Source organism: Styela clava, chromosome 3, assembly GCF_964204865.1.
Source record: "Styela clava chromosome 3, kaStyClav1.hap1.2, whole genome shotgun sequence".
NCBI classification, from domain to species: Eukaryota; Metazoa; Chordata; class Ascidiacea; order Stolidobranchia; family Styelidae; genus Styela; species Styela clava.
In genome coordinates this window covers 16,397,171-16,520,237 of record NC_135252.1, presented here as the reverse complement: position 1 = coordinate 16,520,237, position 123,067 = coordinate 16,397,171, and the positions used below count along the sequence as shown (strand labels likewise).

The 123,067-nt window shown below is 34.5% G+C and overlaps 6 protein-coding genes, 2 long non-coding RNA genes and 1 pseudogene across 10 annotated transcripts; 4 read left to right on the top strand and 5 right to left on the bottom strand.

The window, feature by feature from the left end:
- Positions 1-22,263: 22,263 nt before the first annotated feature.
- On the bottom strand, positions 22,264-32,205 carry LOC144420982 (uncharacterized). The gene is made up of 4 exons (XR_013474839.1): positions 32,088-32,205; positions 31,125-31,255; positions 29,575-29,705; positions 22,264-24,994 (listed from the first exon to the last, which is right to left on the bottom strand). It is a non-coding gene; the product is annotated as an uncharacterized LOC144420982 (long non-coding RNA).
- Positions 32,206-33,782: 1,577 nt separating this feature from the next.
- On the bottom strand, positions 33,783-35,168 carry LOC120343419 (uncharacterized). The gene is made up of 3 exons (XR_013474755.1): positions 35,046-35,168; positions 34,403-34,476; positions 33,783-33,897 (listed from the first exon to the last, which is right to left on the bottom strand). It is a non-coding gene; the product is annotated as an uncharacterized LOC120343419 (long non-coding RNA).
- Positions 35,169-42,594: 7,426 nt separating this feature from the next.
- LOC120343446 (astacin-like metalloendopeptidase) lies at positions 42,595-50,044 on the top strand. The gene is made up of 14 exons (XM_039412618.2): positions 42,595-42,894; positions 43,100-43,130; positions 43,352-43,463; positions 43,952-44,110; positions 44,246-44,371; positions 44,482-44,569; positions 44,651-44,831; positions 45,173-45,328; positions 46,809-47,011; positions 47,473-47,629; positions 48,044-48,202; positions 48,431-48,585; positions 49,030-49,134; positions 49,659-50,044. The coding sequence occupies exons 1-14, from the start codon at positions 42,805-42,807 to the stop codon at positions 49,743-49,745; spliced, it is 1,809 nt and encodes a 602-aa protein (XP_039268552.2). The 5' UTR covers positions 42,595-42,804; the 3' UTR covers positions 49,746-50,044.
- A 1,371-nt stretch (positions 50,045-51,415) lies between these two features.
- Positions 51,416-58,641, top strand: LOC120343394 (uncharacterized). 2 transcript variants are annotated; one of them, XM_078110519.1, is made up of 12 exons: positions 51,416-52,154; positions 52,380-52,518; positions 52,986-53,163; positions 54,188-54,289; positions 54,866-55,005; positions 55,081-55,270; positions 55,731-55,915; positions 56,247-56,432; positions 57,074-57,210; positions 57,289-57,392; positions 57,781-58,007; positions 58,344-58,641. In XM_078110519.1, exons 1-12 carry the CDS (start codon positions 51,923-51,925, stop codon positions 58,366-58,368), a joined length of 1,845 nt encoding a protein of 614 aa, XP_077966645.1. In that variant the 5' UTR covers positions 51,416-51,922; the 3' UTR covers positions 58,369-58,641. The 2 variants fall into 2 exon arrangements, with proteins under 2 accessions (XP_077966645.1, XP_077966644.1); XM_078110518.1 differs by having other exon boundaries at positions 51,422-52,154; positions 57,286-57,392.
- A 3,370-nt stretch (positions 58,642-62,011) lies between these two features.
- Positions 62,012-75,316, bottom strand: LOC120343391 (ATP-dependent clpX-like chaperone, mitochondrial). Of its 2 annotated transcripts, XM_039412553.2 has the most exons (13): positions 75,158-75,316; positions 74,437-74,847; positions 74,120-74,256; positions 73,636-73,804; positions 71,521-71,583; positions 69,778-69,987; positions 68,957-69,121; positions 67,999-68,087; positions 66,598-66,762; positions 65,870-66,012; positions 65,420-65,555; positions 63,864-63,977; positions 62,012-63,586 (listed from the first exon to the last, which is right to left on the bottom strand). In XM_039412553.2, exons 1-13 carry the CDS (start codon positions 75,252-75,254, stop codon positions 63,389-63,391), a joined length of 2,097 nt encoding a protein of 698 aa, XP_039268487.2. In that variant the 5' UTR covers positions 75,255-75,316; the 3' UTR covers positions 62,012-63,388. The 2 variants fall into 2 exon arrangements, with proteins under 2 accessions (XP_039268487.2, XP_039268488.2); XM_039412554.2 differs by lacking the exon at positions 71,521-71,583 and having other exon boundaries at positions 75,158-75,315.
- Positions 75,317-80,741: 5,425 nt separating this feature from the next.
- Positions 80,742-81,147, bottom strand: LOC144421108 (putative small nuclear ribonucleoprotein G pseudogene; annotated as a pseudogene).
- Positions 81,148-88,684: 7,537 nt separating this feature from the next.
- Positions 88,685-95,140, top strand: LOC120343436 (carboxypeptidase A2-like). The gene is made up of 9 exons (XM_078110721.1): positions 88,685-88,756; positions 89,591-89,689; positions 91,858-91,968; positions 92,523-92,625; positions 93,297-93,361; positions 93,756-93,893; positions 94,135-94,219; positions 94,494-94,602; positions 94,697-95,140. Exons 1-9 carry the CDS (start codon positions 88,685-88,687, stop codon positions 94,773-94,775), a joined length of 861 nt encoding a protein of 286 aa, XP_077966847.1. The 3' UTR covers positions 94,776-95,140.
- Positions 95,141-98,240: 3,100 nt separating this feature from the next.
- On the top strand, positions 98,241-105,591 carry LOC120343437 (carboxypeptidase B-like). The gene is made up of 14 exons (XM_078110720.1): positions 98,241-98,305; positions 98,850-98,922; positions 99,206-99,306; positions 99,742-99,865; positions 100,266-100,367; positions 101,093-101,179; positions 101,979-101,993; positions 102,252-102,362; positions 102,913-103,012; positions 103,685-103,749; positions 104,130-104,267; positions 104,506-104,590; positions 104,853-104,961; positions 105,276-105,591. Exons 1-14 carry the CDS (start codon positions 98,241-98,243, stop codon positions 105,352-105,354), a joined length of 1,254 nt encoding a protein of 417 aa, XP_077966846.1. The 3' UTR covers positions 105,355-105,591.
- A 14,256-nt stretch (positions 105,592-119,847) lies between these two features.
- LOC120327805 (zinc finger BED domain-containing protein 5-like) lies at positions 119,848-121,208 on the bottom strand. The gene has a single exon (XM_039394167.2). The coding sequence runs from the start codon at positions 121,063-121,065 to the stop codon at positions 119,887-119,889; it is 1,179 nt and encodes a 392-aa protein (XP_039250101.2). The 5' UTR covers positions 121,066-121,208; the 3' UTR covers positions 119,848-119,886.
- Between the last annotated feature and the right edge of the window lie 1,859 nt (positions 121,209-123,067).

Below are 123,067 nucleotides of genomic sequence, written 5' to 3'. Positions count from 1 at the left end.
TAAACTGATCACCCCTAATGAGAATCGCTTTTTATCACTTTTAAAGTTCGTGCTCACTCAACCGTGACGAAGTTTTTTTGTTATGAACTTCACTTTAAATACCCTTTATAACCCAAATATGGCATCTCTATCTATTACCGTTCTCGAGATATGACTCAAAATCACTGGACCGCGACTGGGGGGTAGGAGGAAAAAAAGTTCAGATTGGAAATGATTTCAATAATTTTTCTAGTCATGCCCATGCCTTTAGATTCTTAATAAGACCTTTCAGAGGCTTTCAAATCACTGTAGCGTGACTGGGGAGTAGGAGAAAAAAAATCCATCTAAAACTGATTCAAATATTTTTTCTAGAGATGCACATGCCTTCAGATTCTTCATAAGACCCCCCACCCCCAATTATATATACTTGGAAAAATTCCCAATACTCGGGCAAACGCTTGCTGGTCCCGGAAACTGAGCTAAACGGCCTCTAAACCCCAAAATCACTCTAGCGTGACTGCAGTCCCGAACTCGTAACTGAACTGAAATAAGGAAAATCGGACTTAAATTATGACCTAACCCTAACCTTGTACACAAACTACGATGTTACCAATTTTACATAGATGGCAAACATGAACTTTCACAATTTTCAAACTACAACAACATGTCTTTTCGATCAAAAGGGAATAAATTTTATTATTAAAAAGTACAATAGTAAATATGTGGTACATCATACAATTAGGGTTGTTCGGAACACAAATTTGCAATATTATGCAATCTGTTACTGGAAAATCCCAACTTGGTCAAAATCGACAAAGGCAAAAAAACGCGAAATTATGCAATTCTCAAACCACAACAGCTTGTCTATTCAATTAGGAGAGACGAAATTTTATTCATTAATTAAGATTATTTCAGTTTAAACAATCTACATTCCAGTATGTTCCCCAGCTTTTCTTTTTAGGGGGGGTGTTTCAAAATTTAGGGGGTGGTAAATAATTTGCTTTTAGAGATAAAACTAGGCTATTTGCATTCTTAAAAAATGGTATGTATTTAAGAAACGATGTACATGAGGGCCCCCTAAGTTGATTGACGGCGAGCCGAAATCCACAGCAGAATGAAATTGTAGGGCCAGAAAAGGGGAGCGAGGAAAAGTGCGGGACGACACGGCTGGGGTTCAGGGCGCGCTTAAGCGCCCTGAGAAAATTCTGAGAAATAGTTACCAAAATAGGCTCTAAGCTTGATTTTAGATACACCTGGCATCGCAGTTTGTTATGTAATGAAATCAATAATTATAACATCTAGCTGATAGAATTCCCGGGGAACAGATAACAAGCACGGCTTTCAACCGTAAATATATACTACTACGTTTCAACGAGTAATTTGCAACTGATAGTGACTAATGAAGTTACTTGCTCATCTGGCATTGTATGAATGCCTACTTATGGCTAGTTTTGTTACACATTTCTAATTTTTTTGAACATGTTCGTTTGACTTTTGTATGAATTAAATTTTGAAATACGCTCGTCAACTGATCATAATGTCGCATAATGTTGTATTCCTTCAGAACTGAAATATTTTGTTGGTAAGAAGACAAATCGCTGAAGTTTGATTCTTTTCAATAAAGAAATAAAAACGCTGTCAGTTTTGTTACACATTTCTAATTTTTTTGAACATGTTCGTTTGACTTTTGTATGAATTAATTTTTGAAATACGCTCGTCAACTGATCATAATGTCGCATAATGTTGTATTCCTTCAGAACTGAAATATTTTGTTGGTAAGAAGACAAATCGCTGAAGTTTGATTCTTTTCAATAAAGAAATAAAAACGCTGTCATCTAAAAAACGTCCGCTTTCAGTGCCTAGTTTTCGTTTTGTGACATCTTTAAGCTTTCTTAATATACATACGGCTGATATCTAAAATACTGCAGTGTAATCCTAATACCCATACGTATACATAAGATACCGGAATAATTCAATTGTTACGAAATAAACGTGCTTAAACTGTGATAATGATGTAACAATAGACGATATCTAAAACTCAAAAGGTACCATATGAAGGGTTAAACTATTTCTCTCAAGTTCGGCGGGCCATTTTAAATCGTTACGCGGGCCGTAATTGGCCCGCAGACTGCGGTTTAGAACCCCTCAGTGTGGAATCGCATCTCAAAATTAGGGGGGGGGGGTGTTTGAAATTTTAGGGGGGGTGTTCACCCCCTATAGGGGGGGTGTAGGGAAATCACTGCTACATTCCACAATTTGAGTTAGTTGATAAGTAAAAATGTTTGCATTCATGTGTAATCCGTTACCGAAAATTTCCATTTGGTTAAAATTAAAATATGCGAAAAACATGAAATTTCAATGATTTCGCATTTTCTTTGCATGAATCTGATCAACCTATGCTACTTGGTTGATGCCAAATTCCGGTCTCAGAATAGACAACTTGTAAATTCGAACATTTCAAAATTTCCCCCAAATCAAGAATCTAATATTCGTAACAATTCAAAATTTATATGATAAAAACTCATTCGATTCATCAATTTGAGTCATTCTATCTCTTGTGCAAACTGACCGTGTTATCTCTGGTTCACAGTTTCTAAATTTACAAAACACCTCCAAAAAGTGTTGAAATTGGTGTGGCAATGCTAGTTTGAAGATACTCCCGCAGGCACTAAATATTACACACTGTAAATTGCGCGTGCAATGTATCTCTCTACGCCAGTGGTTCTCAATTTTTACTGACCGCGTACCACTTTACTCTGTCCGCGTACCACCGAGAAAAAAAAAACTTTTGGCGTGGGGAACAATGGCACAAGACTATCGGAGCATGGGAGCATTTTATAATGTGGCACTACATCTTCTGTGACCTAATTCGCAAGACGGACAAAAACAAGCCCATCTCGATTCGTTCGTGGACAACAGCTAAAGACTGGGCTGGTCAATAGAACGTTTCTCCGACCCTTGACCCCAGACAAATTCTTCCTATACTTTACTATTGCAAAAAATTTTATACCTATTTTGAGAATGTTTTGATGTGTTGGCGCTTATGAGATTATTTACGTGTTTGAAACCCTCACTTTCATTAAAATTAATCAATCATATGACGCTCACAGGCACTACGGTAATAGTTTAGTTTAGACTAGTCTATCGCAGCATTTGTGAGACTCATTCTTGATTACACCAACTAAAATAATCAAGATATTTAATTCACAACTATTTTTTCGAAACACAACTGAAAACTGACAAATAACCCGCAAAACTACAAAAGCGAGGCAATGTTTACTTTACAACCATACTTGAATATCTGCCTGAGGGACAGGAGTGTCTGAGCGGCTGCAGAAATTGCAATTGTTACATCATTGTTGACTTTTTGTTGATTGGTTATGGTTATGGAAATAAACAAGAAAACTGATGCCCGGGAAAAGATGCATAAAGGCCGTACAGCGAATACATACAGTATGGAAGATAAAGCGTTGTCGGCATATTTTAGCCAACTTAGAAGTTTAATTGTTGCAATATTTCAAAACTGCTCGCGTACCACCTGAACATGTTCCGCTGCTCTACGCCAATACTGAGCAAATCAATGTCAAGTGGGTCGTCTACAGAAATTTGTGTGGTTACCCCCTTTCTTTGATACACCGAGCGCGTCCTATTTTGCTTAATGCTTAATCTAGCACCGTTCAATATAGCTGACTAATACGGACATTTCAACTTGGGAAGAAAGACGTAATTTAACGATAACCCGAAGTGATCTGTCATCTCGATATAGATACTGTCAAATTCGAAAATAGAAAACAAAGTCATTTTTTTATGAAAAAACATTTATTTCTTTTCACACACAAAAAAAAATAGACAACATTGCATATTTCAACAATCAAAACTAATTTGCATAGAAAATAGTTTTCCTATAAAATTTGTCTGAATATTCTACCGAGCTTCCAAGTGGACCCAGGAGGTGTCGGTTGACCCACTCGTTAGGACTTGTAGATGGGGTCCTATCGCGATCCAGAAAACTCTGAAACGCCCTATACCCATTCTTTAGAGCCAAACAAATACAACTATTTTAGGGAATTTGGCAAGCAGGAATCTGGCAGTAAGAGCAGTCTGGATAATCGAAAAGTTTGATTGCCAACAAAAAGAGGCTGGTCAAACACGCCCTACAAATTTTGTTATATTTGAATTTGTACACGAAAAGACTATTCTCATGAATATAACAATTCGGATAGGAGATCGCAACAACATTTAATAATCAGTATTAAAATTAAAACTATGAAAATACATTTTGATGAGATATTTTAGAAAATTAGATATCAAATAAAAATCAAGACGAATTTTGGTCATGTAAGTACAAAGTGCAACGTGAAGCAAAATACTATAATGACATCACTAGTCACTATCCAAGGTGATTTTACATTCATCATGAATATGAAGAATGAGATCGCCTAATGGGGACAACATATTATTGAAAATGGTTTCATATTAAAAGAAGCCAAACGAATGTTTCTATATTAGGCAATTTGGAATTTAGGACCGGAGCACTAGTGCTACCAACATGGAGAATCAAAAAGTTTAACTACCAACAAATAGTGGTTTGTCAAACACACCCTACAAATTTAGGTATATTGGAATTTGCATACGAAAAGAGACTACCCTGGGAGGTATAACACATCGGGAAGGGTGATTTAACATCAATCCACAATCAGAAATATAAACTTTACACATATACTTGGAGAGGATTCGCCAGATTAAGAGTAATTGAATTAAATTCAAGACGAATTTTGGTCATGTAAGTACAAAACGCAACGTGGACCCAATTTTCTATAATGACATTACTAGTCACCGTCCAAAGTGATTTATCATTCATCAAGAATATGATGAATAATATAGCCAAATGGAAACAGCATAATATAAAAAATTGTTTTATTTTGAATGCCAACGAATTTTTCTATTTTGGGAAATTCGAAATCTAGGGCTACCAACATGGAGAGTCAAAATGTTTAACAACCAACAAATAGGGGTTTGTCAAACACACCCTACAAATTTAGGTATATTTGAATTTGTACACAAAGAAACTAATCTGGGAGGTACGGCGAGGGGGTATTAACAACATTTTCATAATCAGTAATAAAAATATAAACTATGTGCATATATTTGGATAGGATTCGGCTGAAAAATAGTAATTAAATTAGTATCAAGACGAATTTTAGTTATGTAAGTAGCGCAACGTGTAGCAAAATTTCTATAAAGACATCACTAGTCAGTATCCAGGGTTATTAATCATTCATCATGAATATAACGAATAGCATAGCCAAATGGAGACAGCATATTAAAGAAAATGGTTTCATTTTGAAAGCCAAACGAATGTTTCTATATTAAGCAATTTGGAATTTAGGACCGCAGCACTAATGCTACCAACACGGAGAGTCAAAAAGGTTTTCAACCAACAAATAGTGGTTTGTCAAACACACCCTAAAAATTTAGGTATATTTGAATTTAAATTCGAAAAGAGACTACTGTGGGAGATATAACACATCGGAAAGGGTGATTTAACATCAATTCACAATCAGAAATATAAACTTTATGCATATACTTGGAGAGGATTGGCCAGAATAATGGTATTTGAATTAAAATCAAAACGAATTTTGGTCATGTAAGTACAAAACGCAACGTGGAGCAAAATTTCTATAATGACATTACTAGTCACCGTCCAAGGTGATTTATCATTCATCAAGAATATGACGAAGGAGATAGCCAAATGTAGACAGTATGTTATAGAAAATTGTATCATTTTGAAAGCCAAACGAATGTTTCAATATTAGGAAATTCGGAATTTAGGACCACAGCATTAGGGCTGCCAACATGGAGACAAAAAGATTAACAACCAACAAATAGTGGTTTGTCAAACACACCCTACAAATTTGGTATATTCGAATTTGTACACAAAAAGACTACTCTAGGAGATATAACACATTGGTAAGAGAGATTTGACATAATCTCACAATCAGTAATAAAAATATAAACTTTGTGCATATATTCGGATAGGATTCGTCGGAAAATTGGTAATTAAATTAGAATCAAGACAAATTCTGGTCATGTAAGTACAAAAAGCAATATGCAAAATTTATATAATGACATTACTAGTCACCGTGCAAGGTGATTAATCATTCATCGTGAATGTGACGAATGAGATAGCCAAATGTAGAAAGCATATTATAGAAGATTGTATTATTTTGAATGCAAACAAATGTTCCTATTTTAGGGAATTTGGAATTTAGGACCGCAGCATTAGGGCTACCAACATGGAGAGTCAAAAAGTTTAACAACCAACAAATAGTGGTTTGTCACACACACCCTACAAATTTAGGTATATTGGAATTTGCATACGGAAAGAGACTACTCTGGGAGATATAACACATCGGTAAGGGTGATTCAAAAGTGATTCAAAAAAATCAGAAATAAAAGTATAAACGATGTGCATATATTTGGTGGGATTCGTTATAATAATGGTCATTGAATTAGAATCAAGACGAATTTTGGAATATAAGTAGTGCAACGTGGAGCAAAATTTCTATAATGACAGCATTAGTCACTATCCAAGGGGATTTGTCATTCATCATGAATATGACAAATGAATATGACAAATAAGGAAGGCAGCATATTATAGAAAATTGTATCATTTTGAAAGCCAAACAAATGTTTCTATATTAGACAATTTGGTATTTAGGACCGCAGCGCTAGTGCTACCAACTTGAGTCAAAAAAGATTAACAACCAACAAATAGTGGTTTGTCAAATACACCATACAAATTAGGATATATTTGAATTTGTACACAAAGAAACTAATCTGGGAGGTACGGCGAGGGGGTATTACCATCATTTTCACAATCAGTAATATAAATATAAACTCTGTGCATATATTTGGATAGGATTCGGCAGAAAAATAGTAATTTAATTATAATCAAGACGAATTTTGGTCATGTATATACAAAACGCAGCGTGGAGCAAAATTTCAATAATGACAATACTAGTCACCGTCCAAAGGGATTTATCATCCATCAAGAATATGATGAATAATATAGCTAATTGGAAACAGCATAATATAGAAAATTGTTTTATTTTGAGTGCCAAACGAATTTTTCTATTTTAGGAAATTTCAAATTTAGGACCGCCGCATCAGGGCTACCAACACGGAGAGTCAAAATGTTTAACAACCAACCAATAGTGGTTTGACAAACACATCCTACAAATTTAGGTATATTGGAATTTGCATACGAAAAGAGACTACTCTGGGAGATATAACACATCGGTAAGGGTGATTTAACATCATTTCACAATCAGAAATATAAACTTTGTGCATATATTTGGAGAGGATTCAATAGAAAAATGGTAATTGAATTATATTCAATCAAATTGTGGTCATGTAGGTAGCCTACAAAGCGCAGCGTGAAGCAAAATTTCTATAGTGACATCACTAGTCACTGTCCGAGGTGATTTATCATTCATCATAAATATGACAAATGAGATAGCCAAATGTAGACAGCATATTATAGAAAATTGTATCATTTTGAGTGCCTATGGAATTTGGAATTTAGGACTAAGCATTAGGGCTACCTACATGGAGAGTCAAAAAGATTAACAACCAACAAATAGTGGTTTGTCAAACACACCCTACAAAATTGGTATATTTGAATTTGTACACAAAAAGATTACTCTGGGAGATATAACACATTGGTAAGGGAGATTTGACATTATTTCACAATCAGTAATAAAAACAGAAACTCTGTGCATATTTTTGGATAGGATTCGTCAGAAAAAATGGTAATTAAATTAGAATCAAGACGAATTTTGTTGATTCAAGTATAAAAAGCAATGTGAAGCAAAATTTCTATGTAATGACATTACAAGTCACTATCCAAGATGATCTATCATTCATCATGAATATGACGAATAAGATAGCCAAATGGAGACAGCATATTATAGAAAATTGTATCATTTTGAAAGCCAAACGAATGTTTCTAGTTTAGGTAATTTGGTATTTAGGACCGCAGCACTGGTGCTACCAACATGGAAAGTAAAAAAAATTAACAACTAACCAATAGTGGTTTCTCAAACACACCCTACAAATTCAGGTATATTGGAATTTGCATACGAAAAGAGACTACTCTGGGAGATATAACAAATCGTTAAGGGTGATTCAATATGATTTTACAATCAGAAGTATAAACTCTGTGCATATATTTGGATAGGATTCGGCTGAAAAATAGTAATTAAATTATATTCAAGACGAATTTTGGTCATGTAAGAATTTGGAAATTAGGAACGCAGCATTAGGGCAACCAACATGGAGAGTCAAAAAGATTAACAACCAACAAATAGTGGTTTGTCAAACACACCGTACAAAATTGGTATATTTGAATTTGTACACGCAAAAAGACTACTCTGTGAGATATAACAAATCAGTAAGGGTGATTTAACATCATTTCACAATCAGAAATATAAACTCTATGCATGTATTTAGAGAGGATTCGATAGAAAAATGGTAATTAAATTATAATCCAGACAAATTGTGGTCATGTAAGTACAAAGGGCAACCTGGAGCAAAATTCCTAGAATGACATCACTAGTCACTGTTCAAGGTGATTTATCATTCATCATGAATACGACGAATGAGATAGCCAAATGGAGAAAGCATATTATAGAAAATTGTATCATTTTGAAAGCCAAACAAATGTTTCTATATTAGGTAATTCGGAATATAGGACCGCAGCACTAGTGCTACCAACATGGAGAGTCAAAAATATTAACAACCAACAAATAGTGGTTTGTCAAACGCACCCTACAAATTGAGGTATATTTGAATTTGTACTCAAAAAAGACTTAATCTGGAAGGTACGGCAAGGGGGGAATTAACATCATTTTCACAATCAATTATAAAATATGAACTCTGTGCATATATTTGAAAAGAATTCGTTTTAAAAATGGTAATTAAATTAGAATCAAAACGAATTTGGTCATGTAAATACAAAACGCAATGAGAAGCAAAATTTTGATAATGGCATCACTAGTCATCGTCCAAGGTGAATTATCATTCATCACGAATATGACAAATGAGATAGCCAAATAGAGACAGCATATTATAGATAATGGTTTCATATTGAAAGAAGCCAAACGAATGTTTCTATATTAGGTAATTTGGGATTTAGGACCGCAGCACTAGTGCTACCAACATGGAGAGTCAAAAAGATTAACAACCAACAAATAGTGGTTTGTCAAACCCACCCTACAAATTTGGGTATATTGGACTTTGCATACGAAAAGAGACTACTCTGGGAGATATAACACATCGGTAAGGGTGATTTAATATCATTTTACAATCAGAAATATAAACTACGTGCATATACTTGAATAGTATTCGTTAGAATAATGGTTATCAAATTAGAATCAAGGCGAATTTTGGTTATGTAAGTAGTGCAACGTGGAGCAAAATTTCTATAATGACATTACTAGTCACCGTCCAAGGTGATTTATCATTCATCAAGAATATGACGAATGAGATAGCCAAATGTAGACAGTATGTTGTAGAAAACTGTATCATTTTGAAAGCAAAACGAATGTTTCTATATTGGGAAATTCGGATTTTAGGAGCACAGCATTAGGGCTGCCAACATGGAGACAAAAAGATTAACAACTAACAAATAGTGGTTTGTCAAACACACCCTACAAATTTGGTATATTTAAATTTCTACACAAAAAGACTTCTCTGGGAGATATAACACATTGGTAAGAGAGATTTGACATAATTTTAAAATCAGTAATAAAAATATAAACTTTGTGCAAATATTCGGATAGGATTCGTCGAAAAATTGGTAATTAAATTGGAATCAAGACAAATTTTGGTCATGTAAGTACAAAGTGCAACATGAAAATTTCTATAATGACATTACTAGTCACCGTCCAAGGTGATTAGTCATTCAGCATGAATGACGAATGAGATAGCCAGATGGAGACAGCATATTATAGATAATGGTCTCATTTTGAAAGCCAAACGAATGTTTCTATATTAGGCAATTTGGAATTTAGGACCGTAGAACTAGTGCTACCAACATGGAGAGTCAGAAAGTTTAACAACCAACAAATAGTGGTTTATCAAACACACCCTAAAAATTTAGGTATATTGAAATTTGCATACGAAAAGAGACTACTCTGTGGTATGACACATCGGAACGGGTGATATTTAACATCAATTTACAAACAGAAATATAAACTTTGTGCATATACTTGGAGAGGATTCGCCAGAATAATAGTAATTGAATTAAAAGCAAGACAATTTTTGGTCATGTAAGTACAAAACGCAACGTGGAGCAAAATTTCTATAATGCAACACTAGTCACTGTCCGAGGTGATTTATCATTCATCATGAATGTGACGAATGAGATAGCCAAATGTAGAAAGCATATTATAGAAAATTGTATCATTTTGAATGCCAAACAAATGTTCCTAATTTAGGGAATTTGGAATTTAGGACCGCAGCACTCTTGCTACCAACATGGAGAGTCAAAAAAATTAACAACCAACAAAAAGTGGTTTGTCAAACACACCCTACAAAATTTAGGTATATTGGAATTTGCATACGAAAAGAGACTACTCTGAGAGATATAACAAATCGTTAAGGGTGATGCAATATCATTTTACAATCAGAAATATAAACTCTGTGCATATATTTGGATAGGATTCGGCTGAAAATAGTAATTAAATTATAATCAAGACGAATTTTGGTAATGTAAGTACAAAGCACAACGTGAAGCAAAATTTCTATATTGACCTCACTAGTCACCGTCCAAGGTCATTTATCATTCATCATGAATATGACGAATAAGATAGCCCAATGGAAACAGCATATAATAGAAAATGGTTTCATTTTGAAAGCCAAACGAATGTTTCTATATTAGTTAATTTAAAATTTAGGACCGCAGCACTAGTGCTACCAACATGTCAATGTCAATGTCAAACACAATCTACAAATTCAGGATAATTTTAATTTGTACACGCAAAAATACTACTCTGGGAGATATAACAAATCGTTAAAAGTGATTTAACATCATTTTCCAATCAGAAATATAAACTCTGTGCAAATAATTGGATAGGGTTCGGCTGAAAAATAGTAATTAAATTATAATCAAGACGAATTTTGATCAAGTAATTACAAAGCTCAATATAATGACATCACCAGTCAACGTCCAAGGTCATTTATCATTCATCGCAAATATGACGAATGAAGATTCCAAATGTAGAAAGCATATCATGGAAAACTGTATCAATTTGAGTGCCAAACGAATGTTCCTATTTTAGAGAATTTGGAAATGAGGACCGCAGCATTAGGGCAACCAACATGGAGAGTTAAAAAGATTAACAACCAACAAATAGTGGTTTGTCAAACATACCCTACAAATTACTGATTTGTCATTCATCATGAATATAGCAAAGGGATAGTCAAATTTAGACAGCATATTATTCATTTTGAGTGCCAAAGGAATGTCCCGTTTTAGGCAATTTGGAATATAGGTCCGTAGCAGTAATGCTACCAGCCAACAAAAATGGTTGGCTTGTCAAACACACCCTACAAATTTAGGTATATTCGAATTTGCCGACGAAAAAGGCTACTTTGGGAGCTATAACACATCGGTAAGGAAAAATGCAGCATAATTATATTATCCGTGATGCAATCCAGGATAAAACAAAAACTATGTGTATATATTCTGGTAAGATTCGTCAAAGAGTAGTTATCAAATAATCAAATTACAATTCTTCAATGACAAATGACGAATGTTTCATTTTTATTTTTTTTTTTAATATGGGACCGTAGCAGTAATGCTACCATCATGGAGAGCGAAAAAGTCTTTTATGGCTTGTTAAACACACCCTACAAATTTTGTATATTCGAATTTGTACACAAAAAAAGATTAATCGGGGAGATAACAAATCGGTAAAGGAAAATTTAACTTCATTTCACAATCAGTAATAAAAATGTGTTCTAATAAAACTATGTTCATATAGATTATAAAAATAGTTATCAAATGAAAATGGGAATGAACTTCATGAAATGGTCATGGAGAGCGCACTTTTGTTTTTTTTCCTGACAATATATATATATCTCTTATTTATAGGTATTATGGGACATTTGGTAGCAGAATGAGTGTTTGGGAATGATTACCGCCACCAAACAGAGGCTTGTCAAACAATGAGGCTCGTAGGGTTTACTTTAATTAGTAAAACGCTTTGTTTGTTATACAATTTCTGATTGCAGAAAGAAAGCTTCGTCATTCAACTGTAATTTATTTTAAAAGTTGCAGAAATCGAAAAAAAAATTACTTCAAATATAGCGAATTCTGCCAATGGTTTCATGTTATTCCGTCACGGGTTTTATTTTAGTATAGGCCAAACAAATATCGCCTGATAATGATATCGATGCTGTGTTCTCCCTCCCAGGGCCCAACCCCTTCCCAGAACCCCCTTCCCCCCTCCCAACCCCTGTGTATGTGAGTGTATTGTATTTGTTTTTTGTTTGTTTTTTGAAGGAGAGTCATCGACAGAAGATACAAACCATGCCGGCCTGGTTTGTCTCCTGAAGATGATTTCCAAACAAAAACCGGCAGTGTTGATGAAGTATTAGAGTATATTTGTGTTTTGGTAGCATCGACAATCATAATAGACTTTATTTGGTTTGTACTAGAAACAGGTCAAATCACACATCAGTTGTTTATCAACAGAATCCGTAATTTAGCAAACAAATGGTTCCAAAAAAATTCATGTTTTATATTTGTAATGCCAATTTGGCATTAATTAGGACAGTAACTGTATAATTAAGCTATATGACAAATATGTTGAATGACGCCGTCTCCCTCATGCCAGATTATGATAATCTAACGGAGATAGATGTTTAATTTAAACTTGAATGGAGGGATGGGAGGAAAATAAAAATACCATAAAATATAAACAATACTTTTATGAGCATAATTTGTTGATATGAAAACAAATAATAATCAGATATGCGTCTTATTCATTCATTCTCATTCAATAAAAATAACATAGAGAATTACATAATAAATTGTTAGTAAGTCATGCCAGATTATTTTAATATTACAGAGATATTTGTTTACAGATGGAATGTAGGGATGCAAAAAATCAAATTACATATAAATTGTTACTAAGTCATGCCATATTATCTTAATATTACAGAGATATATGTTTATAAATGAAAAGGAGGAATGCAAAAAAATCAAAATATCTTAAAGACATAGCTACTACAAAGTTTGGTAGATATATATAAAACAAATAACAATGATCATTTATGCGGTTTCATATAAAAATTACGAAACAATAAATTGTTAAATATTCGTGATTTGTAGAAGCGTTTGAATACAATTCATGTTACATTCAGTCTTTTATATTAAGGCCTTGGATCGCACACGTGCGGCTGCAATGCGTTTGTCTGTGAGCACATCTTAGTTATCTTCATAGTTGCATGCTCATATTTGATAAACTGGTGTGACCAAGTTTAATGATTGAGAAAATCTGTAAGTATAAAAAATTAGTCATGAAGCCGGTGGTATGTCATTATCTTTGGATTTCATATTATAGAATAATATAGATCAACGATAAACAAATAATTTATGGCATTAGCGCCAAACCAGCGACGTTGCTGTCCATCCGAATTCAGCAAGATACTAATCTGCTTAGCAGTAGGGTTACCATATTTTTTGACTTCAAAGCGGGACGCCTCCAAAGACACGACCCTTTAGCTGTGATCCTGTAACTTTACTGTTCCCGATTTTACTACGTTGGCCTACATTTAAAGCCATCCCGGCTGTCTTCATTGACCATATTGTCATCGAAATTCATGTGCATATTCTCTGTCTAAATATCGGGTTCAGTTCGAAAAATAGAAAGGAATAGACGCTAACGATACAAGTTATCCGAATTTAGATTTTCTTATGTACAGTAAATGGAATAACGAATAATGAAATAGTCTGCCGTTTTCAAGCATTCAAAATTTACTTATTTGCCCAAGCATGCTTTTCTGTAGATAACACCTTCAAAAAGACGTTGTTCAATGTTACATTCACGTGAACATCCAAACAGGACCAATTAGAATTGATTTTACATGTGATACGTTCGCTAACAATGTTAGCGGGAAACAACGAAACAAACAAAATAACGCATTTACCTTCAGCAAGTAGGCTAGCGTTGCGCTACACAGCAACAACAGTAACGAGAATATGTTCGTGTATTATGCTGGATGGCTGAACGCCAAAGCGGGACTTTAGGCTGACTTCTTGGGACGGTGGGACAAGACACTAAAAAGCGGGATGTATGGTAAGCCTACTTAGCAGCCTACATCAAGTCCTGTTTACAACATGTGGGGGCGTACTGGAATTATTATCATGACACAACGCATAATTTCAATTGTCTCATTGTTTCATAATTGTTTATGCGTTATAATTGCGTTATGACAATGCCACAATTTCCCAATCAAATTGAAAACTACCGTATATGGCCGATAGAGATAATAAAATAAATATTTAGCATTAAAAATATATTTCAATAAATCCATTACATGACTTTAACTTCAAATTAAAATATGTTTATAGGCTAAATATTAAATCTTGATCATTCAAATATCAAAAATTGTTTGCATGAGATAACTCACTCATAATACCCGACTAACAGTGTTTAAAAATGATGTTTCAATTAATACTTTCTTAATTCTGGAAATTCAAAAGTTTCTAATCACGTACTTTCTTTGCTGGTTGGACTCGATAGGCTTCCAACTCACCCAGTGATGCATATCAGACAGTTGACAATGTCGCATAACTTTTGATGAAACGATAAATTGTCTTCAAAGGTCAGGAAAGCTGAGAATAAATATATGGGACTTAATGTAGAGTAGGCTATATGTATCTATGATAATAATTTTTCTAATTGGAAGCACAGCAAAGGTAAGTAAATACTTTATTATGATATTGATTAATTTTAGGTAACTCAATTTTACGAAAAATTCAAATTTTTAGTCATTGATAATATTTGTTATCTAACCGTGTACGTGTCGAAACACAATTTTTTCTGTTTCTACTTTAACCTAATAGTGGCGAGTTTTTTTTAAATAAAAAGACAATCAGTTTTCCGAATTCCACAACAATAAATTATTTACCTGAAATTAATTGTTAGGGTATTTTTTTTCATCTTACAGTGAAAAGTATTTGGCTAATATTTTTCTATGATTATATTGACAACAAAGTACACTACAACAAAACGTGTTCCAGCCGTTTCATGGACCATATGAATTATTTAAAAAATTTACTTTATATATTTGTCCTTGGTTCCTCCTTATGTTCTTCATCTCCATAGTCCTATAACTGAAAAGCTATAACATTAATAAAAGTAAGCCTAATTAAATCTATATAAAAAATTTACTTGGTATATTTGTCTTTAGTTCTTCCTTCTGTTCTTCATCTTCATAGTTCTATAACTGAAAAGCTATAACATTAATAAAACTAATCCTAATCAAATCTATATAAAAAATGTACTTGGTATATTTGTCCTTGGTTTTTCCTTCTGTTCTTCATATCTTCATCTTTATAGTCCTGTAACTGAAGGGCTATAACATTAATAAAACTAATCCTAATTAAATCTATATAAAAAATTAACTTGTTATATTTGTCCTTGGTTCTTTCTTCTGTTCTTCATCGTCGTAGTCCTATACCTGAAAAACTATAACATTAATATAACTAAGCCTAATTAAATCTATATAAAAAATTTACTTGGTATATTTGTCCTTGGTTTTTCCTTCTGTTCTTCATATCTTCGTCTTTATAGTCCTGTAACTGAAAAGCTATAACATTAATAAAACTAATCCTAATTAAATCTATATAAAAAATTAACTTGGTATATTTGTCCTTGGTTCCTCCTTCTGTTCTTCATCTTTATAGTCCTATTACTGAAATGCTATAACATTAATAAAAATAATCCTAATTAAATCTACATAATAAATTAACTTGGTATATTTGTTTCTAGTTCTTCCTTCTGTTCTTCATTTCTTCATCTTCATAGTCCTATACCTGAAAAGCTATAACATTAATAAAACTGAGCCTAATTAAATCTATATGAAAAATTTACTTGGTATATTTGTCCTTGGTTCCTCCTTCTGTACTTCATTTCTTCATCTTTATAGTCCTATAACTGTATATTAACCTATAATTTATAACTGAAAAGCTATAACATTAATAAAACTAATTCTAATTATATATATATAAAAACTGTACTTGGTATATTTGTCCTTGGTTCTTCCTCCTGTTCTTCATTTCTTCATCTTCATCTTCATATTCCTGTAACTGAAAAGCTAAAACAATAATGAAACTAATCCTAATTGAATCTATATAATAAATTTACTTGTTATATTTGTCTTTGGTCTTCCTTCTGTTCATCATCTTCATAGATTTATAACTGAAGAGCTATAACATTAATAAAACTAATCCTAATTAAATCTATATAAAAAATTTACTTGGTATATTTGTCCTTGGTTCTTCCTTCTGGTCTTCATCTTCATAGTCCTATAACTGAAAAACTATAACATTATTAGAACTAAGCCTAATTAAATCTATATAAAAAATTTACTTGGTATATTTGTCCTTGGTTCTTTCTTCTGTTCTTCATTTCTTCATCTTCATAGTCCTATAACTGAAATGCTATAGCATTAATAAAACTAATCCTAATTAAATCTATATAAAAAATTTACTTGGTATATTTGTCTTTAGTTCTTCCTTCTGTTCTTCATTTCTTCATCTTCATAGTCCTATAACTGAAAAGCTATAACATTAATAAAACTAAGCCTAATTGAATCTATATGAAAAATTTACTTGGTATATTTGTCCTTGGTTCCTCCTTCAGTTCTTCATTTCTTCATCTTTATAATCCTATAACTGAAAAGCTATTACATTAATAAAACTAATTCTAAATAAAACTATAAAAAAAAATTTACTTGGTATATTTGTCCTTGGTTCTTCCTCCTGTTCTTCATTTTTTCATCTTTATAGTCCTGTAACTGAAAAGCTAAAACAATAATCAAACTAATCCTAATTAAATCTATATAATAAATTTACTTGGTATATTTGTCCTTGGTCTTCCTTCTGTTCTTCATCTTCATAGTCCTATAACTGAAAAACTATAACATTAATAAAACTAATCCTAATTAAATTTATGTATAAAATTTACTTGGTATATTTGTCCTTGGTTCTTACTCCTGTTCTTCATTTCTTCATCTTTATAGTCCTGTAACTGAAAAGCTAAAACATTAATAAAACTAAGCCTAATTAAATCTATATATAAAAAATTTACTTGGTATGTTTGTCCTTGGGTTCTTCCTTCTGTTCTTCATTTCTTCATCTTCATAGTCCTATAACTGAAATGCTATAGCATTAATAAAACTAAGCCTAATTAAATCTATATAATAAATTTACTTGGTATATTTGTCCTTGCTTCTTCTTTCTGTTCTTCATTTCTTCATCTTTATAGACCTATAACTGAAGAGCTATAACATTAATAAAACTAATCCTAATTGAATCTATATAAAAAATGTACTTGGTATATTTGTCCTTGGTTCTTCCTTCTGGTCTTCATCTTCATAGTCCTATAACTGATAAACTATACCATTAATAAAACTTGGCCTAATTAAATCTATATCAAAAATTTACTTGATGTATTTGTCTTTGGTTCTTTCTTCTGTTCTTCATTTCTTCATCTTCATAGTCCTTTAACTGAAAAAACTATAGCATTAATAAAACTAATCCTAATTAAATCTATGTAAAAAATTTACTTGGTATATTTGTCCTTGGTCTTCCTTCTGTTCTTCATCTTCATAGTCCTATAACTGAAAAACTATAACATTAATAAAACTAATCCTAATTAAATTTATGTAAAAAGTTTACTTGGTATATTTGTCCTTGGTCTTCCTTCTGTTCTTCTTTTCTTCATCTTCATAGTCCTATAACTGAAACGCTATAACATTAATAAAACTAAGCCTAATTAAATCTATATAAAAAATTTACTTGGTATATTTGTCCTTGGTTCTTTCTTTCGTTCTTCATTTCTTCATCTTCATAGTTCTATAACTGAAAAGCTATAACATAAATAAAACTAATCCTAATTAAATCTAGATAAAAAATTTACTTGGTATATTTGTCCTTGGTTTTTCCTTCTGTTCTTCATATCTTCATCTTCATAGTCCTATAACTGAAAAGCTATAACATTAATAAAACTAAGCCTAATTAAATCTATATGAAAAATTTACTTGGTATATTTGTCCTTGGTTCCTCCTTCTGTACTTCATTTCTTCATCTTTATAGTCCTATAACTGAAACGCTATAACATTAATAAAACTAATTCTAATTATATCTATATAAAAAATTTACTAGGTATATTTGTCCTTGGTTCATCCTCCTGTTCTTCATTTCTTCATCTTCATAGTCCTGTAACTGAAAAGCTAAAACAATAATTAAACTAATCCTAATTAAATCTATATAATAAATTTACTTGGTATATTTGTCCTTGGTTCTTTCTTTCGTTCTTCATTTCTTCATCTTCATAATCCTATAACTGAAAAGCTATAACATTATTAAAACTAATTCTAATTAAATCTATATAAAAAATTTACTTGGTATATTTGTCCTTGGTTCTTTCTTCTGTTCTTCATTTCTTCATCTTCATAGTCCTATAACTGAAAAAACTATAGCATTAATAAAACTAATCCTAATTAAATCTATGTAAAAAATTTACTTGGTATATTTGTCTTTGGTCTTCCTTCTGTTCATCATCTTCATAGACTTATAACTGAAAAGCTATAACATTAATAAAACTAATTCTAATTAAATCTATATAAAAAATTTACTTGGTATATTTGTGCTTGGTTCTTTCTCCTGTTCTTCAATTCTTCATCTTTATAGTCCTGTAACTGAAAAGCTAAAACAATAATAAAACTAAGCCTAATTAAATCTATATAAAAAATTTACTTGGTATATTTGTCATTGGTTCTTTCTTCTGTTCTTCATTTCTTCATCTTCATAGTCCTATAACTGAAATGCTACAGCATTAATAAAACTAAGCCTAATTAAATCTATATAATAAATTTACTTGGTATATTTGTCCTTGCTTCTTCCTTCTGTTCTTCATTTCTTCATCTTTATAGTCCTATAACTGAAGAGCTATAACATTAATAAAACGAATCCTAATTAAATCTATATAAAAAATTTACTTGGTATATTTATTCTTGGTTTTTCTTCTGTTCTTCATTTCTTCATCTTTATAGTCCTGTAACTGAAAAGCTATAACATTATCAAAACTAAGTTTAATTGAATCTATATAAAAAATTTACTTCATATATTTGTCCTCGGTTCCTACTTCTGTTCTTCATTTCTTCATCTTTATAGTCCTATAACTGAAAAGCTATCACATTAATAAAACTAATCCTAATTAAATCTATATAAAAAATTTACTTGGTATATTTGTCCTTGGTTCTTCATTTCTTCATCTTCATAGACATATAACTGAAAAGCTATAGTATTAATAGAACTAAGCCTAATTAAATCTATATAAAAAACCTATAACAATAATAAAACTAATCCTAATTAAATCAACATAAAAAATTTACTTGGTATATTTGTCCTTAGTTCTTCCTTCTGTTCTTCATCTTCAAAGTCCTATAACTAAAAAGCTATAACATTAATAAAATTAATCCTAATTAAATCTACATAAATAAGCTATAACATTAAAAAAACTAATCCTAATTAAATCTATGTAAAAATTTACTTGGTATATTTGTCCTTGGTTCTTCCTCCTGCTCTTCATTTCTTCATCTTCATAGTCCTGTAACTGAAAAGCTAAAACAATAATGAAACTAATCCTAATAAAATCTATATAAAAATATTACTTGGTATCTTTGTCCTTGGTTATTCCTTCTGTTCTTCATCTTCAAAGTCCTATAACTGAAAAGCTATAGCATTAATAAAACTAATCCTAATTGAATCTGTATAAAAAATTTACTTGGTATATTTGTCCCTGGTTCCTCTTTCTGTTTCTCATTTCTTAATCTTCAAAGACCTATAACTGAAAAGCAATAACAGTAATAAAACTAAGCCTAATTAAATCTATATAAAAAATTTACTTGGTATATTTGTCTTTAGTTCTTCCTTCTGTTCTTCATCTTCATAGTCCTATAACTGAAAAGCTATAAAACAATAAAACTAAGCCTAATTAAATCTTATTGAAAAATTTACTTTGTATATTTGTCCTTGGTTCCTCCTTCTGTTCTTCATTTCTTCATCTTTATAATCCTATAACTGAAAAGCTATAACATTAATAAAACTAATTCTAATTAAATCTATATAAAAAATTTACTTGGTATATTTGTCCTTGGTTCTTTCTTCTGTTCTTCAATTCTTCATCTTCATAGTCCTATAACTGAAAAAACTATAGCATTAATAAAACTAATCCTAATTAAATCTATGTAAAAAATTTACTTGGTATATTTGTCCTTGGTTCTTTCTTCTGTTTCTCATTTCTTCATCTTTATAGTCCTGTAACTGAAAAGCTAAAAAATTAATCAAACTAATCCTAATAAAATCTATATAATAAATTTACTTGGTATATTTGTCTTTGGTCTTCCTTCTGTTCATCATCTTCATAGACTTATAACTGAAAAGCTATAACATTAATAAAACTAATTCTAATTAAATCTATATAAAAAATTTACTTGGTATATTTGTCATTGGTTCTTTCTCCTGTTCTTCAATTCTTCATCTTTATAGTCCTGTAACTGAAAAGCTAAAACAATAATAAAACTAAGCCTAATTAAATCTATATAAAAAATTTACTTGGTATATTTGTCATTGGTTCTTTCTTCTGTTCTTCATTTCTTCATCTTCATAGTCCTATAACTGAAATGCTACAGCATTAATAAAACTAAGCCTAATTAAATCTATATAATAAATTTACTTGGTATATTTGTCCTTGCTTCTTCCTTCTGTTCTTCATTTCTTCATCTTTATAGTCCTATAACTGAAGAGCTATAACATTAATAAAACGAATCCTAATTAAATCTATATAAAAAATTTACTTGGTATATTGATTCTTGGTTTTTCTTCTGTTCTTCATTTCTTCATCTTTATAGTCCTGTAACTGAAAAGCTATAACATTATCAAAACTAAGTTTAATTGAATCTATATAAAAAATTTACTTCATATATTTGTCCTTGGTTCCTACTTCTGTTCTTCATTTCTTCATCTTTATAGTCCTATAACTGAAAAGCTATAACATTAATAAAACTAATCCTAATTAAATCTATATAAAAAATTTACTTGGTATATTTGTCCTTGGTTCTTCATTTCTTCATCTTCATAGACATATAACTGAAAAGCTATAGTATTAATAGAACTAAGCCTAATTAAATCTATATAAAAAACCTATAAAAATAATAAAACTAATCCTAATTAAATCAATATAAAAATTTTACTTGGTATATTTGTCCTTAGTTCTTCCTTCTGTTCTTCATCTTCAAAGTCCTATAACTAAAAAGCTATAACATTAATAAAATTAATCCTAATTAAATCTATATAAATAAGCTATAACATTAAAACAACTAATCCTAATTAAATCTATGTAAACATTTACTTGGTATATTTGTCCTTGGTTCTTCCTCCTGCTCTTCATTTCTTCATCTTCATAGTCCTGTAACTGAAAAGCTAAAACAATAATGAAACTAATCCTAATAAAATCTATATAAAAATATTACTTGGTATATTTGTCCTTGGTTCTTCCTTCTGTTCTTCATCTTCAAAGTCCTATAACTAAAAAGCTATAGCATTAATAAAACTAACCCTAATTGAATCTGTATAAAAAATTTACTTGGTATATTTGTCCCTGGTTCCTCTTTCTGTTTCTCATTTCTTAATCTTCAAAGACCTATAACTGAAAAGCAATAACATTAATAAAACTAAGCCTAATTAAATCTATATAAAAAATTTGCTTGGTATATTTGTCCTTGGTCTTCCTTCTGTTTTTCATCTTCATAGTCTTATATCTGAAAAGCTAAGATAACATTAATAAAACTAAGCCTAATTAAATCTATATAAAAATTTACTTTATATATTTGTCCTTGGTTCTTTCTTCTGTCTTTTATTTCTTCATCTTCATAGTCCTTTAACTGAAAAGCTCCAAACATTAATAAAAATAGGCCTAATTAAATCTGTATAAAAAATTTACTTGGTATATTTGTCCTTGGTTCTTTCTTCTGTCTTTTATTTCTTCATCTTCATAGTCCTTTAACTGAAAAGCTCCAACATTAATAAAAATAGGCCTAATTAAATCTATATAAAAAATTTACTTGGTATATTTGTCCTTGGTTCTTCCTTCTGTTCTTCATCTTCAAAGTCCTATAACTGAAAAGCTATACCATTAATAAAACCTAATAAAGCCTAATAAAATCTATATAAAAGATTTACTTGGTATATTTGTCCTTGGTGTTCCTTCTGTTTTTTATCTTCATAGTCTTATATCTGAAATCTAAGATAACATTAATAAAACTAATCCTAATTAAATCTATATAAAAAATTTACTTGGTCTATTTGTCCTTGGTTCTTCCTTCATTTCTTCATCTTCATATATAACTGAAAAGCTCTAACATTAATAAAACTAAGTCTAATTTTACTTGGTCTATTTGTCCTTGGTCTTCTTTCTGTTTTTCATCTTCATAGTCGTATATCTGAAAAGCTAAGATAACATTAATAAAACTAAGCTTAAACAAATCTATGGAAGAATGTACTTGGTATATTTGTTCTTGGTTCCTTCTGTTTTTCATTTCAATCTTTATAATTGTGCACCTGAAAAACTGGGATACAATAATAATAACTAGGCCTGGTGAAATCATTCTCACTCCTAATGGTGGGAATGTCGTAATGGGTAAATCTCTCAAAAATAAAAAAAATAAATGAAAAAACTATTTAAAAACAAAGAAACAAAAAAGCCATGGCATGCCCTGTAAATTTTTGTTCTTCTGTTGCTCTTTTGATAACTTGTTTCCTGTTGAAAATATCTCAAGAAAAATAGAATAGAAAATAATAATTATGACAAATGATAGCAATATATGGAGGCTATTACAGAAAAGGGAATCATTTTCAAATATGCAATATCACAAGTATACATAAAACAGTATTAGTATGATTGTACTTTAAAAATTAGCATATTCTACAAAAAATGAATAGGAAAAATAACCGTTTTCAAATCAAAATGTCTATAATGATAAAACTATTTACGGTCTTGGTTGTTATGAAGCCCATTAAAAAATTGCATAATTCTTTAGTGCTAATTGAATATAAATATCTCAGTCAATTTTTAGCAACAGGTTGGTACATTTGAATTTGTAACACACAAAACTATTATCAGATAAAAATAGCACTATTCTCAGAGAAATCCCAATATTCTTAACAAAATACCATAAGTGATAAACATTAATCAACAAAAATTAAAACATTGTGGATATATTTATTGAAAATCAAAATAAATATTGGATATGGGAAAAACAAAGAGTAGTTTTGGTGTATCTGAATTTGTCTTATTTTCTTGAACTATAAGAAATTATGGTTAGTAAGAATGACGCCACCAAAAAGAGGCTTGTCAAACACTCTACATACTCGGATTCGTAAAATGCTTTGATTGTCATTTAAGTTCTGATTTGAAAAGAAGGTACTGACATTCAACTGTATTGCCATGTTTACTGTCATAAATATTAAAATAAAAACAGATAATTTTGACCACCAATTGCCAGATTCTGTGGTCATTTATATTTTAGTTTAGTATTGACCGAACAAATATTGCTACTATGATTGTCATGCTGTGTATTCCCTCCCTTCATGGGCCCACCAATCACCAGAACCCCATCCCCCCTCCCAACCCCTGTGTATGTGAGTGTAGTATGTTTGTTTTTTGTTTTGTTTTTTGATGGAGATTCATCGACAGAAGAGACAAACCATGCCGGCCTGGTTTGTTTTCTGAAGACGATTCCAAACAAAGAACAAGCAGTGTTGATAAAGTACCGGTAATAGATTAGATTTGTGTGTTAGGTAGCATTGACAACCATGAATAGACTTTATTTAGTTCGTACTGATTACAAATGGTATCAAAATGAGTAAATAAGACAATAATGAGATATCATAGCATTATATTTTGAATGCTCATTCCTTATTAATAAGAAAATATTTGTATAATTAAGTTATATGACAAATATGTTGAATGACGCCGCCTCCTTCATGCCAAATTATTAAAGTAATCACAGGAATGTATGTTTAGAATGGATGGAATGGAGTGATGAAATGGAAAATTTAAAATACAAATTTAAACGATGTTTTGGTATAATAAATATATCCACTATTTAATTTTACATAAGACATGAACTATAGATTCTTAATTTTTCATAAATATGGAATCAAATATAGAAATTGTATTGTAGCGTAATGAAGAAAAAAATTTGATGTGGTTTCTAAACAATGGTTCGATCAAGAATCTGTTTCCGTTTATTAAAATCACAAGAACGTGATTGGTCGACCCATTTTTTCTTGCATATAAGATTAAAGTACGTATGCCATTGGGAATAGTCTAAAATAGTCTCATGGCATTGGGTATAGTCTAAAATAGTCTTATGGCATTGGGTATAGTATCTAGAATGGTCTCATGCCATTGAGTATAGTCTGAAATAGTCTCATGCCATTGGGTATAGCTTAAAATAGTCTCGTGCCATTGGGTATAGTCTAAAATAGTCTCATGCCATTGGGTAACGGCTAAAATAGTCTCAAGTGCAGCTCAATTCATTTGTTTGCAGGTAGTTCTCAGACATGTTTGATAAAACTCTTTCAGATTTGAATACTCAAGTTTTATCACTTTTTATGATTCCAGATTCCAAGTTCTTTAATTGAGAAAACCTGTAGAAAAAAAATATACAATTAATCATAATGTCTATGATACGATATTCTTTTTTGCATTCATGTAATTGAGGAAATAAATCTTAGTAGTTGTATGAGAAGATCTTTCTAATTGTACGCACGAGATAGGTTATTGATTGATCCCATGTGATATAATTCCAATTTTTTTCAAGGTTTGCAGTGAAAATGGTGTAACGTGCTCAGACAATGGACTTACAAGCAGGGGTCGGCAAGCTTTTGTCGCTCGCAGACCAAAATTAGGGGTTGCAAGTCATTGTCGCGCCGCACATGATTTTAGAAAGTTAAAAACTTTTTCACACAGATCAGAAGTTATATTTTAAGCAGTACTTAGGGAAAAAAATTTACATATGACTTGTTTGAGTTTTATAAGAAGAAGATACTTTTTATAATAAAAATCAAGCAGTGATACATCTCCCGAATAGAATATCGATTTATTGCATTGCATTGCATTCATTGCATTGCATCTCAAAAAAATCCAAGTGAATATTTTCTGCGTCATTAAACCCTTTGCACTTAGCATCAACTTTTTTTGCGTTTTGTTGATATTTGTCTAATTATAATTGAATTATAGTCTCATTAAACGAGGAAATGTGAATTATGTACTTGTTAGGTTATATCATGATTTAGTCTACACGTGTCTTACAATAAATTTTGTAACGTAAAGAATATAATTGTCAAAACAGTTGTTATGTTACTATAATTCAGTGACACGTCGCGGGTCGAATTATATTACTCTGCGGGCGGGATCTGGCCCGCGGGCCGTAGGTTGCCGACCCCCGACTTACAGCATAACATTCAATGCAATTTTATGAATTCGTATGGGTTAGTAAATATGACCCAATAATAATTTGCTTTTATTTCGCATTTATTATGCTAATGAAAACAGTATAGATATCCATTTTAACAAATTCATTACATCAGTGATTTCAACATTTCTACCCCCGCAAACTGGCAACACCCAATAAAATAAACTCGAGTACCGGCATCAGAATATTGAAATATTAATAATGATTTCAAGCTAACGTAAGCATGTAAGTGAAACAGGTATAACTTATACATCGTCTCATCTTATTGTTTCCTACTTTTTTACTGCGTGAAATTATAAAATTTGACACTAAAACTTGTTAATCAACTTTACGTTACTTGATTTGATCTCACAGATGAAATGTTAAATGTATTATTATTATTATATTAAATTCAAAAATTTAATTTTGATTGGTCTCATTATCGGGTCTTGCATGTTTCACAAATACATCGAACATTCTGAAACTAAATTTGTACAACCCTAGCGTCATCGAATATCGGCGTAATAAAAATCAAAACACATAAATAGCATTGTGACAAAAAGTCGTAAAAACTAATTGTTTTTGACTCGATTTTTTGAATAATGACACGTTTCCTAGAATTTTCCCACTAACCATATAAACTTTCTTATGTTTCACAGTCATGTCATCTCCATGTTTTTTTCTCCCAAACTCATATGGCATTTTATTTGGAGGTGGCTATGATGACTATCTTGCGACAGAGTTTGGAATTAAATATGAAAAAATTATACTTTAGTTATCGGATTTTTCACGCATTTGAATGATATAAATAAAAGTTCGCATTTAATGGCTATTAAACAAATCTGGGTCGGGCATTTAAACCTAATTTGATGCATTTGTAATCCAAATTTATAGGTGAATCAACAGACAACAAGTCAATATATACTTTCTTACTATTATTATATACTTTCTCGAGTCGAAAGTCGCAAAATGCTTTGAACTTCTGAATTGTCGACTGACCGACATACGGACTGCGCATTCTGAGAAGTCAGATTTACAAAAATGAAACCCAAAACAACGATTTTTAAAGAGCGAAGCAAGTTCAGTACTCGAAGGCTCATTGAGAGTAGGGCAATTTGAACGTTCACGCAAGTTGCAACAAATTGTTATGGTCAAATGCTTGTTCGGTAAGGGCAAATGTTTAATTTCAAATACTTTTTATAAATTTCATAATAATTGAGAGGTAAAAGCGAAACTTTTTGATTGAATAGATTTCGAAATCTTTGATATATTTTTAAAAAAAAGTTCGAGAGATGATTTAAAAACTGGCAATTGAGATTAGGCAATGGGAGAGCAGTTTAAAAAAATATAATATTAAGAGATACATAACCTAAATGAGATTTGGTTTCAGTCTGTCAGTTAATTTTGTCTATATCTAATCTAAAATAAGATTCAACAGCAAATATTTGGAAATGAATCCAGGCGATTTTTATCGAAAACATCTATAAACTAGATAACTCTTTCCACACTTGAAAAAAGTCATAGCTTTAAATAAGACACTTTTCGACTCAACATAGTTCTTTGGCGTCACGAAACCGCCAGAAGAAGACTTGGAAAATGAATATCGAATTGCTAACACTTCCATTAGAGATAATTTGTATAAAAGTAGTCGAGAAAAGAATCTAGCAGCAAATTTCTCATTGAATTTTTTTTTTAATTTGGTGTGACAATAAATTTGAAAAACAGTTTCCAGAAATTTATGCGTTTTAAGTCATAACTATTGCAAGGACCCCTAATAATGCCTTAGGATCAATAACAAGAAGACACTATTTTGTGCCTGCAAATAATAGAAAGCCTAAATTAATTTAAGATGCGGCCCGCGGTTTTACCCAGGTATTGATATCTGGCCCGCCTGAGAAAAAAGGTTGCACACCCCTGATTTAAAGAGATGATTCAAACAAATCTCATATTTCTCACAAGCTTCACGGAAATTTCCGTTTTTCTCCGATTTTTTTCAAAACGTGGTGTTTTTCTCAAATTTAACACTTTTTGCATTAGTCAAAAAATTTCTTCGTACATATTCATAATACACATCACTTAAGATTAAAAAATAAATATATCACATGAAAAGAAATTGATGTTTGCGAACGGGACGCGTTAATTGGTTCGGGTGCATTGTAAACTGACGCTAATGATCTCGGCATTCAATTAGAAAACTCATAGCACAACGTCGTATTTTGTATTTTACATATTCCAAAATACAATAATTTTCAAATTTCTTCCTAATTGCATGTAATATTAAAAATGTCAATATAAAATGTTGGCAGCGAAATATCCGAATTAACTAGTTTGGCTGAAATAGCTAAAAACAAGTCAGAATCCCGTTTTAACTCGCGAGGGTGGGGACGTACATGGCTCATAGTTCAGATACACCTAATTTTAAAACATTTTTGATCATATAAAAGCTAAATATATCGGAAATATTGGTATACATTTAGTCTATACCGATACAATACTAATGTCAAAAAATCGGCCGATACTGCCGATACCGATACATCGGTACATCTTCACATCAGACTATAGGACACAACAGAGAATATTGCTCTAGGTAACGGGTTGTTCAGAATGATTGTTGCTATCTTTTAACGCCAAATTACGGTTTTGTTGGGCAGAATAGTTAAATCGATGGGGCGATTCTACAAAATTGAAATGATCTGGTTCCTACATACTTTGCCATTAAAAATTTATATGTGCGCATTGGTGCTTAAACAGGAGAAAACGAACGAAGGAAAGCAATCTTACTGCTACAAGATAAGTTCATACTCAATATACAAAAAGAATAATTTGTCGCAGATTTCGCCCAAAAATTACAAACGATTTATTCATTCACGGCCACAAATTTTAAGAGATGGGTTACATGGGCGAGTAGAATCCATAATATGCAAAGAAAATAATTATTTGCAAAGAGATATACAGAAAAAGTCTGTGAATTGTTACAATAAAATATGTGTGCCATATCACGAATTTCAAATTAAACATATCTGCAGGAGAATTTTCACATGAGTAAAAAGATGGGTAAATAAAAGATTTCGTAAAATAATTTCAGAGGACCTTCATCGAACCCCCGGATACAACTTCCTCAAACGCTATGGGTACAATCGAACCCAAGGTAAAAAAAACACCGCTATAGACAGTGTCGTACTCATTACATCATATTCACTGGTTAATAGTCCAGTTAGTGAGTTGTTCAGAATGATTGTTTTTATCTTTTACCGTTAAATTACGTTTTGTTGGTCAGAATAAGTAATAAAGTAATAAGTTCTAATCGTAAATTTTTAGGATAAAAAAAAATAAATTTTTTGCGGAGAGATATACAGAAAAATTCTGCGGCTACGTCATTTATGAGCACAATCTATAGTCAAAAGCAACGGTAATTTTGACCTAGTTTGTTAATTTAGCACACATTATATCTTTTTACCAGAGTAACACTTCTGTCGTGACTTCGCTAAACAACTTTTTTCTATCTTTTGTACAAAGCCCTTGACACCAATGCAAAAATGTGATATTCGATAAAACCACTTGCGCCCAGTTTTAAAAATAAGTAATTATCTAGTTAGTGTAAATTTATATTTCCAGCGGAATCTGCATTTCTAACCCAAACCCTGACAGAATAATTAAAAATTTATTATTCTGAACGATGGCGGGGGTGTTTTGTTTCTACCGGGGAAGTGGGTGTACCAAAGATCCTAAATATGCAAATGAAATTGAAGAAATCAAAAAATTTTGATTACATACTTGCTCTGCTGGCCAGACTCGATAGGCTCTCATCTTGCTCAGTGATGAATACCAGACAAATGACCACGACGAAATTCTTTTGATGAAATTGCTGTACTGTCTTTCTAACGTTCAAGCAGTCTTTTAAAAGGCTGAAAATTAATGTATTTTTGTTCATTCTAAAATTATCAGAGGTGTATTTAGCTTAGGATTGCGACGCAAAATGAGTGGAAAGTTCTAATCCTAAATTGTTACAATAAATAATTTCAAATGGAAATAATTGAAACTCGTATTGTGCCTAATCACTAATTCCAAATTAGACAGCTAAACGTGAAAGTGGAATATTGAAAATTTCACAAAAGTAAAAAAACTAGATAATGGAAAGACTTCATGGCATGAAAATATTTCAGAGGAGCCTCATAGAACACCTGGAACAGATCGACCCCAGGTGTTCGGTTTAATCAAACCCAGTTTAAAAAACATCGTTATAGACAATGTCGTGCTTATTACGCCATATTTACTGGTTATTGCTCCAGTTAAATGGTTGTTTAGAATGATTGTTGCTACTTTTTTACGCTAAATTACGGGTATGTTGGGCAGAATAGTGATCTCTACGATGCGATTCTACGAAATGAAAATGGTCTGGTTATAAGAGACTTTGCCAAAGAAAATTTATAGGCGCGCATTGCTGCTTGAACTAAACAAACGACGAACGAAGAAACGCAATTTTTCTGCTATAAGATAAGCTTATACTCAATATAAAAAAAAAATACCGCAGAATTCCCCAAAAATTACAAATATCACTCATTTGGAATGACCTTTCAGTGCAGTGATATTTAACGGGTTATACAAACTTATACTATATACCCAGGTGTATACCAAATCAAACAAAAAGTATTATCGGTGGAGAGATATACAAAAAAGACAGTACTCCCAAATTAGGCCATAATTTCTGGTACAAATAATACGGAAATACACTCGGCTAATCCCCGAACTCGTAATATAACTAAAATACGAGTATTGACACAAAATTATGGTCTGACCCTAATCTGGTACACATACTACGTTCCAGTGTCCGCCATCTTGGTACACATACTTCGGGAGTACCGAAAATTCTGTGGCTACGTTATTCGCTAATTTCTAAGCAAAAGCTATAGTTATAAATCAACGTAAATTTTTACGTTTTTCGTTAGCAGTAATTTAGAACACATAATATTTGCGACCAGAGTAAGACTTCTGTCATACCTTCACTAAACAACCTTTTTCTACTTTATATTATTAAATAACTTTTGTTATTTGCGAGGTACATACGAAAAAAAATTGAAAAATATGTAACACGTAGTGTAAGGTTCAAAAGCAATATTTTAGTATATTAGATTGGGATCTTTTAACAAAAACTTCAACACTGAGTTACAAATTAGTAACTATCTAGTCAGGGTTAAAAAAAATTAAAAATTAATTATTTTCCTGCGCAATCTATAGGGGTTGCGCAAAACTTCAATCCTTAGATTGAACCTAAATATGCAAATCAAACTTTGAAAAAAAAAAATCGAAATATTTTGATTACATACTTGCTTTGCATACTGGCCAGATTCGATAGGCTTTCATCTTGCTCGGTGATGAATACCAGACAAATAACGAGGCATTTCTTTTGATGAATTGATGTACTGTCTTTCTAACTTTCAAACAGTGTCATAGAAAACTGAAATTAAATGTATTTTCAGTTGATTCTTAAATTATCAGTGACGTGTATCGAGGGTATGGCAGGTATAGCTCCTACCATTGGCAATTCTGGATTGCGGCGCGAACAGAATGAAAAGTTCTAATCGTAAATTGTTACAATAAAATATTTGTGCCATATCACGAATTCAAATTAAACAGATAAACGTGGAAGGTGTTTATCTATCCACGGCCACAAATTATGCGTGATGAATTACATGCGCGAGTAGAAACCATAATATGCAAATAAAATAATTACTTGCGGAGAGATATACGGAAAAAGTCTGCGGCTACGTTATTTATGAGCACAATATATAGTCACTAATCAACGTTAATTTTGAGGTAGTTTGTTAATTTAGCACACATAATATCTTGTTATCAGAGTAACACTTCTGTCGTGACTTTGCTAAACAACTTTTTTTCTATTTTATATTATTAAATAACCTTCGTTGTTTGCAAGGTACATACAAAAAAAATAAAAATTGAAAAATATGTAACACGTAGTAAAAGGTTCAAGAGCACTATTTTAGTATATTAGATTGAATTCTTTTGTACAAAGCACTTGATACCGATGCAAAAATGTGATATTTGATAAATACTTGCGCCAAGTTTTAAAAATAAGTAAATATTTAAACTTATATTTCCAGCGCAATCTGCATTTCTAACCCAAACCCTTACGAAATAATTACTAATTTATTATTCTGAACGATAGCGGGGGTGTTTTTTTGCCGGGGAAGAGGGTGTACAAAAGATCGTTAAGTTGATCCTAAATATGCAAATGGTATTGAATGACTCAAAAGATTTCGATTACATACTTGCTCTGCTGGCCAGACGCGATAGGCTCTCATCTTGCTCAGTGATGAATACCAGACAAATCACCACGACGAAATTCTTTTGATGAAATTGATGCACTGCCTTTCTAACGTTCAAGCAGTCTTTTAAAGGCTGAAAATTGATGTATTTTTAATTCATTTTAAAATTATCAGAGGTGTATTTAGCTTAGGATTGCGACGCAAAAAGAGTGAAAACCTCAAATTGTAAATTAATAAAATAATTAATTTCAAATTACATATAATTGAAACTCTTATTGTGACTAATCACTAATTCCAAATTGAACAGCTAAACGAGGAAGTTTGGATAACTGCGGTGGAATATATAAAATTTTACATAAGTAAAAAACTAGATAATGGAAAGACTTAAGATAAAATATTTCAGAGGACCTTCATAGAACACGTGGAACAGATCGACCTCAGGGGTTCGATTTAATCAAACCCAGTTTAAAATAACACCGTTATAGACAGTGTCGTGCTCATTACGCCATATTTACGGGTTATTGCTTCAGTTAAAGGGTTGTTTAGAATGATTGTTGCTACCTTTTCAACGCTAGATTACGGGTATGTGGGACAAAATAGTAGATTCGACGAAATTAAATGGTCTGGTTCTAACAGATTTGGCTTTAAATAATTATGAGCGCGCATTGGGACTCAAACTGGCGAAAAGGGGAACGAAGAAATGCGATTTTTCTACTATAAGATAAGCTTACACTAAATATACAAAAAAGATAATTTGTCGCAGATTTCCCCAAAAATTATCTACTTGGAGTGATCTTTTAGTGCAGTTATATTCAACCGGATATACCATAAATAAACAGGTGTTTACCAAGATAGATCCCGGCTATACAAATAGCAATTGGCATACGATAGTACACTAGAGCTATAGCCTGATTGAAACAATCAAATTTCCCGGCCCGTTTTGTGTTTTTGAACGCGCGCACAGGTACCGTTCAACATCGGGCTCAATAATTTATGAAGTATTTGTCTGTCCACGCCTCGAAATTTCCGAGTACAAGCTATAGTCACAAATCAAAGTCAGTTTTTTCCTTTTACACATAATATTTTGTGGCCAGCGTAAGACTCCCATCTTGACTTCATCAAACAACTTTTTCTGCGCTATTTTATTAAATAATCTTTGGTATTTGCGAGGTATATACGATGAAATTAAAAATTGACAAGGTGTAACATGTAGTAAAAGGGGCGAACAGCGCATTTTAGCATATTAGTTTGGAATATTTTGTAAAAAGCACTCGACAATAATGCAAAAATGGGCGCTGTTGAAGTATGCGTACCGAGAAGACGGACACCATACCTAGTATGTGTACCAGGTTAGAGTTAGGCCAGAATTTTAGGTACAAATACTACGGGAGTCACATGGCTAGTCTCAGGACTCCTAACTGAAATAAGGAAAATTGCAATAAAATCGTAGCCTAACCTGGCACACATACTACGTTCCGGTGTCCGCCATGGTACGTGTACTTCAGGAGTACCCCACACCTCCGCCAAGTTTTAAAATAGCAAATCAATAACTAGTTAGGATTAGGAACGATTTTAAAATTCGAATTTCGAGCGCAATCTTCATTTTCGACCCAAACCTTAACCGAGTAGTTAATAATTTTTCTATTTTGAGGTCCTTAGATTGAACCTAATTATACGATTAAAATTGAAAGATTTTGATTACATACTTGCTTTGCTGGTCAGACTCGATAGGCTTCTATCTCACTGAGACGAATTTCTCTTATTGATGAAGTAGTATACTGCCTTGTCAACTTTCAACAAGTGTTTAAGAAAGCTGAAAATAAATGTGTGTGTCATGATTGTCGTATTTTCACCAAAATAATAACGTACGAGTATCTCAATTCAACAACAGCCCTTGGAAATTGTGATCCAACCATCGAGGGGTCGCATTTTTAAACTTTTGCGTAGATATATCCCTGCAAATAATTCAGAGATTTTTCTTAAATTTATGAAATATTACTTATTTGGAATGATCTGTACGTACATTGCGTTGCACTTCATCTTGTAAATGACGAGTAAACTATTAACAATTATGTTATAATTCACCTTCTTATGAGCATCCTCTCTACAATCACAGATATCTACAGACATTTAATTTCATAAGATACTACTCGCAGTTTTCGAATTTTCGAACGGGGTACCATTATTACGACAAGAAACTGTCCAATGACGCTTTTATAATTGTTTATGGAATATATGACTTTAAGTATGTGTTATTACCATATTGATTACGGGAATCCATGGATGTCGAAAAGTCAAATAAAATGTATAAATATTACCTGTAGATTTTCCCTCGGTTTCGTTACATCGTGTCTTCGCATCTTCAATTTCAACATCAACAACAGTTCTGCATCTGAAAAGTTAAGATATTAATAATAAACTGTTGCAGAACTTTCTAATGCGGGAATGGGAATACGTCTATCCACAATAACTAATATACAAAAGTAAAAAAAACAAGTATATATAAATCCATGGATTTGGTGTTATATTTGAGGTGCGAAAGTTATCTATGTTACATTGATGTAAAGCGTGTCATGTGAAATGCAGCTTACGTAGTGACTTATATCGGGCGCGACTTAAAAAGTGTGAGAATCACTGAATTTTAGGTTATATATATAATATGCGAGGACTCCTGAGAAAATATCGAATATCTGATGAATGAAACCACAGAGCTATTGTATTACCTTTGTATCTTTCGCTAACTCGTCAATTTAGAATGAGTCTATGTTTAGATTTCTAGTTCATGTTGAAAATAATAGGAAATTGTAATATCAACCAAAAGATTTAGAAATCAGTTTATGAAAAGCAATGGGTACAAAAATTGAGATAGTAAGCAACAATATTAACCAAATCAATAAAAAATCTAGAGTTTTAGGGAAACCATATAACAGCTTTACAAACACTTGTTAATATTTAGCTCACCTGAATATTGTTCCAAAGAGACAAACTGATAAGGAGTAATATTCCAGCACCAACCACACACAAAATCGTCTGCACTCCATCATGTAAATTTGCTACTGAGGCGTTGTCGCTTGTGCTTCCCGCGCGAAGAGTGGACGAAAACGCTAATTAGTCCTTTGTAATTAAACGTTTTTAATTAGTCCCGTTATTCCAGGATCTAACAACCCTGGATCGCTACGAGCGGATCACGCTTCTGACACGTGATCACAAAACATAAACAATGCAAATGACATTTGGTATTTGCTTAATATTACTTGTGATTGTTTGAATGCCCAATTTACACTAGTTTCTCCGTCCAAACCAAACGTTGGAGACATAACATACAAAGCAATACAATCGATTTACATGTGAAAGTCCTGTTTAATTTCTCAGACCGATGGTAACAATTGATAAAGACTCGCAGAGTCTAGCGCAGAGCTATACCCTAAATGGAGTTGCGACACCGCAGGTGAGACGCAGCAACGAAGTTTTGGGGTTGCAACGAATACTCGAATTTCACACACAAAGTACTACCGGAATATCTAATGTAAATTTCATACTTTTGATTCAAAACACAACTATTAAAACTAATGAAACGTATAAATCCCAATATTTTTAAACATCGAATAGAATCAGAGAAGCGCTGGGCTTACATCGAACTGTAAAAGTTATAGAAGCTCAGATTTAGCAAACTCTTAAATCAGTGATTTGCAACCTTTTGGAGCCATCAGACCATCCTTTTATTACTCAGGGAATTTCGTCCAATCCCAAAGTTTTGAACGGTTGAAACCAGGGGTGCAACCAGAACCTCACAGGGGAAGTGAATTTTGTGCAAGGTATAGAACAGGGGTGGGTACCTTTTTCGGCTTGCGTGCCAAAATCAGCTAAGTTTAATTACAAATTTTTTCGCGTGCCGACAAAAATCAAAAACAATGCTTTGCTACGCAAAAATAAACAATAATAAACCCTTTAGACGTGCACAGACAGATTCCATATTCGGAAAAATAACAGTCCGCCAAATATATGTGATTACTTTTCTTATTCTATATATACCGTGTTTCCCCGAAAATAAGACTGAGTCTTATTTCAATTTTCTTCCAAAAAATAACACTAGGGCTTATTTTCGGAGGATGTCTTATATTTTCATTTATCAAAAACAAAATTACCAAGTATATAATTGCGAGATTTTTCAATATAATAAGAAAACCGATATCCATTTACTTGTAAATCACACGTTTTTATTCGAAATAACTGCAAAACATAGATTATTAATCATTTAAAACGTGTAAGAGAGATTTCTTGCTATCGACTAGGTAAACAAATTGGCGTTATTGAGTAGGTCTTATTTAAAGGGGAGCGCCTATATTAAAATCATTTCAAAAATTCAGTCTAGGTCTTATTTTCAGGGTAGGTCTTATTTTCGGGAAGACACGGTATCAGTGAGACTTCTACTGCTGCATTACCGCTGATAGAGATTGGACATTGGGTTTATATTTTGTAACGTTTGAAGAAATAGACGACATACTGGTTTCATGTTTTAGGCTACTTCTGTTACGAGACTAAATAAAGTTCATAGCTGAGAACAGAGATCCACAAGTTTATGTAGAATAAAACACGGACATAGACGAACTATTTTATACAAATCAGTCAACTAAATTTGTCGACAGCTCACTCAGTTGTTATGTCATAATATATTTCTTTGTAATCATATGTTATGAAAGGACTAAAAAAGTTTAAAGAAATAACGGATTGTTAACAAACGATAATAAATAAATGAAAACCTAGTTTCATCAGATAATTCAGAGTCTTGAAACTTTTTATTTGAGGGAGGATGATCTCGTTCCCGAGTCCTCATTCACGTGCCAAATACCTTCATCGCCCCCGTCGCTATGAAAAAAATGCAAATTTAGAAACGTATATATTACAGACCAAATAAACAGAAAAAATCATATTTAATAGGGTTTTTAACGAGATGAATGAGCTTGGTCGTCTTCAGCGAGTTTTTTTAATATTTGGTGACATTTTCGTCAGGCACAATCTCAAATCACCCCTGACAGAAAGGCGATTTCGTTGTTTTGATAGTAAGAGTGTCACAGATGAAAACATCTTTTCCACCATATAACAAGTCGAAAATAAAAGAATCCAGGGTTCTGCCTCCTCACAAATCGTAGGGTACATGCCTGATCCGTTTTGTCGCCATGATTCCGTGAAGCGTCGCGGGCCGGATTATATTACTCCGTGGGCCGCAGGTTGTCGACCCCTGGGCTACGCAAATTACCTTGCGCCGTGGAATCCTTTCACGTATGATAACGCCCACAGCGTTCAAACCTGCATTGATTAGCGTATATTTTTCATCATAATCTGGGGAAATGTGACGTATGGCCTAAGAATGAATAGAAAGGTACATCGCAATATCGCATCGCCAGGCGCAATTTACTGCGTTTCATCTTTACTGGCTGTGGTAGCAACCTTCACCTGTCGCGGAGCTTTTAAGACAAAATTTACGGTGTTTTTCGTTTTATTTCTATTGTGTAAAATATTGTTTCAATTTGTAAAGAAGCATGACGCCGCGACAATTTCAAACTTAGATGTTTCATAAATTAAGAAACAGTAAACCATAGATCAGACGGTCAGTTGGCACTGAAGACAGAAAAGATCAAATTGATGAACCGTCTTCCGGTCTTATTATTCTTCCATTCAGAGTCAGAAAATTGGTTTGCAGGTTTACAGTATTTTCAATGTAATTTTCGCGGGGCAGTCTAGTCGTGGGCTCCCAAGCGTGGCGTCGTTAATTAAGTAATATTTTAATTAACCCGGTCCTCGTCAGTAGCGGTGGCGCAGGGGAAGCGTAGGGACGTGGTCAAACATCAGGCCAGGGGTTCGAATCCCACAAGGTAGATTGAGGTATGAGCAAAGGCCAGCAGGTGAGCCAGGAGTTATATAGATAAGCAATAACGGGGGATAGCGCGGATGGGCAAGTGAGAAGAGGAAAGTGCAGGAAAGGCAGTCGACGAGCCAGTGAAGACCAGCTAACAGAGAGTGCGGCTTGAGTATAGAAGCACTAGACAATGTGCAAGTGAGAAGAGGAAAGTGCAGGAAAGACAGTCGGCGAGTACCGAAGAAGGGTAGAACCAACTGAGCAAGGATGAGCGAGTAAGACCAGTGGGCGTGGGGGAGGAAAGGCAGTCGGCGAGCAATTAAATTAATCAATATGGGTCGTCGAGGAGAAAGGCAGTCCTGAGCTGTACGGATGTGGCCGAGGAAGGGCAGTCGGCGAGCAAGTGAGGCCCACCCAACAGTGGGCGTGCGGGAGGAAAGGCAGTCCGGTGAGCAAAGTTTAAACCCTGAGCTTAGCTGTAAGGATGTGGAGGAGGAGGACTAGCACTAGTCTAGACTAGACTAGCACTAGGTCGGCTTAGAGGAGGAAAGGCAGTCGGCGACAGTGTGCAAGAGAGCTAGACATGGAGGATAAGCAGTCAGCGAGCAACAACAGTGTGAGTGCAGCGTAGCAAGATGGGGCGTGCAGGGGAAACGACTGAGCAGTGTTGCAAGTGGGAGAGTTGCCGCAGCCAGCAAGTAGGAATGTCTCTTATAGTAAGTAACTTTAGATTCGAATATTCACCGATAATGTTTTGAATAGCGTTTTCTACACCCCACATTATATAGTCGCAAGATATATATTATTGAGCATGCACGCGACCGGATACTTTATTATTAAATTGAACTATTTAAATGTCGGTCGTGCATAAATCACGACAAAACACCGATTTGGCAATTGGCAACTTTATTTAAGTTACTTTCACGCAATGGAACTCACTTGCAACAATTAATGCGTTTACATGGCAACGATTATCGTGCCCAAACCGTATTTTGAGCGAATCGTGTTCATGTGAACACTTTGGTTCGATCGCCAATCATGACTCAGCGTGTTTGCATCGTGATATTCCAGCATATTGCACAGGGTAGATTAGCAGGCACGATGCTTTCCTCGCACACGCGAACAGGGTAATGAGAGGCGCAATGACGAGCGTGTTCCTAACGCTGAGCACGATGCGTCACATCGCCACTTGAACACCTGTTGACTTTGACACTAGAGCTAAGATCTGAAGCCCGAAATCTGGTCGGGCCTGAAATGTCAATCATTGTGTTCGGGTCGGATCGGGCTTCTCTATCGCTGATTTTCTTTAAATAAATATATGTTTATAAAAATATATACTAAAACTATGTGTGGAATTCAAAGAACTCCTAAATAAAATGTGAAATTTCGGGCCTGCAAATCCAGTTAATTGGTCGGGCTCGGGTCGGGTCGGGTTTAATACCCACGGGCCCGGGTCGGGCTGGAATTTTTGGGCCCGATCTACCCGGCCCGACGATTCTAAACATTGATTTGTTCTCCTGGTTTTAGGTTTGATTTAGACAAAAAATAGACCAATGAATTGTTTTAAAAAAATGTTAATATTGTTGGAACCGAAATGAAGCCGCTTTACAACAAAACTGCAAAATCATCGTGGTTTGATTCTAATTAAGTCAGTAAACGTTAAATAATTGTTCATCGTACATATGACGAACACATATTTACTGAACAGTCTTTACATAGGCATGGTTGGACTATAGATGTGGCAAATAAGATATATATCACGCACATCGATTATCACCAGCACCTAAAAAAATAATCGTGCTATTATAAAAGTTGAAATAAGAATAATAAAAGTAGTAAAGTAAAATTATGAGAATTTCTATGATTCGTTATTTCCGATTCAATGATATACATTGGAGCGCGGCAATTATTTCTGGGTATCGTTTTGGATCCATCACCCTTTCAGAAAATATATTTTTTGCTACTGAATATCTTATAAATCTATCCGCAATCGTCAACAATCAATTTTTTTTCAAAAGAATGCCTTGCTCAAAAAATATTACTCAAAAGAAGAGCATCTTAATATAATATTTTGCCACCGTATTATCGAAAATATATATGTATATTATATGTAAAATATAGTAGGAAATTTAGAGTTTATTGTTTCGCCATTGGCGCGGTTAACCCGATCGTTCTTTCAGGTGATGAAAACATGACAGCTCCACATTGCTATAAAAATGCAACTCTGCAAAATTATCTATATCGCGTGCCATCTCACCATAACGACAAAATATTTATCATGTGAATGACAACGCCACAATATTCTTGTCATTGTTTATCTATGGTAGTATGATCAATTACGACTACGCCCAATTACATCAATTTACCTCATATAAGAATGAAATATATACAAGTGGGCGGGTCCACTCAGATATAAACCAATACCGAGTGCAACTGCTTTCTCAGATAACTTTTTCCCCCCAACAGTTTGTCCTAAGCTCGTCGTATTTGATGTCATATTTAATTATTTAAATCTGCTATGATGAAATGTGTTCTAACTTCAAATATTTGATTCTCATCCTGTCAGCAATACAACAAATAGTCAGTGCTTGATTTCAACAAGTCAACTACAAATTATTTTACGCCTGCATGAAAAGATAAATGTGTTATCTAAAAGTACTTCATTAGACTATCCGACAAATATGAGTCCATTTCAAATTAATGTTTTTACCTCTTGACGAAAAAAGTATTGATAAAACAGTCGGAAATTACCATATTTTTGTGGCCCTTTCACGAATACACTATTACATTTACGGGTTTCCGGGAATGTGGGTATTTAATGTCAATAATTTCTCTCAATCCAGCTGTTATTGCAGACATATTTTTACTTTTGTTTCGGAAGTATTTTTTCAAGAATAATTTTGCGTTTTCAGATAGAAAATTGGGAAGCATTTTCCTATGATGGCAAAGCTCAAGTTTACTGTCAGAAACGATTATTGCAGCATTTCAGGACGAAAGTGTTCTTACGAATTTCTACCGACGTTGACGTATGCAAGTTAGAAAAGTGCGCTGGGGGAAGGGCACGTGGGGGAATAGAAGTCTGTTACAATGATATATTCATCACTGTCCAATTTGATGTGCGGTTTTATGATATAATTAATCAATCAACCACATACCACTTACGTGAGAATGATACACGCATAAGCAAATACGGCATGTTTACATAAAGTTAAATTTACACGGGACACGAATTAAATGTCAATTTAATTTTTATCTTTAACTTATCGTAAACAGGGCGCTTTATGAGCAGTCTTCCGGAATCGCCTAGATGAGCGACAAAATTTTACCTGCTTGGAAAAGCACACCCAATATCTAACTAAGCCTGGGTGCACTTGGTACAAAGATGACCTTAAGACATTTGACTCCAACATTAAATGCCAACACAATGCTCGTGGAATCCCTGATACGCTATTGCGCTCATCACGGAACCCTAGTGAACAATTATTTTAAAACATCCATCGATGTATAAAAATTAAATATTTGGCCGTTGCAATGTAGAAATCCCACGGTGGAATCATATCGAGTTTGTAAAATATATTATGACATCATAAACGTACACGACCTTCTAACCAATGTATATATTTGGAAATTGCACGCCTGTATGGAATACATTCGTAAAAAGAGGTAAAACTAATTGAACTTTCTGCGCTTGGAACTTTTCACGAGACCTAGTATTGTCAAAAATGACGTCATCCATATAATTATTACGTCACAAATCTTCAAAAATTCCGATACACAATATCGGTATGGAATATTGATACATATTGGTTAATTTTTTTAGTTACCACTAAAATAGAATATCAGACCATTCCTAGTCATGACGTCAATGCAATATTGTCTGGTGCGTTGCTCTTTTTTCAAATAAACTGTCAAGCTTATCTCTTATTAAGACGTCACTGCAATAGGATTTGCATGTGAGTTGGCAGCTGCTACACTATTTCTTTTCGAATGAGTTATATAAATTGGATGATTAATTGCATGCACAAAAAGTTATAACTGTTAAAGTGAATAACTCGCTATTTCACGATCTGCAGCAGAAAAAGTTGCTTCAACCGAATTTATCCCATATATATGTATAGAAACATACCTGGTGAAATAGAGATAGCAAATTTAGGACGCCCTATTTCTCTGGTCAAAAGCCTGGTCCAGATTTTCTAAGACATGTTAAGAAATAACAAAATGCGTTGGCAGTGTGCATTGATCACTTTGTTCCAAATTAGTAATTATTCTCACTAGTTTGTTTTTGCTAGTCGCCAGATTATTCGTCAATATTTCTATGATGAAATTTAAGCTTGGCCCAAAAATATATCATTGCGTGTAACATCTTCAATAATGGCATTTCCGCTGTTAACGTTTACAGCCCATTATCGTTTCATAACCTCATGAAGTTTATTACATTGTAAATTCCACTATATTTCTTGATCCAAATAATATGTACATAAGCGCAAACCATAAAACAAATAGATCCATTATAAGTTCAGAAGACAATAACTCATGATACCAAGGTTTGACGTAGGTTTACCTATTATTAATGCTGTTTCGTAACTATATGGAGATGGAAAAAATCCGGCTCCTACAAAAACGAAAACAAGGTTTGAAATTTCATCAGTGTTCGCTTAACAACTGGAGAGACGTAGAATTCAGGTTTAGTACATTGTTTACTAAACACGCAGGCCTACTAATTAATTGATTCGTCGAACTATTTTTCGAAAATTTCACTTATCAAATCAAGGCCATGTTACGCTAAGCGCATTTTCCTTTTATAGCAGCTGAATTGACTTCCCAAAATATCGTGGATAAATTTATATAAATTAAAACTATATCATGGCGAAAGAAACTATTTTGAGCTTGATACTGATAACGCTGACCTTATTTTCGGAGGTAAAGGGGAATCCGATTCTAATTGAGGCTGAGGTAGGTCAATTCAATATATATCTATTTCTAAGAAACTATGAGGTGTTATTAAGTGCATGTGAATCGCTATTTGTATTGCAAATAATTTAGTAATCACAATAACTGACTGCCCAGCAAATATACCACTAATACAAAGTAAATCTGCGACATTCCGTATAGAAAGTTTCAATTTTAAACTGAAATTAACGGTATTGTATAATTTTAGGTGCCACAGAAGACTGTTGAAACTACACACGGTAGGTATATATGAATTTTGAAATAAATTATTTGAACTAGTTTATAAAGAATTACTACCTATAAATGGCGAAATACAAGCCACACAATTAATCAGTGGCAGATAAATCTAACTTGACCTAGACTTCAGGTGGCATGCAACACAGCACTATTTGTTAATGATGTGTGCAACTTAAAGAACAGACTAATAAACGAAATTTTCAATGTAAGACGCAATTTTAAGATGATTCCTTTGACGCGATATTGAAAATAAACAAAGAGCAAGATGAAGAATTTTATCAGGGGGATATCGTGATGCCGAAAACAAAAAATGCACTGCAGGACAAAACGAAAAGGTAAGATTCTTTTCGATTTTGTAATTTTTAATTCTCAAAAAAAAACTTTAATTCCTACACTCTCAACTCCTCAAAAGTCACGAATACTTAAGTGTTACTACTACCGTCGTCCGAATATCCCATAGCTTCTTTACACGAATGTTAGAACTACATGTAGCGTAGTTGGGTATTACAGACAAGTTTCCATGCCCCGATCCATGTCACGACAATTTCAGTCCGCCGAAATCTACTCCGCGAAATTGTTATAAGAATACATTAATAAAGTATACTGGTCTTCGAAATTTTAAGTTTGCTGTATGTTCATACATCGATAAAAACGCATTTATGTAGATGACAATAGAAAATAATATCTAAAGGAAGACCCGCCGAAAATGGAAAATAACAAAATTTTAGATTTCAAACATGTTTCGTTAATTTTTTTGATCAACCTTCCCATAAAATCCGAAAAAAATTTAATAAGATTTCATAACAATTTTTCCATTATTCAGATGGAGCACCACAGTTCCGTATGAGATTCATGATCATTTCAGTTACGACCAGAGGATGAAAATCACAACTGCTCTGCGTGAACTCGAAGTTCGGAGTTGTCTGAAATTCATTCCACATAGCACTGAACCAGACTACGTGAATTACGAGATTCAAAACGGGTAACTTGATATGGAATAAAGTAATAATAATAATAATAATAATGTATATCGATTCTCAACACAGATGTATCAAACGAATTGTAGCATACTTTAGTTTTATTATATACCTCAACTCTGGCAATCATTTTCATACAGTTGCAATTCGAATGTCGGAGTTGTTGGAGGAAAACAAACAATATCGATTGGAAGTGGTTGCGACAGCCACAGAACTATTTTACATGAAACATTCCATGCCCTTGGATTTTGGCATGAACAATCGAGGTAATGAATTAGACTTATTAGAGAAAGTAAATATGCGAATATAAAAAGAGAATATATTTTGCCCACCTGAATTCAGTCATCCGTGACTAACTATTAGTACCTTTGCACAGAACTGATCGTGACGACAATGTTCGAATTGTTTGGGAAGTGATCTCTCCAGGCCAAGAGTATAATTTCGACAAATACGAAAGCGATCAAGTAAGTTTGGTTTTTAGATGATTTTCAAAGCCACTTTTATGTATATGATATTCAGCAAAAAAAACGTCATAACATTTTTAGATCGATGATCAAGGCGTTCCATACGATTACGATTCCATAATGCACTACTCTGACACTGCATTCAGTGTAAATGGTAGCCGAACAATTATACCATTGAAGTCTGGGGCTGAAAACATGGGAAGAATAACAACTCTTTCAAAATTCGATATACAAGAATTGAATTTGCTTTATGAATGCAATCGTAAGTGTAATATATTTTGAGAGCTTCATACTGCATACTGTCACAGGCACAAAAGTACTTAAAACGGATGAAACAATATTTGCTAGAATTAAACGTAAAGAGTCATAAACTATATTATTTTAAGAGACAATTAAAAGTGCACCTGGAACAATTTAATGCTGTAACAAACAGTCAGGGTCAAAGTATATTTATCATAAACTAAGCTTACCGGTAAACAGAAGCCACGACTTTCCCCTCATAAAGCAAAGTAGATATGGAAGTAAAAACGCGGCGGAATATGACAAAGTTATAGGTCAATATCGTAAGTAATATATGAAAACTAAAAATACCAATATTTACAGCAATTTTGGAGGAATCAGGGCACACTACTTGGACATCTTGGTCCCCGTGTGATAAAAACTGCAAAAGAGAACGTCGTAGATTTTGTGATGGAAATCAATGTGCAGTTTGGGGAGAGGAACAAGTTGAAACAGCGGATTGTGACGTACCGTGTCAAGGTTCGTAACAGCTTCTTCTTGGCAGCAAATATGTTCATGCTATCTTTTGCAGACAATAGTGGGCTGTATACAGTCACTATGTCTCCGTGAGCCAGCATTTCTAACTAGCGATATCAGCTTGGGATACAAAAACCTAACCAGTATCTATTGCAGTGGATATTCCGTTTCCGTTTAAATTTCACTTTTATAGATATCTATTACGCATTTCGCTTTGAACAAGATCATGTTAAATCAGCTACAGTCATTTAAAGATATGTGGGGACCCATTTAATACCCCCATGGGGAGATAGTGGGCACGGAATATGGACCCGCGAAGTGTAAACTGCGATTTCAAATGTCCAACGCTTTACTCGCGAGGTCATTGCGTTCACAAAATTAAATCGAATCAATGAAAAATGTTCTCAGCGCGGCAATTCATTTATACGTTTCAGTAGTGATTGATGATTTGCCTCCTGCTAAGATATTTTTATATGAGCAGTTTGAAAAAATTATTGCTATATTTCATTATTTTATAATTGAATATTTGTATTCGGTAATATAATATCTTCGCTGCACTTTACAGATCTTAAAATAATGTTCGCGAGAAAAGTGAGATTCAGCAAAATGTAATTATTAATTCAGTAATTAATCTTCTTCAAAATTGTTTCAAACACTTTTTCATTAAAGTGTGATGGATTTATAGCATTTTTAATTTGTTATTGAGCAATATTAAGCACTTAAACAATGCAGTGATATATATTCAGATGTACAAATGTAACAATAATATTAAATGTTTGAATTTATATCTCTAGCAAAAATATGTATTTATATCATTTATCATTACAATATATTTTTATTTATCATAATTTCAAAAAAATATCATTTGAGCAACATTACCCATTTATCAAACACTACAATCATATTTTTAGATATGCTGATTAATAAATATTTATATCTTCAACAAAAATGTCTTTTATCATCAAACATTATGGCCATCGTAAATCAACCTCTTTATATAAATATTATATTGATCGAAGCATATCGAATGCAAATACACAGAACATTTAATTGTGTTTCACTGAATAGTGCAGTATTTGACGTTCTTTCATAACCTAACCTACAATAAATTAGCTTATACATACTTAGTGAAAAAGAGATGTTCCCAATTTTTTTATTGTCTGGATACGAATTTAATAAAATTTGAAGCCTAATTTGAAAACATTTCAATTTAAAAATTTATGACCGGCTTTTTATTTATATCATCAGTATTACTATAGTCAAATTTTACCAGTATTAGTCGAAATAGTTGCTATTGCTAAAGCTTGATAAACATAAATACTCTGCTCCGCAGATTTTGAAAGCCTTGATTTGATTCTAGTTGTGTTTCTATGTAAACCAGCTTTCATCCTGATCCTGCGGTACAGGGGATCGAGCACGAAAGTTGATGCTTCAGCTCGTAAACGTATACATTATTTGTCAAGTATTCCATATTTTGTTCTAGTTGGATACGATATCGACTGTGGCCCGGCGTTGATAACAGGAATGTCTGGAACAGTAGGTTCTCCACTGTTTCCATACAACTACAAATCAAATTCTGATTGCACTCAGACAATACAAGTTATAGAGGAAGCTCGCATTCACCTACATTTTCAGGCAATGGACGTCGAAGATTATGCCGGAGGATGTTACTACGATTTCGTCCATGTAATAATATTTGTTATAAAAAGATATTAGCGATATAGACATTGCGTTGGCAATGCACATATTAGCAGGCTTGTCCATGGGACACGAAAACCGTATGATTTTCGAGGAAATGATGTTAAAAAAATTTGTTATGGATTTCGTGTCTATATATTTGAGCATAGCTCTCTTTTTTGTTATAAAGAGCAAAATAAGTTCAGCATTTACAATATACTTCGTGAAGGGGCTGATGGACACATGTATAATAGTTATCAATATAAAGTTAACAAAGTCCGTAAATTTTGTTGCTTCGCATGTCTCTTCGTACATGTAGTCCTATTTAGTAGGCGCTAAACATTAATCCCATGGGATGGGACAGGCATAATTGCTATGGGATGGGAATGGGACAGGAAGATATGTCCCATGGACAAGCCTTCATATTCGTCAATTTTATAATTGTTTCTGTAAATTATTCATATTTTCAGGTATATGACGGACAGGATGTCAATGCGCCAAAGATTGGTACATTTTGCAGTACCAGATTGCCACCTATGATTATTTCAACCGGAAATACATTGACGATTAAATTCACTAGCGATGGCTCTGTACAGCAGAGGGGATACTTAGCTCAATATTACGCAAGTAAGATTTGAAAAAAAGTCTTTTCGTTTGAAATCGTATTGTTAATCGAAACATCAAAAGTTGGATATCGAACAGTTTTGAATGTTGTAAAAATTAGGCGATCATTTACCTATTCCTGTATAACTTTTGTATTTTTTGACTCAAGTCGGATTTTTTGTTACTTCCCAAAGTTCTAATTCCATGTTAACATTAAGCTCAAATCAAATAAACAGCCAATTTGTTCATTCGTTCATTTGTTCATAAATGCTTTGGAATGAGCTAAAAAATTATTTGTTTGCAAAAACCCCAGTCGACTGTTTCATATTTTGTCTCATGCACCGCTTCGATGATTTCAAAAATTACATTGTTTGACGTAGACATTACGACCGTTATGGAGTATACATTTTTTTTTTCAAATTTTATCTAAACTAATAGCAACTGCGAAAGAACACGTGTGTGAGTTTGAAAATCCCAACGATTATTGTGGATGGCAAGACGACACTTCTGTTGAACTGATTTTCAATTCGAACAGCGGAAAAACAGTATCTGATGGCACAGGACCATCTGTCGATCACACATTTAGGAATGATGCTGGTAAATAAGCAAATAAATGAGAAACCATATTGCAAAATTATTGATAACAATGCAAGTTCTATGCTAAATTCATATTATGTTGGTGTTGGTAATTTCAATAACTGTTTACATTATATATATATATACTCATTGTTATCACCAGTAGAGAGAGGAATTTTGTTTCATTGTTACTTTTAAAAGCAGTGGGTGTTTAACAAGATTCAAAGACATTTCATTTTGTTTTCACAGGTCGCTATCTATTTCTCGAAACATCCTCTCCTGCAGCAAGCGGACAGAAAGCACGAATAACCAGCCCAATGTTTAGAGCGACTGGAAATAATTTTTGCTTCAGTTTCTGGTACAACATGTATGGAATTAACATTGGAACGCTCAAAGTATATTTGGTGAGTAATTGATTTGTTTTATAACCATATTGCAGTGCCATATATTTTGTTTGCATTTGAATTTAATGAGCTTCGTGATATTTTTCCTGGAAAATTACGTCCTTTCTTAGCAGTAACTTTTATTTAAACAGTCGCACAATACTAATTATGTATTAATTCTAAAGACAGTAGTTTCAAACAAGAGCAGTATTTTTCTGAAGATGTACTTCTGGCATCAAATTCAATTGAAATCCCATTCTGAGTATTTTGACGAATTCTAATACATTTCATCACTATCAACCAATATTTTCAGCAAGTTTTGTGCTTGCTTTTTTTTCGCGTTATTGCGTGAAGTTTTAAGAGCCAGGTTTCTATTGTTATGACATCAAATGCTCAGAAGCAAATTCTAGGATGTTTAACTATGACAATAAAATGAGTTAGTTATATTAAAATTGTATTTCAAAGGTGGTCAATGATGTATTCACAACTCTTGTGAGCTATTCTGGAGACAAACTGAATGATGATTGGTATCAGTCATCTCTTGTCATCGCCACTTCTAGTGATTATCAGGTAAGATTGTATGTAGTACTTGTGCCTTTGAATTTTTAAAAATCAGTGCGATCATTACGCCTTACCTCTCTATATTGTAAAAAATGTTACTTTGCAGTGCTACGTTAATATAGGTCCAGATACGCGCCTGCAAAAAACGTACATCAAGTGCGATCCACTCATGCCCGTACAGGTTAAATTTGTTTGTCCAATTGTTACATTTTTTTGTTACAGTTCTGCTTTACCTGGCACCCAGCATATTTTGCACTGACTATCACTTTGATATATCATGCCCCTATTTATTTAGACTGTTTCATCAATTCTTGCTTCAGTTAAAGTGCGACAAGATATACGATTGATGTACTTTTTATATAATATATAGTACATGGATACGTATAAGCATAAAAATTGATTTAAGATATTCATCAAATCTTCAAGACTATACTCTAATTAAATTTACTTGGTAAACGCATAAAAATATATATCCTTTACGTATATTAGATCAATTAATAAAACATTAGTTCATTTGAAATTAATTAATTCAGATTGCGATTGAAGCGGTCAGAGGAAATGGATACCGTGGTGACATTGCTATTGACGATGTTATACTTGAAGAAGGACCTTGTAAATAACTTGAACAAATGAGCAGTTGAAGGAAGTCTCTGCTTTGAAGTTTATTTCTAAATTTATTGGACCTATAAATAGTTTGATTTTCATCAGAGGTATAATAGATTGGGCAATTCTTTTCAAGCTCTGTTTCGACTTCATTTCAAAAAAAAAATACCATGATCAAAGAATTTAAAAAGGATTTCCTAATAACACAACTCTGATGAATCTGCACGTCAAAATAATTAAATAACCATAATAAATATATTACGATAGTTATATATATTTTACGATGAAAATAAAATGTTCCTTTTGTGGTGGATCTCTAACTATTATATAAAGTTTTACTGCAGATTATTTATCCTACGAGCGTAAATGTTTGCTTTTCTTTCGCTGACCTCGGTATTTAGCCAAGGCCTAAACGAAATAATGTTCAATATGAGCTATAAAACTATTTTTAATGTCTTATGATAATTTTAAGATAATACTTTTGTCATAAATCTCAATTAATTGTAGATATTAAACGACCGAAAAGATTGACCTGGCACATTCTCGCATCCACACACAGGGCATAAGCGCTGCTCTTGTCATAACAGATAGAATGTGATGTTTTCATTATAAGCATCCAGTCATAATACAGAACCTATGTCATTCACAACAAGCGAACGAACTTAAGATATTACAGTTCAGACACGTGATGGTTAATAAGGAGTACCTTGCCTCATGAAAAGTTGTGACTATTTGAAATACGGTGGGATATCTCATTATTGTCACTAAGGTATTGCACTTGCGACTCCTGTTGTCTTCTTGTTCCGAGAGTTTAAAAACAGAATATTTCGTGTTAGCAAAAGGTAGCTGTCGTGAGAGAAAACAGAATCGTGAGACTTAATAGAAAAAAATGTATTAATAAAAATCCCTGAAAATTTCATACTGCACAAAAGCTGGCAGGCATAGTCAGCGTCCGGTATCATGAAAATACAGTGCATTGCATTGCAAACCATGGAATTCGAAGGTAAATGCCTTTATTTAAACTAAAATATGATGACGGAAATGCAAGTGTCGTTTCATACTAGCGAAATGGAAAAAATGAAAAAAAAAAAACAGTAAAGACTAAAAGCAGGTAACGAGCAAAAGGTTACATTCGTAAAACATTTTTGTAGTTGAAACCTATTTTTCTTGCATTATTTCGGTCCAAGTATATACCAACGGATTATGTTATTAAAAAATATATGACCTCTATATATCTCGTTCTACAGACTATATGTTAGCAATCCAGATGACTGTAACCTATAACCAGTTTTATTTCCGTGTATTTATACCGTGATAATATGGGGTATGTAATAATGTGTTATGTATAAAAATCCGAAGTGTCATCTGAATACAATACGTATAAATACAAGAACAATTCTTCATTTGCAGTTTTTTGATGGCGTATAGATCTATATAAAAATATAATATACACGAATTCAATTTTTAGCAAGTTGTGTTTCAACCGGCATCAGAAAAATCGGTAATGAACAAAGGTTTCAATAATGCATCATTTTTTTTATTATAATACTTTGCAGTATAATCCGATCTGTATTTCCTATTGAGGCGCTTTTTAATATTTAAATATCGCATGAGTATGACTCACAACTGCATCCATGACAACCTGCGATTTCATGAATAATGTAAGGCTGCGTGCTGTTTTCCTTTTTAGAGAAAGTCAGTGTGTCTGATATAATTGAGCATATGCGGTGCGTTAAGCAATTCAAGCTGAGATGTCAGAATTTGCAGTTGATGCAAAATTAAGCCATTGTATATGGCCGAAGCAACTTCCATCGATTCATCAAGTGCATGCAAGCTTATGAAGTTCGAATCTCTTATATTCTGAAGTTAGGGTGAATTAGGAATAGGAAATTCATACCGCATCTTATTTGGGCAATTTTTGTTTTGAAATTGTAACATCACCGAATGGGGAAGCCTGACACAATTTAGAATATCAGCAATTATTTATATATAAAGCGAGAGAAAACATTGAAAACTGTACTGCTATCAAAATTGTTGTTAGATGCTAAGAAAACTGATTCCATGATAAACAAAAAACGGTAGGAGTATTAGGAGGTTTCATTCGTCTTCAAATTATAATCCTTACTTTCTAGTCTATAGCACCATTCTAGTTAAAAAATTTTAAAAACATTCGTAATAATTCGTCCAAATAACAATGACAGATTCCAGTAGTTTGGTGGGTACTGGAACTTCATCAATGTCAAAGTTAATTTCTTTCACCAAGAAGAGACCTTTCAGCGCAAGCAGTAGTAAAAGCGTTAAAAGGAAGGAAAACACAGAAAAGATGAAAGGGACCACAAACAAAACAAAAACGGAGTCTGCTCCTGATACAATGCTTGAACCATTTCAAGAAATGGTCGATGAGATCAATTGGGGCAATTTGGATGGTATGTTCATTTCAGATTGCAAAATTCATTTCTCGTTTATAAGCCACGAGGCGATATTAATCATCGACCTTCACTTGTTACCTATACTCTATTGTTAATCACGTCGATAATTTAAATAGAGAACAAATTTTTTTATTCAGTATTGTGAGCCTGTTAAATATGAGCTTAAAAAATGATTGACAAATTTTTCCATGAATTATTGATTTCATAACATGGTTGTTCTAGATGCAAACTTTCCTATGGCTGATGTGAGCACGGACAAACCGGTCGCATCCCAGGCTGTCGCGTTCGTCATCCGTGCATCAAGAAGAGGAGTTGTTCCGCTGTGCGCAGAAGTAGCAAATTTACTCAAAGAAAACAGCAAGTAAGTTTTCAATTTTACATTCTATTCGACATGAGATATATCAAAAATATTCCACAACTCAACTAACAAATTTTATGTGAATAATCAACACTATCAGTATATCCATATGATTAAACAGCTGCTGTGTTTCAATAAAATTGGTTAAACTAAATACCACATTCAACGGAACTTAATATTCAATTTACACAGAAAGTTCTACTTTAATATACAAAAAATAATCCGAATAATTGACTGTCTCTTACACAAGATCCGATAGGTTTTCATCACGCGGAGAAGATTATACAAATCAGTGGACATACTTATAATTTGTATTTTACTTCATTTGACTGTAAAGCTTAATCGGGCTCTAATTATTCTCCCAATAATTTAATCATTATCAAACATAGGAAACACAATAATAAACAACGATAACGGACATTTAAGGTACAAAACATGCAATGACTAATACCTAATGTTCGTATGTTTAGCTTGGAAGAACTTGTGAATCAACAGAAGCAAATCTTGGAGAATTTAAACGAAGAAGTGGAAGCTCTCAGAAAAATAGCAAAGGGCCCACCACCAGAAATGAAAGATGCTGGTTTGCAAACTATACAAGAAATAGATTGCCAAACCATGACAGTTGATGAAGCTTCTTCACAAACAGACGTAAGTGCACATATCTACTTGTAGCCCACAAAGCGGATAACTAAATCGGTTCATGGTCCAGGCCAGTGGTTTACAACCTGGATTCCAAAGCAGTAGGTACCCTCCTCCAGTAGGCTACAGTCCCGGATTCCGCAAGTTGCCATTCAAATGGCAGAGTTTATATTTTTAAAAATATATTGTTTAAATTTATTCAAAGTACCATTAATAAATTTGCTACACCTTAAAGATCATTTTGCTTTGCAGTATTAGATTTTCTTTTATATATATTTATAGTTTCTTCAATTCTTTGTATGTATCTGTCAAAAACACGACCCAAACTTAAATAGTTGTGCAGAAACACCAAGCTCGAATTTCTCATTGATCTTTTATGAGAAAAAATGTACTTTACAGTTTGTTCATTTATTATAAAAAAAAAGAGCATGACTATTTTACTTTCATTTTATTAAGCAATTGATGTTACTTTGCATAAAACAACTAAACTACTGCACGGGGTTGCTCGAGCCCCTAGAATGTTTCATTGGGATACCGTTCCACCAAAAAACCACTGTTCTAGAATATAGAATATTATGGCGTCATAGCCTGGATAAAACTTGTCTGTATAGAATATATCGTTTGGTACTTATTAATTGTAGATATTCTAGTATGGATGAACTTTGTTGAAACTGCCGCACTACACAACTTCGATTAAAGTTTTTTATTGCTCCAAAAAGACGAATGTGGTATCATTCTGAAGGCACCATAAATCAACAAGCAACACGAAGCTGTCATAGATTCCTTTCAATTGTATCCATCCACATACCAATGATACAAAGATCAAAGAGATTTCGTTTGCGTTTCATTAGCTCAAGTGTCACTTGATTCAACCGCTCGATACTGAAATGTGTTCACGGGCTTTAATGAAGTTTCTCCCTACACCTCATTCGTGCGATAATCAAAACAATCCATCAGTTCATTGTACCGAGTACCAATGTAAAATCTCACCAAGCCCTATTAGGCTATTATGCAATACAAACGTTTTCTTTAGAAATTGACTATCTCCTGCATCAGACACCAAAATTTGGACGATATGAAGCATGGCAGACAGGATTCATCTTTCAACCACAAGCAACAACCGGATGATAACGAGGTGAAAATTCAATATGAAATATAATTTAGTACGTTCCAAAACATTTTGTGTCAGGATGAGGAGAGTATTTAGTGAATGATAGAAATTATATAACATTGAAATAACCCTTTGTAACTTTCGAGAAATGTGTCATTAGGTTAAAAACAAGCGAGAGGAACTAATAAAATGATCCAATCCAAGAAGGTTTAGCATTAGTAATTAGAGAGTACAAAATGTTGCTAAATATTCAGATATATATGTGGCAAAATTACTGATTCCCATCATATGTTTGAACACATCTATCAAATCATTTTGTTTTATGTTTTTAATGAATGTTGAATGGTTTGCGATGATTTGTATTTCCCCACAAACTAATATGAATTCCTGTACTTTTTGGTAATTGTTTCAATAAGATCAAAAATTGTCACTAAACTCCGCCAATGTGTTTGGTGCTTTTTGAATGAACGTTTGGTAAAAGGCGCCATTTTAGATACGTTAGAATCCTTTTTGTTGCGTCAATATGATTCTTATTTTTAGAGGCCTATTTAAAATGAACATAATAGTTTGAACCTAACAATGTTTTTTTTTATCAAATAGCCCAGCAAAAAGTTTCTCGGACTCGAAACGGGATGCGGAAGCAATGTGGTACTGAAGTGTTCATGTGATCCTTTAGTTACTACAGCGACGCAAAATCCGATTCTGATATCGGTTGCTGTAAACACTGTGAGAGAGGACTGGTAAGTATCTTTTTCGAGGTAACCAAGACTGAATCATCAATAAAATGATTTGATTATGTGAAATATATTTTAAAGCATGGATTCGGCACTTGGCTATTTTGAGCACACCAGTCTGGAAAAAACTCACCGAGATCTAGAAGAACAACATTCAAATCTTATCGAGAAAAATACTAAGATGGAAAACTCAAACGAAGATTTGGATCGTGACTTGAAATCGGCGAAAGAAGAGATTGTGACGCTTCAACGAGCAATACAGGAAATCCAAGTAATTTTTGATTGAAAATATGAATTTAAATACATTCAACATGGACATATGCAAATAGTTAAAAAAGAGGACATTCTGGTCATAATTTTAAAACATTCCTAATGCATAAGTCTGCCCGATATAGGGGGGTACATAGAAAAATGTTGTACGAAATATGGCACTTCACTATGAAAATGTAGTTTTCTCCCAAGATCATATTCATGCAAAACTTCACTCGCACGATAGTTCTTTCTGGAAAAACTACACTCGAGCAAATTTTCCGCGTAAGATCGCTCTCTTAAAAAGTGTTTGTGAGCTCGATGACCTCATATAAAATACACTATACACATGTTTGTAATAAATCCGACAACTTTCGCACGTCTAACGATATTAGTTGCGATATTCACGACATGATCTCCGCTGATTTGTATAGGTTTGATTCCCAATAAAATTTTGCAATTTTTGAAATATGCATGTCTAGAATAAAGAATATGAACGAGAAAAGGAAGCAGCATTGATGCGGCAACACGAAACTTACAGTGTGGACGTGCAGAACAATTTAACATCAAGTGATGAATATCAGTCACCTCCTCAACAACCTGGATCCAGGGGACGTTTCTCACAACTTCTACCGCTGATAACAGCCGATTCTGCAACATCCTCAAGGTAAAGAATCATAAGTCACACACATTATACTACGAATTAAACTTGTTCAAAGAGCGTCAATGTGTAGAATCATTTCCTGATAAAACGGACATTTCTGCAAAAGTTAACCTACTGGTTGATCTTGGATAAGAATTCAGTTCGACAATTTCCGAAATTTTAGTCAAGCAATTAAAACTGAACCTATGTATTTGTCCGCTGTTGTCGATTTCAGCCCTTGGAAGAATGTATAGAACGAATTGTCCAAGCATAATCTGGTGATATAAATTTTCCATTTAATGTCTAACTTGAAAAAACGATGGGATCGATTTTAAATCAGTCACATTATTTTTAGACCAACGGTGTCTCGAACCAGATCATCTATATTTCCTGGACCAATCCTCGGATGTAAATGTCAAATGTGCACCGCATTCTTCCGAAGCAGTGGATTACTTGGGTTCGCTTGCAGTCCATATGTTACAGACAGTTCGGGACGAAATCCAGTTTTACGCGACTTGAGAAGACTTGTCTGGCTTCAAAAGTATAGATTTATATATTGATTATCGAAGTTTATGAATTTAATTCCCTGATCGAACAATGAGATATTTTTTTAGAACTTAATTGAATTACAGCATACTTATTTAGGTATCTCTCTTACGCATGGAGCTGATGATGTAGTCAGTATTGTATATCTGAATGCAGTTGAGTGAGGGGAAAATAAAAGTAGCTGGACACAGAACTAACTAATGCACTTCAATATACACAGGCCTGTCTATAGGACATATTTTTCTGTCCCATTCCCATCCCAGGGGATTCCCATTGGAATAAAATTCAATAAAAACTGCTGAATTTAGATTTAGCGTCCACTAAATAGGACTACATGTGCGAATAGACATGCAAAACAACAAAATTCACGGCCTTTTTTTAACTTTATATTCATACCTATTATACATGTGTCCATCACCCCCTACACGAAGTATATTGTTAATGCTGAATATATTTTGCTCTTTATAACTAACAAGAGAACTATGCTCAAATATATAGACACGAAGTTCATAACGAAATGTTTTACCATGATTTCCCGGAAAATCATACGGAAATACAAATGTGGGCTGTCCCATCCCAGTCACACATACATATAAGACGTGATAGGTAATTGTGAATATAACTTCTTGCATTCAGTTCCAAGCTGCAGATTCAGCCAAAGGATCAAATAATTGCTCGAAACAATCGTGTAGGAACTGTACGATACGTAGGACATCTAGATGGAGTTGGGACGCCCAGCGTAGTATACATCGGCATGGAATTGGATAATCAAGGTACAAAAATGTCATTCAAAAAATTTCAAATTGATTATAAAAATAAGAATCATAATATTCGGATTTATTACACAGAAGGTCGACACGATGGGTACCTAAATGGTAAAAGATATTTCTTCTGCCCTCACAAGCATGGATTATTCATTCCTTTACAAGATGTTTTATGCGTAATCAACCGCAAGGTGGGTTGTTATTTACTTTAGACGTACTCGGTAAGCTTAAGATCTGGTCCTTTGTTCACCGTTGTTGTTGATATATACGCGACATTCTGTACCCACACTGTCAGACAATTATTGATGCACGACAACAACCATAACAATTCCGCAAAACTTCGTGTCGAATAATATAAAAAAAATGATGACTTGCCAAGCAATTAGTTGAAAATGATGCACTCCTATTTAAAACTCATGATTTCGATGATGTCTTTAAAATGAAATATGATTTTAAGAATTAAATTGCTGGCCATTCGCTAAGTTATTGGTTTATTCTGTTAATTAGTTTAATCCAACATTTTTATTGAACACTTCCATCGTTAGAGAAAAAAGAAAATTTACAACTTGAAACTTTCAGGTCACGCCACCATCAGCGCATCCACCAATTCGGGACCGTCCCCCAGCCATAATAGGGAGAGATAGCTCTGGAAAAATTTCACATGTATCAATTGCGGAATTCGGAAGACGACGTAGACGTAAAAAGACATCCGCAACAAGTACCAGTGGTTCTTCTACAACTTCGGACACCAGCAGTTCAATTTCAACCACAACGAGTGAAGATGAAAAAATTGGAAACTTGAAAAGGTAAGCCATGCGTATACCAATGCATTATTGTCCAGTGTAGAAATGTAGAATAAATATTTGTGAGAATCCTCGATTATGAAGAAAAATTATTGGTTTAATTCTAACGTCCGTCTTCGCCGTTTAGACGCAAATTTAGCCATGACCACAAACATGATACCACGGACAGATCAAATGAAAATAGGGGGTTTACTTTCAATATCAAATCTGGGTTTGTGATCTGTGGATCAATCTTGGCTAGTCCTGTTGTTAGGTTGCTTGCTCAAAGTTTCGTCGGATTAAATGAACACGATATGTGTTCACAGAGACACCTGTTTACAATATTTTATATTTTTTCAGGTTTCCCGAGCTTGTCGTGAGTTAGCAACTGCTGATACAGAAGACATATGACACGTCGCTATACCTCACGGTGAAGATCCAGTGCAAACTTTATAGACTTTTCATTTCTTTGCATTATTAACTACATTTATCACTTTTTCTTTGTGAGGTGAAATATTGAGAAACTTTTAAGATATATTTGGCATATCGCTTGAGAATGTTGATCACTTTGCTCTATTGAAATGGATTTCGGTTCAATTGCATCTCCATAAGATATCGCCATTTCGACAATTTTATTAACCTAAAATAAACCAATATCATCACACACGTATTTCAAGTTTTTGGTTTTCGGCCTTTCATATGTAGAAAATCTCACGTTAGTCGAAGAAATATTTTTCCGAAAAGAATTTGCGTATCCAGAGTTTTTACTGCATTATTATACCATGAAGACGGGCGGCGTTAAATTGCGTCAAGATGATGAAGCACGAGAGTATTCGTCACAAGAGAGATAGACAGAGTACAAATCAAACGCTGAATCAATCACCTCGGTGTGGAGGAAAGTCAGAGGCGAAAGGAATGCGTCTAAAACGCAGTTATAACCGCACAATATTCAACCACAATCAAATATTCGCTGACGTGGTTGGTTGCTGTGCGTCGCACGACCCCTCACTTACGACAGAAGTTGCGGTGCTGCTTCAATAAGTTTCAGCCAAGGTTAAACACATATCCACAAAATGATTGGTGAATTTGTCGCCATGTTTCTTTAAACATTGAGGTTTCGTCCACAAGTCTGACACAGGTAGCCCTAGTGATTAGATGAAATGATGCTTCAAGTCAATAGGTAATATTTATCTGAATAATTTTGGGAAATAGCACGTGGTCAAGATTAGAATGAAAAAAAGTATGATGTGAATTCTGATTCAGACATAGGCCTACTGCATCACATGCATATGGCGTAAGCAGGTTCGGCATGTTTCCTAAAATAAAAAGCGTTCACGCCATCCTAACATTATGCAGAATGTCGCCATGGCGATTTGTATTGTTCGTGAGGCAGATCTCGTCAGATTAATTGCTTTGTTGTCTTCGACGTGTATTTTAATTATGATCAAACAACAAGTGTTTTACAATGTTATAAGTTGTATGGACAACAAAGAAAACACGATCGCGAAATCCGATAGTTGTAAGACGCCATTACATTCTTGTCAACAACGGCGTGGTAAACATTTTGTAACGCATCCGGAGACAGCATAGCTGAGAATGGTCTGTTGGGTACATAAAAGCACATAACTACGGGCCACAAAACAGTATCATTTCGGTCTCCGGCATTGCCGTACTTCTGTACTTATTGTTTATGTATTTCAGTTTGAAGAATAATTAACGTAAGAACAAAAATTACTCACGATTTGGATGAAATGCAGAGGGCCAAGTCAGCAACCACCAAAGTTGGTCATGGACTTAGTTTGATGTCCAATTTGACAAAACTTCGCAAAAACCAAATTCTGTGCGACTTCACCATACAAGTCGATTCAACTCCGTTTCGAGTTCATCGAACAGTATTGGCGGGTTCTTCAAAATATTTTCGTCGGCTTCTATCTCGAGATGTTGATGAAGGTATAGTTTACATCAGCGGTATAGAACCGGATGCAATGGAAAGATGCATTGAATTCATGTACTCCGGCGAGGTAAATGACATTGACGTACAGAATTCGGAGAGATTACTCAATGCAGCCGATCTTTTACAGCTAAAAGAACTAGTGAAACTTTGCTTTACACACCTGGAAAACAATATAAATTCAGAGAATTGCTTTTATATTAGAAACGTAGCTGCGGTTTATGAAAATAGGGAGCTTATCCAGGCACTCAATCGTTTCCTCGTTCACAACATTAAAGACATAGTTGAAACCAAAGACTTCCAAGAGCTTAGCAAATCAGACATGCAGCAATACATACAACTGTGCCAAGGCTCGGTGGCCGACAATTTCTGTCAAATAAGTCCTACCAGAGTTTCATTGTCAGCAACCGCCAGCGATATGAGAGCTAGTAAGATTTTTCTTTCTGCATCGTGTGGACGGAAAGTGCGTTCTCGCTCAAGTGGAACCAAAACTCGCAAACGTTTATCCGCCCCAAGTTCACCAATCCGTGCGAAGACCCTGATTTATTGGAAAGGCGTTATAAACTGGATCTCGCATGATATTGATGAAAGAGGAAAACATTTGTTTGAACTGGCAAATTTCATTAATATGACAAAGCTTTCCGTCAGTACCCTTTCTTTTGTGATCTGGAACGAACCTCTTATACAGCTATCCACACCTTGCAAAGACGTAATCGCGTCAAGAGTTCTTTCGAGTTCTCAGCAGCTCAAGAACGGTATCAACTTGCAAAATTGTTTCAATATGTACAAAATAGCGACAGGATATCCCCGCGAAAACTTCAAAGAGAACATGGAAGTCATCATAACGTTTATGGTGACAAATATCAAAAATATTAAAACAAGGACCGAAATCGATCTTTGGAGTAAAGATGAAATATGCATGTTCATTAAGTTTTCAGAATGTCTTGCGCCAAAAGAGCAGGATATTTGGGAATTGGCACTGACATGGTTTAGACACGATAGTGAAAGAAAACACTGTTCGTTAGAACTCCTTCAGGCGTTATCCGTGCAAAAAATGTCCCCTTATTATCTTATCGAAAGTGTTTTGAAGGAACCCGCCGTGAAGGAATCGTCATCGTGCGTTTCGCATATCATCCAGGCGGTATTTTTTGATACCAAAAGTCTTGTTTGGAATATTGACTTAAACACATGCTTTACTCTGAAATACCTCGCGAGAACCTATAAAAATACGCCATTTGGTGCGATTAGCCAATATGTTCTATCATTTTTCATCACTAATTTTTTAAAGATTATGGAGCAACCAGAGTTTCGGTGTCTACTCTTCGAAGAAGTGTTACATCTCTGCAAAATTTTGAAAAAACGGAACATTCACGGTGAGGCAAAATGGACTGCAGTGATGAAGTGGGTGAAATACAAACCGGAGGAACGAAAACATCATCTTCCTGCGTTGCTGAGAACAATGAATTTTGAACGGTTATCTTCAATGTTTATGAGAGAAACTGTACGCCAGGAGCCACTGATACAGAAAATGCCGGAATGCAACAAAATAGTTACGACTGCGGTGTATGACATGCTACCCTAATGCTAATCGTACAGAAACTTTCACGAAGCCATTGCTTTCCTTTTATTGAGAGTTGGATTATTGAACAGAGCTGCAGCAATTCTCTTTGTCGAGAGACGTGACAATTAAAAAGTCTGAGAACAGGGTGTTGGGGAAGCGGTTAGCAACGTCATCTAATTACAGGCCACAACAGCCAAAATAAAATTATAGAGATTACAGACATTTCATCAATTATACCGGACATATATACGACAAAATATAAGCTTCATTAGACCAATGGAGCGAAAGCAGGCCTGGATATCGCTGGTAATTTTTTCTACTCAATACGAGACATGTCGCGTATCGAATTGTTTCTTTTCTAGCTCGTTAGATGTGCTATAAATGTGTAAGTATAATAGACGAATACTGAAATAAAATCATTCGATTCTTCTGCTGCGACTTTTACTAGTCTCTTTTATTGATTTTGGTGTTCGTTTCGCGATTCTTGTCCAAAATTAGACAAATAAAGAGATCAAATTACTTTCTGAACATCATTTTATTACCGCCAAAAATATCTGTACTGAAGAGACGATCCGCACCAGCTATGCACACAGTAATAAAAATGACCGTCTATTTTCTGGTTGAAAGGGGAAGCAATTTACCAAAAAAGTATTTTTCTAATTTCTAATTAAGGCCCAACCAAATGGGATTCGCAGTTTCCAAAAAAATTTACAATGCGAATTTATTCTATATTCTGCACTGGACAAATGTATATATCAAGTTTCCAACACTTCCAGCAAATATAGGTGAGACTATTGTAAAATCCTTCTCCAGATTGTGATAATAAATTGCCTAAGATGTGAATATAAATATTTTTACCTACTTATTTATAATATTTAAATTTCATATGTTGCAATATACATGCAAAAAGCGACCCAATCTAAACTGAAAAGTGCATAAACTATGAAAGATTATATTTGAGAATTGTTTCAGTCACAAGATTATTGCAAACACTGGCCAAAAGGATGGAGTATATAAAATACTGGAACAATATCGAAAATCAATAAACTACATTGTACATTTTTTATTCTATCCAGTCCGTAGCGAAAGTAACTAACCATATTGCGACCCCAACAATGAACACACAGGCAGATATGTTGTCGCACATACAAATTTTAACATAGAGATAAAAACAGTCCCACAGTCGCCTAATTTTCAGTTATACTGTATAAACCCCAATCTCTAAAATACAAGTTGACAGCAACATGCATATATTTATCCACACATGCTATAACACACAATGAGTAAATATTGCAGAAAATATCTGAGAAAAATACTGAAAAAATTCTGGGTTAAGGCTGCAAATAATAGTCGTAAAATAAACAATCAATTCCTCACCCCAGCGCGACGATTATTATTAATGTAATTACGTGTCAATCATTTTCTACATTCATTTTTGCAAAATTTCGAGATTTACATGTTGAAGTAAATATATTAAAAATATAGTAATCTTTGCTAATAAAGAAAAGCTTCAAAATGAGATGGTCACAAATTACACAAGTGACAATAGGACAGGGATGTCCAATGAATTCATATTAACAAATACTTGCAATTTAAAATATAATTCAAATTGTTTTGTTCATTCGTTTCACCATTTCTTCAACTTAATTACCAATACCAAAATTTTTCTCTGAAATAGATTGACATAAAGTATCCAATTTAGAATTATTTATATTATGAAGAAAAACTATGACTTCACTGCTGCCGGAGTATTCAGACTTGGACATCCCTAACTTCACTGCTGCCAGAGTATTCGGACTTGGACATCCCTAATGTGATCATCATCAAAAATTTTATTGTCAAAAACAGGGGGGAAAACTTTCAAGAAATTTCATTGATATTAATCTGATAGTACTATAATGCATATCGGGACCCGGCAGTTTGATCTTCACTAGTTGAATCCTCGCTGTTCTCATTCTCTTGAGTTTTATGTAAATTTGGAGCTCGAATATAATCAGGTCCTTTGGTCCCGTGAACAACATCCTTATCAACACATACACCAATAATGTCACTCCCAGGCACTTCGTACATTGCCTCAAGTAATAGTTTTTCCTAAATGAAAAAAGATGAGGAATTTTTCTGATCCACTTCCGTGTATATATAGTGTTAGTTCGGCTATTAAATAGCGCCGTATAGATATGGATAGTGGCACACAGGTCAGTAACTTTCAAGCAGTTATATTAAACAAGACTGTCTCACAAGTCAAGAGTGAAAACAGTTTGAGTGAAAAAATTATTGCTTGAATTATTAGGTTTCTAGTTGAGAAAAATAAAAATAATTAACAAAATATTTACCAACTCAAAAATTGTTTATCTTATACAAAACCTACCATCATTGATCTCAATCCTCTTGCTCCAGTTTTCCTTTCTAATGCTTGATGAGCGATCGCCTCAAGAGCACAAGGTGTGATTGCAAGATCTGCTTTATCCATATTGAAGAGAGCCTGAATTATGTAACAAATTTTATAGCATTAGATTTTGAGGTATTCTGTCAAGAGCACACCTGAAAAGCTGGGATATTGCGAACCAATTTTTTTATTAAAAAAGTCAGATCGTGGTTCTCAATGTAGTAAGCCCTTTCAGAATGTGCCCATCGGAAGCACTTGATATTCAGAGATTTACCATATTTATTCAATTATAACGCGCAAAATTTTGAACTGAATTTTAGGCAAAAATCAATGCTGCGCGTTATACACGAGGTCTGAGAAATGCGGTATTGAAAATGTGGTTTTAAACATCTGAAACGTGCGTGCGCTCGCACATGCACATTCCAATGCAGGACGATTTCGTGCAAGCACACGCACATGCGACAGCTCAGCGTGCGTTTGACATTCGTGCAAGTGTTCGATTTCGTGCAAGCACACGCAAATGCGACAGCTCAGCATGCGTTTGACATTCCCGCTGCGTTGAGAATATTTATTTGCCATTATCGTACTGTACTGTAGATACCCATTATATATTACCCATTATCTATTATGGCAAGACAAAAACGTTCTGCATATAGGGCTACATTCAAACTGGAGGTTGTTGATTATGCGGAAACTCATGGAAATAGAAAAGCTTCTAGAGAATTCAATGTACCAGAGACAAATGTCAGAGATTGGAGAAAGCAGAAAGTTGTTCTAAAAGATATGAACAAAACAAAGAAAGCGCGGCGAGGGAGACAAGCCCGGTACCCAGAGTTGGAGAAGGAGCTTTATGATTGGATAGTTGATCAAAGATCTAGTGGGTACATCGTCACTTCGCTCCATATTAGACTCCGTGCACAAAAGATTTGCAAAGATTCAACCTTTAAAGCATCTAATGGTTGGGCACAAAAGTTTATGAGAAGGCATGGACTTGCACTACGCCAGAATGGGACACTGATTTAAACATAACCCAAACAGAAATCGAACAGTTGTTTGGTGAATCAGAGACTGAATCCGATTTTGAAGAGTTTTGAAATACTGTGTGCTTTTAATAATTTTTTGTTCATGCTGTGAGTTGTTACCTTATGTGCTTGTTACCTTATGTGCTTACCAGTAGTTAGTAGAGAAAAAATGAAAAAAAAAATTTTATACCAATTTTCATTCAAAATTTAAAGGTGCGCGTTATAATTGAATAAATACGGTATGTATTTTCATTGATCTTGTCACTTGCAAGATGGCTATATAGTGGAATTCCTCAAAAATCACAACATGCTTACAGCCAAAGTAACAATGGGCAGATGATAGATAAATGTGTGGCACTAATGAATCATGGCAAATTTTTTCACATCGTTAGACAAGCACATACACATATACTTTGGGAAAATCAATAATGTAAATATCTGACTGAATATCATAGAACTTTTATGATCTTGTAAAGTAAACTCCAAACTACAGCAAACAATATACAAAAAACATACCTGAAATTGTTGAACAATAGCATTTTTCGGTTCAGTTAAAATAAGCATTAAATGTTCGGCAGTAAGACTATGAAGAGCCACAGTGATTGGAAGACGGCCGACAAATTCCGGTATCATTCCGAACTCAATGAGATCCCTGCGAGAATAATAAAAAAAAAACAGTTCCAATGTGTCGAATTGATGACATGGTCTTATAAGTGTAATAGAACTCTCGACTTTGTGACGACTAAACGACTTTGTGGTACAAAAATCAGAAAATTTGGAATACAACATATTTCCATTTTAAAAAGAGAAATTTTTCAGGAAAAAACGGTATATAATATTTGAATTTACAGAACTCTATACAAACTTATTTCTATTGTTGTTTAAACTAAGTATTTATATATCCCAATTCCTAACAACAGACAACTGAACAAATGTAAATACATCGGAAACTATAATTATATTTACCTAGCTTCAGTTTGTTGTAGAAGTTCATCTCGTTCTAAATTTTCTTGCAGTGTTGTTGCAACTTTCTGTTCAAATCCCAGTTCAGTTGCCAATTCCTCTAATTTGGACGGTGATGATGAAGGTTTATGTGAAAAACCTAATGTCTATAATATAAACGAATATCGTAAATCTTAAGACTAAATCAATGTGACTATAAAAGTGAATAAGAACAAAAAAGGGGGAGCCACAGAAAAACGGAAAACAAAAAAATTAAGGGCATATCAAACTGGACAGCTACACCAGCTACACATTCATAAATTACGGTGAGGCGAAAATCAAAATGTTACTCCATTTTGCAAATAGCAATAAATAATGTTAAATATTAATAACCACAAAACCTGGTATAAAAATGAAATGTATTGTTTGATTATCAATTTATTTGATTTACAAGCGAGATAACTTTCATTTCATTTCAATGAAAGTCATCAATGAAAGTTACCGTTAGTGCCATTTCATTTTCGAATAAACATTTTGAAAGTTCAGTGGAAAGAAAAGAAAATAAGTAGTGATAGTGAGGCAATGTGCAGCAAATGTTTGTCACTGATAATCGTATGTAAATATAAAACACTTGTTTGAAGATGCATAACATAACCTCATGTAAGTTATTTAATGACAGATGAAAAATAAAAAGGGCCGCTATAATTGAACATTACAAATAAAACATAGATTAAATTATGACTCATATCCACCTTTTCGTTTTTCCTTCTGCCAACAATTTTATCCAAACCATTGAAAGCACCTGATGCTACAAATAATATATTAGTGGTATCAACAGCAACAGATTCTCCACGTAGTTTTCTTGAATTCCTTTCCGGTACGTTGACGATAGTTCCTTCCAACATTTTCAGAAGACCCTAAGATAATAATCAAGATTGGGGCGTAAGCAGTGGTGAGATTCAAATTTTTTGTCAGCCGGTTCCACCATACAAATGTCAAAATTTCAGGCGGTTCTGTTACAAAAAGTCATGTAATGCTAACCAGTTCGCTGATCTCATAAAATTCCGTGAGACGGTTCTATAGAACCGGTGCGAACCGGCTGAATCCTACTACTGGGCGCAAGATTGTGGGTAAAGTGTTGGACTTCACAATGTTGTTATTACAGGTTGAAAATTAACCGCCAACCCACCACATCGTCTAGGGTGCAATAAATTGGACAGGTAATGACAAATAAGAAAGATTTCGGCCCTCACAAGCTGTAATAGCTACTTACCTAATGGTGGCAGGAAAGGTGTGTAAAAATATTTCAAATATAATAAACAATGCAAAAAGTCAAATTTAATATGGTAAATTTAGCATTTGATATGATAAATTTAATGTACATTTGATACATTTAGATTAAAAAAGAGTAGGGTGGATCACATGAAGTGGAAATCCAAAAAATCCTAACTATTTTGATAAACCCTAGTAAGATCAATCAATTACTTCCAACGACAACTAACGTAATAAGCTAGACGTCCAGTACATGCACGTCACAAGTTACTTATCATTTATTGTAACGCAATATAATGTAATATAAATATCTAGTCTACAGTCCACTCGTTTACAGTCCACTATCAATGTTGAATTACATAAAAAAAAATGAAAATACATTGAATACTATGAGAAATGCTGAACTAAATGATTGTATATGTGTTATGGAAAATGTTTGAAATTAGGCTGTAAGCAAGAGATATTTAAAGTCATAATTCAAACTTTGAGTGAGCGCAGTGGTCTTGTGTTTGGAGTGTTAGTCTTAACAATGGCGACATGGCAGGTTGAAACTCAGGCTCAAATAACATGCCCACCACCACACCATGGTTATAATAAATTGGGTACTTTGTCCTCCCAAAATAAAATAGCTACACACAATACAAACACATCAAACACCAAATCAAATGTACAGAAATATTAGAAATGCTTTTGCTGGACTGGTTTCTTAATTGTTTCTATGTTTTGATTTTGGGTGATGGCAATGCAAAAACGAAAAATAGCCAGTTTGAAAAACTTTATTCAAAATATAACAAGTTTTGAATGTATTCAAATGTTTTCTCCTAGGTATCACTGAGGATAAGTATTCGGGGAAACTTTGCAAATAACGACATATCACGAACCTGTTGAACACCTTCACCACCGACATCACGTAATTGATGAACACCAGGTACACTTCCTATTTTATCAACTTCATCCAAAAATACAATACCTGATATAATAAATTTTAATAAAAAATTTAATAATTTGTATTTATTACGCAAAGGTGTGTGGTTCAATATTCTTACATAAGAGGAAGTTCTAAAATGTAAACCATCATACTACAGTTACATAACGAACAGCCTTAGGGTATAGAAGCTTGTCAATGTGACTGTGAAAAGATTAGGTCTTAAATTACTATCATTGAGGACATTTTCTTCTTTATCACCTCTTTCTTATATAACCTTGCAAGGACTAATTGTTATATAATCACAAATAAAAATATAAGATTGAACATTGAAGATTAGAAATATTACTCATGAATTGTTTATAAATAAATGAATGATTTCATCACAAAAATGAATGTCTTTATGAACAATATTTTTGAAGTTAAAACAGGAAAACAAAATTGCAAAATCAATCAAGAATTCTAGCACAGTTTCAAACAGTGCTGCCTGAACAAGTAATTATCTAATTGGAGGTTGGCTTATAAGTTATAACTATAAATTACCAATTCATCGATCGACTCATAAGTACTGACATTAATTGCCAAGACTCCAAAAATGTGCTTACAAAGGCAACAAAATCCTATACTTGGCATTATGAAAAAAGTTATATAACAGTCCAAGTAAAGAAAGTGTAATTGGCAGGTTTCAGACACACATGTTAGTTAAATAATAGACTGATAACCTCAGAAATTGAGCCAAATATAATCAGGTGATATTGAAAAAGAGCAATATGTAAACATCAATCTTATAATATAATCAAATAACTTACTATTTTTTTCTATAGATTTACATAACATATTTGAAAAGCAATATTACTAAACATTTAAGAATTTTAGAATCAAATCAAGAGTATTCAAAAATGATGTCTTGCTACCTTGCTGTCCTTTTTCTACGTTTCCGTTAGCATCATACAAGAGTTTACCAATGACTGATTCAATATCTTCACCAACATAACCAGCTTGTGTTAACGTTGTACAATCGCAAATTGCAAACGGTACATCCAAACAACGAGCAAGTGTTTGAGCAAGCAGGGTCTTTCCTACAGAAAATAAAAATCTCTAAATGATTTGAGCTTTCAGAGTGATGGTTGGTGTGAAAACCAAAACTGTTCGTAGTTCAGAATATATGGATTATACGAGGCATATTGATATTGAACAATACTGGTTTTTCCATGGGCAAAAATATCAGAATCGTTAGTAAAGAAGGATTATAATGATAACGGTAAAAAGTAAAAACAATTACATTTTAGACGCATAATGAATGTTTCCCTAGATATCTATTTCCTTGTGTTTGTGTAGGCTATTTATGTAACAATGATCAATTAGCAATAAGCCGGTATTGCAGTCGCTTAGACACTTTTCCATGCAGATAGATTTGCAAAATGCAAACTGTAGCTCAATTTGCATGTTATTTTTCGGATTTTAGTCGTGTTTCTAAAAATTAGGTATAATTCAAATGTCTCAATAGTCCTTTTCTCCTCTGAGGAGTTTTTGTTTGATTGAAATAATAAAAAATCAGTCCTGAAAAGGCTGTGATAGACTGGCTGAAATTAGCCATTGAAATTTTTTAATGACAAGTGAATAAATACTATGAATCACAATTATGTTCATGAACATGTAAATCAGTATGTATGTGCCAAGTCATGAAACTTCTACACTTAACAAAACAAAATACAGATCTAATAATACTATATACCTGATCCAGTTGGTCCGAGCATCAAAATATTACTTTTTTCCAACATGACTTCTTGATCTTTATCATTTTCTATAACTTCTGCTATCGCTTTAGGTTTCACTTTTCCTCCTCCGCTGGTGTTTTCATTGAATAGTTCATCTCTCATCGAACCGCTACCAGGGGGTTTTCCAATACTGTTTCCAGGTAAAATACCAGCCATATGAAGAACATCTGAATAAAGTATAATGTAACAATAACATTAGGACAAAGCAGTCATATTTATTCATTTAATGAAACAAATGTCGACTGTTCTCCTTTGTTACATAATGTAAAACTAGGAGTATCAAGAATGTAATAAAAAATATTATCGGATCTTTTTTGAACAACACCTGTCTCAAATACTATAAAGAATATATTATGATCAACCTACTCTTGTATTTAGTAATATTTGTTCGAATCAAGGTCACGAAAACTCACTCAAAAATTGAAGAGAATGATCCCTGAGTTACAGGTGACCACTATAATACTGAGAGCTACTGACACTATGACGAATTATAATGTGAGAATGCGAGTTAGTAATACTTGGGAGCAGTGAATGTCAATACGAAAATGAGGTAGCAAATTCCAGATATGGTAACAGTTTACATTTAATGTCCAAAAATAGTAAAATATAAATAAAGAATAACATTACAGTCATCATCACCAATAGACTATAAATGTATTAACATGAACATTTTCATTAAGATTAATAAGTAAGAAGTATGTCTGTTGTATGTCATAAAAAGTTCGCGTGACATTGCTATGCATCAAAAATATTGATTCAACCATTCTAGAACACTTTAACTTTGAGTTTAAACAAATAAATTAATCAGAAATTCAACACATTGTTTGAACATAGTTTGACAACATAAAACAATTTTTTCTGTTATTTGTTGTTATAACAAACAATTTTTTTTATAATTATTGCCAAAGGATTTCAATTACGAGGATTAGTTGTATCACTATGCAGTCGTTTACTTTTACCTTAATGGGACACAGGCTAAGTATACAACAATGACGTTCTAATATGAAAAACATTATGGTAGCTTTGCAAAATTTCAATTTACATAATCTACCATCGATCCTTGTAATTTAGTAAGAAGAGGACATTTGTGGCTAATATTACAAAATAAAATATGATTTATCTATAATCTAGATTATTTCAGAGAAATATATGAGCATTTTAAATTGCGCTGACAAAATCAAACATACAGTATACGAATACGGTACCATAATATAGAACCAGATTGGTAGATAACTTCTGAAAACAGATTGGGTAAGAGACTCTAAGAGATTGGGTAAAAATCTAACAAAAAAAGAAAAAGTCACTTGATCCCCGCAACAACGCTTTAAACATAAAATCAAGATAAATGAAAATATCTCTGTCCTGCCTTTATCACATACATACACTGCACACTAAATACCAGAAAATACAATCTATCTGGAACATAACTGACGCCAAGCCACAAGGAACTTCAACAAAGCTGTTACATGTTCATCCTATGGTGGAAAAAAATTCTAGTAAGAATTGATTCTAATCATGAATACTCAGACCAATCTGTAATCTATTTCTATTAATTTTGCTTGGAAATATCCATAGCCCATCAACCATAACATCTGCATAATTCTAACTCATAATATTGGATATCTATATCTGACAGAAGCTACCAGATACATCTCGACTCTCCTGCAAGTTCTAACCTGACTTCACTACCTATCTCTCACCATTTCTTGTATTAACCTTCCTTCCTCGTTTTCTCCTCTTGAAAAATGGATCAGAATAAGATGCTGGCAAAACAACCAAATATTTTTAATAATGACAACAATAGTTTAAGTCCGTTTTGTATAGTATAATAATAATTGATCATGAATGGTACCCAACCAATTGTACAAAAATGGTGGCAACCAAACATTAATCTAATTTTGTTTGCCGAAACATATTATTTCAGACTCTTTTGATTGTATGAGGTTCCTTTTTTCTGTATTTTCAAATCAATTCAATTCTAGCTGTTAATAATTTAGAAATATTTTCAATTCAGTATAATTTTGACAAATAATAGGTGTGCACAATAGATATTGTACATCATTGATGCTGGCCATGCCCAATAAACTAACTACCTGTCCTCGCTTGAACCTGTCATGTTGTGACAGCGCAGTAATCCTGAAATCGTTAGATATTGAATGTTGTACCTCCTAGTAAAATTAGTATATAAATTGTAATTCAGCGCATATGCAATACCTATGTGTACATTAGCAGATAATAAATTGCTGTTTTTATTCATTTTATATATAACCATATTGAGAGTTTACTTATGACGTCATTATTAATAATGTGTGGAATGAAGAACTGTTAGCATCGGGAGTCGTGACTGAGTACAGCATGGAATATATAGTAACTGTGTTTTTACATGTTTTGAAGACTGTTACATCTTGCTGTATTTACATTCTAGTATTGCACTGAGAATGCCGGCATTGTAATTTTAATCCCATAATTAATGATAAGTTTAATGATATTATGTGAAGCCTATCTTCAGATCTAGAAAATATTTCTTCAACATACTTTGTTACCGATATATAGTATTTGATCTGCAGAAATTTACATTAGCTTGTGATCAACGAATAAAATATTATGGTGAATGTAAAATGGTATTTAAGTTGTGAGTCAAACTAGTTTATAAACAAAACCAACTGGTTGTTGAGATTAAAATCAATGTGTTGTGATTATTAGCTCGGTAATGATTAGTGTTTATATTGCACCTAGGTCTAGATCCAATCTATATCATAAACAGACATGCAAATCACTCATTGAAACTATTAACATTCTGCTTTACGATAGAGACTACAATACTGATTTTCGGATACAGCATACAACAACATATTAGAAAAAGACATCAGTCTCTATATTTCAGATTATTCCAGCGTTTCCCATTTCCCAGCTGTGATCATTTTAATCTGCGGTTGTGTTGACGAAATAAAAGCAATACTACTCAGAAAACATCAAAGACAATCCGTGGACACAAAAATGCGTGGTTTGTGAATTCGACAAATCTGAGCTGTTCGTACAACACCTACGGCAATACTGTATGTACCAATGTGAAAGCAGTAAAGCGAAGAATCCTATGGGAAAATGCCCTTGTATGTGCGTATACTACGGTAGCACCCGAAATTTTGCGATTTGCAATGTCTAAAAAAGTGTTTTTAATCAGTCGCGGACCACCATAAAAACAAAACTTATGGTGTTCTTCGTTTTATTTTTAATATTCTGTATTTTCAATTTAGAAAATTTGGGTTGCCAGTTGCCACCATTGACACCTACTAAAAAAAATAAATATTCCTCGTTGTTCGAACTCGCGAAAAACGCCACTTAGGTATCTATTGACGTGTGTGCAGACTCGTGTTTTCGTTGGAAATCCGCAAGTGAGTTGTGAAATCGCATCGTTTGATTATACGACGCGGGAGTGACCTGTCGCGTCACCTGTTACCAAGTTTTCGAATAGTAAATTGCTATTCTAACAGTTGAATATTGAATATTCCAGCCCTACTCAGTATCCAGCAATTATTGACTCGATTTATGTTATGGGAATAAACTTGCTTTTTCATGTTTTATGTCAATTCTAACGTAAATCGTGCCTTGGCTGATGTTAGGTTTCGCAAAAACGTTTGCAGCCGCAATGAATTTCTGGCTCGTTGCGGACTCATTCAAACGCTCCGCAGACTCATTTGAGACCAGTCCACGCACTCCGGTTGGGAAACACTGGCTTATTTTAACCAAACTTGGAAAAAAAAATGGTACAATGATTATTACAATGATTATAAGAAATACACCAATCAATATGTTACCTCGAGAAGTATAAAGATGCTGACTGCGATCTGCATCAGTTTGTTGCGTTTGCTTAGAGGAGGTCGGAGTGTTGTTATAAATACGTTTATAATGGTTATAAACAGCTACTGAAAGTACTTTCTTGGCATGACTTTGTCCAACCACATATTTATCAAGATATTCACGAATCTGAAAGAAAAGAATAAAAAATTGGAATAAGTATAGCTTAAAGCTTTTCTAAATATTTATTTCATACGACATGTTTATTTCACTCCAAACAATGCCTGCCCAAGCAGAATTACAAACGAAAATAGTGAGAGCTATGCAAAATTTGTATAGCATAACTAACCATTGGAATAGGATCTCAAGGGGTAGTCAAAAACAATGGCAATATATTATTGCTATAATCAAGTTTCCGCTTTTAATTAACATTCCTATCCTCAAATAAACTAAAGTGTTATTATGTAAAAAGCCCATGCTGGCCACTGAACCAGTACAATTCACCTTTTTGGGAGGTGGTGGGGGCCTACTTTCCCATACCCCTTCTTCACTCTTGTGGCCTTCGTGATAATGTCTCTTTTCCTCTTCATGTGTAACTTGAAAAAACTGACCGCATTTTTTGCATTCAACAAATCGCTCGGCTGAAAATAAAATATTTTGGTCCTCTCACAAATGTTACTTGAATCAATCGAGAATGTGATATACACTCAAAAAGTCATTAGGCTAAAAATAGGCACTTCAATATATGGGTTACGTGGATAACTATATTTTTTAAGATTCAAAATATCAGTGATGGACAAGATCAGAAAAAAATAAATTACAATTGTCTGTTGCTCGTTGAGTTGGATTTCCACATTCTGGGCAGGCAATATGTGGGCCTCCATTCTCAGATGATCCCTTTTTCTTTGATGATCCTTTATCATCCGGCTTTTTACCTCTGGAAGATCCTACTTTACCACCATTTGATTTTAGATCTGATCCTTCAGATGACTCATTGTCTTTACTAGAATTTACATCTTCGTTATCATTTCCATCATCAGAAGATGAAGATGAAAGGCCACGAATTGATTCGTTTGTCCAGTTCGTAACGGGTTGTAATATTTGTCCATTGGAATTAAAAACTTGAGACTTATTATAACTGTCCATATTGTTTTCCACAAAGTCTACACTTGAGCTGGTGAAAGGCATGGTTGATGCTGTTAATAATACTCCAGGAGTTTTCAAGAAAATACCTGTAAGATGGAGTTCCGATAAAAAAAAAACGCAATGAAAAAATAAAAAGACTATATAGAGTAGATAATGCATAAGACTGAGAGTTTGTTAATGACAAAGAGATTATAAGATCTTCCACATCATGCCTCTGGTAATCTTGTATTAATCGGCGTATTGGAAAACGATTTCATAATAAATATTTATATTACCGTATCTTAGAAAAAAGAATTATCATTTACTTGTATATTTCAGCATGAAATCCTTTTTCTCTGAATCAACTACATTTACTACAATAGTTGGATTATTCCGGAAATTGAATATGATACATACCACTATTTAAAACTCTTGCATTCCTCTGATGGCCTGTGTTGACAAGTTTTCCTACACGACTGGTCAAAGAGCATCCTGACCGAAATGACGCTGCCATTATTTAATTTGGCAGGGCAACTTTTATACCTAATTGTGCTATTCCAGTATTCGCAAAATGTAGCCTATGACCGTTACAAGCTATACCTGTGAACAGCTTACCTTTATTTTATAAACTAGGCCTAAAAGCTTGAATCGTGAAACCTGAAATCAAAAAATTCATTTTTAAGGTTACCGGTAGTTGCATATTTCAAGAATATAGCAATTTATGTTTCGCGGAAATTTAGCCAGATCATAGTCAATATAAACGGCTTCTTCATTTATGCCTCACAAGACAGCATTCGAATTGTTGACTCAAAGTGAATACTAGCAGACTAGAGATGGTCTCGTGTAGTTTCGTGACCACACCATCCAAAAACTACATCAGTACGACGACACAATCACATCATAGAGCTTGTTAAAGTATACCTGATCGCCTGAAATGGCATCTACCCCTACGATGAAGAACTCTCTAACACCAGCGATTTCTCCCATATCGGGATGGTTGAAATGAGAGAAATAGCTTGCTCGATTTCGCAAGTCAGCAAGTGCAGTTTTAAGTATTTTGTGACGTCTAAAGCTGCTGTGAAACATCGTGGTATTTCCAAACCATGGCCGCTATGGCGTCTGACTTTTTAGCTGCCACAAACATATGGCGAGCTGCTGTTACCGCGGCAGCAAATTGATAACCAATGGCAGATAAATTTTTGCCGCCATAACCACGGCAGGTTGGCTGTAATGACAGGGCCTGCCCCTGATGGTGACAAATATTGGGTAAGTTAGAACATATTTCCTGTAGAAACAGTTTTTATAGATTTGGGGTTAGAGTTTAAGTAGATGTAATTTCGCGTGATAAACTAAAATCTGGTACATGACTTTGTGAATATACTGGTAATATCGCCATAAACCATGGCAAGATCTGCCACCGTTTCGTTCGTGGCAGGACAGTACAGCATACTATACAGATCGAGCCACATTGTCTCGTTTTAGCGAAACCTATTTTACCGATGATCAAACATCCCTTCTTTGGGACAGGTCTGGACATTGTTGTCCTTCAATATCGGTAAAAATACAGTATAATGAAGTTGGGAAAAATACTACAAAGAAGCGCAATCTAAAAACGTCATCATTGAATTCCTCGGGAAAAAATAATCCAATTTATTGAAGGAAAATAATTTTACCGTGGTATTCCAGAGTTTTTAGGAAAAAACAGCATTTTTAGCCACATGATAGCCACGATTAATTTAGATTATTATTGAGACAAGCATGGCGCGATATGACTTAATTGCCGTCGTGCCAGACGCCCCTCGTTTGTGAGACACATAGAGTGTTTGTTTTATTGAACCAAATGGAGGGAAATTCTTGGAATTTGGATAGTGTGCCCTACTGCAGGAGCTGCCATAAGGTGGTAAAACGACATCCTCGAATTCCCCGGAAGGATAATCTGATTTACCGGAGGAAAAAATTTCTACCATGGCATACGAGAGTTTTTAGCAAAAAACAGCAATTTCGGTCACATGGCAGCTGCAAATTATTTAGATGATTATCGAGCCAAGTCCGGCGCGATATGACGCATTTGCCATTGTGCCAGACGCCCCTCGTTTGTGAGACACATAGAATAGTTGTTTTCAAATTCTGAAACGGCAGGACATTCTTGGAATATGGAAAGCTATTTCTCTCGTTTTCTCGTCGCAACGATCACTATAGAGGAGAGATCGCCGGTTTTAGCAAGTTCTTATCGGCGGCGCAGATGCCATTTCGGGCGATCGTAATTATACTTTGGCAATCCCTATGACGTGATGGTGACGTCGTAGTGACGTAATTTTTGGATGGCATAGTCAAGTGAGGGTTAGGAATAACATATACAAAAATCGTTATGCTACGTCCACTGGAAGTACTTGTGGTACTAAACTATACTAGACCCGGGTCTGGTATAGTTTAGTACCACATGTACTTCTAGTTGACCTGGCTCAACAATTTTTGCATATGTCAATCCTAACCCTCACCTGACTACGTCACCGAAAAATTACGTCATTTCGACGTCAAAGTGACGTAATAAGGCCCACCGAAGTATGCGGATGGTCGTCCAAAACGCGCAGACGATCACCCGAAATCGAGCAATCAATTTCTCCCGTTTTCTCGTCACAACGATCACGATAGGAGAGAGATCGCCGGCTTTAGCAAATTTGTTATCGGCGGCGCAGATGTCATTTCGGGCGATCATAATTATACTTTGGCAATCTCTATGACGTGATGGTGACGTCGTAGTGACTTAATTTTTGGATGGCATAGTCAGGTGGGGGTTAGGAATAGCATATGCAAAATTCGTTATGCTACGCCCACCGGAAGTACGGTACTTGTGGTACTAAACTATACTAGACCCGACTACAGGTACTGATAGTTTCATCACACAGTCACACTACAGTGTAGTAACGTTACACCACTATTTTCATGAAATCCGCAGTGCGGTGCCAGTGTTTAGAAGTCTTTCGCCGAACGACCGTTCAAGCATTTAAATATTTGGGTCTGTGTATTTTAAGATGCCGAGGCTGCAGCGTAAGGTAGAAAATATTCTCTGCTGTTGAAACAGAACTTTATATACCGGTACAGATATAAGACGGAGCGAAATACGTTATCGGATTTATACACGTTACTACCGTCTACCATTACCTAGTTGAACTGAGAACTGCCATATCAAAACAAAGCTTTGTTAAAGAAAATGTCCGTCTGGCGGCAGAAATTTTAGTGGATAAGTGGATCTCATCCAACCTTTGACCTCAAGAAGATCCTCAGACGGTAATGTAATCAGGGCCATTTACAACAAGGAATGTTTCCCCGATCATCGAGTCCTCTCTGTATTTACGTAATAGCTGCCAATTGGCAATTGGATAGTATTTACATATTAAGGATATGATCGGATAGGTTTTACATATTTATCACAGGAAGAGTAAAACCGCCAAGACGTCTAAATCATATGACGAAACACGGCCTCAGAAAATAAGCAAAACAAATGTGATTAGTAGGTAATAGAAGAGCGCATTTGCTTCATAAAGTTAGGTTGTAAACTTTGAAATTCAGTTGAAAAGCTTTGAAGGGTGTGAGGATGAGACGGTCTGTAGAATGACGGTTTCGGTGATGACTGGTAAATGGCTTCGGTCCTATCCTACATTTGGAGTTTGTTTGTGGTCTGTCGCGGCTGGGTGAAACATTTTGATTTGCTAAATATGCATTGTTAGATTTGACCTCTCACGCCTCACACTTCCGTCCATTTATATTTCTCTATTATATTAACAATCCCAGACGAATTATGTTCTATCTTTATTATTAGGCTAACCATATATCTGGAACAAAAAACAGGGACAGTGCGGATCGGACTAACTTTGGTTCGATTCTGAGGCTAAGTAATATCTGAAACTTCTATCATATCTTTGCGAGTAGATACCGGGCATTAAATTACCTATAAATTAATTCGTACGCGCAGTCGCCAAACATTATTTATAAAAGCAGTCAATTATTTGAACATTTCAATAATCGACATAAGAGAGACACGGAATGATGTTGAATTCAATTTTGAGGTAAATGAGCCCCAAATTCTATGCCGGTCTCGTAAAGGCTCGTTTCAGTTTTATTTTTGAGTTTCAAAAAAACACTTTTGCCCCTGGTCTTTCTACGCGCCTATTTGGCATTTTGATAATTTATCGACTGGTCAGTTAATTTTGTGTGTCAAATTATCGCAATTAACTCAATTATAATACCTATGACACAACAAAACAGCAGTTCTCTCTCTCTCTTTGACCCATTTTTGAACCTTTTCCACGGGTTTTGAGATAACGCTTATCTGATTCTTTGTTCTAAACGGCACTGTGGACTTGTGAATGGATGTGGATTTATTTTACCATAGGGGTGCGCGTTTCGTGATATCTGTCATGTAAATTTAGTTTAGTTAGGTCCTTTATAGTATTGGCTTATATTGCTTGTTATTATGAATAGTAATTTATCATTATTTCATTGCTTATTTATAGTGCACACGTGTCCTTATAAATTGGTTTTATCGTTGGTCTTCAAGTTTCTGTGCTGTCGCAATATTTTACTCATATATATGTGGAGATGAATACAGTTTGTTTTCTAAGGATCTCGTTGCCTCTTTACTACTTTGATTGTGCAGTTACCAGAAGCTGGGAGATTGCGCATAATTCTTCAATACCGGTTCGGGTGCAAATACGACTCCACTACAACAACGTTGAGTGGATTAGAATTCACGTTCCAACTTTACATGCATGATTTTGATTTACCTTATGTTCACGATTATATATATATTTATACTATGTTGTAATTTTTTTGATCAATTCATTACAAAAATCTAGTGAAATCGATTCTCTAACAATTATCGGACCTCCTGAAGTATGCGCACCAAGATGGAGCACAACCTGAACTCAGGTTGTGTACCAGGTAAGGGTTCAGGTTGCAGGACATCTTGGTGTGCATACTTCAGAAGTACCCAATTATCAGTAACTATCCAGGTTAACCCAATAGTTAAAATACAAAATATACCGGATAGTGAAAATTATAGAGTTTTGAACTAACCCTGGTTGCGACGTGTTACGCTGATAAAGATTAAGTATGATTTTAAACCCACACGATACATGTCACTAGCAGTAGTGTGAGGGAAGTGCAGATATATGGCAATTCACCAGGAGAAGTCAAGTTGGATTCGAATTCCACAAGGTAAACAAATTATAAGTATATTTTGATTTTTCCGCAAAAGAATCATACACAAAACACAAACAATGAACACACATAAGATTGGGAAAATCGTGGAAACTGGCAAAACCTTTATAAAACGTTTAATACATATAAATATACATGCGCCAGAATTACCCACATTCAACACACAAACATATATTCAAAATAAAAAAAGACGAAGACACGAACGGGTATCGTTCGGGCGTCAAACGTGTGCAACATAAACACTCGGTGGGCCCCAATTAATAAATACAGTTTGATAGGATGGAATGCATGGCTTTGGTATGCGTATCACAACAGTGCTTTTCCTACAAAAATAAGGAAGAAAAAACACTCGTTGGCGTGAAATGGTGATGCTGTAGTTCAATTACATTGCAAAATACCACAGTGACAAAACATTGTTACTAAAAAAAACAAGCTCTGTAAATAGATTGAATATTTCATAACAGTCTAAAGCAGCGTTTCCCAAACTTTTTTGGCCACGGAACACTCAAGACTTTTTATCTCGTCTCACGGAACACCAAGAAATGAAAGTGCAAAATTGATAAAGAAAAATAGTGTAATGCAGCGGTTCCCAAAGGGTGTTGCCAAATGTGTTAAAAAAGACGAAAATTTGATTGAATATTATGTAACATATTGCAGTTAGAGTAAATGTTTTATTGTTTCCTATTTTAAATGTATATGAATCAATAAATTCATTTCACCTTTCTATGTCGTTTACTTCCTATTACGTATTGTTTGCCTCCAAGAGTACGTAACAATAGAGATAGAGTGGCCTACTTGCTGCAATTTCACAAGCTGCAGTTTATTTATCTGCTGAATCGAGTTTAGCGAAAATTTTCCGCGGATTTGACACAGTTTGGGAAACGCTGGTCCATAGACTCTATGCACAAACATGGATCTTTTGCCGTTTTCGATTAGTTAAGTTTAAAGTCATTGTATCCGTTCCAATGCTTCCAACATTAATATCGAATTTTCACGAACGACCATCATTCCAACAGGTGCAGTGGTTCCGTCTTTTCTGCGCTCTGTTCCATCATCTACAACCAGATCATAAAAGGATCGAAACCTCGCAAAACACCCGTAACAGATCGTCCACGTCCACCATTTAACTTTAAATACAAACTTTTATCGATAAACTTCTTTAATTCCGGTGAATGGGCTTTGATCATGTTGATATAACTCGATACAAATCCAACAGTAAATGCCGAAACACACAGCGCGTAGCATTCTCAGTCAAACAGCATTGTTTGATCTTTCATTTAAGAGAGCGACAAAAACACGTCCGACCCAGACGGCAGTCGAACTTGCCAAATATATGTTTAAATATAAGTTTAGAGGACGGTCGTAGAAAGGCAGTTTTGTTGAGATATAATCAGAGTGAACAGGCCCTAAATGAATCTGGCGGGTAGCTCCGAAGAGAGCAGTAGAACGTACAAGAGAAGGGAGAACAGCTAGTCAAAAGAGGGGTGAGAAAATAGCCAACTGGGCATCAGACAGCCAAGGACGGGAAGAGCACGAGCAGAATCGACATAATGAATAATCGGAGAAAGGGACTTGCGTACGTAGAGAAACGTGGGGGAGAAGAAATCGATAACTCCGCGTTAGCAGTAGGCTGAGTAATTCTGTGGATATATGCGAAAAATCTTGCCTGCGAAGGCGGCAGAAGCTATAAAAGAAGGAGATCAGATGTGACATGAACAAAATAATTTTGAGAAAGAAAAAAAATAGCTTGCGAGTGGCATCTGCGAAAAGTTAGGTTTGGGATCCCGGAATTTGGACTGGTGGCTCGTAGTGATGTCGGACCGAAAAGTTCCGATGGTGATTTCTAAATGACGCCTGCATTTTTGAACTTATGTGTCACAACAGAAAAGAAAATCAGTTCCGATTCCCAAATTTGATATTCATTATTGAAATCACAGCCCCGGACATGAGCAGGTGAAATACAAACAATAAAGTTACCTAACTGTTTCAAGTCTACGCCATCTAGTGTGGAACCGATAAGGACTCCGAAGGGCCATCAGGAGCGAATGTACCAAGGATGATTGTATGAAGTTCCCTTCTTGATTTATTTTCAGCGTAGCTATTTGATAATTCGTCATTTTTCAAATTGTCCTTGAAAGGTGCTCGCACCTATTTTGCTTCTAGTTTGTTGTTTAAGAATCTTGCACGTTTCCGCCACGCTACCCGCCAACAGTGTTTCACATTACATTTTGAATGACAAGCCGAAGTTGTGCACATCATATATTTGCACCGTGTCGTTGCGTATATCTCTATTTCTCACACTGGAAACTATATCAGGCGGCGCAATGAAAAAAATGTTTCATAAATAAATGACACTATCGGATGGGAATATTTACATAATCATTTTCAGTTGAATTCTCACTATTGTAAAATCTCTCAAGCAACGTAACTTCCAAATTTCTTTCTTTTAAAAACCTCATTATCAAAAGAAGAGACAAAATTGACATTTTTGGTCGATGATGGTGAAAAAATTTCAAAACCTTTTAGGAAATTTAAAAGCTATCTGCATATGGACTTCATCTTTTGTTGATTCAAAGGCCTCTAAGTAACAAAAAGGTCATTAAACTGGTGATTAGTTGAGTATGCTTACATGAAACAAAAAAAATAAGACGTAAATAAAATCGTGAAACACAGGTGCAATATTATTGCAGGTGCAGTATTATTTACAACTTTTGTAGTGGTAAACCATTTAAATGTTAACAGTTTTAGTGAATTTATATTGTTCGTAGCAGCGTTATCACCCAAATTTTGAGTATTTCCCTACTTCTGGAATTCTCTGGGATAGGTGAACTTTTCTGAAAATTAATGCCTCATGGGTCAAATCTCTCAATCGAGTAAGGCGGGTGTCTCTGATTTGCGCAAGTCCACTCACTACGTTGGCAATGTCGGCTTGGTCGGTAATGTCCACTCTGTAGCTGATGTCAAAAAATGCCGCCAGAGATAAGAGATTAGGGAAATTTAACCTTGCTTAATACAACACCATACTTCTGATGAGAGCATGTTGGTCCAATAAATACAAGAGGGCCTATTTTCTTGATAGAAATCAATGTCATGCTTTAAAAACCACCTCCGTTAGCTCCGCCAGTTTTTCAGCATTCAATAGTATTATGTTCCTTGGGAGAAGATCTGATTGGCCACGTCACACATGATGTATTATGCAGCCCGCCACAAAATGAAAAGCAACCCAACATTTCTAGACTCTGCTTTAAGTCACAACAATGAAACAGTTTTGGTGATGTCTAATAGCGGATTGGGACTACAGTGTGCAGCCTGTTTGCGAAAGAAAAGGTAACATCAAATATTGGAGGGAAGTGCGGATTGCGGCTCACCTGTTTGCTTTATTCGAATCTTTTGCTAATTAAAATTATCAATTTGTTATTGCTATTTGGTATAACAAGCTGATGTTGGTCATAGCGCTATTGTCAATTGTACAAATATATTTGCATTTATTTTTGTCATAAAAAGCCTATGTTTGTTTGCATGGCCATTACAGCATATGTTGATCAGATCACCAGAATTTAGTACAAACAAATATTTTTTGCGAATCAAATACTGTATACAAAGATATCGCCGTGTATCGATTTCATGATATCATTCAAGAATTATATGAATATGGCAGTAAAGCGTCTTTGATATCTGTTTATCCAATATTTAACGGTCCTGATGGATGCAGGGATTTGCCACATAAATGCATGTGATGAGAAAGTTATTACTCTCAGCTACAGTCCAATCGTTGTTTTAGTCATATCAGGTCAGGTTCAGAAAAATTTCAGCATCGTGAGGTCATTTATGAAATAATCGGAACTGCGATTTCTGCAAGAGAACGGGGTTGGGGAATTACTTCATAACATTCAAATGACCCAAAACAGGGACGTCAGACAATAGGACATAGCGGACCTCAGTTGTTCAAAATGTTGCAGAACCTTGACCAATGGGTTCGATTTGCGAAAAGTGCCACGGCTGGTCAACAATGACCATTCCGTTTAAGAGAGTACATCGCATACAACAGTAAAATGCTATTAATTGGTGGACTGCGATCGCTATGAAAACAAGAGAGCTAGCTTATCGTTTGTCGAGGAACGAACATTGCTGCTGATCCTAATCCCTTGCACTACTTTCGAATGATCAGAACAAGTTTCAATTGAAAGTTTTAAAAATCACAAATAATTTTAGGCATATGTTTATATATTATTCGATAAACAAAAAAAACTTCTCATTCCTCACGGTACTCACTATAAGTTCTGTAAATAATCATTGGCAAGGTATTTGACAGACTTCCAATAACAGCAGAAATATTGAACTGAGCGCTGAGCACTTTTGAGGTGAATTATTGTTTTCATTGGATCACGCCAACTTTTTGATTTGAAGCAATTCATAGTGCTGTCCAAATTAGTAAAATAACAAGCACAAATATCATTTCTGAGCTTTTGATCATTTTATAGGTTGAGTGAAGCTCACGAGAGTTTCTTTGGGTACCTGTATAGTCTATCCCAGTAGAAAAAGATTTTACAAAATCCATAAATCGTTACGTATAGCATGTAAAAGTTGTATACGTCACAACAGAAGCTGCTCTATGAACTATTCAGATTGAAAATTGCTAATTTCAAAGCAATTGACCCAGTCATTAAATAGAAAAGGGATTTTTTCCATAACAATAAGAAAAAGAATCATGAAAACAATATAACACCAAAACGATCTATAGGTCCAGTTCCAATAAAGAATAGTCAAAAGTTAGGGATATTCATCGTCGGGAACTCGTGATATTTGTTTTTGCATCGTATTATTTACCATCTGCCATCTGTTCCCTTACTTTATTACAATTATTATGAAAATGTAATTTGCGAAAACGACTAGTGAAAGAACACCTGCTTTCTACTTACGTGTAGCCTAAATTTATCTCATGATAAGAAATAATTTCTTCCTTTTTGTATTACTATGATATCTTATAGTAACTGACCAATGATGAAATAGATATGACCTGGAGCATTCGAAGATTCGGTGAATAGCGAATTCTGCCAAGTCATTTGCGGCTAAGCAAGTTGAGAGTTAATTTACACATATACCTTTCCAGGCAGTTAGCCATTGAGGTAATACTGTTACCAAGCATTGGAAGATTCAAAGTTAGATATAAGAATCTACCCATAATTTTGATACTAATTATCGTATCAACCAATTTTTCAAGCTGTAGCTACTAAACAAAACCTATGATTTGGGCACCAAGTCAGCCTTCGATTTGCGCGGAAAAATGAAAATATGTTAAATCACAATATTCATAATTTCACAACATTCATAAATGAAAATGCTTTTAGAAAATCACTTTTTGAAAGTTATTGAATAAAATAAAACAAATAATGTAAAAACGAAAATGAGACAAATCACCTATACTGTATATAATCATATTGAATTGATGACAGATGATGCAAGACGATAAATTTATACAAAACGGTAAAAAATTAATTAGTTATTTTGAAAATAAAGACATGGCAATTGCAGACATATTTGATAAAAACCAAATTGCTGAAAATATTAATCCGAATTTAATTTTTTCACAAATTTAATATGGTAAGTAACTATTTTAATCGTACATATTTACATACAGTGTTAACTGTTCGATTAATCATATTGTATCCCGTATTAAATGAAGTTTTGGAATTTTATAAGTGTGTTCTGATAATTCATTACTGACGTAAGCATTTCCGCGGGCAAAACAAGAACTGAGCTACAGCAGTGTGATATTTAATGGATACACATAAATGTTTAAAATAGAATCATCTGCAGAGTAGGGGGTGACGTGTTCAATTTTAAAACAAGCAAAAAGTTGTATAAAAAAAGACGGCGGAGTCCCGTTAATGCCATAAACCTCCAGCAACTTGTTAAAGCAACTTAAACAAGAAGATGAAAATTGCAATTTTGATCTGCGCTCTCGTGAGTGTTGCATTGGCAAAAGTAGATTACACTGGGTAAGTCAATGTTTCCAAAAAGGTTCTGTACTTTTCTGGAGTAAAAATTATTATTTTATTCTATTGTTTTATACCTCATTTTGACTGTTAGCAATAAGTGGTTTACAATTAATTCAAGGACTTTTGCGTTATTTCATAATACTCGAGGCCGAAGTGTTGTACACTGCCATTTTCATCAAAAAGTCATATATACTCGAGTCAGTTAATAAAACTACGTTAGATTTTGATCTGAGTTCCCGTTTCTGGACAAAAAATAGAGATATGCGTAATCAATCCTCATTGGAGAGATATTCATGTGAAACCAGTGGAGTTTTTCATTTCGAGTACACACAGGACAGCCAAAGTCCATGTATTTTGCATACTTATCAAAACATAATAAATATAGTTATAATTGTAAAATTTTAGCGCGGTCCCTATCAAAACGTTCATAAAACCTTCACAAATTTGATATATATATATCTTCTATTAACAATATGTGAGCATTCAACCATAGCGTTTTGCTGACTTTGTACAATTTTTATTTTTACGTTATCCCATCGACAAGAATAAATCTCCTCTGAACTGATTAATATAAATTAGAATACGAAACATTTTTTATTGCGTATGAAACAAATTCAAATCAATGAATGCCAAATTGGCCGCTCAATTTTGTCAATTATAACAATACCTGCGAGTATCCGATTGCTAGGCCGATCTGTTTATTGTCCATACACATATCTTTGCTTTCAGATAGTTTAAAACATCATAGTTTCAACATCTTGACTTGAAAAGTTCGAATCGGGATTCAAAAATATTATTGGCATCGTAAACGTTTACATTCGCATTGTACCACTCCATAATTGCTGATGTATCAATTGTGTTTTTTTTTTACAGTCATCAAGTTTACCGTGCATTTCCAAATAGACTTCAACATGAAATAATCAGAAGTTTTGGAGAATCTGTTAATGTCAGTATTAGTTTGAATAAAAAAAAACAATATTTCGATTGATCTTCCTGTTTTTTTTTTTTTTACATATGGTAACATACAAATCCCTTCAAAACTCCTGCCTATTGTAGTGTAAGTGTGAATCCTGTACAAGTTAATAAAAAACCTGTGATGGTTTTATTTTACAGTCTCATACCCTATATGTCAAAATTAATATATTGTAAATTCAGGTCATGGCTGGGTTTTCAATCACGATTACATTTTCTTCAGTATTTCACTATAAAGGAAGCATTTGAGCAGAAAGTTTGCGTGTATCAATTCAAGTCCAAATAAGCGAAATCGGGTTTCATATATTCCACTAAGAAATGGACGTATTTTTCTATTTCAGTTCGACGTCTGGTCCGATTATCGCGGAGAAGGAGATTTTATTGACTTCAGAGTTTCGCCAGATTGGAAGCCAAAAATTGACGTCTTACTCGCAAGAAACAGGTCAGTTGTTTAGGCAGTAGTTACGGGTGTATTCTGCATTACATCACTGTAGAGATCATCCTGGTAATGAGATCAGTCAATGTTTTTAAATACCGAGCAATCATGTATACTTGATCTTTAGTAGTAATATACAATTTTCTTTTTATGTAATCTCGCCTTTTTGAATGTGTGGCCTAAGTTTTGGAAGATTTATATCAACCATCAGAATAGCAATGCACTGCTCGATCTGTTAATATGTTCCGCTTGTCTTCGGCTGTTTGAACACACACCAGTCTTGCGGCAAAATGTCTTGTTGTAAGGAAGTATTTGGCGATATACCACCTATAGCCCTTAAAATTGAAGTCAATAGGGCACAGGCTCTTACGATACGCATCGTTTCTGTAGATCACTGATACAATTTTGAGGCGATTATTAGAAATGAATTTTTGTTTAAAGAATCCCACACGAGGTTTTCGTGGAAGATCTTGAAGTGTCATTTGCAAATCGGGTAGATCTGAATGCACCAAGACTTGGACCTGCAGATCCGCAATTTTATGAGAAATACCATTCTTTTTCTGAGGTAAATCAACGATGCCGATTCTTTTTCTGCGCAGAAATTCTGTATAAAAAAATGAACTCTTCCAAATATTTTCTCAAATTTGGGTAAAATAAAAAGAAGTTGATTTTTTGTAAAGCGACTTTTCAAAATCTGAGGGGCTTGATTTTTTATCTGGGAAACTCAATATGAAGTTCAGGTATTCCGGCAATATCCAGTATGTAATCTCAAGCATTTACTCAGAAGTATAGAGAGAGCAGGGCTACTCAACTGGCCGGCCGCGGTCCGAATCCGGACCTTTCGACCATTTAATTTGGACCGCGTCTGCTTGTTTGTTTTGGCAGCGTAAGCATCGTTAGGTACTTTCAGGCGATTTTGATACAATTTAAATACACAGCTATATAGTTTGTCGTACTGGTACCAATATGCGACATTTGTGTTTATATTTGCGAGCCATTATTTAACGTTTCGTTTATGTAATGGAAAAATATTCTGTAATGTCCGGGCCCCAGTAATTTTGAAGTTTTCTGAACGGATCTTCGGTTAAAATAGTTGAGTAGCTATGGTATAGACTATAGAGTATTATTCGATAGTGCGTGGGATACAACACAAAACAATACGAAGTTCAACAAGATTGTCTGTATACGTTTGTTGAACCCGTTGTTCATCAACTCTTTCTTATATTTAAAATGAATACATACATTTCGCATTTCCACGTCATATTATGTTATCACAATTGCTCATAGATATCCAACTGGATTGATGAGTTTGTATCTATGAACTCTGCCCTGGTAGGAGTTACCAACATTGGGAAAAGCTATGAAGGAAGAGATATACGTTCAGTAAAGGTATGTGAATACATGGAATTCATTTTTTATTCAAAATTTATTCTACAACTGCATGTCATATCAATACCGAAAGCACTTTTCTACAAACAACTTGCTTGCGTAAAAATAAATAACATATATATTATATTTATATGAATATATCTCAATATCAATCAACACGTTAAGATTTCATTGGAGCATCACGAATTGAACTCTGTTTCTATGATTTTCACGTTATCGGTAAATGATTTCGTAACTGCAAAAAAAAGGTATTCTCGATACCCTCCCGATAATTTGGAGTTTTCAATAAGAGAAATGGGGGCTCCCGAAGTATGCGAACCAAGATGGCGGACATCGGAATGTAATATGTGTACTAGGTGAGGGTTAGGCCATAATTTTAGGTATAAATACTACGGGAGGCTCTTGGCTAGTCTTCGAACTGATAATAGGACGAAAATTGGAAAAAAATTATCGCCTAACCCTAACCTGTTACCCATGTTACGTTCCGATGTCCGCCATCTTGGTTCGCATACTTCGGGAGCACCGAGAAATGTGCATGTGAACAATGGACCTTTGCAACCAAAAAATATATATACTTTGAACTTGCAAAATTTGCGATGCTTAGTTTGGATTAAAAGTCCTTCTGGAAGTTGGCGCTCACAACGAAGTTAACAAGTTTTACAAACAATATTACCATTCATAACATTTCCCTACCTGTCATTTGAATGTACTATCAGATAAAACAGTTTATAACGACTTTGTCGAGACTGAATGTTGAAGTAACTAAAAAAATCGATGCCCGGGAAAACATCCATATGCCAACACCTTCAGTAACAGTGATAACGTTACATTCAGGTTAGCACTGGAGCTGGTCGCCCAGCATTTGTCATAAATTGTGGATTGCACTCACGTGAATGGGTTACTCCGGCAACATGCATGTATGTAGCAAATCAAGTAAGTTTCCATTAATATTTTCAGAGTGAAATCAACATTACTGTGCTCGATGTACCTACGGCGAATGCTAATACTTATTATTCTAATAAAATTCCACGCAAAAAAGTTATCACACGATGTTCCGCTGAATTCCGCCATTTCATTTATTTGATTTGCCTGTCGTACTATGCTTACCCTACTATGTTATGGAATAGATGTGTCTACTTTGCATTGATATAATTGTATCCTTGAATTTATTGTAGCCCCAGCGGCATATATTCCTAATAGGAGAGTATTTCAATATGTATCTAAGACGAGAGAAAAGTCGATAAGACAGCTTGATGATATGGCGTACCATAGCCTCTCTTTTGGTTACCAGTTAATATTGGGTATCGAGATAGTGAGACAGTTATTAGTTTCAGATGCACGGACTGGATGATGGAGGAAGTCGTGGTAGTTTTCATATCTTCGAACATGTATAGAGAGGTTTCGGGTGATACCTGAGAACAAAAATACTAACGAAAATATATTTTAACCGGACCAATAATTGAGATACGTGACAAACTCAAATTATTGGAAACTAAGTGGACCTATTTGTTGCTAGAAAGATATTACATTTATTTGTTTCTAAATATTCTGTGAGATCTGATATTCCATATAAATGAGCTGTATAAATTTTTATGATGAGATCGCTATTTTCCACGTTTTATGACATCGTGACGGCTGGGAACGGTAGTCAACTGTGACAGATTGAATACCAGTAATATAGGGTTTTCGATTTCGTGCTCATATTTTTGAGCATTGCTCTCTTGTTTCAACCCTTCTGTTCACATATGCCAATACATTGGGACATCTGTCATACTTGGTCATAACGTGACAATAATATGTTATTTTACGTTTATGTTGTGAAGTATTCCCGTACAACTAAAATCCTTTTGAGCACTCAACTATGATACATGCTTGATCCGATTGTTCGTAATCACGGTGAAGCATCATGTTTTTTTCGTATATTTTCTATTTTACTACAAGGTGAATTTTATTTGTATAAGTATTTCAAAGCTTAGAAATAAACAAAGAATCTGTTGTTATTTGAACGCGAAGTATCTTGAACGCGCGAGCAACCGTTCTCCGGAATATAATAAACAAACAAAAATACAGCTCGAGCAAAACAAGCGATCAAATACTCTTCGATAAAACGAATACGCTCCACTTCAGAAACTCAGTTATTCTTTGTTTGGAAGGTGACGTAAAGCTTGTTCAAAAGAGTACCCACTCTCTCATTTTTCCACCACGTGTTCGTCACAACGCTAAGAGTGAGAAAACTTTTCCCCTCTATCACAGCCATGGCGTACTGGGAATACTGTTAGTAAAAAGCGACGTAAATACGGTTTTCAACGGAATATTGGGGACGTTTCTTGCAAGTTTGATTAACTAGTTATGACGGTGACCTAGGCTTACCATACGTCCCGCTTTAGGCGGGACAGTCCCGATTTTAGCGTCTTGTCCCGCCGTCCCGACAAGTCAGCCAAATGTCCCGCTTTGGCGTTCAGCCATTCAGCTTAATACACGTACATGTTCTCGTTACTGTTGTTTCTGTGTAGCGCAACGCTCGCTTACTTACTGAAAGTGAATGCGTTTGTTTCTTTGTTTCCCGGTAACATTGTTAGCTAACGTATCGCATGTAAAACCAATACTAATTTGTCAAAATTTGAATTATCCCTACGAATTATTTGTAATTCGTTAACGTCAATTTCCTTCTATGTTTCGAACTGAACTCGATATTTGGACAGAGGATATGCGAATGAACTCTCGATGACAATATGGTCAATAAAGACAACCGGGATGGCTTTAAATGTAGGCCTATGTAATAAATTGGGAACTGTAAAGTTACAAAATAAGAGCTACGGGGTCGTTGTCTTCGAAGGCGTCGCGCTTTGAAGCCAGAAAAATATGGTAACCCTACGGAGACCGTACATTTGAACCCAAGTGTATATTCGCGGGTTCAATCTATATGCGGGTGCTAAACCCATGGGTTAGAATTAGTATGGGTTCAAATATCCGTAAAACAACAAAAATTTTCATAGGTGCAATCCGTTTGGATTTCGTGTTCATATATTTGAGCATCTGAGCTTTCGTTTTACTTAATGGTTAATCCATCCCTGGTAACATGATTTTTGATTCCCTCACAGTTGACATCGTGGTATGGCATTGACGATGCAGTCACAGACGTGCTGAATAAAGTTGACATCTATTTCATTCCTGTCTCTAATCCTGATGGTTATGAATATACATGGACTACAGTAAGTTGAATAATTTCCGTGATTTACGAAATATTACATGCATTTATATATAAGAATTAAATCAATTCTATCCGCCCATATCATTTGCAATCTAGATTCTAGATCTAATTACATTTGCCCCCGCGTGAATTCCTAGTGTCGCAGATAAGTTTTTGCTACTGTGGTTTTTAGATCAGAAGACTCAAGATTCCTGATTGGCTGTTTATTAGTACGGCGACTCCACACCCAAAACATAAAAAGCAGCAGACATGACCAAAAAGCAGCCGGCCGGCAGCCCAGCGCCCTAAAATAGGAGCGAGATATATATATTTACTTTCGCACGTGTAATGAGTGGTTGGAGTCTTTTAATGCAAATTCGGATGTTACGACAATACTCAGACCCGACAAAACAGCATTGAATAAGGAATAAGCATATAAACATAAAAAATATACAGTCTACACAACATGACCACCGTGACACTAATAAGAATGTGAATGCCACATGCCGGGAAATATACTTTTATAGTAATGTATTAAGCCTGGAATTCGACTCAATATGTGATATTTTTTACCAGGATAGAATGTGGAGGAAAACAAGATCTCCGGCGGCAAACAATGGTTGCCTCGCAGATTGCAACGGAGTTGATCCTAACAGAAACTGGGACAATCACTGGGACGGTTAGTCATAACATTAAAACATAAATCACGTTTGTTATTTAACTTTTTAACTATTTAATATTATATGTTATTTTATAACTATTATCTTGTATATATATAACGTCCAAATGCAGGAATTTGTTATGGTTTGCATAGCAGGATTATTGCCGGGCCTTTATACACTCTTCAAGTCAAGTCAGTTTACGATATCATGGCATACAATGTAGGTCTTTGTATTCACTTGTATATACTGTATGCCTTACACGATTAATAGATTTCTTTTCAAAACACTCAGTGATAATCATTTATTCAAATACGGAATTTTACATTACTCGATAGATAGCCGATATTAATTACGAACACTGCCGTAAACATATTGCGCAACATGGATTATATGGAAACATTTGATTTCCTAGGTAAATTCGAAACCTCATTTAAAATTGATAAATTTGTTCAATTTTGAGCATGTTACAGATTACGGTGCCAACAATGCAAATAGGTTTGAATAATGCTAAACCAAACAGGACTGATTATTGTTAATCCACATAACAAATCATTTTTATTCTTACTGTCATACTCCATCCGTCGGGAGAGCTGTTGAACCATGTGCTCATAAAGTGTAGTATGTGAAAGTACCTCATTGAAATATAACAAAACTATTGGTATTGATTACGTATTTTATTTCATATCAGCTCCTGGAGGATCCAGCACTAATTGTTGCAGTGACACATTTCGGGGACCAAAACCCTTCAGCGAGGTAAGTGCTTTAGAATAAAAATTGCAATTTTGCGAAGTATCTTGTCAGGTGCCATCGAAATCATAGATTGGAGATTTCTATTGCAAAACGTCTTATGCGTGTTGATCAAAACAGCTTCACGACTACACCAGTATAAATGTGAAAGTTACAATAAAAATATTTATTTCATTTATTTAAGACAGATGTCGGTAGATATCCGTTGGCAAGAGAATGAAACATTTTATTGCAACAATGTTACAGAAACATATACGACAAATTTCCAACGTGGGGTATTATTTTTTTAGACAGAACATTTATGACAGGAAAAATATTAATTGAAGTCAGAATACACTGAACACAAGTGAATTGATTCACTATATCAGAATAAAATTTTTCGCTCTCTAACTTTTTACAGGTCGAGGTCAACAGCCAAAAGGAATTTGTGATGGGCATTCCAAATGTTAGAGCTTACATTGATGTTCATGCTTACAGCCAATATTGGATGTATCCATATGGATGGTCGGAAACTCCAGCGAAGGACGCAGCTACACTGGTATGTAATCAATTGTTCTTGTGAACCTTTACCAGTCTTTTAAAACGGATCTGCCATTAAATCTCTCAAATATTTCGATCGTCACCACTGCTTGTCTCTAACTGGCCATCTGGTGAGTGCAACTCTTCAGTATCATACAATCTAGATTGGCCAACATCAATCTTTTCAAAAAATATTGAATAATAATTTCCCAATCCGCCAATTCTTAATTAGATAATAAAACCTAAACATTATTGTAAAGGCACAAGTTGGACAAGACAGCATAGATGCCATCCGAGCTGTTCACGGCAAAAGATATGAGACCGGATCTATCGCCGATGTTATTTGTGAGTTTTTGTTCATCAACTTCATATTGACCTTTTTATAGTATTTTATTGAATAAGATACTACTCATGTTGTGAATTGGACAAAAGTACCAAACGGCATTGGTTTATGTAATTCTGAGCTGAGAATAAATTTTATTTATTTTTCTAATTTCAGAGCCTTGATCGATAATATTTTGACGTTTTTTCACTGTTTTTGCAAAGTGTTTTCACGGTTACGCACTGTATAATTTATAAAATTCCTTGTATTCAAGATTCTAAACTTCTATTTTAACAGATGTGGCGACTGGAAGCAGTGCAGATTACTTCTATGACGCGGGAATCACATGCTCATTCGCAGCAGAACTTCGAGATCAAGGACGTTACGGATTTACCCTTCCAGAAGCGTAAGTTGTCGTGTTATCTTTTTAATATTGTTTTATTAGATTTATCGTCTTCTTATATCCCAATTTTAATATATATTCTTTAATTTCTTCACAGACAAATTGTACCGACTGGTGAAGAAGCGTTTGCAGGCCTGATGGTAATGGCACAAGCGGTTGCCGATGGAACGTGTTAAAAATCACTGATTCAATATTGTAACTCTTCGCTGGAATGTTTATTAATTTATAATTATTTTTAGCTTAAAATCAAGAATAGCTTACTTCGGGGAGAACTATATACCATATTGTTTGTTTATTTATTGCTTAAGCTGTTAGCATCGAAAAATTCTCCATAATATACCTTGGATCTGTATTTATGATGGCATTACATTAGGCAGAAATAAATGATTACTTATATCCTCTTCAAAAGATTCTTTGATGTCTTGATTTTGACTTACAATAAAACAAAATTTGAAATAATTTGGTGTTTAATAATAATAATGAATGCCTGCCTTCTGATGAAGTAATTTTTATCAGAATGATCTTATAACGATTAAAGACAATGTTTAAAATGTATTTGTTTGTAATCTGGGCATCTTTCAAAGCAAGTGGTTAAATCTTAAGATGTTGTTAGCAGTTGACGAAAGTTTTGCTTTAATGGACCATGCAAATTATTTAAAGCAAAAATGACAGACTAGAATTAGTAAGTTTAAAACACGTTAGGATTTTGGCGATATGACTTGATTTGCAATTGTAATTTAAATGACCGGGTAACAGATTTTGAGAGTTGGGTCGCACATTAAGACGATGCTGCAATTTGTTGTTGGACCTTTGTGTATGTGTATTCCAGCATTGCTCTATATTTTATTACACAAAAGAATATTTTTTTTGGAATATCTTTGAGAATGAATTTGTCATCAGAGTGTTATCTCAGTTCATTTTTCTATTATTGGGCCACTGAGACGATCACGTTCCGTCGATGTTTGATTAAGCCAAGTTAGAGTAGAATAGCATCTTCTAACATGTTCCAGAAGCCTCTAAAGAAATCTGACACATGCACAGGAAAAATGCCAATGACTTCTTTCATCAATCGCATACAGTATCATCAAGAAAGAAACAAAAAATAAAATTAGACAACATCTCTTCAAAAATAAAAAAATATTGTAGCCCAATAAAACAAGTTATTGAACAATGAATCTCCATGCACTAGTTGAAAGATGGCGAAAAAAAGCCAACATCATTTCCAGTCGACAAAACCGAGATGCCAAGAAATCTGATGGACTTGATACAGCAGCTAAAATGTTTATCAATTAAAATTTAAACGAGAATAATCAGTGTGGATATAATCATCTACGGACACATACTGGGAAAATACTGATAAAAAAGTGCTTCTCGGGCAGGGGTGGGCACGGTTTTTGGACCAGCGACCAAACATTTTGCCAATCTGGACTGGCGGGCCACATAAGTGAGACGTAAAAAGTTACATTTTATAAAAAATATTCTGTGTTGCAAAAGTGGAAAACAAAAAGCCTCGTGCCAAACTAAATTTAATCGCAATCTCAACAAATTACTCGAGATATTTTAGATAAAACATCATAATTTGGTTTTAGTCTGGTTGTGACAGCATCAGGCGGGCCAGATTGAATCACCAAACGGGCCGGATTTGGCGAGAGAGCCGTCTAGAGCCAGCAAAAATTTATATTCTGGGCAATTTTATTTTATATTCTCTATATTATTTTATATTCTCCATATTAAAAGCAACTCTATGCAATACTTTGTTTGACCTTCTCTTTGTAAGTCAATCTTTGACATGTAGTCACGAAACTTTTTTTGTTTACATAACCACGTTTACTGATATGGGTGAAAATGTTTGTGAACACATTAGTCAAAAGTTAGGGATATTTATTCATCGTCGAGAACTCGTGATATTTGTTTTTGTGTCGAAATATTTACATTTGCCATCTGTTCCCGTGCATTATCACAATTACGTATGAAAACGTAATTCATATAAACCACATGAGAACGAACACCTGCTTACATATTTATTCCTGCCTACGTAAAACCTAATTTTAGCCTATCATATAATAAGTTTGTAATTAATAATACCTAGATCTACGGAAGGGGTGGCAAACACGTCGATCGCGATTGACCGGTCGATTGCCACATCTCGATTAGTCGATTGCGTCTGGTGTTGAGTGAATTCAAGAGAATATCCCCCAAAATAGCCTTGAACCAGTTCCATGCAGCGCCTGTTGTGTTTTTTTAAAACAGGATGAATACAGTACCGTACATGCGTAAAATACGATATACAGCACATACAGTATTTGAGTCTGGGCGAGCCCGATAAATCATATTAATAAGTACTAAATGAAAGTTTTGCCAAGATTTTGAAATTAACTTTCCGAATATTCTGTGTCTTGACTGAGGAACGATCCTACGATTATTTCTGCAGTAAGCATTATTGTCTCACTCCAAGAATATTGTGATAAATGGTATTCGCAACGGTAGCAGTGGCATTAGAATGCGGAATTTTTTCTAATGCCAAGCGTCTGGTAACATTTATTTGAAAATATTTATTTTTTGCTGTTTTAATAATAAGATAATTAGCAAAGTTTTCTGAGGAACCTTTAACACTTACGACTAAAAATTAGTTAAGCTTCAGATCTAAATTGTATGATTCGAATAAATCTCCAATAAATAATGAAAATTTACTACTGGTATGATTACATAATCCAATTAACAAATTGAATGAAATAGAGAAAATGCAAATTTTTGTGGCGATTCCATAGAAATGTGCCCACAAAGCCTCCTTATTGGCAGCGGTGGATTTTTTTGTATGCGTGTGTGCGGTTATCTGCATATTCAGCGATTTTTAAGATTTTAGTCGGTCGAAAGCAGGTCGGCAAACTTGATCTAGGAAAATATTTATATTGATATCTATAGAAGATTAATAAGATTTAAATAGACATGACTTAGAACTAGAACGTGGGATAAGTGCGAAATTACGGCGAGTTTTGCCAAGCGATTAACGGTTTATGGTAAAAGTTGTGAATTCTGAATAAAAATGAGTCCGTTTCTAACAATACACATTAAGAAATATATAATGGATTGCATGAATACACAAATGAAAAAACTCTAACAAAAATGCGATAAAAGTGACGAATTGCTGATTAAAAATGAAAAAATCGACTTCAATTTATACACATGTTGATGGCTTTTATGGATCTGACTCCCATTCAAACAAAATCTTTAAAATAAAGGCAATGCAGCCACAGGATATAATTAATAAAGAAATTTATTAGCATATTCATTCTCATACTTCTTTCAAAAATATAACATGAAAAGAAATCATTTTAGTTGGAAATGTTTACGAAACTCGCGTCAGTACTAACTGTTTTTCAAAACTACGAGGGAGGTGGATGGTAGCTTCACATCATTCTAATAAGCTTATATTAAATTAAACGATGTTTCGGAAGTTCAAATGTGTGTTCTTGGCAATTCATTGTCGACTTGTCTACGGTTTATCAGCGGTATGTACATATTTGTTTTTAAAATAGATATTTCCACAGAGCAGGGGTGACGTGTTCAATTTTAAAACACGCAAAAAGTTGTATAAAAGCGTGCGGCAAAGTTCCTTCAAATCATAAACCTTTATCCAGAAGATGAAGATTGCAATATTGATCAGCGCTCTCGTGAGCGTTGCATTGGCAAAAGTAGACTACACTGGGTAAGATTATGTTTGCCAAATGGCTCTGCACAGTGCTAATCATTATTTGACTCACTATTTTAAGTTCTCATATTACATACAATATTTAACTATACCGGAGTGAAAACTGATATATGTATACTATATCCGCCTAATAAAAGCCTGAAATATTATTGTACTTGGTCCGAATTAAAATATAAAACACGAGTTAATCCCAATAAATGATTTTAATTTATTAAATAAGAATAATATGATTTATTCATTCCTTATATAACTACTCAAGCCTCTCTCCTCCCTTAATGGTGATATATTCAAGTCGCACAAGAGTCCATTTAAATTATGCACAGAACAGGTCAAAGTCATGGCGTGTACACTCATTAAAACCTACTAAATATAACTATGATTGCAAAATTGTTTAGCGTTCCTAACAAAAACTTTCTTATAATACTTTCGAATTCAGTATATTTCAATTCAAAAAAGCTCAAATCAGAATCTAAAAATATTATTGCACATTCGCATTGTAGCTCTTCTTTGCTGTTGTATCGATTTTTTTTTTTTTTTACAGTCATCAGGTCTACCGTGCATTTCCGAATAAACTACAACATGAAATAATCAAAGGATTTGGGGATTCTGTGAATGTTAGTATCAGCTTAAATAAAAACGACATTATTGATTTTTCTTTACACCTACCTGTGACAACATGCCAATAAACAATTTAATAACTTTACTTATAAAGTATAAATTATTTACAATATGAGGAATACACTACGAAAATTGTGTTACAGCATTATATCAAAAGGGTTAAAAACGATCACAATTTCGTTTAAATTCATTATCGCAGAAAAGTTACAATGCCGATCAAAGTAACCGATTCAACATTCATATCTTCCACTCGTGAATAGAGGTATTTTTATATTTCAGATGGACGTCTGGTCCGATTATCGCGGAGAAGGAGATTTTATTGACTTCAGAGTTTCGCCAGATTGGAAGCCAAAAATTGACGTCTTACTCGCAAGAAACAGGTCAGTTGTTTAGGCAGTAGTTACGGGTGTATTCTGCATTACATCACTGTAGAGATCATCCGGGTAATGAGATCAGTCAATGTTTTTAAATACCGAGTAATATTGTATACTGGATATTTAGTAGTAATATATTAATTTATTTTTATGCAATCTCGCCTTTTTAAATTTGAGGCTTAAATTTTCGAAGATTTATATCAACCATCAGAATAGCAATGCACTGCTCGATCTGTTACTATGTTCCGCTTGTCTTCGGCTGTTTGAACACACACCAGTCTTGCGGCAAAATGTCTTGCTGTAGGGAAGTATTTAGCGATATACCACCCATAGCCCTTAACATTTAAGTCGATAGTGAACAGGCTCTTACGATACGCATCGTTTCTGTGTAGCACTGATACAATTTTGAGGCAATTATTAGAAATAAATTTTTGTTTTAAGAATCTCACACGAGGTGTTCGTGGAAGATCTTGAAGTATCATTTGCAAATCAGGTAGATCTGAATGCACCAAGACTTGGACCTGCAGATCCGCAATTTTATGAGAAATACCATTCTTTTTCTGAGGTAAATCAACGATGCCGATTCTTTTTCTGCGCAGAAATTCTGTATAAAAAAATGAACTCTTCCAAATATTTTCTCAAATTTGGGTAAAATAAAAAGAAGTTGATTTTTTGTAAAGCGACTTTTCAAAATCTGAGGGGCTTGATATTTTTTCTGGGAAACTCAATATGAAATTCAGGTATCCCGGCAATATCCAGTATGTAATCTCAAGCATACACTCAGAAAGAAGTAGAGAGTATTATTTGATGGGGCATGGGATACAACACAAAAGAATAACGATACGAAGTTCAACAAGATGGTCTATATAGGTTTGCTGATCCCGTTGTTCATCAACTCAGTTCGACATAATACTGATGGCATTTCGCATTTCCACGTCATATTATGTTATCACAATTGCTTATAGATATCCAACTGGATTGATGAGTTTGTATCTATGAACTCTGCCCTGGTAGGAGTCACCAACATTGGGAAAAGCTATGAAGGAAGAGATATACGTTCAGTAAAGGTAGGTGAATACATGGAATTCATTTTTTTCATTCAAAATTCATTCTTCAACTGCATGTCATATTAATACCGAAATCACTTTTCTACAAACAACTTGCTTGCGTAAAAATAAATAACATATATATATATTTATATGAATATATCCTAATATCAATAGACATGTTACGATTTCATTGAAGTATCACGGATTGAACTCTGTTTCTATGATTTTTACGTTATCGGTAAATGATTTCGTAACTGCAAAACATAGTTATTCTCAGTTATTATACCTCAGAGTTTTCCTTAAGTGTGCATGTGAACAATAGATCTTTGCGACCAAGAATATATATATATCTCTTATACTTTAAACTTGCAAAATTTGTGATGCTTAGTTTAGATTAGAAGTCATTTTGGGAATTGGCGCTCTCAACGAAGTTAATTAAACGAAGCAATTAAACTAAAGCTCATTGGACGACAAAATAACCATCGAGTTAATTGATTTTTACCTAAATATCGAGTACATAACTAAAATATGAGTAAGTGCTAGCAAAACGACAAAAACGAGATAATGTCTGCAACCATGACTGAAACTCTGTATGAGTGAAAAAGGTGGCTGAGCGGCAGCTAAACTTTCATTTAATGCGTCACCATTGACAACTTTCCGATTGACCAATATTGCGGAAATCGATGGTTGGGGAAACATTCATAAATCACCGCTTTCAGTAACAGTGATAACGTTACATTCAGGTTAGCACTGGAGCTGGTCGCCTAGCATTTGTCATTAATTGCGGATTGCACGCACGTGAATGGGTTACTCCGGCAACATGCATGTATGTAGCAAATCAAGTAAGTTTCCATTCATATTTTCAGGGTGAAATCAATTCACCTGTGCTTGATATAACTACCGCGAATATTATTACCTATTATTTTAATAAAATTCCGTGCAAGAAAAAGCGTTCCAAATTTGTCACACGATGTTCCGCTGAATTCTGGTCGAGTCAGCCCCATTTATTTGTGTTGCCTGCCGTACTGTGCTTATTGCTTACCCTGCTGTGGTATGGAATGCGTGTGTCTACTCTACATCGATATCATTGTATCCTTTTTATTGTATCTCCGGTAGCATATATTCCTAATAAGATGAGCAAAAATATATTTCCACCGGTCCAATATTGGGGTACGTGTCGTGTGACAAACTCAAATTATTTGGTACGAAATCAACCTGAGGATCATTTTGTTATTATGCTTCTGCTATTGTTCTTCCTCCTGTTACTTTTTGAAAAAAAATCTCTTATTTTATTGACTGATGGTGATAGACCAATTGCTTCAAGGTTGTGAGTGGTTAAAAATCGTACTATTTGCTTTTGTTTTTAAATATTCTGTGAGATCGGATATTTCATCTAAAATGAAATGTATAATTTTTTATTATGAGAACACGTTCTTATAACACCGTCTTAAACCGCTAGTCGACTGCGGCAGATTAAAAATGTATGTTGTGCTACCCAGGCACATGCCTATTGGACACGAAATGTACGTATGGATCGTTGTTATGTCAGATCTGTTGTTATTTCTCTTCAATTAAAAAAAAATTGCTTCGAAATTTTTTATGGTTATAGAGTGTATTTTTCGCTAGAAGACTATTAAACTTTTAGTTATTTTAAAAAATTTCCGGATTTCTGTAGAACTTGTTTTTTGTGTGCGATGAAGTTGACACAATTATAAATTTTACACCTTGTGGCGGTTGTGTATTCGCGTAAGTTGATATCCGGTGGCTAGGTGAAGTCCACTGTGACAGATCGCATCCCCTTAATCCGTTTGGACTTCGTGTCCATATATTTGAGCATCTGAGCTTTCGTTTTACCCAATGGGTAATCCAGCCCTGCTAACATGGTTTTTGATTCCCTAACAGTTGACATCGAGATATGGCATTGACGATGCAGTCACAAACGTGATGAATCAAGTTGACATCTATTTCATTCCTGTCTCTAATCCTGATGGTTATGAATATACATGGACTACAGTAAGTTGAATAATTTCCGTGATTTACGAAATATTACATGCCTTCATATATAAAGCATTATATCAATTCTATCCGCCCATATCATTTGCAATCTAGATTCTAGATCTAATTACTTTTGCCCCGCGTGGATTCCTAGTGGCGCAGATAAGTTTTTGCTACTGTGGTTTTTAGATCAGAAGACTCAAGATTCCCGATTGGTTGTTTATTAGTACGGCGACCCCACACTCAAAACATAAAAAGCAGCCGGCCTTCAGCCCATCGCCCTAAAAAGAGAGCAAGATATATATATTTACTTTCACACGTGTAATGGCTAATGGGTGGTCGGAGTCTTATAATGCAAATTCGGATGTTACGAGAATGTCCCGACAAAACAGCATTGAATAAGGAATAAGCATATAAACATAAAAAAATATATAGCCTACACAACATGAACACCGTGACAACATGGTCCATGACACTAATAAGAATGTGAATGCCACATGCCGGGAAATATACTTTTAGTAATGTATTAAGCTTGGAATTCGACTCAATATGTGATATTTTTTACCAGGATAGAATGTGGAGGAAAACAAGATCGGCGGCAAACAGTGATTGCCTCACAAAATGCTACGGAGTTGATCCTAACAGAAACTGGGACAATCACTGGAACTGTTAGTCATAATATTAAAACATAAATCACGTTTGTTAATTAACTTTCTAACTATTTAATATTATATGTTATTTTATAACAATCATCTTGTATATAACCTCCAAAGGAAGGAATTTGTTATGGTTTGCATATAGCAGGATTATTGCCGGGTCTTTATACACTCTTCAAGTCAAGTCAGCTTACGATATCATGGCATACACTGTAGGTCTTTGTATTCACTTGTATATACTGTATGCCATTCATGATTAATAGATTTCTTTTCAAAACACTCAGTGATAATCATTTATTCAAATACGGATTTTTACATTACTCGATAGATAGCCGATATTGATTACGAACACTGCCGTAAACATATTGCGCAACATGGATTATATGGAAACATTTGATTTCCTAGGTAAATTCAAAACCTCATATAAAATTGATAAATTTTAATTTTGAGCATGTAATCATTACAGATTACGGTGCCAACAATGCATTTAGGTTTGAATAATGCTAAACCAAACAGGACTGATTATTGTTAATCCACATAACGAATCATTTATATTCTTACTGTCATACTCCATCCGTCGGGAGAGCTGTTGAACCATGTGCTCATAAAGTGTAGTATGTGAAAGTACTTTATTGAAATATAACGAAACTATTGGTTTTAATTACGTATTGTATTTCATATCAGCTCCTGGAGGATCCAGCACTACATGTTGCAGTGACACATTCCGGGGACCAGCACCCTTTAGCGAGGTAAGTGCTTTAGAATCAAAATTGCAATTTTGCGAAGTACCTTGTCAGGTGCCATCGAAATCATAGATTGGAGATTTCTATTGAAAAAAGTCTTATGCGTGTTAATCAAAACAGCTTCACGACTACACCAGTATAATTGTGAAAGTTACAATAAAAGAATCTATTTCATTTCTTTAAGATATCCGTTGGCAAGAGAATGAAATATTTTATTGCAACAATGTTACAGAAACATATAAGACAAATTTACAACGTGGGGTATTATTTTTTTAGACAGAACATTTATGACAGGAAAAAGAATTATTGAAGTCAGAATACACTGCACAAAAGTTAATTGATTCACTATATCAGAATAAAATTTTTCGCTCTCAAACTTTTTACAGGTCGAGGTCTACAGCCAAAAGCAATTTGTGATGGGCATTCCAAATGTCAGAGCTTACATTGATGTTCATGCTTACAGCCAATATTGGATGTATCCATATGGATGGTCGGAAACTCCGACGAAGGACGCAACTAAACTGGTATGTAATCAATTATTTTTGTGAACCTTAACCAATCTTTTAAAACGAAGCCATTAAATCCCTCAAATATTTCGATCGTCACCACTGCTTGTCCCTAACTGGCCATCTGGTGTGTGCAACTCTTCGGTACCATACAATCTAGATTGACCAACATCATTATTTTCAAAAAATATTTAATAATAATTACCCAATCCGCCGATTCTTAATTAGATAATAAAACCTAAACATTATTGTAAAGGAACAAGTTGGACAAGACAGCATAGATGCCATCCGAGCTGTTCACGGCAAAATATATGAGACCGGATCTATCGCCAATGTTATTTGTGAGTTTCTGTTCATCAACTTCATATTGACCTTTTTATAGTATTTTATTGAATATGATAGTACTAACATTGTGAATTGGACAAAAGTACCAAATGACATTGGTTTATGTAATTCTGAGCCGAGAATAAATTTTATTTATTTTCAAATTTCAGTGCCGTGCTCGATAATATTTTGACGGTTTTTCACTGTTTTTTCAAAAATTTTCACTGTATAATTTATAAAATTCCTTGTATTCAAGATTCTAAACTTCTATTTTAACAGATGTGGCGACTGGAAGCAGTGCAGATTACTTCTATGAAGAGGGAATCACATGCTCATTCGCAGCAGAACTTCGAGATCAAGGACGTTACGGATTTGCCCTTCCAGAAGCGTAAGATATCATGTTATCTTTTTAAATATTGTCTTATTAGATTTATTGTCTTCTTATACCCCAATTTTAATATACTGTACAGGGTGGCATAAAAGTAGGTATACAGTTATTTTATTTATTTTTTATTACCTTCCAAGAAGCTAGAAAACTAATGTAAAATTCACACTAGATTTATTATCTAAAAAAATAAGCAATTTTTGTGGTACTCAAGTAACCCAAAGTGAACTGCAAGTAGCTTCAAAGCATATAAAATAGTTTAATAACTGTATACCTACTTCTGGGCCACCCTGATATATTCTTTAATTTCCTCACAGACAAATTTTACCGACTGGTGAAGAAGCGTTTGCTGGCCTGATGGTAATGGCACGAGCGGTTGCCGATGGAACGTGTTAAAAATCGCTGCTTCAAATTTGAAATTCTCAGCTGAATTGCTTATTACTTTATAATTATATATAGCTCAAATGAAAAAATAGCTTAGTTTGGGGAGGGGTTGCCAACACGCAATATATCAATGCTAAACTGTTTGTTAATTTAGGCTGTTACCATCGAAAATATTTCATGATTTTGGCTTGCAATGAAATAAAACTAGGGATCATTTGATGCATAATAATAATGAATGTCTGCCGTCTAATATTGTAATTTTTATTAGAATGTTTCTATAACGAATAAAGACACTGTTTAAATTGTTATTGTTTGCGATTTGAGAATCTTAAATCAAGCGGGAACAACTAAATGAATACGCCATGGAAAACGTTGATTTTGTGATCGCAGTAAAAATGCCTCTTGTACGATGCTAAATAGTAGCCAGATCTGAGATACCGAATCGAAAGCATAGGCATAAACTATAGACAGGAGTGCAATATCATTTAGCAAAAGATCATCACTCCAACGGCGTAGGACAGGGGTCGGCAACCTACGGCCCGCGGAGCACTATAATCCGGCCCGCGACGCTTCACTAAATTATGGTAACAGAACATCCGTTTTGACGAATATATTCTTTATATTATAACCTAACAATTATATAATTCACAATTACTCGTTTATTGAGCATATAATTTAATTATAATTAAGCAAATGGCAACAAAACGCAGAAAAGTTGATGCTAAGTGCAAAGGGTTCAATGGCGCCAAATGGAAATTCAAATGGAATTTTATGAGATGCAATGAGGAAATAAATCTATACTCTATTTGAGAGATGTATCACTGCTTGATTTTTATTATAAAAAGTACCATCCGTTCGATTTTTCAACTTTTTAAAAATATGTGCGGCCCGCCAATGACCTGCAACCTTAATTTTGGCCCGCGAGCGACAAAAGGTTGCCGACCCCTGGCGTAGGACGTAGGTACTAACTGATGCTATCACTCAACTAAAAATACAGAATGATCCTATGTGCGAGTAACACAATAAACGCTTCGGAAAGCCCGTTCCCAAAAGATCATTGAACCTTTGTTGCTTACCCTTATTGCAGTAATGGACATCAGTGGGTCAGTTTATCCGCAGTTACTCTATTTATATGACCATCACGCCAAACATTAGCTAAATAAATGGAAAATAAAACACGAAAAATAGACACTTGAAAAAAAATTCCAGAGCTCAATGACAGAGGTACGGCTCCCTAGAAACTCAGAAATGAGAGAGCGCCATGCGTGAAAAATTCAGTTGCCAGATTATCCGTCGGCATCGCTCTTATTTTATATTATTTATTTTCAGGGATGACCAAAACCGAATAGTTCACTATTTCGAATACATTCGAAATTATTTTTTTCGAATATGAAATTTCGAATACTTCGAAAATAAAATCCATTAATTGAAGCTTATCTAAATGTATGTAGGAATTTCCATACAATAAGCAATGGAATAACTGCTATCTACAAGTTACAACCTAGCTATATTACCAGGCATTTCATATTTGCAGATTATTGCAGTATATATATATATTATATACCATGAGTCATGTTAACAGAATTAAATTAATACGGCAATAGTGGTATCGATGATGGATTTGAATATTTGCGCAACACAAAATCATCCTAAAAAAACGCCCATATATTTAAATACCAACCATTATCCAAACTATTTGCCAAAAAGCGGGATAAAGTATGAGTTATTTTTCCGACTTGTGACAATTTTTTCGTGAGTACAAAAATACGAATCAAAAATTAATTATATTCCGGAACTTTACCACACATTTTAAGTCCTAAGATCGCCCTTGTATGTTTGAGTAATAATACTTTTATTATTTTATAAATATGAAAATAGGAATCAAAAACTATTTATAATCGGGTAGTTTGCCACACAATTTATGTACACAAATTGCCGTGATATTGTGCCGAATATAATTAGTTTTTGATTCTCATGTTCGTACTCGCGAAAAATTGTCACAAGTCGGAAAAATAATTTATATTTAATCTCGCTCTTGAGAACTAATTTGGATAATGGTTGCCATTGGTTTGTATTTAAAAGTATGCACTTTTTACTAGGATGATTTTGTGCTGCGCAAAATATTCGAATCCATGACCGATACCACTATTTAAAATGCCTTACCGTGTTAATTTAATTCTATTATCATAACTTAAATGTTGGTAAATCGGGCAGTTTACCACACATTTTAGGGTCACAGATCGCCGTTGCATTTTAGAATTATAATAGTTTAATTATTTTGTAAATACGAATCCGAAATTATAATTGGGCAGTTTACCACGTATTTCATGTCCACAAATACCTGTGGTATTTGGTATTAATACTTTCATTATTTTATCAATATAAAAATAGGAATAAATATTTAATAAAATCGGTCAGTCCACCACACATTTTATGTCCACAGATTGTCGATACCAGTACCAGTTATGGATTGCATTATTTTGCGCAACAAAAAATCATCCTGGTAAAGGATCGATACTTTTAACTATCGTTATCAGAATTATTTGCCAGAAATTATTTTCTGATAAATCGACTTGTTTTTCCAACTTGTGACAATTTATTGGATATCGTAACAATGACTGCTATAAATACCGTATTTCCCGGCTAATAAGTCTACATGGCAAATTGGACGATGTCTATTTTTAGCACTCAAAAAAGGGGTTTTTCCATAGGCCTCCAATAAGACGGGTAGAAAAAATTGTGTCCCTGTTGTTCAGTTATGCTGATATGCGCTAATAATTTTAAATGTTTAGAACCAGATCATGTTAGTTTGGTAGAATCATACTCACAGAATTACGGTAACTATTTTTAACAATTGAGCGGTAAATTTAAGTTGTAAAGCGGCAATCATTTTGGACAACCTATTAACCAGAATGTTGAAATAATTTTGGAATGTGATAAGTAATACACTGTACGTCCACGGGTTATTTCACAGCTGTGTTTTCCTGTCGTGTTCTGCTGAATCGGCGAAACGAAAGGGTCACAAATCACTTTATCTCGGTGACCTAGAAAAGCGACTTATTAGCCGGGGAAATACAGTAATTGTCAATTTTTTGACGTAATGGAAATGAATTTGTAAATTAGAAGCCTCGTAGACGAATGTCGGCAATGTCCACCCACGCAAACGTGCAAATGTGTCGCAACACTATGCGACGTACGGTCGCACAGAATATAAACAATCAAAGTGCCGATTCATCGTCATTACAATACGCGTAAAAATCCGTTTGAAGATTCCCGTAAAACGAAACACCACGTTTACGGCGAAAAGTGGCTACTATTCGGAATTATTCGAAAATCAGCCGAAAATGTATTCGAATACTTTGATATTCGAATATTCGGTTCATTTTGGACAACCCTGTTTATTTTCTTTTTGAAGAAGCTTAAATAAAAAAGAGATGTTATTGATGTAATCCGTACACAAATCTGGAAACTCATTGGTTTTTAAAATGTTAACACAATCTCATTCTAAATTTACAATTTTGTTTAGCAAAATCTAGCTTCTGTATAAGGGCTCATTCAATTACGATGAAAAAAGAAAGCAATCAACACATTCTGACGCAAAGTAGTTTTATTCGTAGCCAAACTTAGGTGCCTAAATAACTTGCATAATTAAAATGTGATGGCGTATTTTCAAAATCCGATGAATATAGCAATTATATATATATGCATAATTGTGTCGACGCAAAAAAAATTTTCAATACAATACTTTAAAACATTTCCTTTCATCAAAATCTAAAAATTTAACAAGAATATTATAGTGAAAAAGTGATATAGTTTATAGAATTTTGAAACTATTATATATACAAAGCTAAGCTACTTTGTACACGAATATTATATATCTTTAAAAAAAGCACAAATTATAAACGATCACTAATGTATAGTACCACGGTCTAACGAGTGCCCAAAATATCTCTTTACAAATTAATTTGATGTCGCAGCTGATAGTCTAAAATAAAAGGACCGGTTATAGTTTAGTCCAGTCCAGTTTAGTCCAACTACGACCCGCTGGCCAAATCCGGCCCGCGACGCTTCACTGAATTATATTAACAAAACAACCGTATTGACGATTATATTCTTTACGTAACAGAATTTGTTTTGAGACACTAAATTCTATTATAACCTAACAAGTATATAATTCACAATCACTCGTTTAATGAGCCTATAAATTGATTATAATTGTGCAAATGGTTTAATGGCGTAGAAACTAATCAAATGATCAGTCTTCGCGTGCTGCTTGAAATTTAACTGAAATCTGTGTGAAAAAATGTGATTCATTGGCCACTCTCTCGGTTTTTAACTCCCTAAAAATATGTGCGGCCCGCCAATGACTTGCAACCTTTAATTTTGGCCCGCGGACGACAAAAGTTTGCCGACCCCTGGTTTAGACAGTTCACAGTTGCCGAGCTCAGCGGCAGTCTGATTAATAGGTCCCGAATAAATATTCTGAAACGGCACTGATCACAGTTTCAGAGTTGATTGCCAGAGTTAGACTGTTTTAATAGGCTGATCATTGTTCATAGTTCGTCGAGTTTAGCTCAGTTGAGATCGAATTCAAATGCTGTAGTGAGGAACCGCCTATATATTGTGACAGTCACTTCCGTGGGATTTGCAAGACGATTTATCTGTAAAACAAATATACTAATGTCACAAATATTTCAGGACATAAGTTACTTAATAATATAAATTATAAAAGATACAACAAATACAATACCAAAATAATTAATCGTCTGATAAAGCATGTAAAATTGTTTCATTGTGTTGATTTGATGTTAAAGGTGGGTTAGCAAGCAACATTTTATGGGGGGAATTCGATTCTACATTTTGTTTTAGGATTCTCGACGTTTTCTATTTACATGAACTCGACTTAGTTTTCGAGACTCGAATTTTTATGAAAATTGACCCGTCAGAAATCGATGATGACGTAGTAGTGAGAACTCGTCAACGGAGTTTTACATTAGGTTAAAGGCATTTTGGGCGATTCGCGTTTTTATTTTGGACGGTGTGTCAGTGACTTAGTTCTATTGGGTTATTTGGGTATTACAGTTTAAAACGGCGTAGTATGTTGAAACCTATACCAGTATTTTCAATTAATTTCAGTGCAATGTTGTCAATGACTGTGAACTCTTTCTGCTGAACTATTACGGTATTGCTGTATTGTAACATATTCTAATATTTTTAGTATTCTTTGTATATGAATACACTCTGTATCGGGTTTTGTTCTCTCTTGTGAATCTATAATCCGTTATTTTTTGTTACATCGCCAGTACACGGTACCGTACAGTAAATTGACGTTATATCTAAACTGCGCAACAGTAAATATCCTATTCCTGTATTAAAATGCCTAGTCGTTGTGTAATTGGAGGTTGCTCCAACACTCACAGAGATGGTGTATCATTGCACAATTTTCCCAAGGATGAAGCAAGAAAAAAAATCATGGGATGGCTTCGCCATCGTCAGTTTATCAAGTTCCTCGAAGAAATAGATCACCAAGACTTGCTTTATCATTCTCACGTACATTGGTTAAGTTTGGGGGAAGCGTGTGAACGTGTATGACCTCTTCGCTTATAAAGTGTACACCAATGTTTTGAGGCTACAAATCGAAATTGACTTTATTATCAGAACAACTATCTAACAATTGATTTGCGCATTTCCCCACCCTAGTGACTATGAAGGACGCACCCAAGCACGCTATAAAATATAGAAAATTACTGAATGATCTCCATAAAGAATTCTGCCGGAGATTCGGAGATTTCGAAAAACTCCAAGAATCGTTTCAAATTGTTTGGTCTCCTTTTACACAAGTCACTGCAATAGCACCACAAGAGCTACAATTAGAATTGATCGATACTCAATGTGACTATGTTTTGAAAGAGCTTGAAAAAGAATGACTTTTAGGCTTCCCTGAGTGATGTCAGGTTTCGAAATATACGACAATCGGCTCAGAGAATGTTGGTGTTATTTGACTCCACATACATTTGTGAACAGACCTTTAGTCTGATCAATGAGCATATATACAATGAGTGGAAACTTGCAAAGATTTGCTCATTTTGGTATTGTTCCCTGCATTTTTTACGTCGTCCGGCTAAATGGTTCGTTGCATATTAAGAAAACGCATTGCTCGCTGCCAAAATCCCTTGCTTCAGCCGAGTCGGGTGCGAAATTGGCCGTATTGAGGTCTTTAATTCTTCAATACATATTTGGTTTTGGGTTTCGAAGTATGGTACGCTGAAAGCATACAACTATGAGCATATGCTTATTGGGAATGCATATCTATTAGACAGAAAACGTAGCTACAGTACAGAATATGAACCAGTCGCCCAGTGGGGTGCGGTTATTTATGTATTTATTAGGATAATGAGGATAAGGATTTACATATTTATCCCGGGGGAAAGGAAAGCCGATAAGACGACTTATCCATATGGCGAACCACGGCCTCTCGTCCGGTTACCATTCTAAGTCGGGCATGGGATTAGTTATATTGTTTGTTTTCGGAAGCATGGACTTGTTGGTGGAGGAAGCCGTAACCGACCAGCGGTTACGTGAATCACCCAACGGCGGCGAGGAGTCCAGCAATCCTCTTGCACATAACCATCCCTGCATGGGATTCGAACCTGCGGACCCATGCAGAGTAATTAGAGGTGCGGTGGCGAGCGTATTCCTAACGCTTAGCCCGTTGAGCCACACCGCCGCGCATGGGATTTACATATTTATCCAAGGGTAGAGGAAAGCCGAGAAGAATGCCTAAATATATGACAAACCACGGCCTCTCTCAATCATAGCTCTGTCCTCCATATGAATCACATGGCTCTGCGAGCTATTCGTTTACTTATTAAAAATACTGATTTTAAATATATTTCTCTGGGATATCTTGCCATTGAAAACAAAAGCCAGAAATTGGAAGAATAGCAGAGAATGAAATGTGTGTATTATGTAATGAAGAACCTGAGTTTGTTTCACATATTTTCATGTATTGTAAATTTACAAAAAATATTTATGAGGATTTTGTTTTGGATATATTAAAATTGATTAGAATACATTTTGTTATCAATATGATTCTTGCATATTATTTAATTTCAACGATCCTTATAATAGTATAATCCCGGCCGATACGTATTGTCTGCCATTGCTGCTGTCGCGTTTGTGACAAACCAATCATCGTCTATCCCTGCTATCACAGAATACACCGAATAGTTTTTCATAAATGTAGCAACATTTATTTAGATGCTAGGATATTACCACCGTTCTGTTCAAAATGAAATGAACTTTCAAACGTTTTCATTCATATATGATTATCGTAGTTCCATTTGACTCAATCAATGAGCATATATACAATGAGTGGAAACTTGCAAAGATTTGCTCATTTTGGTATTGTTCCCTGCATTTTTTACGTCGTCCGGCTAAATGGTTCGTTGCATATTAAGAAAACGCATTGCTCGCTGCCAAAATCCCTTGCTTCAGCCGAGTCGGGTGCGAAATTGGCCGTATTGAGGTCTTTAATTCTTCAATACATATTTGGTTTTGGGTTTCGAAGTATGGTACGCTGAAAGCATACAACTATGAGCATATGCTTATTGGGAATGCATATCTATTAGACAGAAAACGTAGCTACAGTACAGAATATGAACCAGTCGCCCAGTGGGGTGCGGTTATTTATGTATTTATTAGGATAATGAGGATAAGGATAAGGATTTACATATTTATCCCGGGGGAAAGGAAAGCCGATAAGACGACTTATCCATATGGCGAACCACGGCCTCTCGTCCGGTTACCATTCCAAGTCGGGCATGGGATTAGTTATATTGTTTGTTTTCGGAAGCATGGACTTGTTGGTGGAGGAAGCCGTAACCGATCAGCGGTTACGTGAATCACCCAACGGCGGCGAGGAGTCCAGCAATCCTCTTGCACATAACCATCCCTGCATGGGATTCGAACCTGCGGACCCATGCAGAGTAATTAGAGGTGCGGTGGCGAGCGTATTCCTAACGCTTAGCCCGTTGAGCCACACCGCCGCGCATGGGATTTACATATTTATCCAAGGGTAGAGGAAAGCCGAGAAGAATGCCTAAATATATGGCAAACCACGGCCTCTCTCAATCATAGCTCTGTCCTCCATATGAATCACATGGCTCTGCGAGCTATTCGTTTACTTATTAAAAATACTGATTTTAACTATTTCTCTGGGATATCTTGCCATTGAAAACAAAAGCCAGAAATTGGAAGAATAGCAGAGAATGAAATGTGTGTATTATGTAATGAAGAACCTGAGTTTGTTTCACATATTTTCATGTATTGTAAATTTACAAAAAATATTTATGAGGATTTTGTTTTGGATATATTAAAATTGATTAGAATACATTTTGTTATCAATATGATTCTTGCATATTATTTAATTTCAACGATCCTTATATATAGTCATATAGATACTGTTGATTTGGATGCAATTATACTTTTGTAATCAATAGTGAGATATAAAATTTTGACCATGAGAAATTCTATTATATTCGAAAATAAAACACCCCATTTTGCCTTTCTCAAAAAGCAGATAAAAATGGCCATAATATGTAGAAAAATATAGAGAATTATAGAATAAACAACCCATTTGAGAGGGAATTGAAAAATTTATGTAAAGCGTTATTTCAAAAATAAAATTATATGTTTATGATATGTATTTTATATTTACTAATTTCATTTTTATTGTTTTATATCAATGCATTTATTAAAATAACCTAATTATGGTATGGATTACTACTGGAATTGAACAAAATAAATACTGAATCATGGATGCAACATGGAATATGAACTTATTTATATTAACCGTAATTAAAATCACTCAATGAGTGAACGAATGAGCATACTGTAATGCTTATTGGGAATACATACCATTTATTAGGCAGAAAACTTAACTACAGAACAGAATATGAACCAGCCAAGTGGTGACCTGGGATATTGTATTCATTGATATAGATAGTTTATTTTGAAAAGTCCACAATCTGACAATACAAACAAATAAAAAATGGAGAGTTCTGGGGAGCGAGCAAAACCTTTAAAAAAGTTTAAAACACGATGAGTATCATGTGCCCGCCGTGTTATAGCAAGTAGTAATGTGTAATGAATTTAATTCACTGTGGTAAATGAATTGCTATCTTTTTATTTGTTATGAGCACACTTGCTGGAACTCCATAATCTATTATTTTATTTGTTAGTAACACTTTTTATAAAAATATCAAATTGTTTATCATACTTGCATCCATATTTCGCCCTAAATTCTATGACACTTTCTCTGTATCCAAATATCTATGTACATGACCACATTATTTATTTTTTAGTAATACTTCGTTTAAAAGTATCTTAATGTTTATTATACTTGCTATTCTGGTATTTAATCAATTTTTTGCCTTGAATTTTATTCTATGATACTTTCTCTGTATCCAAATATCTATATGTATATGAGCACTTTATTTATTTTTTAGTACCGGTAATACTTATTTAAAAATAACCTATTGTTTATCATTGCTATTTCAGTATATTATCAATATTTCGCCTTAAAATTCATTCTATGATACGTGCTCTGTAGCCGAATATAGATATGTACATGAGCACTTTATTTCATATCATAAATCCTGATCATGTATTAATGTGTGTCACTATCCTCCAAATCACTTGCCAGTCATAATCAAGTATTATAATTTGATGTGTTCAAATTATAGTGTATAAAGAAATATACTCATGATTTCATTACTATTATCAAATGTTTATAATTAAAGTGCTATAATAATAGAATTTTCCTCATCTTTGCTCATAAAAAACCCATGTCCTATCACATTAATTTTTAGTAGACAAATTTTCCAAATAATAGGTATCCTTGCTAACCCATTTTTATGCAGTTGATATGCAATACATGTCAACTTATCAGCTGAATAAATGATGATCTTAGGACAAAACATGATTATTTAGTACCGTACTTTCCAAATCAAAAATTCTTGTGAATACGGTATATGAGAGCTATTGAAGAATTTAACACCGAACCTGTTAAATGACCCCAAATGTTGTAACGTTGTCTCCCAGTCAAACACCTGAGCATCTGTTTTTTTTTATTATAATTCATATATGTTCATGGTTTGACGAACGAAATAAACTCTCTCTCTCTATTAGTTTAAAATACTGACTTCTGGACTTGGCTAATTTTATACATATCAAAACTTGTAAATATTTGCATATCAAAACTTGTCATTTATTTCGTTCCATCCATGTATTTTCAACTGTTTTTCCAATAAAACGCACTTATGCCTTACTGTTATTTGTAGCTTATTATTGTTAGCTAACTATTTTGAGGTGGGGCGCAAGACTTCACAAATTCTAAAAAGGGGGTGCGGCTTGAAAAGTTTGGGAATGCTTGTATGTAGTAGACCCTAACCTGGTACACATGGTTCCGGTGTCTACCAACTGGGTTTACATACTTCAATTTGTATTACAGTTGTAAAACAGAAAAAAGCTGGATGTCGGTCTTATTCCATCTGTAAATTTACCAAAATCTCCACAAAGAATGAACAATGTGCCAGACCATGTGTATTATCGATGAAATGAAAAGTGACATATGAAAAATACAGAAGCTGTAGAAAATATTTTGCATTCCAAAAAAATTAGTTCACATATTAAATATTTTACATTACAAAAAAAATGGTGCTCCAGAAGTATGTGTACCAATATGAAGGTAACTAATTTTGTTCGCCTATTTTATATCAAGTTGTGTAAATGGACTAAATTCTATCGGTAGGGGATATTCACTTGTGTAACACAGACAATTCCCGAACTTTTAATAGAACAAAAATAAGGAGAATCGTAACCTAACCTGGTACACATACTACAAGAGTACCGAAAAAACAGCCCACATAGTAAAAGCAGTTATGGAAATACTTTACATTGCAGAAAAATTAATTCACATAGTAAATAGCAGACGCAAGATGTATTTTGCATTGCAGAAAAAATAGCTCACATAGTTAATAGCAGTCCTGAAATATTTCTCACTATTGATGACAAAAGTATAATTGCATCCAAATCAACAGTATCTATATGACTATATAAAGGATCGTTAAAATTAAATGATATGCAAGAATCAAATTGATAACAAAATGTATTCTAATCAGTTTTAATATATCTAAAACAAATTCTTCATAAATATTTTTTGTAATTTACAATACATGAAAATATGTGAAACAAACTCATGTTCTCCATTACATAATACACACATTTCATTCCCTGATTTTCTTCCAATTTCTGGCTTTTGTTTTCAAAGGCAAGATATCCCAGAGTAATTTATAGTTAAAATCAGTATTTTTAATAGGTAAACGAATAGCTCGCAGAGCCATGTGATTCATATGGAGGACAGAGCTATGATTGTGAGAGGCCGTGGTTCGCCATATATTTAGGCATTCTTCTCGGCTTTCCTCTCCCATGGATAAATATGTAAATCCCATGTTATATCAATGAATAAATACATAAATAACCGCACCCCTCTCGGCGACTGGTTCATATTCGGTTCTGTAGATACGTTTTCTGCCTAATAGATATGCATTCCCAATAAGCATATGCTCATAGTTGTATGCTTTCAGCGTACCATACTTCGAAACCCAAAACCAAATATGTATTGAAGAATTACAGTCCTCAATACGGCCAATTTCGCACCCGACTCGGCTGAAGCAAGGGATTTTGGCAGCGAGCAATGCGTTTTCTTAATATGCAACGAACCATTTAGCTGGACGACGTAAAAATGCAGGGGACAATACCAAAATGAGCAAATCTTTGCAAGTTTCCACTCATTGTATATATGCTCATTGGTCTGATGAATAATTTCAACAAATGTAAACACAGATCTCAATTGACCGTTCCTCATCTCAAATCTATTTTGAAATTGTCAAAACCAAATTTTGATATTGCAAAATTTTGTCCCCCGGTCCAAAAACCTTGCCCATCTCTGATTTAGATTTTGCCATTTCAGATAGTAACACAACAGTTTAAACACACTCAGAAACTGCAGAGACGTGGAAATCATAGTGAACGTTCAGAACTAGACATATATTCAGCTTTAGGTTTTATATTATTGTGAAGCTGCTTCTTTCTAATTATTCAATATCTGTTGCAGAAGCCAATCCTCTTACGGTACAAGATCTGTCGACTTACAATGTGATCTGGTAGTTGCCCGTTACAGTTCTTCAAAACACAGGTGGACTCTGACACTTATGAAAATTGATGACGACTCAAGTACAGACGGTTGCTCAGACTTAAATAGTGTTTCAGATGAGTTATGCAGTGGGTAAGTATTGATCCTTGACGGCAAATTTCATATACATTTTCATTTGATTTTTAATTATTTTCTAGAGAAGGAGAGTCATACGAGATTATAAAGGAGAAATGAATCGTTAGTCGACGGAAACTCCTGCAACTCTTTGCTAGTTGTGAAAAGTGCTTGGGAATGTGTACCGTTGATGTGGAAAAGGATGGTATGGATCAATGCTATCTGTTGCCAGTATGGGTATGTATAATCAGCATTAGGAAAGCCAGGATCTTATTGGTGGTATACCAGAGGGAAATAACCTCTTGTCTGCCTCAATTTTGTTTGGGGGAGTTTGTCCCAAAAAAGTATTAAGATCACTTGTAAATAGGCATAAAAACCATCGCTTACAGGTTCATTAATCTTCTGTTGGCTTAAAACGTTTTTTAAGAAAAATTGTTATCAAATTACAAATTATAAAACGTCATTTAGGCCCAAAAATAAAAAACGACTAGGTCCAGACTGGAAAAGGAATGATGCGGCCTGCAAAAAACGGCTTTTGGATCCAGCCTACTAAAACAAAAACGGCTAGATTCAGCATGCACAAAAAAACGACTAGATCCAACCTGCAAAACAGACAGCTAGATCCGGCCTGCAAAAAAAGGCTAGATCCAGCACGCAAAACAAACGGCTAGATCCAGCATGTAAAACAAGAAACGGCTAGATCCAGCCAGGAAAACAAACGACTAGATACAGCCTGCAAAATCAAAAACGACTAGATCCAGACTGGAAGAGGAATGATCCGGCCTGCAAAAAAAAAACGGCTGGTGGATCCAGACTGCAAAAACAGTTAGATCCATCCTGCAAAACAAACGGCTAGTTCCAGTCTGCAAAAACGAAAACGGCTAGATCCAGCATGCAAAAGAAAAACGGCTACATCAAGCCTGCAAAAAAAAACGGCTACATTCAGCCTGCAAAAACGGCTAGATCCAGCATGCAAAACAAACGGCTAGATCCGGCTTGTAAGAACAAAAACGGCTAGATCCAGCCAGCAAAAATCAAATCGGACCCGCCTAGAAATAAAAAAACGACTAGATCCACACTGGAAAAAGAATGATGCGGCCTGCAAAATTAACGGCTGGTGGATCCAGCCTGCTAAAACAAAAACGGCTAGTTCCAGCCAGCAAAAATCAAATCGGCAAGATTCAGCCTGCAAAACAAAAACGGCTAGATACATCATGCGAAACAAACGGCTAGATCCGGCCTGGAAAAACAAAAATTGCTAGATCCAGCATGCAACACAAAACCGGCAAGATTCAGCCTGTAAAAGCAATAACGACTAGATCGAGTCTGCAAAAACAAAAACGTCTACATTCAACCTGCAAAAACGTACAAAATCAGAATAGGCTAGATTCCGCTTGCAAAAACAAACAACTAGATCCAGTATTCCAAAACAAACGGCTAGATTAAGCTTGAAAACAAAAACGGCTAGATCCAACCCGCAAAACAAGCAACTATATCCAGCCTGTACACAACAAGCGGCTAGATCCAGCCTGCAAAAACAAAAACGGCTACATCCAACCTGCAAAAAACAGAAACGGCTATTTCCAGCCTGCAAAATTCAGCATGAAAAAACAAACACGGCTAGATCTATCGTGCAAAAACCAGAACTTTTGGATCCAGCCTCCAAAAACAAAAACTGTTAGATTGACCCTTCAAAAACAAAACCGACTAGATCGGTCATGCAAAAACAAAAACAGCTAAATCCTGCCTAAATATTAAAGACGACTAGATCCAGACTGGAAAAGGAATGATCCGGCCTGCAAAAAAACGGCTGGTGGATTCAGCCTGCTAAAACAAAATCGGATATATTCAGCATGCAAAAAAACGGCTAGATCCAGCATGCAAAAAAACGGCTAGATCCAGCATGCAAAACAAAATAGGCTAGATCCGGCATGCAAAAAAAACGGCTTGATTGAGGCTCAGCCAGCAAACGGCTAGATCCAGCATGCAAAACAAAATAGGCTAGATCCAGCCTGCAAAAACAACTAGATTCAGTTTGAAAAACCAAAAACGGCAAGATCCAGCTTGCAAAACAAAACGTCTAGATCAGTGGTTCTTAAACTTTTTGAGCCGCGCCCCCCTTTGAAAAATCGTACAGATTTCGCGCCCCCCCCCCCCCTAAATTGAGGCACAAACATGCATTCAACGAAACAAGATTTTATTCACAAATAACGTCAATGAGAGGGGTGAATCTGTTTTTGCAAAACAAGTAATTTAATTCGAGGAACTGTAGCAGATAACGCACATCTCATATCTGATTCACATTGAAGTTTATTCCGTTGTTTTGTCTTTATATTCACCAGAGTAGAAAACCCGCTTTCACAAAGGTAGGTAGATGAAAACGGAAGCAGAGTGCGTATTGCTACGCTACCTACTCTCTTATATATGCGTACATATTTTGCCCAGAAGTCGGTTAGCGGCATGGCTTCAAAGTCGTCTTTTGCAGATGAATCAAATTTCATATCCAAAAATTCTTCTTGCAAGTTGCTTGGAAGAATGTCTTCATCGACACGAAATGGATCTCTTGTAAGTTTCCATTCTGGAAGTTCTGTGTCATTCAAATCTGGAAAATAGCGTTCAAATTCTTCTTTTAAAAGACGTAGGTGGGACACAATATCGCTCTTGAAATCACCATCAAGCTTGATTTGTTTTTCGTCAAGAGCAGTATCGAGATTGGAGAATGAGGCCGCGTTTCCTTGTTGAGCTCGGCGATACCATAATTCAAGCTTCGCTATGTAAGCACGAATGAAACCGTAGTCAGTTATTCGATTAGTTTCTCTGCCTTGTAATAGTAGATTTAATTTATTCAGAGATTCAAAAATGTCCACAAGGTAGGCCATGACCAGCACAAATTCATCTGATTTGAAATAAAGGAGAAGATCGTATTTTTCCTGAGCTTCCAGAAATAGCGTAAGCTCATTCCTCATCTCATACACACGTGCTAACATGTTTCCTTTCGATAGCCACCGAACATTTGTATGGAAAAGCAGATTCTCGTAATTACAATCCATATCTTTACAGAATTTGGCAAACATTCGTGTATTGACGGCACTAGTTTTAATGTAGTTGACGGTTCGTATTATTATCGCAAGCTTATCTTTCATCGAAGTAGAGAGAGTCTTAGAAGCCAAAGCCTCTCGATGGATGACACAGTGCGATCCAATAACGTCGGAATTTTTTTGTTTTATTCTGGCAATAAATCCACTACAAGATCCTATCATAGCCGGCGCACCGTCAGTGCAGACACCTACAAGTTTATCCCATTTCAATTCATTATTTTCAAAAAATTCAGCAACAAGTTTGAATACATCTTCAGCTTTAGAGGTCGTCTCGAGAGGTTTGCAAAGGAGCATGTCTTCTTCAATTGAACTTGATCCTACAAAACGGACATATACCAACAACTGACACAAGTTGGCAACATCAGTAGTTTCGTCACATTGTATGGCGAAAAATGGCGACAGCTTTATTTTTTCGATAACCTGAAGTTCAATGTCGTGTGCAATTTCATCAATTCTTGTTTTAATTGTAGAATCCGAAAGAGAAATCTTTGCAAGTTTCTTACTGCTCGCCTCTCCCAAAACAAGACTAGCAGTTTTTAAAATACTCGGTTTTATCAATGTCTCCCCTATACTGTGCGGTTTTTTCTGCTTCGCAATCATATGAGCAGTTTCAAAAGAAGCTTCTACTACTTTTGCAGAAGGCGACTGACAAAATGAATTTATGCTACAAGTCCTCATTTTTTTAAATGAATCCTTTTTGCTTTGAAAAAAAGCTAAAGGTTTTTCCTGATGTGCAGGGTGCTTTGTTTTAAGATGTCGCTGTAAGCGAGTTGGCCTCATAGCGTCATTGCTGAGATTTTCAAAGCACAAAATGCATTGCGGTACAACCTCGCCCTTCACTGTGGTATATATGAAGCCATACCTAAGATAATCTTCATCATACTTTCTCTTTTTCCCGCTCATTTTGCAATACAACTAAATTTCAACTAAATCTAAACTAAATGCAATAAATGATAACGTAAAAACTCACTCAATTGTTAAACTACTTCATAACATCACTACTGAGCTATATTCAAAAGTCAATCTACTGTTTCTGACAATACACAACGATTGCAGACTTCATGGCTTGCTCAACTTCTCAAATATTCAAAGCCAATCTACCTGATGAGATTACAAACAATACAGTTTACAAAATGGAAAAGTGCAATTAAATATATGTACGTTTTCAGCCCAAAGAAAAGATATACATCAAATGGTCAAAACTGTCAATTTTATCCAAAACTAAATACCGTGTGCCGCTTACAGATACTTATGGCATAAGTTAGGTCATCACAGAGTTTGCGGTATCAAGTTTTATTACTTATTGCAACTAATCTACAGCTCATCGAAAAATATGATGAAAATTAAGGTATTCGACATACAGCTATTTTTGGAGGCACAACTGAAAGCTGTCAAATAGGCTAATACACAAAACCACGAAAACGACAAAACGTTAACAGCCATGCTCGAACATCTGTCTGACCGACTTCTATTGTACCGTCATTGTTGACTTAATGCTGATTGGTCATTGTTACGACACTAAGCAAGGAAATCAATGCTCGCAGAACCGTTAACACAGTAATCAATTTCAACGCATATTCACGCATGCTTATCCTATTTTGCCACGCGTAGTCTGGTAGTGAGTAGTGAAAGAAAAGGGTCATTTTGCATCATTTTACGACACAAAATTATAAAGCAACAAGACGACGAGTTAAATGAAATTTCAAAATATTAAATTGGCTAAGCAAAATAAAGTCTCAAGTGTGGTTTCTTGAAATCTTTCGCGCCCCCCCTAAAATCTTCTCGCGCCCCCCAGTTTAAGAACCACTGGTCTAGATCCAACCTGCAAAACGGCTAGATCCAGCCTGCAAAAACAAAAGAGGATCAATCCTCCAAAGGAAAACGGCTAGATCCAGTCTGCAAAAACAAAAACGGCTGAATTCAGCCTGCAAAAACAAACACGGGTATAATCACCAGGTTAAAACACTTAGATCCAGCATGCAAAACCAAGCGACTAGATCCAGCCTGCAAAAACAGTTAGATCTATCCTGCGAAACAAACGACTGGATCCAGTCTGCAAAAACAAAAAACGGTTAGATCCATCCTGCAAAAACAAACTCCAGCCTGTAAAAGCAAAAACAATCTGATCCAGAATGCTAAAAAGCGGCTAGATTCAGCCTGCCAAAATAAAAACGACTATTTACAGCTTGCAAAAACAAAAACGGTTAGATCCAACCTGCAAAACCCAAAATTGCTATATCCAGCCTGCAAAAACATACAGAAGGAAAATAGGCCAGATCCCGTCTGCAAAAACAAA

Excerpts from the sequence above, each read along its gene's own strand:
- LOC120343436 (XM_078110721.1), top strand. The coding sequence starts at position 88,685 with ATGAACTCTGCCCTGGTAGGAGTTACCAACATTGGGAAAAGCTATGAA. Across the intron at positions 93,362-93,755 it reads GACCAAAACCCTTCAGCGAG|GTCGAGGTCAACAGCCAAAA; the intron begins GTAAGTGCTTTA and ends AACTTTTTACAG. Across the intron at positions 94,220-94,493 it reads ATCTATCGCCGATGTTATTT|ATGTGGCGACTGGAAGCAGT; the intron begins GTGAGTTTTTGT and ends CTATTTTAACAG.
- LOC120327805 (XM_039394167.2), bottom strand. The coding sequence starts at position 121,065 with ATGCTCCTTTGCAAACCTCTCGAGACGACCTCTAAAGCTGAAGATGTA.
- LOC120343391 (XM_039412553.2), bottom strand. The coding sequence starts at position 75,254 with ATGGCAGCGTCATTTCGGTCAGGATGCTCTTTGACCAGTCGTGTAGGA. Across the intron at positions 73,805-74,119 it reads CCCCACCACCTCCCAAAAAG|ATTCGTGAATATCTTGATAA; the intron begins GTGAATTGTACT and ends CTTTTCTTTCAG. Across the intron at positions 63,587-63,863 it reads GAGGATTGAGATCAATGATG|GAAAAACTATTACTTGAGGC; the intron begins GTAGGTTTTGTA and ends TTTTTCATTTAG.
- LOC120343446 (XM_039412618.2), top strand. The coding sequence starts at position 42,805 with ATGGCGAAAGAAACTATTTTGAGCTTGATACTGATAACGCTGACCTTA. Across the intron at positions 44,570-44,650 it reads ACAAATACGAAAGCGATCAA|ATCGATGATCAAGGCGTTCC; the intron begins GTAAGTTTGGTT and ends TAACATTTTTAG. Across the intron at positions 48,203-48,430 it reads CACATTTAGGAATGATGCTG|GTCGCTATCTATTTCTCGAA; the intron begins GTAAATAAGCAA and ends TTGTTTTCACAG.
- LOC120343394 (XM_078110518.1), top strand. The coding sequence starts at position 51,923 with ATGACAGATTCCAGTAGTTTGGTGGGTACTGGAACTTCATCAATGTCA. Across the intron at positions 56,433-57,073 it reads AGACTTGTCTGGCTTCAAAA|TTCCAAGCTGCAGATTCAGC; the intron begins GTATAGATTTAT and ends TCTTGCATTCAG. Across the intron at positions 57,211-57,285 it reads CATGGAATTGGATAATCAAG|AAGGTCGACACGATGGGTAC; the intron begins GTACAAAAATGT and ends TTTATTACACAG.
- LOC120343437 (XM_078110720.1), top strand. The coding sequence starts at position 98,241 with ATGAAGATTGCAATATTGATCAGCGCTCTCGTGAGCGTTGCATTGGCA. Across the intron at positions 98,923-99,205 it reads GATTTGGGGATTCTGTGAAT|ATGGACGTCTGGTCCGATTA; the intron begins GTTAGTATCAGC and ends TTTATATTTCAG. Across the intron at positions 99,866-100,265 it reads AATACCATTCTTTTTCTGAG|ATATCCAACTGGATTGATGA; the intron begins GTAAATCAACGA and ends AATTGCTTATAG.